Here is a 144,179-nt window from a genome sequence, read left to right as displayed (position 1 = left end):
TTTTGTAATTATATAATAAAAAATCATACATGTTAATAAGAAAATAATAGTAAAAAAGATAATGCTTTAGTCAATCTCATTGTACCTAACGAAGAAATTTAATTTTAAAATAAATGTGTTTATTATGAATTGAATGAATGAACTAATTTAGGGGTTTTCTAAATAGGAAAATTTATAATAATTTAAGAAACCAACGTTTTCAAGGGATTTAACAACCATGGAATCTTAAAAAGTTTTTTTTTTTTTTTTTTCAAATAAAGATACCTAGAAAATGATTCATCTTTCCTTAATTAGGTTTCATGTATACTTATTAATCTTGTATATAAGGAGGGCCATGATCTTCATTCCGAACCACCATTCCTACTTATATTTTGAGAGATTGAGTTGTGTCGAAGTAGCAGAAATGGAGGGAAGTCTTCAATTTGCCCAGAAGCTGCTGCTTCTTCTCCTGGTGCTCCTGTTCACATTCATGGCGTCCGCCATGGGAGGCAAACATGAACAGTTCATTTGCCCTTGTCCTCGCTATCCAGATTGCTGCTGGGCAGGAGCAAACAATTGAGTTTCTCCTTTTCTTTTTCTTGTGTTATTTTGCTGCGTTTGGTTATTGTCCGGGGTATAAAATAAATATATTTAAAATAGTTATTTTTTATATCTCGAGACAATAATTAAATGTAGATATAAAAAAATAACAAGAGAGAAAAAGAATAATTAATAGACAAATTAATGGGGGAATAATTTGTATATGACTGTCTTCTTTTCCTTTTAATAAATAAATTCTGGTGTGGTTTGAAGTTGTTGTGATTGTCACCGCAGCCTTTATTTATTTACTTTTGTGCTTGAATTTTATTGTTTAATAACGAAGGCATTTTTTCACCAACTTCACATATTTGTTCGATTGAATCTTTAGCAAACCACCATATACTTGGCCAGTGTTAATGTTTTTTTTTTTTAATATTAAAAAATATTTTTTTATCAATTTAAAATTTAATATATAAATTTAATAAAATAAATTGAAGATTATATACGCTAATAAATATTACAAAAAAATTATTAAGTCTTGAAGTTTAAGAAATAGATTTAGATTAAGACATCGAGAAAAATCATTTAATTTTTTTATTTAATTATATGATAATAATTTTTTATAAGAAAAAAATAATTTAAATTCCATTAAAACAAACTAATATATTAGTATAATTCTTCATTTTCTTATCAATATTTTTTATTTCACTAAAAAAATCTAAATATTTGTTATGTGACATTCTTTTGATAAAAATCAAAAGCAATAGGAAGACATACTCAAAAATATTTGAACCTTATAAAATACAAATAAAAAAGATATTTCTCTAATTAAAACCATCTCTTGTGCTAAATCAGTCTATATCAAGATCCTGTAAATTGTTCAAAAGCTTATGATAATAAAGGAGTTGAAGTCTACACTATTTAAACCTTTATTATTTTTAATTAATCATTTTCATTAAGAATTTTTGCTGCCAAAAACCGCATAAATAATTAAGCTTCATAACCAACCCAAGATAAAACCCTAACAAGCTCTGAACCAAACCAGATCTAGACTAACTTGATTGGGCCGAAAACATCATCAACTTAGTTGAGCGGAATAGAGTTTCAATCTGGACTGTATCACTAGCTTCCCCCCCCCCCCCCCCCCTTCAAAATGCTTAAGAAATAAAATTTATAATGAACTCATGACAGGCTAGTGAAGGTTACAATAATAAATAGAAAAGTAACCAGCAGAATTATGATTTAGTCAAAACAAATTAAATACCAATATGAAACGCATTAATGTAAAATTTCATCAATCCCCCCACATAATTCAGATTGATATATGTTTTGAAATACTAACCACATATAAAAGAATTTGCCATAAATAACGAAAATAGAAGATAAGGAAGTACGAAGGGCAATCGAAATGACCTGAATTGAATCAATCACTCAATGTTAATGAAACAATGTGTAAGCTGATTATAAATGATGACGAATGGAGCTGTTCCTTTCCACTTTTCCCAATCTATAGGCAAAAAATTTCCATTTCCACTCTGTACGGACCTCCGAAGCAATATCGATCCTGCAAAGTTCTTTGCTTTAGCGAAATGTTGATCCTGAGCAAATTATGCAGTTTGGTGACTAAGCTGATAGTGCAATTTAGAGTTATGCTGGTGATGACACAGCCTCTATGGCACTGCCCAGTGGCCATGCAGCTTCCACAAGGGAATCTCGGTACTGAACCTTCTTCACCAACATCATATCTTGCAATGGATCCATAGCTGTAGGTAAAGAATGACCAAGGATAAGTAAACATCATCTTAGCACAGCTCTCAGGAGCGAAAGTTAGCAGGAACCTTGACAATTCACTCAAGTGCAAGGGACTTACCAAATCCCTCTACAAGCAATGTGTACTGATAGACCAGATCCATGCATATATATGGCAGATCATTCTCATCCAAACTGTGATATATGGATTTAGCATTCTCTAGTTTAGTTCCACAAGCACGCTTTGCAGCATGCTCAAAATCCACAGGTCGAACTTTGACAACTGGTAAAGTTGAATCAACAAAACCAGCCTACAAATGTAAACAATCTAGTTAGCATGCTAAATTTGTAGACAAGGCATTGTAACCTATAATGAATTTCACAAGAAACCCAAGTATGAATGGTACCTGAGCAGCTCTGTCGAAGAAAAATGATGCAACAAACATATTCTTCTGTCCATCCCCGCCGCCACCATTCCATACTCCTCCAAATGTACATTTCATGTTTGTACAAGTCGATTCATTAACTTTGAGAGCATTAAGAGCTACCCTCCTGCACTCGTCCAAGTTTGAACCAGATGGAGAAGCTGATGCTTTATGGTCTTTCCCTCCATAATTGTATACCCCTTTAAACAATTTGAAGGCCAGGAAGAGAGATGACATTTATCAGTCCATTTGATCATCTAAACACCATACATGTGTTTGATATAGTTCTTATTTGAACTATAACCACATCTAATTATATTACTTTTTAAAGATCCAGAAAGAAACTCAATTACTAAAGTGATTTGCTGTAACATCATTTTGAAATCCAGTCTAAAATTTTTAGAAGTTACTAATATATTTTAAAATTTAAATTATATGAGATACCACACATCATTACAACTTTTCATTCCACTTTTCCACTGATTATATGAAAATATAGAATGGAATAATAGCTGAGAGGAAACATCACAATAAGGAGAACGCGCATTGCATGTGCCCCGCACATCTAATGGTATCATGTAGCATGTTGGCCAAATTCTTAAATATACTTTTTTGTTAAATGGTTAGGATTGAACATGTAAAATTACCATTCTAACTAATGTCCTCTAATCATACACAGGATATTCATATTCTATAAAGCAAATTATGCAGCAACAAATTATGAACAAGAACTTAATTCCTCAAATCAGAAAAGAAGATGAAACAACATGATAAAACAAAGACAGAAACTCATCAGGCCTTTTACAAAGGAAGTAATTCACTACCATCATAACCACCCAGGATGCATGGATTGCTAGACTCCTCTGAAGCATCCAAAATTTCTGCTCGAGCTGCTAATAAACCATAATGCAAATAGCTGTGCACGAGAAAGATGCCAAAATTAGATTTTGAACTTCCAGTCATAAAATACTCAACTGCATATCCATAGAACAGCTAATAACTGTAACAAATCTTTTTCTACATAGGAAAATTCTATTGCAGCCTGATAAATGCAAAAACTCACAGCTAGTGATGAACCGAACCTGTGAACATAGAGGTAATATTTGGTTCCCATCAAAAACATTTCCTTTACATATGTATCTTCTCCATCAGATATCCTCGGAGCTTTCGCTGCATCCATCTCGGAGATTGCATATGCCATTTGAACAGATCCACCGCCAAGATCTACAACTCCAACCGTGTTTGAATATTTCTTTCCTAAATTTCCTAAAAGGTAGTTTATCGTCACCTGCAAAATGCATGCAAGTTAAAGCAAGAAAAGACCAAACAATAATATTGAGGACAGAATAGACCAAAAAAATTCTCATCTTAATTCAATATGTTACATCAAGACCTTCTAGATGCAATAAAAAAATACATTGGCACTTTGTATGATCACAAAGTCAGCATGTGACACCAGAGGAAAAGCACAAACACACTATCGGACTAGGGTGGAAGCCAATGCAGAGGTACTATGATGTATGAACTGGTCACGTAACTGATATCCAGTGCATTTTAGCACATGTAATGGGGAGTGTAAATAGAAACCGAAGCAGGAGAAAAGTTCAAGGGAACACCAGATATCAAGATAGGTAAGTGATGCAAACGTCATCTAGTAAGTGTTCATATCTAGTTAGTGATTCACTAATGTTGAGCATAAAACTCATGCATGAAGGCTCATATTTTCATCCTAATTCAAGAGAAGCCTTTGCAAATGGAGTTAGCCTTCTTCTGAGAAGGACAGCATTTCTATCCAACTTGGTGCACTCACTAAAATTTAACAGGACTTTTCTTTGTAATCTCCAATTTATGAAACTACTGACTAGCTAGTTCTATTGTAGAAAGTTTCCCGCTATTTTATGATTGAACTTAGCATGGGGACACCACACAGTTTTTTAACACTTCTATTACAAAATAGCATGCCATTACACCCTAGTCATCATTCTCTAGTCATTAGAATTGCCAGCATTGTCACAAGGGGTTCAAATGGTTGAAAATACTAGTATCAGTGTAACTAACTTGAAAGTACAAACATGTAGGTGTGTAATAGAGTCAATGAAACATACCCACTGATAAGAACCTTCTTGAGAACCATCCAAAACCGTGACCCCGTTTGCCTCAGATTTCAGGGTGCTTTTAGCTCTCAGGAAATCCCTAACCTTCAAACATGGAGTTCAAAAGGCTATAAGCACGCAATACCGTGACAAAGCATGAGAAAACAAGCAAAATATAGACTATCAAATAAGGACTTGCCGCTTGCAAAATTCTATCTGATGCTTCCATTCCCAATGCCCTCAAGCCAGCAGTAGCCTGCATATACATTGAAAATACAGTAACTAAGCAACCCCAACAAATCATTAAGTTGAGTTGTAAACCCATTACATCATTTGATCTTCAATTAATTTATTATGAGTTTCAAGCAAGTGATAATAAAAACGAAAAAAAAAAGATCTGAATTTTTTTACCCACCCCAACTCTGACTGGTGTTTTTGGTCGGAGCTCTTTAGGCACAGAGCTTTCAGCTTTATCAAGCAGTGAAGCGAGGGATTTGGCTGCTTCTTGCGGGTTATTTGCATAAGCACTCAAACCTGGTTTAAGCTATATAACCAGAACACCAAAACAACATCAGGAGCACAAATTGTATAACAAAACAGTATGAAACAAAGTGCTGAAGCCACCATTGCCATCATTTTAAAACCACTCATTTTGTTTCTCAGGAACAAAATTTGAGAAAAAAATTGCTTATTTTTTGGAAACAATTAAATAAAAATACCCGATCTTCCAAAATATCCCCTGATTTCTCCTAAACTCACCAAGCATTTTCAATCCAAGAAATTAAAAATAAAGAAAAAAATGCCAAAGAATATCAAAAAACCTCATCAAACCTAATAAGACATTGCCCATCCCGATTTCATTCTCTGCTACATACTCTCACTCTTAAACCTCAAAAATTGAACCAAACTTCAACTTCCACAGGCAAAACACAATAAAATCAACTACAGCAGCATCAGACTCTTTCACTATCACCAACAATATCTTTCCTTTCCATTATAACTTCTCAGCCAACGGAAACTTGGCCTCACTAAAATTACTAAAGCAAACTAAAAATTTCACAAAAAAAAATATGTAACTCATTTCCAATCAAAATCCAATTTCCACAAATTACAGCAATATTACCTCACTAAAATTCAAGATGTATAGGAAAAAAAAAACAATTCACATTCTATTAATTAATTAAATGCGAAGTAAACAGTTAATTACCTGCACAAAAAGCTCGAGTTCTTTACCGATAGGAACAAGATCCAAATTCCGATCAAAACAAAAAACATGAACTCTACTCCCTGAACTCCCGGCATCAAAAATAACCGCATAACTCCTCGAATCCCTAACAAGATTCGGCGACATCTTTCGACTCACTCCTCCTCCGTATTCATAATCCTCACGACTCGGCATCACCAACAGCACAAAAGCGATCAAAAGCATCGGGATCGAAATCACCAGCAACACTCCTCTGTACTTGTGGACCTTGTCACTCAGTGGCTCGTTTCGCATGCCTGGTCGCTTCATTGCCTTGTCGGAGTTGGTCGGGGAGGTGGCGGTGGAGCCCGTTTCGAGGAGTAGTTCGGCGGAGGAGGGAGTGCGGTAACGGATCTGGCCGTTGGTGGTGGTGGAGGTGGCCACCGGAGGTGGTGGTTGTGGTGGCTTTATTGTTAAGGATTGCGCTGGTTCCTGTGATGGATCCAGCTTTCCTTATTTTGCGGTTAAATTTTCTGAGAGAAAGAGAGAGATGGGAAATAAATGAATTAATCAATAAATAGTCTTAAATGAATGAGAGACTCTGTATACTTCTAGTTCAGGCAAAGTGTGTAGTGTTTTTTTTTTTTTTAAAAAAAAGTTAGTGCTTTATAATATATTAAAATAATATTTTTTATTTTTAAAATTTATATTTAATATTAGAATGATTTATAATTATAAAAAATTACTTAAAAATAAAAATTTTTAAAAATTCTTTTTAAAAGGGGGAGATAGTGTAAAGTGCAAGACTTTTGAGATTTGTGTAAAGTTCAAAGAAAGTGATTTCATTAATAACTCACTTTATGTGAAAGGAAACTATACATACACTGAGATTCTTTGAATTAATCATATTACTCATAAGATGTTCTAGTATTCAGAATATCTAAATTCATCACTAATCTATTTAAATTGGATTGAAAAATAAATTATTTTTACTCAATATCGACTAATTTTTTATTTATCTTAAATTAATTTCTGAAAAATAAGATTTAAGCTTAAAAACCAAACTATATTTTAAAACCATAAAATATAGCTCATGCTTCAAACTCATGCATAAAATCATAAATTATGAATGGAAATAACTATGATTCATGGATGGAAATATTGCACAACTTTAAATCAATACATAAAATCATAAAGATCCTTCAAAAATAATAATATAAAAACTCATACATTACATTAAAAAATAAAATAACAACTCCATGAAATAAAAAATAAGAATAGGTTAAAAAATTGATGGCAATGGGTTTGGGTAAACCCCGGTCACTTCCATTTCAAACAATACTCAAACCAGATTAACCTTGAGAGTTGTAGCTCAACTGGTCAAATTTTATGTTTGCTCCTTAGAAATCACTAGTTCGAGTTCCACAAACCTCGTGGCCAAGGGCGAAGGCATGTATGGGCTAGGGTGGGCTCTAGCCCAGGTCAAGATTTTATCAATATTTTTTTTAGTTTTATGTAAAGAAAATTTGTAATTCCTAATTGAGGTATCAAAAAATTCTGAAAATTTACGTGGAGCCTAATATGATACTTTAGCTTGGGTTAAAATTTCAGAATTTTTGAAGAAATTCAGAAATTTGATAAAAAATCACAATTTGATCAGTTTTACGTTATTGGGTGTAATTTTCAATCCGACTATCAGATTGAGCTGAAATTTTACGAAGGATCTTAAAATATATTGAATAAAATATGGTTAAAATTTTAGAATGAACAGAGTTTGGTGATGCTAACAAAAAAAACATCAAATAAAAACAAAACGACTCATTAAGGGTAAAATGATTATTTTCCATTAAAAAATAAAACAAATCAGTTCTTCCTTCCTTTTATATGTTGCCGCCTGGGCAGAAGCAGAATAGAAAAAGAAAGAAAAGAAAAGGCGAGAGAGAAAAGTAAAGGAAAAACATAAAAAAATCCAAGAAAAAGAAATAAAAAAAGTGAGAGAATAACCTTGTAAACTTACAAAGTCTAACTTATAAAATACTAATCTAAGGAAGAATCAAGTGAAGAAAGGAGGAATTGAGAGAGAGAAAAAATTTAATTACTTTGTTTTTCAGTTAACATGAGATTATTATTTTATCCTGGTTGAGGGGTTGTTACAATATCGATTTAAATTCGATTATAGATGAATTATATTCCACAAAACATCGAAGGATGTAACTTTAATAGTGAGTTTATTTTTACTTTCACTTTAATTTTATATACTTTTAAATTTATTTTTTAATATTTTGGGTAGTGTATTTGAATTAAAACTTTACTATTAACTTTAAAAATTTATGTACACGAGTTAATAATTTATCTTAAAAAAATTTATATATTTATTTAATAGCTCAGGGCAGGAAAAATTCTCGGCTCGGCCCTTGCTCAGGGCCACTAGAGACTTACATGGTCGTTAACTTCAAGACCCGTGTGATTAGTCGAGGTGCATATAAGCTGACCCAGACACCCACATTAATTAAAAAAAACATAATCAAACCGGATTGAATTTTATCCATTCCTTATCTTTAACTGAATCAGACGACATGAAACATCAAATAATTAAGAGGAAATTATCATCTCTAAATGTGCAAGAATAGTTGCATGAGAGTTGGCGGTTTTTTTTTAATTCAAAGCTATAATTAATTAACAACATAAATGTTAGACATTCATTAAATAATTTAGGAATTTAGGAAAATGAAACGAGTCATGTGTATAATTAATTAACAACATAAATGTTAGACATATTTGAGAATAATATAGTCTTTTTAATCTTTAACTGAATCAGACGACATGAAACACCGGATGAATTATTTGTTGCAATTCCAACAAAACTGATAAAAGAGCAATTGACGAGGAGGATTGGTTATAAAAGTATAAGTTATACCGGTGTAATATATAGCCGTGTGTTTTTTTAAAATATTTTTTTATTTTAAAATATATTAAAATAATTTTTTCAGATTTTTTTTATTTTTAATATTAGCATATAAAAAATCATTCAAAAATATTAAAAAATATTAATTTAATATTTTTTCAAGTAAAATATATTTTTAAAATGCATGTGTTGGAGAGTGTAGTTACAGTTATTTTTCAAAGTACTTTTTACTCGAAAATATATCAAAATAATATTTTTTTTATTTTTTAAAAATTATTTTTAATATTAATACAACAAAATAATCTAAATATAAAAAATATTACTTTAATATATTAAAAAAAAATATTTTAAAAAACATATGTTCTACAAACTAGCTTAGCAATACGGAAAAGGCATGTCAGCATCAAGAACCTTGCTTTCTAACTTTTATGGCATCCAAACCAAGAGCTAATCTAGCCGGAATGAATTCTGCACAAAAAGCGCAAGATTAAGATGACTCGGTCCAGGTTGCTGCAATCCCACTAAAAGTTCTTCCCTGCTGGTTCAAATCGAGAATTGAGCAAGGAAACAAGATCTAATAGTCTAACATGACTAGAGAAATGAAATGCTGAAGTTCTTATTACATTTGACGCATCGAGCAATGTAATTTATGATGAGCTAAGCTCTGTCATTTTAGGCTTTCTTTTGTTTGGGTGCTGGTGGGGGGAAGACAGCACGGAAGACCCAGGAGGCCAATATCGCTCCGATGAAGGGGCAGATCCAGTAAACATAGAGCTGCTCCCATGTGTTGTGCCATTTTCTTACATATGCCCACCCAAAGGCCTGTGGAGAACAGCAGAGGATAAGCTACAGAATTTGTTGGATTTCCAAACAGTTTAAGAAAACTAGATTTGCATCAAAATGTACTTGATTGCATCAAAATGTTCAAGAAAACTAGAAACATCAAATGAAAAACTAGAACACCATCATCAGGATCTATTGCGGATAAAAATCTTAAATGTCCAATCAAAAGACAAGCATTTCATATTAAGACTTCCATGAATCTATGATCTCTAGAGTATATAAATGGTAATAGAATAGCGTTGTTGCAATCATGTGAAGCCCTCTAATAACAATCTAACATGCAGATGATCATGTAAGAACCAGGCTTTAGATCGAAGATATACCCCAGAAAGAACAGAAATTTGTATGTAACAGGTGGGCTCTACAATCTGATTATATCTCAAAACATTACATTCTCCCTTTAGCAAAAACAAGTGCCATGACAAACTTCTCAGATCTTAAAATTTGATCCATGAAGATAAAGACTCTACTGAGTCAAAGATCAATCCTCACGCCATAGCCAAATTGTATTCTGAAGATAAAAAAGCAACAGCAGAACGTGCAAGGGATTAACATGCTTAGGAGTTAGTTTCTCACAGTTTCCATGTTACAAACATTATGACAAGACAAACTCAGAGTTCTATATGAAGACACAACAGATGCAAAGAAGGAAGAGGAAATAACAATGGCAGCTCATATACCCCCTACCCCTCTCCTGAGAAAGAAAAAAGATGAAACAAAAAACTAATCTTAGTTTGGGCCCTCTCAAGTGGTCAAAATTTGATCCATCCCTCACAGGAACATCAAGACGGAGTATTCTCATCAATTTTTGTTCGGCATTACAAAAAAACTGAGATAACACACACCTACATTAAGGAACTTAAGAAGGATTTGGTGAACTTTTGCCTACTTCGCTGTTTAATAGCAATTTAGACATGAATCTATCGCAGTTCCAGCATCTAGAATTTGCACTCATAATTGACAACCATACTAACTTACCTTTGGATAAGTGGATGCATATGCAGACCTTCTATTACCTAAGTAAAAGATGTAAAATTTGAATGAAAGTTTAGTAAGCAAATGAGAGCATGCATGATACTCACGAAAAATGAAAGGCAAGAGTTCTATCAAAATGGTGCGAGCAAGGTCAGTCTCCAAAACTTGAATTTGACATATGTAAGAGATCCTTTCTATCCCATAGATGTGCAGAACTGTCAAAGCTCTAATTGCAGGTAATCAAACTTCAAAATGAAACCATTAAAGAACAGGCTGAAAAACTTCTAAAGCTGAATTCCTTTCATAAACTCCAAGAACTTGTACTCCCTTGCTCACATTTATTCACGAACCCCACAAAGTCTTTATGAAAGTAAGAGAGGGAGTATGTTTCCCAACAGTTTTGAATAATTTCTCGGCAATTTATAACCTTTCTTAATTATTGTTCCATACTTCCATATCAGGAGGATGGCTATACTTTAGAAGTTTCCAAGGAATCCTGGAAGGTAAACTTTCCGATCCAATTTCCTTAATAGACTAATCTGCATATCTGCAAATGTAACTTTGTTGCCAGATTTCTCTTGAACTACTTTGATTATCTATCATATATCCTTACTATAAATTCCAAAGAAAACCATCGGCTTCTATATAGGCTGGATGGAACAAAGAACGCGTTTCAATGTATCAAACCAACATTAAAAATTCATGCTCCATATCCCAAAACGAAATGCAACACAACAAGGGGTTCCTCCCCTGTTTCCACCTGTCTTCATTGGTAGCAATAAAAGTTTAATCTGGGTAATAATATCCACATTGTAGATCTCTTCTGTAACTACTGTCAGTCACATCCATCTCCACCTGCTATCACAACCTCCACCTCTGCAATATTGCCCAGAACCACCACCATCACCAGCAATAAAACAACACTAATACATTGCACATTTATGAAAAGCTAATTTTCCTTAAAGAAAGAATAGTCCCGATCAACATTTTATTCCCCATCCCCCTTGCTCTTTGCAGATTTAAGAATCCAGACAATGTTAATGGTAGAACGACCTAGATGCCCGGAGAAAAAGCTGCTAATCATGACATTAAATTATGTTAACTTTGCCCTGCATATAATCAGTTAGAAGTGAGCGTAAGGGAGAAGGACGAAGAGGTCATTTATGTTCCTCCCTATTATTTGTCTATATACCGAGGAGAAAGATGAGCAAAGCGCTTGTGTATCCCATCTAGTCAAGAATGAGAAAGAGCAAAGTCCTTAGCTATTCGATACCAAAAGAATATCACTTAACAATGAGATACATAAAAGAAACCAAGAATAAAAACAGATTGGTGAAAGGGATTTTATGAGTTGCGAAGTTTTTCTTGAATTTCTTGAATTATGAGACGGTTTTTAGGTGGAAATTTTAATGTTTTTTTATGGTTTAGTTTGTTGGAGTTGGTGGGAGTTCGCTTGTTTAATAGTGTTTATAGTCTGCTCTTTGTAGTTTGCTTGTTTAGAGAAGGGGATGTGTTGGATCAGTGAGATTTGTCAATCAGATAGGAGTTTTTTTCCATGAAATTGAGCAGAATATCCCAAGACTTGGCAGAAGTATTTTCAAAGAGGAGATGGATGGCTCTGACCTTCCCTATCTCATGTCCACTACATTTCCTGAATTACACAGGTTTACACGCTGTCAAACAGAGAGAGAAGAGATGAACTCAGACATTATGAGACATTGTAGCAAGGCAATGTCAGTCATACATTTGAAACGATCTTAACCAAAATACAGAAATGGCTGCAAGGAAAAAAAAAACAGTATAACAACAAGCGGAAGAAAAATAAAGGTGATTTGCATCATGCACGCTATGTTTAGGAGCTTATGCTTTTATAATCTAAACTATAAGTACGAAAAAAACAGCTTGCTGCATTATTTGAGAGATTCATAAGCACTCCACATATCTTCTCAAAGGAAAGATGACTATGAAATTGAGAAGCAAAGACAAATGGGATACTCACATTGGCAGGATTCATGGAAGGACCGGTGTAAGTAGAACCTGCAACCACCAATGTTATGGTCGCAATGGCAAGAAACAATGTCTGCACCAGAGGGTTACGAGGGCCTTTAAGGATAATTACAAGAACAGCAAAACTCATTAAGAAGGTCAAAACCCCCTCAGCAAGGCCTCCAGTATGCAAGTCCACCTGCAAAGTAGGCCCCCCAAGCATGTGCTTATACTGAACTGGCATCACCTCCATGATAGCCAACGCACCTCCCACAGCCCCTGCTGCCTGTCAAGGAGACATTCGGTTGTTAATATTTTAATCATTCCCATTCAATCCTGCTTCCGAATAGCTTTGGCACAACTGCTCTGGTCTTGTTGTGACAGAGTGTCTGCCAAATTGTTTTCCTTTAACAATTCTATTCAATTTCTTTGGACAGTAAATCATGGCTGTTCTTTTCAAAACTATGCTACTTCTTTTTGGAAGATGGATGGTTGTGGATAATGTTCTTCCGTCAGAGAAATCAAGACACAGAAGCCATAAACCATGAAAGGCAACCAGAGAACTGAAAAGTTCCAAGAAAAGAAACAAAACAACCAAAAAGGAAGAAAAGGAGGGACCCAAAGGAAGCTAGAACACTCAAATCCCATCATCTTGCTTTACAAACAAAACAAATCATGATAATTAAGGACTTAAATCCTTAAACACGATCCCAATAAAAAGGAGAAACCAAACACAAAGAAATCAATACAGCTGATGAACAACAAAAGAAAGACATGCATGCATGCAATAACAAGTACAATTCAACCGTGTTTGATAAGCCAATGATGTTTGTAAATACATACCTGAGCAGGGAATCTGAGGGCCATGGAGAAGAGAGTGTCTCCACCAACCCCAGCAGCATAGAAAGAAGCAGTACCAGTTGGGTTAAAACTGGCACCACCCAAGGCTTCACCAATCAAGTTAAACAAGAAAACAAAGGTGAAGACAATAAAAGTAGTAATGACCAGAGGAGCCCAGACCAGGGTTTGAAGACCAAGGGCAGTAACTATCAGGTTTGTGAACAAACCAAACATGGAAGACACAAACACCCACATGAAAGTTAACACCGCATCCCCAGATGCTGCCTTTATTGCCCCCATCACTGAACAGAACAGCTTTTCCTTTCAGTTCTGGTTCTTTTGATGATACCTATGAAAAGTACAGTCAGAGGGTTGGCTTCAGTTTCAGGTGGCAGTGTCCTCTCTGTCTTGGTTTGTATCTAGGATTTATTTTGTGATAGGACTATTAGCCAACGAAGGAGACGTGATTCACCTAACTAGGGAGAGGTGGTAGACTTTTCGGTGGATAAATATAGCTAGGATTTCAAGTTTTTGCTGTCAACCAAGTTCATGCCGAAATATGTGTATGATTGGTTCTATTTAAATTCCTGTTTGTTTTATAATTTATTTTTTCCTATCTAAATTTGAGTAATGTTTTCTATAGATTACAATTGTGCGGAATTTCTATTCTAGAATTCCAAAAATCCTCTTTTATCTCAGGCAAAATAGATTTCTGTAAAATATGTTATCAATGCACTTGTAGATCATATCCGAGATCATCAATCTATTTTTAATTTTCATAAAAAAAAATTATTTATTTTCCTTTAACAAGAGATGTTTACAACATATTTTGTAAAAACAAAAAATACCAAGATGAGAAAAAAAAATTATATCTAGTTCCATTAAAAATTGATAAGAATTATGTTTCCTATTAATTTTTTTTATTTTTAATTTACGGTTTCTCTTTATTTTTGTGTTTATCTCACCTCTATATTATGAAATTTCACAAATTAAAATAATTCAATATTTAATAAAATACATTATTTTATAAAACATTGGTTTTTTAAAAAAAATTAATAAATGAATTGTTGAGATAGTATTTGCTAGATTATATTATGATAAATTATATAAAATACATTATATTTGCTAGATTATATTATGATAAATGATGAGCAATTTATATATATTTTTTAATTCTTTGGTTTTTGGTGAAGAAGATCCACATTTAATTATAAAATACATATATAAATCTTAAACGTGTGGTCTTCCTTTTATTGTTCTAATCTTGAAAGCGAAATAACAAGAATTTTTATGATTTTTTGACTTGGTACGTCAAAGAAAACGGGTTCAAGACTATATATTATGGAAAGTTATGTACCTTTTAATATTGTTTTACTCTTGAAAGTAAAGAAATTAGAATTCTTTTTAAATTGTTGTCCTCTTTTTATCATTGTTTGACTTGATCAAAGAAGACTTGGAGTTGAAAAATGTATAGATTAATTAATTAAGCCTTTTACCTTGAATTTCACATTTGTTTTCATAATCTGTATAGTTTTTTTTTTCTATAATGAATTAAAATTACATAAGGGAATTAAATATAGAAAAAGAAATCTGCACAAAGGCAGCTACATTATACCATCATGTTTTTAATTTTTTTTTATCAAATTATATTTGATAATTATGATAAAAAGAGTTTCAATCCATTGTGAGATAGTGAAGCTTTACCTAAACCTAATCAAGGTATATTTTTTTTGTTCCCCAAAGAAAAATTGAATGGTAGGTGCTCACCAATTTTGGATGCTCTAATTATCCAGGTGGCACTATCCTCTTGTCATGTTCTTGGTGCATCTCTTTTCTATGATATATGGTTGGATGTTGTATTCAATTAATTATCAACATCTAGTACATGTTATTACTTATAAATGATGGCATGGATTTTAGTGAGTGTTTTGTATTGAGGTGCCTTTTGTTTTTTGTTTTTATATGTTTTGAAGTGTATTTTATTTAAAAATATATATTTAATTGATGTTTTTAATGTTTTTTAATAGTTTTAATGTGCTGATATCAAAAAATAAAAAATAATCTAAAACAAAATTTTTATTATGGATAGATTGTAGGCTTCATTTAGCATTGCAGTCCAACCGTGCTTTTCAATTTTTTTTAGCTTCAAATTAATTTTTTTATGTTTTTAGATCGTTTTGATGTGCTGATGTTAAAAAAAAAATTTAAAAATAAAAAAAATATTATTTAGATACATTTTCAAGCGAAAAACACTTTGAAAAACAATCTCTACCACACTCTCAAATAAGAAAAACATTTTAATCAGTGTGCGAAACCGACATTGATATCTCTACTAATAAAATAATAATAAAAATAATATTTATGAATCATTCATCGGTAAAGAAAAAAACTATGTCAATTGTAATACAAATTTTCTAGTGTAATTTTTTTTTTTTTAAGTTTCACATGAATAAAAATACTAAAAAATTGAAAGAATATGAACTTAGGTTTAGTTGGATGAACTTTATTTTTAGGTATACTCAAATTTTGCCCAACACGTATAACTACACAATAAGTAGCATAAAATCGATGCTTTATTGATTATTTTATTTTATAATTAAAATTAGTCAATAGAAAAACTAGAAAATGTTTCTTTCATATATATATTTTTTTTGGTACAATGAAAAAACTAGAAACAAACTAAGAAGCTCTAGAAAAACAATGACCCATCGAGTCTGCTAATAGGAGGTGACCCATGCCTGGAGGAAGAATCTCCCAAATCATAAGATGCGTAAACTCCCTAGCTCCAAGTTTCTCCATGAAATCAGTGCAAGCATTGGCTTCTCTGTAAGAAAGACAAATCCTAACCATCCAATCCTGTAGCATCGAGCTCGTGATCTCATAAATAAGAGCTTTGTATTCATGAAAAGCAATATAATGTTCAGAAATCAACCGAATAACCTCTCTAGAAGCAGAATTACATAGAACTCTTCTATAACCCCGTTCCCATGCAAACTGTAGATCATTCTTTAAAGCCAACAACTCCGGAAGTAAATTGGATTCAATGCCTGCAAACCCCTCTGTTGTGAAAAGGTAATGCCTACATGTTATGACGTGAGGAAATCTTTATTTATAGAATCTGTACAATCATAGAAATGGAAAGCACATATACAGAATATGGAAAGCAAATATACAGAGTAAATGAATAGCTATAATTATGGAGTATCACTGATATCTTGGTCATAATTAAGGGAACCAGATTTGTCTCTAATATCCCCCCTCAAAGTTGTCGTGGTGGAAAAAGGAAAAACACACAACTTGCCACGATCTAATAAGAACTGTAATTTGGCCACCCCTTTTGTGAAGACATCAGCTAGCTGGAGGTGTGAGGGGACAAAACAAAGACTAAGAGTCTTTCCTGCAACAAGTTCCCGAACAAAATGATAGTCAATATTAATATGTTTGGAGCGAGATTTAGTGACAGGGTTGGAAGCAATGAAAATGGCACTGGTGTTGTCACATAGCAATCTTGGCGAAGAAGGGAGTGTGATATGTAGCTCACGAAGGAGTTGAAGCATCCAGGAAATTTCAGTAGCGACAGTGGCTAAAGCACGGTATTCTGCTTCAGCACTTGAGCGAGCAACAGTGGTTTGCTTCTTAGAACACCATGAGATGAGACTTTGGCCAAAGTAAACAACATAGCCTGTGGTAGAGCGTCTGGTAACAGGACAACCAGCCCAGTCTGCATCTGAATAGCCAATCAAAGTGGAAGAAGAATGATGTGAAAGTTGCAAGCCATAATGATAGGTGCCTTTGACATAGCGCAAAATACGCTTTAAAGCACGAAAGTAATTTGTTGTAGGAGCATGCATATATTGGCATATAGAATTAACACTGTAGGAAAAATCAGGTCGGGTAAGAGTTAAGTATTGCAAAGCTCCTGCAAGCGACCAGAATTGAGTAGCATCACAGTGAGGAGTGCCAGATTCTGTGAGATGAGACCCAACCACAAAAGGAGTGGAAATCGGTTTGCAATCCACCATGTCAGCACGAGTCAAGAGATCAAGAGCATATTTTGCTTGACTCAGAAAAATTCCTTTGTCATTTCGAATGACCTCGATACCTAAAAAATAGTGTAAGTCACCAAGATCCTTCACGGAAAATTCTTGGGCTAGACAATTGATGAGTGTATGAAGCATAAGCTGATTACTGCCGGTGATGATCATATCGTCTACATATAAGAGAAGATAAAGAACACCATGAGGACCATGATGAACAAATAATGAGGAATCAGCACGATTTGCAAGAAAACCAAGGCCAAGGAAAAAATGACTGAAACGCTGGAACCATGCTCGGGGAGCCTGTTTCAGACCATAAAGAGCCCGTTGTAAGCAACAAACATGAGAGGGAAACTCAGGATCAATATATCCAAGAGGTTGTTCCATATAGACTTCCTCCTGAAGGAAACCATGCAAGAAAGCATTTTTAACATCAAGTTGATGAAGAGCCCAATTATGCATAGCAACAAGTGTTAAGATAATTCTAACAGTGGCAGGACAAACAACAGGGCTGAATGTTGCGTCAAAATCAATGCCATGTTTTTGGGAGAAACCCTGGGCCACAAGACGAGCTTTGTGACGTTCTACAGAACCATCTGCCTAAAGCTTCGTTTTGAAAATCCATCAACAACCAACAACATTATGATTATGTGGACGAGGAACTAAACGCCATGTGTTATTCTGTTTGAGAGCAACAATTTCATCATCCATAGTAGAAAGCCATTCAGGATGCTTGATGGCTGACTTAAAGCCACGAGGTTCCTTAATTGCAAGATGTGCCTGAAACCAAGATGGAGAAGATAAAGCAGATAATGAATGAATAGTGCGAGGCTTAACAATACCGTTCTTAGCACGAGTAACCATAGGGTGATTAATGGTTGGTGATGGACGAGACGAAGAAGAAGAAGAAGGTATGATGTCCAAGGCTATCACCGAAGATGAGGGCGGTAAGAAATCTTCTGAAGGTGGTGAAGGAATGTGTGAATCAGCACAAGGCACACAGGAGGTGGAGGCTAGGCGATGAGCTGGAATTACACTGGAAGTTGAAGTATCACTAGACAAAGACGGGTCAGAAGAATCATCAAAAGTAATCTAATCGGTGCCATCTAAAAAAGGAAGAGGGGAAGAAGCGGAAGCATAAGGAAAATAGTCTTTATAAAATTAAACATGACGAGAAATGTATACCCGATTAGTTTTCTTATTCCATGCTTTGTACATGTAATCACGAAGAAAAGGAAAACAGAGGCAACCAAATGTACGAAGCATGGAATAAGAAAGAGGGTGAGAATATAAAGTTTCATAAGGAGACTTACCATCAAGAACTGGTTATGGGAGGCGATTGATGAGATAACAAGCCGTGGAAAAAGAGTTAACCCATAAATGTAAAGGCATATTAGAATGAAACATAAGGGTAAGACCAGTTTCAGTAATATGATGATGCTTTCTTTCAGCAATGCCATTCTGATTCGGTGTATAAGGACAAGCAATTCGTTGTATGATACCATGTGCACGAAGAAATGAGGTGAAACGATGATTTGTAAACTCAGTACCACCATCACATTGAAAAGATTTGATTTGAATGTCAAATTGAGTTTGGACATACTTATGAAAATGAACAAATATGTCAAAGAAATCAGACTTAAGTTTTCATGGATAAAACCAACTAAAACGTGAAAATTCATCAATTAAGACACAGTAATACTTATGGCCAGATGGAGAAGTGATCGGGGATGGACCCCATAAATAACAATGTATCCGTTCAAATAAAGAATTGCATCGTTGATCCAAGTTAGAGAATGGTAAACAATGACTTTTGCCTAGTTGACAACCAAAACAAGGTTTCAAATCAATTGACCGATTATCAGAAACTGAAATAGCACCATGTTTATTTAAAGAGGAAACAACACGAAAAGAGGGATGCCCTAGTCGTGCATGCCAAATAATGGATGAAGCACGAAGATTACATGTAGAAAGACTAGATAAAAAAGTTGCATGACCACGATCAAGAACATAAAGCCCGTTCTTACATCGACCTACTCCCATCACCTTTCTTGTTGCTAGGTCCTGTATGAAAAAACCAGAAGAAGAAAAAATGACTAAGCAATTGTTCTCACGAGTAAATTTGATGATTGACAAAAGATTTTTAGTAATGCTAGGTACAAGGAGAACATCTGATAAAGGTAAAGGATGAGAAGCAACAATCGAATTGATTTTGCCAATGCGAGAAATAGACATGGAATTACCATTACCAACATACACCCTTTGATTACCAGTATAAGGAATAGAATTGTCAAGTGCATTAACATCATTTGTCATATGCGAAGTAGCGCCAGTATCAGTATACCATTCAGAAGTAGTAGATGGATCAATGGAAGTAGCAGCAAAAGCCTCAAGTAAGTCGTCTCCTTTGGCCTTTTTTAATAACCTGTTAAGTTTGTGACACTTCTTAGCAGTATGCCTCTCTTTATTACACCACTGACATGTAACAACCGAAGATCTGGAAAAATTTCCAGAAACGGATGAAGAGATGGTAGATTTTGGGCGACCAGAAGCAACACTGAAAGAAGAACCTTAGTGTGCAACAAAAGCTGACGGAGAAGATCAATCACCATGAAGAGACCGAGAAAAAAGCTCATGGCTGAGAGCTTGTGGTATCAAATTGGCAAAGGAAGGCATCGACAACTGTGACAATATTGAAGTTGAAAAGATTTTGTAATCTGATCCAAGACCATGAAGAAACCAGTGCACCTTATCAGTGTCATCAACAGCTTTGCCAATAACACTAAGTTTATCACAAAGAGAGTGAAAGGAACGAGCATATTCAGTGACAATACGAGAACCTCGTTGCATCAGCCAGAGTTCATCTTTCAATTGAATTTCTCGGGTCTTAGAGCTGTGTGAAAAAGAAGCTTCAAGAGCTAGCCAAGCATCACGAGAGGAAGAGCAATCCACTACTTCAGCCATACATTCCTCAGTGAGAGAGGCATAAAGAAGGCTGAGTATAAGCCAATCTTATGTGTGCCATTTTTTGTAAGAAGGATTTGGTACCAGCTCAGTACCCTGACGAATTTGAGCTGAAGGTACTGGGAAAGACCCATCTAGATAACCCAGTAAATCTTGACTTTCAAGTAAGGGTACAAATTGACAACGCCACAAGAGGTAATTTGTGGGAGTGAGTTTAATGGTCACCATATGAACCATAGTATTGAGTGGAAGCTGGTTGGTAGAGAATTCAGCCATGACAAGTAAGCAGATTTGCAAGAATTTCAAGCTTGCGTTGAAAAAGAGAAAATTACAGAGAAAGTGGAGAATAATCTTGCTGGCTCTAATACCATGAAAAGGTAATGCCTACACGTTATGACGTGAGGAAATCTTTATTTATAGAATTTGTACAATCATAGAAATGGAAAGCATATATACAGAATATGGAAAGCAAATATACAGAGTAAATGAATAGCTATAATTATGGAGTATCACTGATATCTTGGTCATCATTAGGGGAACCAGATTTGTCTCTATTATGTTGTACCATAAATTTTATGAGATATAGATAAAGTTAGAAGATGACTATGATAATTGATTAATTAAGAGTAACTTAGAAAATAAGGGTATAAAGAAAGAAAGAAAGAAAGAACGTGTACAAAAGCAGAATATGCATGTATATAAGTAGTTATAATAAGCCACAAAATTAAAAAAAAAGGAGTAACTCTTGTGAATGTCAGATCGTGAAAAGAACTTTGAAAGATGAGGTTATTGATAGCTGATGTATGGATTAGTGGAGAATCCTAAAGAATGGAAGGTTATAGACAATTGATATCACTAGACTATATAAGGCAGATGACAAGGAAGATCATGATAACATGCAACTCAATAAAAACTCAAATAATTGCATTGTAGTTTTATCAAGTTCTCAGGACCTTTTAAACCTGAAACTTGTAGGCGATAACTTTGAATGATATTTAGTAGATATACTATTACCATGAAAGATATGGAGGTAGCTCTAAACTCGAGAGATGACATTAATGACATTATTATTCACTCATGTTCTTCTAGCAGCTCAAAAGGTGAATGAATTCTTAACTTAGGTTGTTCCTATTATATATCTCCTAATAGGGACTAGTTTACCATTTATAAATCATTTGATTGTGATAAAGTTCTTTTGGAAGATGACATCTCTTATATGGTGGTTTGGATAGATTCAATATAAGTTAAGATGGATGATGGTATCATAACAACCTTGACAAATCAAACATATTTCAAAGCTAAAAAAGAATTAGTTTCTTTGGGTACACTGGACTTCAGCTATTCATATAGAACTAAAGGTGGAGTTATAAGGATTTTGAAGGGTGTTCTTATTGTGATGAAAATCATAAAATGAAATGGTCTTTATTTTCTTCAAGGCAGCACAACTATGAGAAATTTTATTGTTTAATCTTTAAATTTAGATACCATGATGTTATGGTATATGCGACTTGTGTGTATGAGCGAGAAAGAGATGACTTTATTAAGCAAATAAGGTTGGTTTGATGGCCATAAAGTTGAATTCATGGATTTCTGTAAGCATTGTGTGTTTGAAAAACAATGTATGGTCAAGTTAACATGAGTATTCATCAAACTAAAGACACTTTAGATTATATCCATTTTGATCTTTAGGGTCCATCTCGTGTTTTGTCTCTTATTGGTGGGAGATATATGCTAGCTTTTATTGATGATTTCTCTTGAAAGGTATGGATCATTATTTTAAAATACAAGGATGAAGTCTTCGATTAGTTTAAAAAATGTAAGGATATAATTAAAAAGCAAACTGGTACGAAGATTAAGCGCTTACTAACTGACAATGGTTTAGAATTTCATGGAGGTCCATTCAATGAGTTTTGCAAAATAAAAGAATTGTGAGGCATTATACAATAAAAAAAATGTCACGGTAAAATAAACTTGTAAAAAGTATAGACATAACTTTTTTAGAGCTTGGTGTATGCTCTCTAATGTTGGGTTATCCAAAGGGTTTTGGGCAAAAGTTGTTAACATAGTTTATTATTTGATAAATAGATCTCTATCAACAACTATTGATTATAAAACTCTAGAAGAGGTAAGGTCTGGATCTCCTACTAGTTATACAAATATAAGAGTATTTGGTTATCTTGCTTATGCTCATATGAATGATAGTAAGCTTGAGTTGAAGGTAAGGAAGTACATATTTCTAGGGTATGCAGATGGGATAAAAGGATATATGTTGTGATGCACTATATAAATGAATTTGAGATAAAAGTTTTGAGGTGGCAAAAAAGGTTATTGGTATAGAAATTCATATGTACCGTAAAGTGAGTAGATTGTACTTGTCACATAAAAAGTACATTGAAAGGGTACTTTATTGTTTTGGTATGCAAACATCAAAACTTGTAAGAGGATGCTTGACAGTGTGGTAGTGATTGCTTTTCAAATAACTTTTTGTGTTGAAATACATGCCAATGATTTTTTTTATTTTTAAAAAATTATTTTTGACATCAGCACATCAAAACGATCCAAAACGTACAAACCATATTAAATTTTAGCAAAACAAAATTTAAATTTTTTGGGAACGCGATTTGCACCGCGTTCCCAAACATGTTCTAAGTATTTCATTAACAACTCATTTCAAACTCTCAACTGTATTATCACCTAAAACTAAGAAGGAGATAGAGCACATATTCCATGTTTCTTATGCTAGTGTAATGAGAAGTATCATGTATGTCATCATATGCATAAGGCTAGACATTTCACAAATTATGAGTGTGGTTAATAGGTACATGGCTAATCTTAGCAAAACTTAGTGGTAGACTATGAAATGGATGCTATCAAGTTGCTCGCATTTTTAATTGTTGATTTTATCATATTTTTTATTTCTTAAGTTTTCAATCATATATAAAATATGAAGATACTATTTTGATATTTTTCTTAAACTAGCTTTAATAATCATTTTTTTTTCAAATCAAAACAATGGTTCTAGTTAAAATATTGGCTAAGATAAACAAAAGATAAGTTGATAGAAAAATCTATCTTTATAAAAAGAATTCAAAAATACTATATTTAATGAAAATCACAAAACAAATTATCGAGACCTAAATTTTTTTGTATCCCCCACAAGATAGCATGAGCATACAAACTAGTTTGTTTTAAATCCTAAATAATATTTTTTTACTTCTCTATTTTTTTTTTATCTCAACTTAGATAACAACAAGTCCATTGGCCCGCGCTACGCCACGAGTTGGAGCAAAAAAAAATTAAAGCATAAAAAATATCCAAGTATTGATGATATGTATTCTCGAAAAATAAATAGATTTTAACCATGAATTGAACAATATTTTCATCTGATATTAAGATAGAAAAACATTTGATCTACTTAGGTCATGGGTTGACCCGTGAAATTCACGGGGATAATCTTGAAAAAAATAAATTGAAAAATTCAATACCAAATTAACTTAATGTTGAAAATGAAATCGGTAAAAAATAGCATTTAATTAAAAAAAAAACCTAAGTGACCTAGAGTCAACCAAGCAAACTCACAACACAAGTTATGCACATCATCGGATTCAATAAATTTTTTATCCAAAGATTATTTGTCATTTAATTATATGATAATAAAGTACATGATAATTTTTTGTATGGAATACTTTTTTCAGAAGTAAAAAAAACTATGATAGACACGTGATGCTGAGATAATAAAAGTACATTATTGATAAGAAAATGATGATATTGCATTCTTTTAGGTTTCAGCTAAATAAAAAAAATAAATAATTGATAACAAAGTATGAAATTGTAAAGTTTTTTATTAATTATTTTAACCCAAATATAAAAAAAGAAAACTAAAAAGAGCCCAGGAGTGTGGCCTTGGTGGCCCAACATGCCTGGGCATTAAAAAAAAAACCCAGGCTCGTGGACCTTCTAGCCTAACATGTGCGTTTGGGCTTGTTTTTTTTTTTTAAAAAAACAAGATTTCTTAAAGGATCAGATGACATGTTGTATGTTCTATTTTTTTACAAAGAAAGACAGCAAACAACGTGTCATCAACATTCTACAACATGAAAAAACAAGACTTCGGTTTTTTAGCTTAAAACCTATTTTTCAATCCTTTTTGATCCAAAACATATAGAAAACACCTAAAACCCTGCCAAAACATATCTATGGCTTTATAAAACTCAAAAAAAGTGTAAAAAACGAAATCAACCCGAAACCAAAAACATATATGCGATTGAGATTTGCCTCCTCAAGCAAGGAGAAGAAAAAAAAACACCTAGGTGAAACTGCCCTTATGAAATGGAACCCATTGACACCGTTTTTAACTTTTTTGGTGCTCAGGATCATCGTCAATGATAATTTTCTCTTTTTATATCGGAATCCAGCTTCCTCTCTCTCTCCTCTCACAAAAAAAAAAAAAAAACTGAACAATAAGGAAAATGAACTTTAGTATCAAAATTGAATTTTTGACAACTAAAGCGACCGATAACCTATAAATCGAAAAAAATGAGAGATCAAAATAAAGTTTTTCTATGAAATTTAAAGCCACAACCTAATTTACTTTTCATTTTCACTTGGTTCTTTAATTTTCAATCAAACCCTTTCTTTCAAAAAAAAAAAAAAATATGCAATTGAGTGTTAATTTAGGTTCAAAAGAGCTTATTGGTGCCAAAAAAACGTTTGAGGATTAAAATGAAAATTAAAAAAAAAATCATTGTTTCAATTCACAGTAATTTATGAGAGGAAGAACAATAAAGAAAATAATACAATAATTTTTCCACAAGGCTTAGATTTTGTTAATCTTTTTAAGAAATAACAGGCTAAATTTTTTTTTTCTTGTTTTAAAGCTTCAAATCAATTAAAACCTATAACATATGAAAATAAAAATCAACTCTGAGTTGTTGTCACTAATCAAGATTATGTCCATTGTAAGCTTGTCCTTTATAAAAAAGAAAACATTGGGATTTTCTTTCATAACAATATAGTTTATTCTCTTCCACCCTTATAGTATACTTTTTTATTTCTTTTGTTTCAACTTTGTTTTACTTCTTGTGTATTAATGTTTACTTTTAATACAATTGTTTTTAGGATAATCTAATTTTATAATTTTTATGAAATATTATCATAATATATTTTTTTACTCGTATCATAGTTCAAACTCATTTAACAATATTAAACAATGATAATAATTTTTTAAAAATTACGGATCCATAGTTTTTTAATTAAGTTTAACGTGTCTATTGACAATTAAAAAAATCAATTTAAATTCATAAAATCTAATATGATCCATTAATCCAAATTTATTAAATGGTTCGATTTGAATCCAACTCATTGAATTTGTAAATGGACTAAGCTTCGAGGATGTAAGTGCAATTGTTTAGCGCAGAAGATTGAAAATGTAATTTCATAAGAAGAAAGGGTCAAAACTAAATCATCTCTCCAAGGGAGAAATATCCAAAATATGGACCCACGTAGTGGAAGAGTTGGCCCCACATATTTAAAGAATTGAATAACGAACGCATTGAAATAGCATATAGCCGTTGGAAAGGAGGCTTGCTTAACGGCTAGTTTTATTTCCTTCCACTGCCTATTGGGGGTGTTTTTCTGCTTCCTTTTAAGCACCCTCTTATGACAGAAGCTGAGCTTGTGTTTCCAATAAAAAACCATAAGATCATCTTGTTGTTTTTGAATCTCTCATTAAAATCCCACTTACCATCTTGATCCTCTTCCCACTTCCCTCCTTCCATTTTGAAAATCTCTCCTTTGCTCTCTTTCTTTGCTGTCTTAGCAAGACTATTCAATTGTTGCAGTTTTTTTCCCCATTTGAGAAAGGTAAGTTTTTCTCATTAACTAGTCGATTAGATCTTTATTTTTTTCTCTTTAGTACTAGTATAGTTCATTTTGGTATGTAGACTTGAGCTTAGTAGATTCAACCAAACCAAATATTACATAATGCCCATGTCTTTATTTGTTGATTTTTATTTTATTTATATATTTTGTATAGTTCAATCAACTAGGTTCATCTTTCTCGTTGAAACTGTAGTAACTTTTTGACTCTCTGATTCTAATATTTAATGTCATGTGGGTTTCGTTTCAGGTGTGTGAATTCTGAAGATTTGTAAAGATGAATGACCTAATGACCAAATCGTTTATGAGCTATGTGGACCTAAAGAAAGAGGCCATGAAAGATCTTGAAGCAGGCCCTGACCATGATTTAGAAATGGCAAATGCATCAAACACCATGGACAGCAACCTTGGTCTGTTCCTTGAAGAAGCTGAGGATGTAAAGAAAAAAATGCGATCGATCCGTGAGATTCTTGACCAGTTGCAAGAAGCAAATGAAGAAAGCAAGTCCTTACACAAACATGAGGCCTTAAAATCGATACGAAACAAAATCAATGCAGATATTGTTAAAGGCCTGAAAAAGGCCAGAAGTATTAAAACCCAGCTTGAAGAAATGGATCGTGCCAATGCTGCTAATAGGCGCCTTTCAGGGTACAAGGAAGGAACTCCGATTTATAGAACAAGGGTTGCTGTTACTAATTGCTTGCGCAAGAAATTGAAGGAGCTGATGATGGATTTTCAAGCTTTAAGGCAAAAAATGATGATTGAGTATAAAGATACTGTTGGTAGGAGGTATTTCACTGTTACCGGAGAGTACCCAGATGAGGAAGTCATTGATAAGATCATCTCTGATGGTAATGGGGGTGAGGAGTTCTTGAAACGTGCAATCCAGGAGCATGGGAAAGGGAAGGTGTTGGAGACTGTGGTGGAGATACAGGACAGGTATGATGCTGCCAAAGAGATTGAGAAGAGCTTGTTGGAGCTGCACCAGGTGTTTTTGGACATGGCAGTGATGGTGGAGGCACAAGGGGAGCAGATGGATGATATTGAGCACCATGTGTTGAATGCTAGTCACTATGTGAAGGATGGTACCAAAGAGCTCAAGAGTGCTAAAGATCACCAGAAGAGCAGCAGGAAATGGATGTGTATCGGTATCATTCTCCTTTTGATAATCATTCTTGTGATTGTTATACCTATCGTTACTAGCTTTAGCTACTCTTGAATTGGAGGGCCTTATGGAGGATTTAATGACCTGTTATTCCTTCTGGCTTTCTTGCTTTACTTTTGGAGGATATGCTTGAATCCCTTATTTTGGGGCCAGATTAAGCGGGGAGGGGGTTTGGTTTTCTCTCGTCATTGCTTTTCTCTTTGAGTAATGGTAGGATTTAATGTTGTGATGTAAATTTGGAAAAATTGCTTTATTCTTTATGCTCGTTCTTTGCTCCAATACTGGAAGTTTACATTCTGTACAGACAGTTGTTTTAGAACAGGTGTCTGCAATGACTTTTAGGGAAAGAAATTTATGGACTTGAAAAGCAGCAGGATTGCCTTTAGGCAAGATAACCTGTATGTTGTTCTGGTTTTTCAGAGAATCATGATCCATCATCCTTCTTTACCTTTGTATGGGTGCCTTTTTGGAGCAACTTCATGATCCAATGTAGGGAATTCAGGAGGCAATTGGGTCTTGGTTAGAAACTATAGAAACAAATTGAAAAAAGAAATGCAGCAGAAATAAAAAGAAAAAAAAATCCAGATTTCCTTTTCTGGAGACTCAAAAAGATTTAGCTGTGCATTTCTGAAATAGTATGAGGCATGAAAAAGAAGACTCAACATTTTCTTTTAAGTTGAATTCTATCTAAACTTCGCTTCCATTTTCAGATCACTCAACATATCATATCCATTTCTTCTTTACTTGGTTTTCTTAAGAAAACTTCCTCGTCTTTTTGGAGTTAATAAATCCTTCTGCCAATCTCTGGAACAAGCTCAACTCAGTCAACCTCTTCTCTTCTATTTCTTCCACTTCCTTTATTATCTGTGCTGATGAATTTGTTGAAGTCTCTTCCTATGCTTTTGGCTGCCATCTCAAGTTCAAGCACAATGCTTTCTGGCAGAAACTTGATAGTGAAGGAAATTACCAGTCATCTTGATTGTGAAGGAACTCATTGTCATGATTGTAGAGCATTGCAGGATACACTGGATCTTGCACTAACCTCTGTACAGTTGATCGGGTGAAAATCCAGTATCTGGAGTTCGTATCCTCCAGGACAAGTTCCCGACAAGCTTGTTGGATTCTTTATGGAATTTATGCAATTGGCAGTCAAAAGCATCAAAAGTAGGATTTAGGCCACTAGTGATGACATTAAAGTTCTTGACAAGAATGGCAGGATCAGGGACGGAATTCCCCAACATCAGACTTCTGAGGTACACACTTCTTTCATGAGACTGCACACTCATTGAATTCATCAACAAGACTGTTTTTCAAATAGGTCCACACATTTGATCTGCAAAATATCTAAAGAGGGGTTACTCGTTGAATATCATTATCTATCTCACCAGGTATAAGGCAGAACAAGATTATTGGACAACCAACTACTCAAAAGCTTAAGCTGACAGAGAGGGGTTTGTTTGTTCTAAAAGAGATGCCACCCTTTGCCCTGCAGGCCAAGTGCAAAGAATATGGTACACCGTTTCCTTTAAAAGCTTATGCTGTTAGTGAGCATTCTGCTTATACATATTCTTTCTGAAGTATCTGCAAGCATCTCGAGAGAAAGAACAGAACTTACCTGGCATTCATCTGCAGTATGGAGGGCAAGCAACATTAGCAGCACAAGATGAGTTTGCAATGCACTTTGCCAATTCTAGCCTGACAATAACAAGCTGGTAAGTAAAGGACAATGATGAAGGATCAAAATGCACTTGCCGGTTAAATGGAAGGAAATCCCTTTGCTACCAAAATTTTCAACAACTAATAATTCCCATCAATACCACCACCTCCTCATCAAATCTCAACAGAAAATGCTAAACCTAAACCCATTCATATGCTAGCTAGTGTATCTTCTGATTGCATAACAGCACGCCACCATAAATCACATTCAGACTGAAATATAAACCATGATTTGAAGGATATTCGTATACTGAAATGTTAGAAATTTAACTTCTATTAGAATTATGTTGTTCACTGTTCTCTAACATTAATGGATTATGATATTTGACCTACTCTGCAATCCAAACAGCTCAAAAAAAGTTATTCACCACTAGTTCTGTTGGTTAACATAGAGGCTCTGATTTGAATAATAAAATACCGGTATGGGAAATCCAAAGCACACACAGCATCAGAAATAGCTTCAGGTAAACATTTTAAATTAATAAAGCATTGTTTTTTCTTTTTTAAAAAAAATTAGGAATTTTTTCAATCTAAACTCTATTTTTTAATTAATGGATTTATTTTTTGTTTTAATAAAATATATTTTGTAATAAGAAGCATTGTTTTTAAATGAAATCATATCATAATCTAAAAAAAAAAAAACATGTAAAAAAATTATGTCTTGATATTTTGTGTGTGTGTGACCGAAGGAAAACAATTAATTAATGTAACAAAATTATGTAACAAATAACAAAAAAAAATAGAATTTACTTTTATTTAATATTCATGAGCACATTTTAAAATGTTTTTGGGTATATAACAATTAAAAACAATTATTAATATTACCACAAAGACCTATAATATTATTTAAAAATTATGGTAAAATTATTATTATTATTTAATTTTAAATTTTAATCAAAATCTAGAAAAAAAGAAAGGCTAAAAAAGCTATAAAAAGAGATCAAACACTTATGAGATTGAATTTATACACTTTGCTCGATAAAAAGAAGGCCAAGCATGCTAGGACTTGCAATTTAAGGACCAAGAAGATAAATGATACATTGTCTAGTTTATTATTTTTTATTTATTTATAAAAGTCAAATGACAAGTCATTTATTTTGGTAGATGATGTGTGGTGTGTTGTACAGGTTCGACCACAATGAGACCATTGCTTATCTTAAAACTTTTTTAGAATTTTATTTTTATCTCTTGAAAAATACCTAATAAACATTCTAAAAATCAAATCAAACCCATTGCTAACCTAAAAGCTCCAAATTAAATAAAAAAAAATAATATTTTTGAAGTTTGATCGACTCTTCTTACAATAAGATAAAAGTTTTAAACCATCTTAATTGATCCCTTTTAGCAAGACGAACACATTCACACTAAAAATGACTTTGTTATTGAAATATGAAAAAAATAATTTTTTTTGCCACTCATCCTTTTTTTTTTATGATTTTCTTTCCTATTTGTCAAACTCAAGGACTGCAACAGTAAACAAACGAAGTTTAGGATCAATATATTATGAAAACAACAAGGACCAAAAATTCATACAATAAGACCAAAATGAAGTTTTTTTTGACGAAAATGAAAAGGACTCCATTTGTTTTTTTTGTTTTTGTTTTTTAACATGTCCTTCTTCTTTAAATTATTATTTTTTTATATAAATTTAAATTTAATTTCATTAAATTGGTGTCTACCTCAATTTTTAAAGTTTATTAAACACGTTGAATTCATAAGATGTGCAAAGAAAAGAAAAACTCAACATATAAAATATAACCAAGGATGAAATATAAAAAGAGTAAAGTTGTATAACCAAAATGAAAAATAAAAAAAGTACATTCATGTTCTATAACACAAATATTTAATATTAAAATCAATTAACAAATATTAATTTTGTCATTTGTATTTTTTTTATATATATATATTTACAATTAATTGTATCTATGAATTTCTTAGATTTACAGAAGTACTCTTTCAAATTTGTTGAATTAGGTTAGCTCAATAATTATTTGATTGAAGATAATTCAACTTTATTTTTTTTATCTTTTTTGAAAAAAAAAAACCTTCTCATGATCTATAATAATTATTCACATAAGATGTTCAAGTTTGAAGTTTGAAACAAAGTGTTTTGCCTTTTCTCACCACCTAAGATGCTATCATGATCGAAACAAACTTTTTATGAAGAGGAATAAGAATATCATTGTACCTCAACAAAACATTTTATTCTCATCAACTTGCTTTCTTCCAATATATATCTATATATTACGATTATTGGTATCAAACTTAGGTTAAAGATAATTAATGGAGACTTAGAGGGTGATCACTCAATTGAATTTCATGGATATAAAAAAGAGTTGGTAATTGTCCTAACTTTGTACCCTTACCTGGAAATCAAGTTTAATACCACTTGTTGAACTTGAAAGCAAAAAATAGGTTAATAAAACTAATAAACATTCTAAAAATCAAATCAAACCCACACCCTTCAATTGGTCTAAAAATCCAAATTAAATCAAAAGAAAAAAAAATCTTTTTGAAGTTTGATATACTTCTTACAATAAGATAAAAGTTTTAAATCATCTTAATTGCACCTCTTTCACACTAAAAATAACTTTTTTGTTATTGAAATATGAAAAAACAATCTTTTTTTTCCGCTTTTCCTTTTTTTGATGATTTTCTTTCCCATTTGTTAAACTTAAGGATTGCAATATTAAACAAATGAAGTTTAGGATATATATATATATATATACACACCACAAGGACCAAAAATTCATACAATAAATATTTATTGACCAAAATGAAGTTTTTTTGGCGAAAATGAGGACTCCATTTGTTCTTTTTTTTTTTTTGGTTTTTAATATGGTCCTTCTTCTTTAAATTATTTTTTATATAAATTTAAATTTAATTTCATTAAATTGGTGTCTACCTCAATTTTTAAAGTTTATTAAACACTTTGAATTCATAAGAACATGCAAAGAAAAGAAAAACTCAACATATAAAATATAACCAATGATGAAATATAAAAGAGTAAAGTTGTATAACCAAAATAATAAAAAAAAAAAGTACATTCATGTTCTATAACACAAATATTTAATATTAAAAATCAATTAACAAATATTTTATGAAGATGAATGAGAATATCATTGTAACACAACAAAATTGCTCAACAAAATTGTAAAGAACATTCAATTCATCAACTTGCTTTCTTCCAATATATATATTGCATTATTGGTATCAAACTTAGGTTAAAGATAGATGATGATTAATGGAGACTTAAAGGGTGATCACTTAATTGAATTTTAATAAGACAATACCATAAAGAAGAGTTGGTAATTGTCCTAACTTTGTACCCTTACCTGGAAATCAAGTTTAATACCACTTGTTGAACTTGAAAGCAAAATAAAGGTTAATAAGATTTTTATACAAATTATTAATAGGAAAGTTCCATAACAAACTCTGTAAGATCATCAATTGTATGAGAAGTTCCTGAAGAGTGAATTATGGCCAGAGACAGTAACATTTATTGGACATATAGTGTCAAAAAATAGGATTGAGATCGATCCTTAAAAGATTGAAGCAATTAAATAGTGGTTTAGACTTACTTTGATGACAAAGGTTAGAAGTTTCTTAGGTTTGACCAACTATTATTGGAGGTTTATAGATAATTTATCTTAGATTTCTACACCATTGACTAAGTTAACGCAGAAGAATGTTACGTTTTAGTGGTCTAAAGCTCGTGATAAGAGTTTCTTGAAGTTGAAACAAAGATTGACTACAATGCTTATTCTAGTGGTACCTTCAGGTTTTAGTGGTTACACAATATATTACGATGCCTCGAAAGTGGGACTAGAGTGTGTTCTGATGTAGCATGGCAATAGCCTACACTTCACAGAAGTTGGATTTTTAGGTTTAAATTAAAATGCATGATAATATAGACTACATTGACTATTTTTGGATAACATTCAGGGTATGCTTGAGAATGTGGTAGTGGTTACAGTTTAAAGTGCTTTTTCGCTTAGAAATACATTAAAATAATGTTTGTTTTAAAATTTTTTTTTTTGACGTAAGCACATCAAAACGATCTAAAAATATAAAAAAATTAATTTTAAACAATTTCTTTTTTAAATTTTGGTGTAACACGGTTTAAACCGCGTTTTCAAACAAGGCCTTAATCGAGTTAGGATGGGATTTTTGAGTGTTCATCCTTCATCCGGAAAATCCATAACCATAATTTGCATTATGCACATTTAATTTAGTTGGATTGAATTGAATGATATCAAATATATGATAGATTTGACTAAAATTACCATCCATATCCGAACTGCCTTGTAAAGTTTATAGCAATTCGTTTCACTTGCACATAACTCTCTCATGAACAGTACCATTAGTACCAAATTCCATGCAAATGTTGCATGGTTTTAACCTAATAATATCTTGACTATCCCAGCATATATGATTACAGTAAATCAGTTTTTTTTATGGATCCCAATTCATGAAAATAATAATAGACCTATATTTAATCTAATAAAAAATATTTTACAAAACCCATAAATAATTGATATGATTCATGTTGAGTATGCAAGTAATTAATAGGATGATACCATCCATGAAAATCTTCTTAACATTCCTATTTGCATTTGGAGATGATAAAGGATATCGAATTGGGTTCGGGCCTAGTTCTGGCCAGGACTCTATTTTATATTAAAATGCTTCTTTTTTGAATCAATTTAAATTTTGTTCCGGAAATGAAAAATATATACTCCTTGAACCCAATGCATTAATTTATTAAAAAGAATTGAGGTTAAGTTAAACTTAGCTCATAATTTTGTATACCATTATCTTTTGGTTGGATTATGATATTGATTTTCATTTCAGTTTATGTATCGAATTAAATATTTTTCTCAAATGATTTCAGAATACATTTTTGTAATAATTTAATAAATATTTAGAAAGATAATTTCATATGAACACGAAACTTAAGATTTACTTAGAAAATTAATAGAGATTATACTTTCTCAATCATCATCAAGTCACCTATCCATTTGATTTTTTTTTTTATAATATCAAAGTCATTATCATTAATATTAATGAATCTATCCATAAAATAAAACTTGGAAAAAAGTTTATAAGATAATCAGGGGTGTAGCTAGAAATTTTAGTTTGGAAGAGCTAAATTAGAAAACAGACAAATAAAAATATCAACAGAATTGCATATGGTATTCTATCAGTTATATGACAAACTTCCTGAAAAAAATACTGATGGAATTAAATAGGTAACTTTTTTGCGCGTTTTGTTCGTCTGTAAATCCATCAGTAAATTTATTATTGATGAACTCACTTACATATTAGAAATTACCGACGAGAGTTTTTCTAATAGACTGTTTTTGTTTGTGAGTCTAATGGTACAATACTTATTGATAGATTACGAGTGTAAATATTGATAGAAATTTCTGTGAGTAAAATTATTAAATCTGATAATAAAATCTAAAGGAGTGTGGCCTGAAATTATATTTTTCCTTCCAGCCCCCTAATTCTACCGTCGAAGATAATATACATACCTAACTAAAGCTACACACATAACCTTTCTGTAATTTCTAGCAAAAGAAATGGAAGAAACTAGAAATTAAGGCTGATAATGATTAAAAAAAAAGGAGTTAATTATTTAGGAATCTTCATGTTCTTGTATATCGCCGTGAGGAAAACATCATTGCCCTTTCACCCACATTATTATTCGATCAGAAATGCAAAATTGTGATATTACCGAAGATGTGTTTTGTTATTAATAATCTTGGCAGGAAGAATAATCATTTAAAACATCACCAATATGCGGCTTCATAGTGTGTTTGAGTTTCAATTTGGAAGATAAAACACACACTTATGTTCAGACGACACGGAGACACCAAAGTTTTACATGGTAGCTGTAATAAACAAGCATATCCGCATTTTCGATGAAGCGATGGTTGCAAGGAAACTAGACATTTATAACTATGTAAGTTGTCTCTGCAACAGAAAAAATTTCAGTTGCATTGATCTCTCAAGTGAAAATCATGGACTAGTTTTTTTAGCTCATGGGCTTGGCTAGCTTTTGAGGCATAAGTAACAAGGTCACAAGCTGTCATGATTAGGAGAGGATTTCTTTCTTCAACTAAGCTTGCCTTCCTGCACACAACAATCTTCTTCTTTCATGTCTTGTCATCAGATGGTTTCCCTTCACCAAATGGCACATCAGGTTTTCCTTGATCTCCTCCGTCCTTTTCTTTTTCTTTTTTAATATTTATATGCTTTGAATAATTAAATAACAAAAAATGGAAGAAGTTTCCATGTGTATGTGCCCCTAGCTCTAACAACGAACTTTAATTGCAGGTAACTGTGTCTTGGACTTCAAGGAATTCCCTTACGAACCAACCGGTGAGTGCATAGGCCACCAGGAGAAAATCAAGGACTGGGACAGCTTCAGCACAACATTATGCTGTCGTAATCTGCTCAACGATCTGACCAAACTCTTAGCCTCGCGTGCAATATCGAACACAGATGTTGACATCTTGCTTCCAAAAGATCAATGGATGGAATGTATCCATGGCTTTCCTGGACAAAACTCTGTGTCACCGGCTTCTTGTGGCTTTGATGACCTCTACAATGAGAGAAGTGCTTGCTCGAGATTTTCTTTGTCATCGATTACGGAACAGTGGTATTACAAAAAAGCATTAGCCTCGTGTACGAATTTTAGCTCTTCATACGATTATGGGTGTAGCAGCTGCATAGAGGCACTGTCCGATTTGAGGGATTATCAGTTACGAATATCAAATGTCAGCGCTAATGACAAGAAGGCAAAAATAGTATGTGGGGTGGCAGTTCTTATTTCTGTTGTGGCTGAAAATTTGAAGAATAGCGCTTGGATTGATGATTTCTACAGGTGTTTGCCAGCGTCAGATGCATTCAGTAAGGGCCATTACTACTTCTTTTAAATCTTATTTCTCGATTTACTTCCCATTTCACTTCCTGATGCTTAGAGTATTGTTTATGAACAGATGAAGGATACATGCAAATCAAATGTAAGTACAGCTATTCTGTTTTCTCATTGAATCATTTCTTGGAATTTTATTTGGTCACGTGGATCATCGTGTGAAGGATAAACACTCATAAAGATCTTTAGTTTATCAGATTCTCTGGTGAAAGTGGTATTTGCTATTTTTATAGCAATCATCACATTGTTGCTGGTCTTTCTTCTGATAAAATACGTGAGCAAGGGCAAGAAGAAGCGTCCTAAGCCCGTAATTCAATCTAAAGAGATCACCACATGGTCTGGCTTATATAGATTCTCCAAGGCTGAGATTGAGAATGCCATTAACCACAGCAAGGTGAGGAAGAGCCTAGGGAGAGGAAGCGCTGGGGAAGTTTACAAAGGTGTTCTACCAAGTGGCCAAGCAGTAGCCATCAAGCACATTCATAAAAGCAACTCATGTGATTCTTTCCAGAGGGAAGTTGAAGGGCTTTCCAGGGTTAGGCATCCAAATCTTGTTTGTCTCTTTGGTTGCTGCATCGAAGGAGACGACCGGTATCTTGTATATGAATATTGTGCAGCTGGGAATTTGTCTCAACATCTCCTAAGTAACTTCCTGTCAATCTCTAAATAACGTTTCAGTGTTTTTTGTTTAGCATCTTGAGTTAATGGGTGCTTCCAGATGATGCCTGCTTTGTGTTGTCCCTGGGGTAGTGTTTCTGATCATATGCCTCAATCTATTTTATCCAGGTAAACATACTGTACTGACATGGGAACGAAGAGTTAAGATCCTAAGAGACTGTGCTCTTGGATTGAGATACCTTCACCATTTTATAGATGGCTGCATTGTCCACAGAGACATCAAGGTAGTTGCTTCTCCTGCAGTTTCCTCATTATGCGGTTCTAAATGTGCGCAATTGTACTGAATCTATGCATGTTTCACAGCTCACCAACATCCTTCTGACTGAGAATTTGGAGCCAAAACTCTCAGATTTTGGATTGGCAAAGATGCTCGGCATGGAAGAGAGCAAAGTTTTCACGGATGTTAGAGGAACGATGGGCTATATGGACCCAGAATATATGAGCAATGCCAAACTAACATGTGCCAGTGACATCTATAGCTTTGGTATTGTTACTCTTCAACTATTGTCTGGGCAAAAAGTAATCGAGTTGGATCTTGATTCCAGAGATCAGCTCACCAGAAAGGTATCATTCTTGTGTGCCTGAAAGTCATTAGATACCATGCAAGAAATCTCTAGAGTTCAGAGGGTAACAACCCCTTCAATTTTTGCAGGCCAAGGATGCCAGTGCAGGAAAACGTCCGTTAACAGATTTTGAAGATCCAAGGCTCAACGGAAAGGTCAACAGCGTTGATTTTGAAGCCATTTTGCAAATTGCTGTCCTCTGTGTTGCAAAATCAAGCAAAGGTCGCCCTACTATTGATGATGTCTTTGAAGAGATAGAGAAGGCTTGGAAAAACACACTTGCTGAGATGGTCAGGCAATCAGTCCTTTGAAGCAATGCATAGACATGATCTTTTGTCACATTATACTAACATCGATAACATTTATATATATATTTTGAGTGCAGAAAGCAAATCGAGAGATGGTCTCATCAATGTCAAGATCTTTGGAAGCGATACCCGTGTAAAGAAATCAGGCCGAAGGATGAAGCTCAACGGGGGTGGCGCCATTGTTTTGTTTGTAAACTATAAACTAGTAAAACAAGGGTGTTGATTATAAATAAAGACCAGATATAAGTAAATATACTATTTATAGTTTTTTATTTTATTTTTATTTATATGGTAAAAGGATTTTAGTGAGAAGAAGGGATAGAAAGCCCGTCTGCAAGATTCAATCAATCCCACAGCCACATAGTTTAAAACCAATCAATAACTTCAAGATTTATAAAATTAGTTGAGTTATTCGTAAGTTAATTCATACATCTATATTAAAAAAGCAAAACACCAAGCACTTTCTGGTTAGGAAATTTGAGATTATACATGGACGTATGCACATGTGAATGTTTCTTCATTGGCTTGGGCCCGAGGACATGATGGCGATCACAAGGAAGGAAAGAGTTCTAGCCCTTGATAGAATTAAAGAGAGTTCAATTTGTTGATTGAGAATCCCTTGCTGTAACGAAATCTTGAACATTTGAATGGGAAATGGTTTTTTTTCGTGTGGAATTAAGGCCTTTTTTGTAATTAAATATGTATTATGTATGGGAGTTGCTAGTCAAGGAGTTCCTTTTTACTTGTTAAACACTTGTATTTTGGTACACATATTTTATTTTTCACTCATTTCGGTTCTTAAATGTTAAGAGAAGAAAGAATAAATCAAAGAGAGAAAAGAGAAATAAAAATCTCAGGCGGCCATATTTTGACCACATCAACCTTTGATGTTGATTGCATCGGGCTAAACTTGAAGATGGAAGTTCACTAAAGATGTTTTTGATTTGGATAATTCTAGAAAAAATAGATTGAATATTCTATACCTAATAAGTATTTAAAAAAAAAATAGATTTTCAATTGTTTTTAAGATCGTAAATAGATTTTTAGAGGTCTCTAGAATAGATTTTAGGTGCATAGAAACAAAAAAATTTATATCAATCAAATTGAAATAAATAATAAGAAAAATAAATAGACATTTATATATAATAAATAAAATAATACTATGTGACATTAGAAAATAACTCAAGAACCCCCACAAATTTCTATAAATAAAGAGTCTTATCTTAGGCAAAAAAATTTTTTATAATTTTTTTGAAAAGTTATCAAACTCTTTAAACAAGAAAAATCATTTAAAAGATGTCAAGCTTTCTTCATCTATACTTAAAATCTTTAAAGAATGAAGCTTAATTTTATCAGATGTAAAAGCCTTATAAAATATATTCTTTAAAGTATCAAATCATTAAATTTCACACTGCAATATAAAACCCAAATTTATATTTTTACAAAGCATAAATATATTTTGGCTTGATTTTATAAATAAATCAAGTGAAATACTTATTATTTTTCTTCTATTTTGAAAAGGTTAATCATGATATGTTTTTTAAGTATTTAATTGATATGCTTAAATAGAAAGGTATTTAAAATTTTAATTTGATTTGATGAATTGAATGGCATATAATTTACAATAATTTCTTAATAATAATATACTTATTAATTAGTTTTAATCCCATATGCATAATGTATTAGTCAACTTTTTATTTCTATTTTTCTATCCTCCTGGATTACAGGAGAAAAATTCAAAAACAAAAAAATCCCTTGAATTCCATTGATTTTGTGATATATGATTACACCGAGTCGATATACATCCATTTACTTTATTTTCATATGTGAATACTTGTTAAATTTAATTTAAAATTAACCTATTTAAAAAATTCACACATTTTTTTTTTTTGGCTCGTGCTGGTGCGCGACCCAATAATCTAGTTAAAATAACTAGCATATAAAGCTCTTTTTCTAATTCATAAAATGAATTATAATCGTAGCAAAATGGTGTTTTAAATGAAATGATGTGATTTTTATTTTATTTTTTTAATGTTATGATTTTTATTCCAATTCCTATATATAAATTTATGAATATTTAAAGTGGTCTTGTTTTTATTTTTCTACAATAAATGTTTTAAAAATTAAGACTACTAGAAAATTAGAAAACAACAATGAAAACGCTTACAAATTTTTTTTTTGTTGCCATATACCAATGAAAATTGTGAGAAAAGATTTCTATTAGTAATTATAAATGAAAATAGTGACAAAATAAAAACATATATATAAAAAATATCTCATCTACAATTTCGTTGGCATGGCTGACATATAAAATTATCGATGAAATTGCTGATAAAAATTTCATTGGTGATTTAAAAAAAAATTAAAACTCAACAGTTCCTCTCTTGTCCCTTATTTCTTCTCACTATTGAAAAATTGACAAATAGCAAAGGAAACACCAATGAAAAATACTCCTACGTACTTTCTACATAAATAACGATGAAAATTTTTTGTTGGTAATTGCCAATAAAAATTATGATAGAATTTGTTCCATTGGTAATTGCCAAAGGAAATTTTAATGGAATTGAGAAAATAAAAAAAGAATAAAGGTTTCATAAAAAAATTAACACATCAGTATTTTTCAATAAAATTCTCGATGGATATTATGTCGGAAAAATTAAATTAAATAAAACCCGACATTTTTTTTGTAGGAAACATTATCAATTATTTTTATCTTAAGATAAAAATAAATGTCAGGTCTTGTAAAATTAAGATATTGATGAGCACTAATAATTTGACGAAAACATGTAGGATTATAAAACAAGCAACCGGAAACCACAATAACCATTGATGTAGAAATAGGAGTATTAACAAGTTTGCAAGAAGACATACCTACTCTGTGAAGGATGTCAAGAATATACTTATCTTGTCGTAGCATGATACTCAAACTAGTAGGATGAACCTCAATTCCTAAAAAATAATAAACAATTCCTAAATCCTGAAACTTAAATTTTAAGTTCAACAATTGTATCCATTGGTGAAACATGTCTGAATTGTTACCAATTAGCAAAATATCATCAACGTAAACCAAAAGATAAAATATTTCAGCACCTAAAAATGACTTGAATAATGATGTGTCAAGTTTAGAAGAATGAAATCCAATAGAGACAAGATAGTCACTAAGCCAAATGTACCATACTCGAGGATCTTGTTTCAAGCCATACAAAGACTTAACAGAATAATGGCTTGCTTAATGACAAGACTAAAAGTCTTAAAGCAATCAATGCCCCTTTGTTGACTAAACCCTCTAGCAACCAACCGAGCTTTATAACGCTCAATGTTGCTATTTGTACGACATTTTATCTTGTACATCTAATGGTTACCAACAACTTTCATTAAAGGTTGAAAAGGAATCAAAGACCAAGTGTTGTTTGTATGCAACACCTGGATTTCAGCCTTCATTGCATCTCGCCAAGCCTCATACCTGTCAACATCAGAGAAAATAATGGATTCATAGTAAAGAGGAGAGATTACCCAATAGAGATGAAAGTCAGACAAAGATGAAGCCGTCATCAGAAAATAATGGGTTCATAGTCTTTGATAGTTGTGGATGAAGAATCATATGGTGTTGACGAACCACTGGTTGTGAGGCATGTAAGGCTGAGCCTTGATAATGTTGTCAAGGATAAAAGGAGATGTGAACAACCAAATTCAAACTAGCAGTAGAGGCAGACCAAGACGCAGAGCTGGTAGCAGCAGACCCTAGTGAACCAACAACAGAACCGAGAGAACTAGCAACATCAAACTTGGAAATTGGCAACTCAGAAGAAAGAGAACATGTAGTATGATCATGAGAGAAACATGCATTTAGCGACTTAAGATTAGGATCAGTGGGTTGTTATAAATGGGTAAAAATGGTAGACAAGATTGGAGTTAGGGAGGCTATAGGTGTAAGAAAGTTAAAAAATAGAGAATAAAGCAAATTGGGTAAGTGGGAAGACTTAATATAAGGTGAAGAGATGTTGGTTGTGGTTGCAATTTGTTCAAATTTATCAAAAGAGAACACTTGTTTATTAAAATAGAGATGATGAGATATATAAATTCATTGGGATGTGATGTCAAAACAATAATAACCTAGATAAGAGGAGCTATAGCCTAAAAACACACACGGAGATGAACAAAAATCTAACTTATGATTATGATATGGATACAAAAATGAAAAACAAAAACACCTAAACGTATACAGAAAAGCATAATAAGAAGAACGATAAAAAATACAATCAAAAAGAGATTAATTGCTAAGGATAAAAGTAGGCATGCGATCAATAAGATATATCAAGGTTTCAAACACATAATTCAAAAACCTTAAGAGTGCTTTACATTATCCCATAAGAGTAAGTCTAATTTTGACAATATATCAATGACGACATTCAACTGTGTTATTTTATTCATAAGTATGATGACAAATTAAATGATAATAAATACTAATAGTCTGAAATAATGTATTTAACTTTGGTATTCACCATCGCAATCAGTTTGGAAATGTTACAGCCCGGCCCAACCTGCTAGATATTGTCCGCTTTGGGCCTTACCACCCTCACAAATTTGTTCTTGATGACCATGCATAACCCCAAAACGTGTCTGACAAGTCAACAACCAGTACTACTAATTAGGCCAGCTACCAACTCTTCACCCACCGATGTGAGATATTACAATCTACCCCTTTTAAAGAGGTCGACGACCCCGTCAGCACAACCAGACAGCAAGTGAGGCCGGCTTTGATACCAAATCTCACAATCTAGTCCAACCTGCCAGATATTGTCCACTTTGGGCCTTGCCGTCCTTATAGATTTGTTCTTGATGACCACGCATGGCTCCAAAACGTCTCTAACAAGTCAGCAACCAGCACTAATAATAAGGTCAGCTACCAACTCCTCGCCCGCTGACGTGGGATATTATAGGATATATTTACTTTTTAGCAAAAATTGACACTCAACAAAGCTTGAAAACGATGGAAAAAAAAATACATCAGATTTCGCAACAAGAGGATAATATCATATATATTTGGTGTGCACATCGACAAAAATAATAAAATAGCAAAAGCCATTAAAAGAAAAATAAAGGCAGGATCTCAAGCATCACTAAATATTAAATTAAATGAAGTAGAAGTTTTATGACCCGTAGGTCTCAACAATAGACACAACGACTTTCGTAGCGAACATGCTTCATATTGAAAATTAAAACATCTAGAGTTACAAGTAATTTTATTATTTGATACTAAAATATTAAAAACATAGGAAGTAGGATGAAACAAACAATAATTGTAACACCCTCAAATTATAATGTCATGAAATCTCAAACATTTCTTTACTAATGTCAAGTATTTAATAATATGTCTAAGATTATGAGATTTTTTTTAAAAAAAATTTGGCAGAGTTGTCTTTGTTTTCTGATGTTACCAAGTTATCGACTAGACTTCATTCAATCACAATACTCAAAACTTTCACTTTGATCCAACCATCCTGGATCATATCTCATCTCATCATACAATATTTCACATAACTATACTTCATTGTATTTTCTCAACCTTACATCATCAACAAATAAAACATTAACTACAAACAATTATAAACTCAAAAGATTCATATTGAACTAATTATTATATTAACATGCATCCATCTTTTAAACATGCATAACTATAATTACTAAGTATTCTTTTCGAATAGTTTACTAATATTAGTTCCTTACTCATACTTTTTAAATGTATAAATACCAAAAGCAAACATCGTTATGATACATATATTAAAATCTACATATAATACAAATTACATATAAAGCAAAGATATTACATCCCACAAAATAAACAGATTTAAACACAAAACTCATATTTAAAGCTCCACATCACCTCGTGAAAAACCTGTATACATAACATTAATAAGAAATAAGGAAGATAACACATTAAAAATGATAAAGCTATTATGTTCACAATTCTTCAAAATATATCAAATTGTCTTTCATCACTAACTCACCACATATCCACATTAATAACCCATCCATAATTTATTAATCCTATACTTATAGGACCTCTTAGAACTTGCTACGGACATTATGAATTTGTGGTGATGCCTTTTGGATTAACTAATGCCCCAGCGATATTTATGGATTTGATGAATCAGGTTTTTCGATCTTATCTGGATAAGTTTGTAGTAGTGTTTATTGATGATATACTAATATATTTTTCATCATAAATAGAACATGCGTATAATTTGAGAGAAGTGTTAGAGACCTTGAGGAGAAATAAGTTGTATGCGAAGCTGAGTAAGTGTGAATTTTGGCTAAACGAAGTGGTATTTTTGGGTCATGTGATATCATAGAAGGGTTTCAGTGTAAATCCAAAAAAGATAGAAGCAGTATTGAAATGGGAAAGACCTACGAATGTGACTGAAATTCATAGTTTTTTGGGCTTAGTTGGATATTATAGAAGATTTATGAAGGATTTTCCACAATAGCCTCTCCAATGACTCGACTAACTCGGAAGGAAGTTAAGTTTGAATGGTCAAAAGATTGTGAAGCAAGTTTCCAAGAGTTAAAATCCAGGCTAACTTCAGCCCCAGTATTGGCTTTACCAAAAAGACATGAGGGATTTGTTGTGTATAGCGATGCTTCCAGTGAGGGTTTGGGTTGTGTACTTATGCAGCACGAAAGGGTAATCGCTTATGCATCCAGATAGTTGAAACCACATGAGGTGAACTATCCAGTACATGATTTGGAGCAGGCAGCTGTGGTGTTTGCTTTGAGGATATGGAGACATTGTTTGTACGGGGTACAAGTACATATTTTTACGGATCATAAAAGTTTAAAATATTTGATGTCACAAAAAGAATTGACAACAGAGGAGATGGATGGAGTTGATCAAAGATTATGATTGTTAATAATCAAAGATTATGATTGTATTATTAACTATCACCCGGGGAAAGCAAATGTGGTGGCAGATGCTTTGAGTCGGAAGAATAAAGCTTTTATTAGTAGTTTACTAGTGCGAGGTGATAGAGAACTCTTGGAACTAGGTGGGCTAAATGTGCATTTGGATGTGACTTCAGGAGGAATGTTACTAGCAACATTAGTGCTACAATCTGACATGAGAGAAAAGATTCGAAAAGCTCAAGGTGAAGATCCCGAAGTGATGAAAGAAATGAATAATGTAAAAGTCAGCCAAGACTCTTTATTTTGAGTGTCAAATGATGGGCTTTTAGTGATGGGAAAAAAGAATATATTAACCTAATGATGAAGTTTTAAAAGGTGAAGTCTTAAAAGAAGCTCATGAGTCTAAATTGACGATCCATCTATGGAGCACGAAAATGTATAAAGATTTTGAAGGAGAGTTACTGGTGTCCAAAAATGAAGAGGGAGATAGCAGAATATATGGCCAAGTATGCCATATGTCAGCAGGTGAAAGTGAAGCATCAACGACAGGCTGGAGAATTACGTACAATCTCTTCCGATTCCAGAATGGAAATGAGAGAATATCACTATGGATTTTGTATCTGGGTTACCAAAAAGCAGGAAAAGACATGATGCCATATGGGTGATCGTGAATAGACTGACAAAGTCTTCTTTGTTTTTGCCTATGAAGATAGGGGATCGGTTGAAAAACTAGCTCAATTATATATTAAAGAGGTGGTGAGATTGCATGGTGTACCAGTTTCTATAGTTTCCGATAGGGATCCTCGGTTTACATTAAGGTTATAGCCGTGTATACAACGGGCTTTGGGTACCAGATTGAATCTAAACACAACTTTTCATCCACAGACTGATGGACAATCTGAAAGGACAATATAGATTTTATAAGATTTGTTGAGGTCTTGTATTCTAGAGTTTAGAGGTCAATGGGAGGATCACTTGCCATTAGTAGAATTTACTTATAACAATAGTTATCAATCTACTATTGGAATGGCACCATATGAAGCATTGTATGGAAGGAGATGTCGAACTGCAGTATGTTGGGATGAAGTTGGGGAAAGAAAATTATTGGGACCTGAACTGGTGCATATCACGGTTGATAAGGTGAAGGTGATAAAGGAAAGGATGAAAGAAGCTCAAGACCGGCAAAAGAGCTATGCAGATAATCGACGGAGACCACTAGAGTTTCAAATTTGAGATATGGTATTTTTAAAGGTTGCTCCATGGAAGCATGTGATTCGGTTTGGAATGAAAGGAAAATTAGCACCCAGGTATATCAGGCCATATAAAATTATAGAAAGAATTGGGACGGTTGCCTATCGAATACTGTTGCCACCACATTTAGATAAGATACATAATGTGTTTCATGTTTCGATGCTGCGGAAAGCAGACCTGGATCCTACACGAATTTTGCCATAAATTCTGATGGAAGTGCGGGAAGATTTAACTATGAAGGTACAACCTGTTCAAATTATGGACCGAAGTATAAATGAATTACGAAATAAAAAGTAACCATTAGTAAAAGTATTGTGGAGAAACTCTCAAACAGAAGAAGAAACCTGAGAGAGAGAGTCTGAAATGATGAAGAAGTATCCTGGATTATTTTCTTATATAGGTATGAATTTAAATTTCAAGGACGAAATTTTTTTTTTGGAAGGGAGAATGTAAAACCCCTGGGCGAAAAATTATAAATTGACTTGTTTCATGTAAAACAAAAACATTTGTAACTCTCGATCAGGTTATCAGAAAATTCTAAAAATTTGCGTGGAGCCTTCTAATATGATGAATTAGCTTGGATTAAAATTTCAGAATTTTTAGAGAAATTCAAAAATTTAACGAAAAATCACAATTTGACTAGTTTTACGTTATTGGACATAATTTTAAATCCGACCATCAGATTGAGCTGAAATTTTATGAGGAATCTTAAAATATATTGAATAAAATCTGGTTAAAATTTTAGGATGAACGGAGCTCGATAGTGCTAGCAAAGAATAAGGACCGTCAAATGGAAGTAAAAAGACTCATTAAGGGTAAAATGGTAATTTGCCATTAAAAATAAAACAAGGCAGCCCCTTTTCTGTTATGAACTGCCGACTGGGTAGTAACAAATGTGAAAAGAAAAGAAAAGAGAAGAACATGAGAAATCAAGAGAAAAACAAGAAAAAGTGAGAGAGAGCTTTGAAACTTGTAAGATTGAAAGAATTGAAACATTAAAATAAAGAAGAATCAAGTAAAGGAATATATAAGAAAGGTGAGGAGGGCTGGCCACACTAGGAGGAGAAGAAAAGTTGGGAGAACTTAGATTGGTAAGTATGACAAATTAAGATTCTTACTTGAATGAAGTGTTTTTGGGTTTATTTGAGTAAGTTATCAAACAATGACAATTAAATTTGATTTAATTTTTTATATTCTTGACTTTTTTAAATTAGGGTTCTTATGAGAATTTGGGGATTTTGAGAAAAGTAGTAAACATGATGGAATTGAGGTAGAATAGTATAGATAGTTACACATACAAATTGAAGTCCTCTAGTGAAACTGGCTAGCCAACAATTGTTAATTCATCAAATAATACCTTTGCTTTCTGCATATATATATTTACTTAATCATCAACCTATCAAAGATCTTGAAAAGATCCATGAAGTTGCATAATACAAGAGTTAGATGGAGAAACGAGTGCATGCTCAAAAGTATGCCAAACACAGTGCGAGGTTTGACAATCAATGATATGATGGAGTACATCCATTGAAAAAGAAGAAATGAGTGCACTTAGAATAAGTTGATCTTACTGTTTTCATCGAAGAAAATAAGGATTATTCTGAAGAGAAGAACTATTAGTTGTAGCCACATGAAAAAAAAAGGACACAACAAAGATCCATTAACAAATTGAAAAACACTTTGCTAAGAAGATACATCTTCATCTATATTCATTAAAAAAGATAATTGGTGTTTGTAAGCTTCAAGAAAATAACTTGTTGAGTATTGGAAAGAGGAACAATCATTGCAATTAAAGTTTCCATGGCAACAGGATACACGATAGCTGCATGAAAGGATTCCAAAGCAAAGGAAGAAGAGGTTTGCATTAGTGGTTGAGAGGAAGGGATTTGTTGCGAGTGAGTAATGTGGCAGCAAGAGAGTAGAGTCCATAAGAGAGAAGAAAATAGAGTTTTAATGTGTTTAGAGCTCTGTTACCAAGTTTAGAATAATAGAAGGTTTAACCAAGTAGTTAGCTAACCTTTTCTATTTATATATGGCTAACCTTTTTTATTTATATATGTAAGCAATATACAATAATTAATGTAGAGATTATAATATAAGAACAAACTAATAAACCTTTCCTAAATATATACAAGCCTATATTGCATTCGTCAATAAAGATAATTAGTGTTTGTAAGGCTCAAAGAAATAACTTATTGAGTACTGGAGAGAGGGACGATTGTTGCAATTGAAGTTTCCATGGCAACAAGATACACGATAGCAGTAAGGCATGATTCCAAAGTAGAGGAAGAAGAAGAGGTTTGCACCGGTGGTTGAGAGGAAGCAGTTTGTTGCAGGTTGAGTGTTGCGGCAACAAGAGTAAAGTCAATGGGAGAGAAGAAAATAGAGTTTTAATGTGTTTAGAGTTCTGAAACTAAGTTGAGAATAAAAGAAGGTTTAACAAAGTAGTTAGTCAACCTTTCTTATTTATATATGTTAGGCAATATACAATAGTTAATGTAGATATTAGAACATAAAAATAATAAGCCTATAAATCTTTCCTAAATATATACAAGCTTATATTGCACAATATCCTATAATAAGGCCCATTAGTGTAGCTCGTTCCCCATTGATAAGTTGTTATAATATATTACTAGAATTGAGATATAGAAAAGATTTCAATTGTGAATACCCTAAAAAATAAAATTAGAGAACTAATTTGAAAGTTCCTAAAATGAAGAGGATGAGATGCATTTCAAAATTTCAATAATTATTGGTTTACCTATTGCGTTGGTTTTTATTGGATGATCCAATTTTTATAGTTTTTTATGTTCATTTAATCTTATAAAAGTTATAATCATGATACACCATCATTTATATCAACAAAATAATATATTTTTTTTAAAAAATCAATTATGGAGGTTTTCTTCGTGAAGTTTGGATTGCCACGTAGAGTTAAAGACAATGGCTTTTTCTTGAAAAGATTTTCTTGAGAGGTTATTAAAAAATTGTTCAGTATTTTAATTGTGAAAGTTACGTTAATTACCAAAATTAATTTTGTGTGCTTCTTTAATTTATATTATTGTAGTATTTATGAATACCTTATCTTATTTTGCATATCTTATCTTACCAAGGAGAAAGGATCTTGAAAGAGTAATAAATTTCCTGAAGTATTTGATTCTGCCCACAAGTCCATTTATTCATGAAAATTCGTTAGCTTCATTTGGTGTACGTTGATTGAGAACTAGTGGTTGTAGAGGATCATACGATTTTCTTGCAAACCTTTTTTACACAGGATAGGGCAAAACAATCCTAGAGATCTACTAACCAATACTTGTTACCATTTGATTGATCACATGCACTGTTTAATGTGGTAATAATGGAATTAGACAAGACAACTACGTGAGAAGGTGCTTCGAGGTACTTCTACTCGAAGTATAGAAGACAAAATCCCTTGTATTATCACATTTGAAAACTCTATTCTGGGGTTCAAAAACATCACTCATGATTAATTGGAAGCCTTGATGAATTCCTGAAGTGGCCTAACACGTATATATTGCACATGTATAAATTGAAGTGGCTGCTTTGTGGATTCATAAGATGTTTTAGAGAGTTCCAAGTGAAGGCTTCAGCAGAAGACCTCTTAGGCCTAAATATGGGGTTCTTGTCAAACGATCAGCTGACTTTCTTATTTGGTCTCCTTGGTATGTACTTGTGTGAAACGTTGAGTGCTTTGTTATTTTTTACTCAACGTGTAGTTTTACTCTCCTTTAGTGTTCTTCCCATCCCAAATGAGAGTTGATTTGAATTCACCGTTTTTAGGTTTAACTAATATATATAGCGTATTTCTTATTGTTATCCAATGCACCATTCTTTCTAACTTTGAACAGGAAATATTGTGGCAGCGGGGATGTTCTTGGCGCCAGTGTAAGACTATTTCAAATTAATTGAAACAATATTATTAATAAATATTACTTCAAATTTCATGAAAGCTTCGTAATGGAAGATGCATGTTGCTAATCTAGCTACTTAATTGATCTCCCAGGCCCACTTTCTACACAATTTTTAAGAGGAAATCTTCTGAAGGTTTTCAATCAATACCATATTCAGTTGCCCTCATGAGTGCCTCATTGCTGTTATATTATGGTCTTCTCAAGACAAATGCTTATTTGCTTATTAGCATCAACAGCATTGGATGTGCTTTTGAGGTTACTTACCTGATAATCTACCTAATATATGCACCGAAACAGGAAAAGGTGAGACTTTTGATCTCCTCCGTTGCTCGATAACTAATTTCATGAAACAAACCTAACAATTTTTTTATGTAAAACGTGAGATAGATTGATCAAGTGTAGTGTTCGAATGGGAAAAAAAAAAAGTATTTCTCTGGGCTTGACAACAAATAATATATATAATTGCGCGCAGATGCATACGATGAAGCTGTTACTCATTTTCAACATGGGGAGTTTTGGCGTGGTGTTGTTACTCACCATGTTACTAATGAAGGGCAAACCTCGACTTTCTGTCGTTGGGTGGATTTGTGCCGTTTTCAGCGTTGCTGTATGTGCTGCTCCATTAAGCATCATGGTAATAACTTCTCAAGGTCTCATTTCTTTCATGCATGCTTTCTCTATATATAATGAGGACGTACTAATATCAAAGAAACTGAATTTTGGATGTTGCAGAGACGGGTAGTAAGAACTAAAAGTGTAGAATACTTGCCATTCACATTGTCTGCTTCCATTACTCTCAATGCTGTAATGTGGTTCTTCTATGGGCTTCTGCAACACGATTACTACATTGCAGTAAGTAACATTGATCAATTCATTTTCAACCTTCTCCGTTTGGTTTGTCTTTCAAAAGCACCCCATTCACCAGCCCATTAATAACTAGAAATCACCTCTCGATTGCATCTTCAGCTACCAAATGTGCTAGGGTTTTTGCTTGGAATTGCTCAGATGATCTTGTACATGGTATACAAGAATTTGAAGAAGAATGTTGAAGAAAAATCAGAACAGCTTGCAGGGAATATGGAGGTGGTGCAAATGACAAAGGAGACTGAGAGTTGTACCGTTGACGATCCACACATGGAAACTAAGATATGCATTTGTGATCTCTAACCCAACAAATCCAATGTAAACAAGAAAATAGAGATGATCTGTACCAATGTATAATCCAGCACTCGAGGTGCAGCTCCAGTACGAAGGATCCTATGTTCAAAAAAGAAAACAACAATGGATTCAAGACTTGAAGCATTTGCCATTATATTCATGTTGAATTTAAAATTCGAGAAGTCGTGGAGTAATTTAAAGAATTTGCGTGTTTTCTATAATAGGAATTTGAGAGTACCAAGGATCTTATCATTTAGTGTTTGTGAAGATGAATCAAAGATTAGTTCTATCAACTCTTTAAAGTTGAGTGGTTGGAAACTACAAGTTATCTAATTGTTTAATCTCTAAGAGTAATTCACACCAACCATCATGTTAGAAATCTCCTAAAACCCTATTAGAAAAGAGAAATGATATACCTTAAGTGTTAGCTCTTTTCTTGTATTTTTTCGGGTGGTTTTCTTTTATCATCAATATTCTATTTATTATGAAAACCTGATAATCTTGTAGTCAAGATTAAAATATAGCATTTCATAAATAAAATAACTTAGTAATGCAATAGTAATGATCATAATTGTAGGCACTTTATAATTTTCTTAACAAACCATGTTTGTCCCAAAGACTTTATCTATATTCTAGACTCATTGATCAAATATAAATGAATTATAAGGATAAAGAAAGCCTTTATATATGCGCGCGCGCGCGCGCACACACACACACACACATATATATATATATATATATATATATATATATATGAACAATATTAGTATTACGTGTAACTATCTAGTTGACTATATAGCATCTACACTAACAATCTTCTAATTGCAATAAGATCAATCGCTCATGTATCTAATACCATATCTCTAAAAAATAGTAATCGTGCTTTTACTGCAATAGTGGCTTTGTGGAAGGATGTGCATAATTTTCTTCAATGAGTACTTGCTCTATGTTTATATTCTTGATCAAATCAAACTATTTAATTGTTTTATCAAAATGGATATCCCTACTTATTAAAGTTTACTTAAAACCATATATAAATGAATTTTTATAGCTTACATATTTTATTGCAAGTTCTTTGGACTTAAAATCTTCAAGTTGCGTCATATCCACACATCTTCATGAAGATTCCCATATAGGAGTACAATTTTGACTTTCATTTTTTAAATTTCATAATGGTGGCATGCAACTAGAGCAAGCAAAATAGATTGCATGGTATAAATAATTGTTTTCTAATGTTATGGTATATATAAATAATATCCAATAATTTTATTTTAGACGCTCTCAAAAACCTATATTTATCTAATTTGATTCTAACTTTTCAAATACAATACACTTCACGTAAGCATTACATTTGACAATCTTTAAGTATGATAAGTTCAATTTTCTATCTTCTCATATCTCATATGAAATCTTATTAATAATTTTTTATAAAACTCAATTTAAAAGATAAGTGATAGTTTGTTGAGCATTGAAATGTTTGCATAACTCATTATAAATTGTATTGTACCTAATAAAATGATATTATTTCTTCCAGAATCTTCATTATAGAATTCTAGAATATATCCATTATGAGAGAATACTTTGTGGATATTTATTAAATAATCTTAAAATTCTTGGTTTAAGTATTTACCACCTAATCAAATCTTGAATTTATTCCTACAATCCTAGCCTTTCTCTTCTTGAAAAGGGGAAGACTAACTGGAAACAAGGAGGATCGAACCATCTACCATTAATCACTATTCTTTCACTCATTTATTTGCTTTGAAACAAAAGCCACCCACGATGCCAAGCATCTCCACCATATCCCTCTTTTGACCCCAATTGTCTAGCCTCACCACTAATCAAGTAATACTATCAAAACACACATAAAAAAGAAAACATCTTCTTCCTCCCTATTTTCAGCCATAACCATTATGACACTAGCTCACTGCTGGGAGCTCCTCCATTTTTAACTCACCCACATAGCCACTACCCATCAACTGTGACATCCCCGACCAAACACACCCATCTAACCACCAAGAAAAGCTTTTCTTCATCCAACCTCTTCAACTAGCCGTCATCAGTCCTTCACTGTGGCCATTAACAGCAAACAAATCACGGCAACCCTTGCTCTTGACTTTCATGCACGCCAGCGATATCTCCATCAGCAAGTCTTCCACAACCACCACGAACAAAACCAATCTCTTCCAGCCATAACCTTCATTATAAATTCTAAACAAAATTGTGCTAGCTATGTTTGAGAAGCAGATCTAAAAAAAAAATAAACTGATTGTCTTGTGTGATGTGCTTGTTTTGCAGGTGGAGGTGACATTCATAACTGGCGTGGGAATAAAGAAAAGAAGAGATAGACCCCGACCAACCCATTTTTTTCACTTCATCGGCTATGACGCGTGGTTTCAGGCGCTGCCAATGACCGTGGCCATAGAGACCATGTGCCACCACTGTTTTAATTTTTCCAATGTACCTTGGAAACTCCTCTGATCATTCAAACCTAGTCCAAAAAGTGTTCTACAAATTTGGGATGATTTTGTGTTTGTTATAATTATTGTGGAATTGTAATAAATGTAAAATCGTGTGTGTTCCCATTTTCTTACATGTTTTTTTTTTTTTTTTTTTTTTGTAGAGTAAGGAAAATAAAGAAAACTAGACAACTATAGGGAAAGAGGTCCCTAGTTGATCTAAAAAACTGGCAATTCTATTGAGGCATGTCCTAAACAGTAAATCCCTGATCATTACTAGCAGCTAGTTTAGCCTTGAAATCTGCACATGCATTTGCTTTTCTGTAAGTATGCTGGATCCTCACATACTAACTTCAAGCCATCAACCTTCTGATATCCCAAATAATAGATGTATATTCGTGAAATCCCACCTTTGAAATTGTATCAAATAGCTTCTTTAGAGTCTGAATTACAGAAATCCTTCTTGAATTTAAGCCATGATAAATACCCAACTAATAGGAACAACCCTGATTTTATATTGAAGATCCAGAGGAATTAATTGTCGTTGCCAAATCTCCAAAGTCCCAAGTGTTATCTTTCCATATATATCCTCAACCTGCTTATCAACATCCATAATATTGACAAAAGGAACACAAGAAGCCAAAGGACCTCCTTCCAGCCAGCAATCATACCAAAGAGATATGTCTTCATAGCCAACCCCATACATAAACCCATCCTTAAAAAAAGAAATAGCTTTAACAATTGACTTCCAAGTATAAGAACTTGTAAGAAGCCCATCTGAAAGGTAGAAAAGATCAAGCATTTTTATATATTTGTGTGTGAGAACCCTTGCCCACAGCTTCTAGGGCTATTTATAAGATGTCATGTCAGCTTACCCAATAGAACAACGTTCCCAAGCCTAGTTTAGGACAAGTAACAGTACTCCATTTCCTTGCTATCTCATATAAATCTTCTAATTGTTTTAATTTTTTTAGTTTAATATGGGTGTCCGGGCCAGTTTACGCGTATCTCAACTAATTCCACGGGTCCTGAAATTAACAACCGTGTAAGCCTTCAATGACCATCATATGAGCAACCATAGGGCTCGAACCTGAGACCACAGAGGGAGCAAACCTCTTGATCTCAAATTCTTACCACTGCATCACCATTTAGATAATTTGTTTTATTAATCATGAGGCAAGTGGTCTTAGGTAGCCAAAAACTTTGCATAGAATACACTGGGAAAGCCATGAGGACTAATTTGGCTAGGGTAGTTCTTCCAGCTTTGTTGGGCATCTTCATCTTCCAATTTGATAATCTCCTCTTAATCTTTTTAATAACAAAATCGAAATGGTCTTTCTTTACCCTACCTTGAATCAGAGGAAAACTTAAATATTTTCCCAACTCACTGGCAATATGAATAGATGAAAGCTAAGAAATCTTACATTTCTTCCTTTTGCTTAACTGACTTGGAACACATGATTCTGAATTTCATCAAGTTCATTTTTAGCCCAGAAGCCATGCAAAACTATGATAAAACATTATTAATCAATCTAACTTGTGAATTCCTAGCCTTCGAGAACAAAAATATATCGTCTACCAAGAACAAATGGGAGATCTCAAATCCTCCTCTTGACACTCTGATTGGCTCCCATTTCCCATATGAGATTATATCAAATATTAATAAATATTATTAGATTTGAATTTTAAACCTTCAGTTTTATTTGTAAATTTCCATTGAATGTATTATTTGTTATGTCTAGGTTAGTTTAATATCTAGGTGTAGAAAGCTATTTTAATTTAGTTATATTAAGTATGAATTTTTTACGATGACGACAATAATAATGATAATAATTCAAGTTAAAAACAAGATATATATAAAAATTAAAATTATTTTTTATATAAATAGTTTATTTTGATGATTTGGAAAAATAAAATTCCTCAACAAGAAAAAAAAGTACAACCATTTTTGTTTTTTTTAAGAAAATAAATTTGGTAAGAAAAGGTAAATTTTGAATATCCTAACTAATTAAAAAATAAAAGACTTCCTAGCTTTTAGTTATATTTTCTAATATAAATATAATATTAACATTTAATATCACCATTTTGTCAAAAATCAAATTAAAAATATTTTGATCTATTTAAAAATAAAATGGATTGTAAAATCGGATTAACAAACTATAAAAACGGAAAGAACACCATCCTTTTATTGTCTCTAAAATGGTGTGGGGGCAATGCAACATCACGTAGAGTGAACTATTCAGGCAGACTATTTAATTTTTGATATATTTAATTTTTTTATTATTATTATTTTTTAGCAGACAACTTGGTTTATCTACTATATGTAGACACCTGCATGTCCAAACCAGACGACGTCAGACTTCTCATATTTCCACCCTATCAATTCTACTTCCATCTTCTTTCTCCTCCGTATTGAACTCTCCTCGTGAAATAATATTCATGATGGTCTTGGTGGCTTGGCCAACAGCACGGGAAGTCTTCTTTGCAGCACCAGCAACAACGGGCTGCAGGGAAATGATTGGCAAGCTAGCCCTCTCTTGAATCATAGCTAGATGTCAAATAATAGACAAAAACATCAGTTCTGTAGAGATCAATAAAGAATGACTTGCAGCGGGAAAGATTGCAGAAAGCACAGGAACTTACAAATAGTATGCTGGTGAGCAAGTGTCCCAATCTGTCGAATTCCAGCTTCTGCTGCTTGAACTGCTTGTGCTGATTTATTGACCCCATCAGTTATCTCTTGGCTGTAATTCAATTGTGATAAACCATATTATTGTACTTGAAAAGCATCTGAAAAAATGAAATTGTATCCTTGTAGGCCATGAGACTTCATAGCACATCTTGTTAAGGTTGTGGTATTCGAGAAATTTAACGGTGCTCAGAAGTAACTAATGATATCCTACTGGTTACTCTTTGAGATTCATTTTGAAGGAGACAAACACAAGGAAGGAGAAAGAAATCCTAGATGTAAATATTCTTATCACTTTTGATGGGTCATGGATTTTATTTTCTCTCTTCCTTATGTATGTTTTTTTCTTCAAAGTGAGTTAATGAGTTAATAGAATGCCTCTGGTTACTCCGTGTTCCAGTATTTCTCTAGCTGTCATCAGCAGGTTCACACACAAATAGACATCAGACAAGTATAAGTTTCTATAACATACATAAATAGACATAACTAAAGGACCTATATATATATCCTCATGGACCTTCGTCACTTTCCCCCCGCATCAATATGTCACTGTCCCAATTTCAAGGAGCATTCTTTTAATGGGTTAAGGAAATCCATGTTTCAAAGAGCATCCTTTTACTGGATTAAGGAAATCCATGTTTTGTTTACGAGACATGACACATGAAACTGATGCAAGCAGACTCTTTCGCATATAAGCTTGTCTAATACAAAATACTCTCAACCAGCATTCAGACCACTGGAAAAGGAGAAGAAAATAGGAAACAGAATTAATGATAACCAAAGAGTTGCAGTTAGAGCTTGACTGTCACCTCAAATCACTTAATTCCAATGTAAGATCACTTATTTCCATGCCTGAAAGCCTAATCGCAGCCATTGTACTGGGCAGTTCCTCACGAGCAGTATCTGCTAGCTTTGAAAGAGATGTTGCCGCTCTCCCCACTGCCTGCCAACCAGAGAGGAAAAAATAGATGAAAAAGAACCATTACAGACCTAACAGAAAAACACTATAAAAATTAAATTGCAGACAAAATGTATGGAGATTCACATTTCACTTTTTTTTTTCACGGCAGGTATTAACAAGGATATCATTTAATAAAGATACAGCCAGCAAAACAATTGGTTGGAACCAAATCTAGCAAAAAACCATAAACATGCCGTTAAAAAGATAAAAACTGCACTCGGGTGTAAAGTCAGATAACTTACAAACAGTGTTGGAACGGCAGCAGCAACAAGGCATGTAAATGCTATAGAAGTCTGCAAGCAATCAAAGTAAGCCATATTTTCAGTGATCAAAAAGCTAATTTCACTCATTGGCAACAAATGTGAGTTTTGCAAATCAAAGAAATTCTAGTTTCACAACACAGTCCAGCTGCAATATTTACCAACACGGCAATCATTTTGATTGGATGATTCAACTGAACCTGCACTATCAAAGTTGAACAAAAAAACAATCTAAATACCTAACAAATAGATTGATTTGCACCAACATCACACAGTCAAGTAGTTCTTCTACGCAAACAATTCAGCGCCTCTAGATTTCTCAGTCAACAATGAAGACACATAAAACCATAGCATGGTATCAATGAATAGCAATAGATAAGTAAAAGCCGTATACAAATCCAAACTCTAAACAATCTAACAACACCTTCATAAGCCTCTAATGCACTTCAGATCCAAACCTGAAAAGGACCCAACTTTCTAACACAAACCACAAAAATAAAAACGACCCATCAAAGAATTTATAGCCAGTAAGCCCCAAATCCCAAGAAGACGCAAAAGACATACTTTGCAGAAAAAAGAATTCAATACCCAATAAGCCGTTAAACATCCTAAACACAAAAACTAAGTTAATTTGTCAAGAAATGGGACAAAGAAATAATGCCAAATTAGGCTAATAAAACTAATAACAGGGGAAAAACAGAGAGACAGTACCGTGAAAGCAATAAAAGATAAGAGAAAGAAAGCTTGATCGCTCAAACTAAGCTTGGTCCATGACTGAATATAAGAGGGAACAACAGGATTCGCAACTTGGACATTCAAATTCCTCTCCAATTCATCTCCACCAAGAACTTCAACATTGGAATTCAATGACTCTTCGTTGGCGGGACTTGATTGCTTTCTAGCGGGGTTTGAAGAGGAGCAGATTGGGAGTAAACGATAGTGTTTGGAGGAATTGGGGTGTGGGGATACTATGGAAAGAAAGTGATTGGGGTGTGGAATTGAATTCCTGGGAAATGGAATAGAATTCCTTGATAGCAAAGTTAAGGAATTGAAAATAAGGAAGGAATCAGCAGTCAGCAGATTGGGTTTCATTTGTAGGAACTTTTTGAGAGAACCGTTAGTTTTGAGCTCTTAAACCGTTAGTTCTTCTACTGTTTTCCTTGCTTGGTTTTGGCTGCAGCAGAGGAGACTCCTCTTTTTTCCGATATTTAAATTTTAAGGGTCAAAATGGTGACTCGTCTTTATAATTATTAATTTTTTTTCCTTTTTTTTTTCAAATCTTAAAAAAGTTTAATCTCAATTAGTTTCTCAATCAAGTTTTTATAGAGATTAAATTTATAATATATGAATAGATTCTTATTCATATCCTTTTATTAGCATAGGTTAACACAATAGTTAAGTTATATGAAAATCATGTGATATGATAGATTATCGAAAACATACGAGGATTTTGAATTTTAGAGTTTGTTTGAAAATATAATTGCGGTTATAGTTTAAAATTTTTTTGTTTAGAAATATATTAAAATGATATTTTTTTTATTTTTTAAATATTAGTTTTTAGATCAACACATCAAAACGATCCGAAAATATAAAAAAATTAATTTTTAGTAAAACTATATATATATATATATTTGAATTTTTAAAAAATACGGGTTCATCGTGTTTTCAAACAGGGTATATTATATAAGTTTCACACTATTCAAAGCAAGAATCTTAGAAAAATATTGGATATCACGTGACTATGTAATAGTTTTGTTATCTAAAAGTGAAAAAAGAATAAGATTGAGAATTTATTAATATATGGAGGATTTAATTGAGAAAAAATATAATGGGGACCTAATTGATACTTCCTTTAAAGTTCGGTGACTTTTATGTGGTTTGCCTTTTTTGCTAAATTTGATTTTTTAAAAAAAAAATTGATTTTTTTTTATGAATATTAAACCCTAAGATTTAATTAAATAAACAGCCATAAAAACTAATATCGATAATAAATTCAGAAGGTGAAATTAAGTTTTAAACAAAACTCTTTTTGGTTTACAAGAATCCAAAAATGAATAATAAAGCATATTGATTTATAAAATAAATCATATCGATTCACTAAATTAATTAATTATGAAAATCAATCTTGATAAAATTATAATATTTCAAATAAGTTATGAATCAAGGTTGGATTTTTGACAAAAATTATTTATTAGTTTACCAGGAAATAAACTATAAAAATTTATTATAGAACTACAAAAATTCAAATAAAATCCAGCATATTGCTATCAAAACTAAAAGAAAAAGGTTAAATTTTAAGATAAATAAATTTAAAGCATGTAAATAACGATAAAAAATAAAACTGTAAAGAAATTATAGAATTTTTGTTTTTTTGTTTTTCCAGCATCTCTCCTCATATCACACACAAATGACCTTACCCTCAAGAACAAGCGAAAACAATGAATTACATATAAGCAAGCGAAAAGTTAAACGAGAGGAGAGAATTTGGACTCGCAGACAGCGCCTCGTGATGGAATAGGTTCCAGCCATGGGGCTTTCCCCCCTTCCAAACGGGAGAGTGTTCATGTTAGAAACCGTTCGCAGCATAAGAACTTGTCCCATATCAGTCTTAAGCTGTCCTCGAGCATCTTGGAGATTGAATCACTTTCAGCTCCCGGTTCCTTCATAATTCAACAAAAGCAGCTTTAAATACAAGAAAAATGTTTAGAAAATGAAGAACCGAATATGAAGAACCGAATATGGTTCTCAAACAGGAACGGCATGACATGAACACATGCATGAATCCTGAAACTTAGCACAGCTTAACCTACGAGCTCCCTTGGCGGTATTAAATCTATATCAGTTACTAGGTCAAATCTATATTAATGGGAACATATATAGATGATGCTCTCCCTTACAAGACAGTGTTGAAGGGCGGGCGGTGTTAAGAGGTGCTTAAAACTATGATAACAATTGTTTTTCAAAATGTTTTTCACTCAAAAATACATCGAGAGAGTAATGCTAGGGTACTTAAATTGTTGCAGGGTAAGTTTTTCAAGCAACAAAGTGGAAATATGATCACATTTAGTGAGATAATGATAATAATGGAATGTCAAGACGGATAAATCAACAATCATCAAGTAAAAATCTTTTAGTAAACTAAGCATCTCTAGCATTACTCCACACACAAAAAAAGAGAAGAAGGTTCTGACAGAACATATTTTCTTTGTCTGGAGTGAAATCTGAAACAAAATATCTGGAGAATAAGATGAGACGAAGCAACATAAAGATGCATAGGGAAAAGTAAAACCCAATAAAGGAACTTGCCTGTATTTCTGAAACAATTCTTTTCAACTTCAGATAAATCTCTCTTGCAGCTTCCCCAGCTCCACTCCTAAAATCAAATCGATCGGCATCTCTTACTTTAAGCCTAAACGATGAACTTTTATAGGCTTTGGTTACTGTGTGCCAAGCCCCAGTGACGCTATATCTACCACCAGAAGACGCCTTCCCTAGGGGCCATCTTAATCCACCCTTCATATCTGAATCTAGAACTGCAGAATTGATCAGATCTCTAATGCTATTCATCTCGTCATCCTGCATCGATTCATACAATCAGTCACAGCGTCACTATATTACAATGAAGTTTCTTGGCTTTGATTTTTTTAAGTAGGATGATTATCAGAACAATAATCCGGGTGTAGATTAATTAGGCTGTTGATTAATTAGATAGGAAGAAAGAAACCACACTTACTGATATTAGATGCTTAGTTACTAAGGAGCCAATACCAAATCATTGTCTTCTGCTTTATAAACTAAAATCTTCATGCAGGAAATAAATTACTCTTAGAAGCTTTGTGCTGTCTAGACTCTAGATGAAAATCTCTGGCAAATTTAGGGAAATCATTGTTCCAACTATAAAAATACTAGATTTCTCCAGCATGAAAGTGCAATACCCAGGAATATGGTTTTAACCTTCTAAATTTTGTTCCAGACGTGTTAGCCTGTCTTGCTAGTACAAGCCTACTTAATGCTTGTTTCACATATCTTCTCTTCTAGGAGCGATCAAACTAAGTTCAAGAATACAGATTATTTGGTCTTTCACTCAAATGCAATTGTTTCCATCATGTCATTCTTTGAAATGGAGAAAGCACTGTTTAGACACGATCAGGAAAGTAATTTAAGGAAAATACCAAGGATGGATGCTTGCACAAGTTCACACTTCAAGTTTCTGCTGGGCATGGGCAGAACCCAAGAAACTTCATGCTTCAATGAGTGTCTAACAATCCTGCTGTATGATTGTAACTAAATTGCTGTAGTGAATTGAATCAGTGAGAGACAGTACAACTTACAGTTAGAGTTGTTAAGATCCTCTTGGTGCTAAGCATTAGCCTGAGGTCCAGATTCTTATCAAGACATGATACATCTATGACCATCTGGCGCACTGGGTTTAGTTCAACCTACAAGAAATCTTTATGCTTTAATGCGACTCCATAAACAAGAAAAGGTAAAGTGAAAAAAAAAAAAAAAAAAAAAATTAAACCATCTTAAATCCACAAGTGAAAATCAGAAGGTGTCCATGAGATTACACAATGTCACTTTGATAAAGCACAAATTACCAAAAACAAAATCTACCATATAATATGGCAAATTAACATGAGAGGACAGGACTCTAGGTAGTACAAAACCTGCCTTGTAGAGGAGAAGTTTTTTATTTTCCAGCACACTGCATTTGCATGAAATAGTGGCATCTGGCCGTGTATTATCAGACAACTGCTTGAAGGAAGAAAAGTTAATGAAAAATTGAATTAAAAAAAATAAGAAAACAGCACAAAGAAGGTATGCAGCAAAAAGAATACCTTTACATGATAAACATCTTTCTCCTCTTCAAAATCAACTCCAATCACTGGGACCACTCCATCTATAATATTCTCCATGTATGAAGAAGGAATATTTGTGTACAATGATCTTCTGAGTTGTCTCAAAATGGCTTCTTCAACCTGAATTTTATCGACACTTTCTAGTGCCATTGAACGGCTCCTGCATCACACAAATTAACTGTCAAGGTCTTATGTTGAGGAACAAAAGACTTTAAAGCTTAGATTCTGCCCTTAGTTCATCGAATATATCATGGAGTTAACTTCATTTGGACTGATGCAAGAAAGAGAACTACAGCTAGTAGGTAAGAAGTCCACTGAACACCAAAAGGACTATAATGGTTCAAAATTAAAGAATTATTTGCCTGTAGTGCTTCTAAAAGTTAAGGAATTCTATTCCTAGTTCAGGAATCTTCCTGCTGCAACGCAACAGGAAGTAACTTCAAGGAGAAAAACTGACACGTTTCCAGGCAACTTCACAACATAAGCAATTTTTCAGTTGCATAATAAATTCATGTGTCCTTTCATCTAAAAAGTAGTCATAAGTTGGAAAAACAGACAATGTTCCATATCATACCACTAACATTCACTTAATTTGCAATATCTATAGAGAGAAGTTGGATTGCTCACCCATGAAAAAGAAATTTTCCCAATCGAGCAACCAATGTTGGCTTTACTCTTTCAGAACCCTGATCATCCATTTCATTCCTCAAGATTTCGAAAGAAGAGAGTAGTTCTTGCTGTACTTCTTCAGCTATAATCTCCCATGGACTTCTGGAGCAATTCCTTTCCAATTTGCTATCCTCTACATTGCATGAAATTTAATAAAACAATTTCAATAAAAACATTCAACTCAAACACCTTTCAAGGGCAGAACCAACCAACAGAAAAGGATTGAACACCGACCTTCAGTTACAACGCTATTCACCAAGACCAGAGGCTTTTCTCCACTTTTACGCTCAACATATTCCAAGGAAATCGGCTCGAGATGGATGTGAGGAGGAAAGTTGTCATCATCGTCCAAACCAACAGCGAACCATTTAGATATGCAACGGTCTGCGTAAACGATCTTTCCACTCTTATCTAAATGAGAAGTGGATGCTCTCAAATTCATATTTCTTTTAAACTGACGATGCAGTGTCTCTGGAATTGGGGATGCCCTTCTCACATCCTTGGAATACCGCTTGTGTGGAGGAATGTAAGCCATCAAATTAACAGGAAACGTATGTAGCCTGACTGCTCAAACAGAACACATCATTGAAACAAGAAAGCAGAAAGAAACCTACCAGAAAAGAAAAGAAAAGAAAAGAAATTCTGCTATTTCAAGAAGCCAAAAGAAAGAAAAATTCAGTCGCAGATGACATCAGAATCTGAATTCCGAAGAAAAAGAAACAACCCAGATAAACATATATTACAACAAACTCATTAACTCAAACATTTTAGTAAAAATGATTCACTGAAGCAAAGAACTAAGACCCAGAAACGAAAAGGGTAAAGAAACAGAGTAAGATTAAAGCAGTAGAGAGACGATCATACCAGAGAGTTGAAAAAATGCTGTTGTTTATGTAACTATAGCTCTGCTCTGTTGGTATTGTATTGTAAAAACACAAATTGGAGCATGTATATATATAGGGAGGAAAGGGACCACACACTCGATCAAGTTAGTGAGTACTTCCCTTGGAGGGTTTTCTTCGAAAAGAGCTTTTCATTATTTCTTTTAAGATTCTTCGGTGGGGAGTCCAAAACTTGACATCCAAATTTTAAGACTCTTCGTTTCTTGGAAAAACAATTGATTTCGAGAACAAAATTTAAAAGAAATACTCGCATTTCAATATTTAGTTATCTCATTTGCGAATGGAGAATGAGTGGAAAAATATTTTTTTAATATTGTTTTTTTATAGTACTATCATATAGTACAATATATTCAATATTATATTTAAATATATGTTTATTTTTATATTTTAAAAGTGTTTTTGAATAAATTTTAAAAAAGATTATTTTTTTTACTTCAAATTAATATATTTTTATATTTTTAAATTATTATTTTTTTTTTTTTTTTTTGTCCCAAGAGAAACACCGAATCAAGCTACTTCACTAGCAGGGGGTTTCCATTCTTTCTTCCAACATTCCTCGGTGGGATGAATCCTCCTATAAAGGACGAATAAATGGGGGAAAGGGACACCCACTCAATCAAGGAAGTACACTCAGAGGGCTTGATTAACTTTACTGGGAGGGTTTTCTTCAATGGGGACTACAAAATTTGTTATCCAAATTTTACTTGTTAACTTTATTTTGCATGAATTTAAAAATGTAATAATAATTGTTTTTTAAATTATTTTTTTTAATATATTAATATAATATTTTTTTAAAAAAATATTTTTTATATCAGCATATTAAAACAATTCAAAAAAATAAAAAATAAATAAATTGAAGCAAATTTTTTTCAAATTTTGATAAAAAGCAAGTTGAAACATAATGACAAACTCTCGAGGCAACTCTGAGTCGGGTTGTAAAACCGTGATAATAACCGTTTTTATTTTTATATTGACTTAAATCAATGGTCAACCCGCCTCATGACATGGACTTTGTCCTGGATCAGCCCTCTATTTAAAATTTAAAATTATGATAATAATTAATTTTTATCCTTACAATGCAAAGAATTGAACAAGCTTGTCCTAACCCTTTTAATGAGACATAAATTTCTCCACTAGAATAGCCTTGGATAATATAAAAATTGATTTTTATACTGACTAAAGGTGTATTAAACAACTTCATAAAAAAATTACCATATACAGTCCATCTTTGTCCACGTACCAAACACTACCTAAAACTAAGACAAATAGAAAAAACAACTAAAAAGAAAGGGGATTTTCCTATAGCCATAGACACAATCCACTATTCACTATAATAGTGAAGTGGCGTCTATGGTCTTCCAAGAAAAAAAAAATGCTTGTTTTGAATTAGGTGTATTTTCATATTTTTCATATAACACATTAGTTATTATAGATTTATTTGGAGTATTTTAGTCCATTTCATATTTTTATGAAAAGTAAAATAACAAAAATACCATCGAAAATAAGAAAATCAAAACAATTAGGGCGAGGATATTCAGTATTTTCATTTTTTATATATAAATAGTGAAATTACACAAGTTCCTTGAATACAAGAAATTTAATTGGGATCAGGGGTATTGGGATCTTTTAACCTTAGTTTTTTTTTGTTAATAGGTTTGATTGATGGTAAGGTAATAATGTAATTTTACATTAAAATAACAATTTTAAATTTGAAAAAGTTGTTGGGGTGTGTGAGCCGCCGTGCATTTTGAGCAACATGTGTGACGACTCTTGTTAGTTAAAAATGGGCTTCTTTGATTTAAAATTGGGAAAACATCTTACATAATTTTTTAATGATTTTGAAAGAAACAAAATAATTTTTTTTTGGTGTTTTTAAAATATAGATCAAATTCTCATGGCTCTAATAAACTAGTTATTAAATCCAAAAAAAATACATGCAAAGTAAAAACTATTTTTTAAATGATTTTTTTATATAAAAAAAATATGTAGATATAATCTACTTTTGAAAGACTTGGTCATATGCAATTTAAATAAAAATTATATTTTTTGAAAAAAAGATTTTTTGTTGTTGTTTTTGTAGAAGGGAACCAATTTTTTAATATATAAAAGCATCTCGCGTGTAGGTTACAATTCCAAATATTAAACATGTGAGCGTAGAAAAATATTGGGAACCCAAATTTAATTGCTAAATTGTCTTCCGGCCATTAAAATTACACATCGACGAATGACGTATTTGGCAAGACGTGGATAAAATATTTTTTATCAAGACTATTTTGACTGTGATATCAGTTTAAAACAATTAATCATTTATTGACTTAAAACCAAATAACACGAATCATCCACACAAATCTTATTAATTTCATGAATTTATATTCAAATTTCATGCTAAATCAAACATATACCCAAACATAAATCATAAACCAACATTTAATGTTAAAAAAAATCACGATTAAAAAAAACTCACAATTTAACACAAATAATTAACCACATCATTTCATAATAAAAAAACACACATCAAACCAAATTAATAGTGTCCAAAGAATCCAAATATTATACAAAACAATAAACAATTCCTAAATTTCACAATGTTATAGTAATTTGTCTAAAAATAATTTGAGTTTATAAATTGACATTTCAAGGCATTTAAAATGTCAAAGGTAGATTGAAATATACACCGGAAAACCGTTAGAATGGTGGTGGTATTTCTATTAAGTATCTTCTCCTCACTACATATAATTATATTCTCAATCATCATCATGCCTTGAAATGCAGTTGATTCCTGTTCTTAAGTGAGACTAAAAATGGTATTAGATAAATATTGACATCTCTTTGACAATATATGTCTTGCATATCGAAGTCTCAACATGCATCTTATTTTTAACTTTTTTTTATAAGGTTGAACAAATATCTGCATGGAATTAAATAAATATTTTTATTTTTTAAAATACAATAGAAATTTAATTAGGATGCATTAGTAACACCTAACCTATCGAATGGATACATTAATTTGTATTGGATAGGGCCTCAAATGCTTGCCTCAAACGGTGTATGTATAGGTAGATGCTCCATTTAGTCGAAGAAATAAGAAGAGAATATCATCTCAAGTTTGCAGCTTGTTTGGACTATATTCATTTCAATCTTTTTCGTATGTTAAGTTTGCAACTTGTTAAATTATATATCTCTAAAAAAGTAACTAATCTATGTTAGTGCATCATATATCCCTTTTAGCAATAAATCTCGGTAAGCAAGTGGAATGAGTATTTGTATAAACACATGGTAGTCATGACTCTTCATTCCATATAATATGTCATTATCCAAATTCACCAATCTAGATATGTTTGAAGCATATCCATCAGAAAAATAAAGACTCTTAAGCTATTGGTAGACAACTAACTGTGCATTCTTATCTAAGATGAAGCTAGCTGTGGGCTTTGTGACTCGTGACCTATCATAAATCTACTTCATGTTCTTACGATAATAATAATAATAATAAAAAAAAGGTATATTCATTCTAGTTTTCATGTTGTCCTTTGTCTTCCCTTCACATCCATGTCATACAATTCTTCACCATATAGTACCGACAGTACAAAATCCCTTTCAACTCTACTTACAAAGAAGTCATTTTTGTTCTTTCTATACTTATGATCAGTTGTCAAGAACCTCCAGTGAAAAAAAAAAACATTTTACCACCATTTAGTATGGTGAAGACTTTTTTATTTTCCATATAGTATGGACATACTAATTTTCTAAGTATACTCCAACTAAAAACCATCTCATACGTAGGAAATTCATTTATAGTCCATATCAAAGCTGCCTTCATTTGAAAACTTTGTTTTCTCGAGACATCATACATCAAAGTCCTGAATGACCACATTTGATTCAACTCATTAATCAACTATTAAAGACAAACATCTATATTCTTATCCCGACTATTGGGACAGAGTATGACCGTAGATAAGAACATGAACTCCGGCCTCATACACATTCCCGCTGGCAAGTTGTAAACTGTGAGTATAACCTAGGGGTGATTATTTTTTGTTTTGTTCTGTTTTTATATATATAAAAAAAGTTACCAAAACCAGTTTTTTGAAAAAAAATCGAAACCGCTTCAAACCGACCGGTTTCGGTTCAGTTCGGTTATTTTGGAAAAAAACCGGTTCAAACCGACTAGCTCGGTTTTTTTCTAGTTTGGCTCGGTTTTTTTTTCGGGTTTTTTTGGTTAAGGTTCGGTTCAGATTTTTCGGTTTTAGGCTTATAAAACCGAAACCGAACCGAACCGGTTCTTTTTTTTTTAAATTCTATTCGGTTTAATCAGTTTTTTTTCATGGTTTGATTTTTTCGGTTATTTTTTTTTCCAGTTTTCTCGGTTTTTTGATTTTTTTGCTCATCCCTAATATTACCTACCAACAAGAATATAGCGTACAAAATAACCCGAATACATAACCCAACACGTATGTTCCATGGTTTCATTAAAAACTTAAGATGTAGTCTATTCAATTGTTTATAGGCTTCACCATTAGAAATGTACACCATGACTTCATCCACCACATTATATGAATGATGTCATATTATGTGCTTGAGAATTATCTTACTTTTCTTTATGCGAAAAGAGTTCTTCCCCTACTAGTTATGGGTTTATACCAAGCATACCCGCATGTTTTGCACTAAGTCAATTCTGCATTTTCAAGATAGTACAACATGCAGAAATTTAAACACATGCTAATTTTTTGTATCCTTTGGTCAAAGGGTTCCATTATGGATTTAATAACATAAAAGTTTTCTTTTAACCTATTCCTTTCAGGTGAAAATGCTTCTTACCCATTCAGTGATTTTTTCATAATCGGCTTCACTCTACCCATAATCTGACTGGATGGTGAACACCTGTACAATGACTGATAATTTACTTTGATTTGTGCACCCAACCCATAATAAATCGTCATAATCTTTCAAATGTTTAAAAAACCTAGCCGCGTCTGCATTTTGTTTTTCATCTAAAATTGAACATATATTTGTATAATCCTGATTCATTTTTATTGTATCCATAATCATACTCCTATAACGATTAATATTATCATCTACATCTTCATGCATGTTGCTAGAACTAGAAGTTGATTCAACCATCCTTTCTATCATGATCTCATAAGGAACATATGGTTCTTTGTGTGCAAACCAATACAAGTATTTATTCATTAACCTTTTTTATAGAAGATGCATCGTGACAATATATGGATCGAAAAACCTTTTATTTTACATCTCTTATATAGATATTTAATACCGTCTCCATTGATATTTTTCAGATCAGATAGTGTGTAATTAATCATATTCTCAACTCCATTACAATAATCCATCTTTTGATTCAAGTTTAATTATAAAAACTAACACTCAAACCATCCAAATATAAAAAGAAAGCAAAGCAAAGAAAGAAAGAAAAAGAGATGTTAAGAAGCCTAGAATTAACAGAGAGGAGAGAATTCGGACTTGCAAACAGCGCCTCGTGATGGGATAGGATCCAGACAAGATGGGGCTCTCCCCCTTTCCATGCTGAAGAGGAAGAAAAGAGACTTAAAATTGGAATGATCATGTTGGAAACCGTTAGCAGCATAAGAACTTGTCCCATATCAGTCTTAAGCTGTCCTCGAGCATTTTGGAGATTGAATCACCTTCAGCTCCCGGTTCCTTCATAATTCAACAAAAGCAGCTTTAAATACAAGAAAAAAGTTTTAGAAGATATTAAAAGCACAGCTTAACACAGGCATGAATCTGGAAATTTATAATTTATAATAAAGAGCAACTAACTGACGAGGCGTTTAACAAATCTGTCAGCTCTGGATGCTCTCATTAGGGTCTTAGAAAGCTCACAAATTAGAAGTTTTATATGAGCCAAAGCAACATAAGGAGGCATAGGGAAAAGTCAACCAATAAAGGAACTTGCCTGTATTTCTGAAACAATTCTTTTCAACTTCAGATAAATCTCTCTAAGAGTTTCCCCAGTTCCAGTCCTAAAATCGTATCCATCGGCATCTCTTGCTTTCAGCCTAAATGATGAACTTTTATAGGCTTTGGTTACTCTGTGCCAAACCCCAATGACACTGTATCTACCACAAGAAGATGCCTCCTCCCCCAGAGGCCATCTTAATCCACCCTTCATATCTGAATCTAGAACTGCAGAATTGATCAGATCTCTAAGGCTATTCATCTCCTCATCCTGCATCGATTGATACAATCAGTCACTCCACAGCGTCACTATCAGGATTTAAATTCCAATTATATCTCTAACAGAATATATGTCTACCACAATGAAGTTTCTTGGCTTTGATCTTTTAAGCAGTATATATGATTATCAGAAGAATAATCTGGCTTAGTTACCAAGTAGCAAAATCCCAAATCATTGCCTTCTGCTTAATAAACTAAAATTTTCATGCTGGAAATAAATTACTCACTAGCAGCTTTGCGCTGTCTAGACTCTAGATGAAAATCTCTAATGCAAATTTAGGGAAATCATTGTTCCAACTATGAAAATCATTAATTTTTCAAGCATGAAAGACCAATATCCAGGAATATGGTTTTAACCTTCTAAATTTCGTTCTAGTCTTGTTAACCTATCTCGCTAGTGCAAGCCTACTCAATGCTTGTTTTACATATCTTCTCTTCTAGGTGTGATCAAACTAATTTCTAGGATAAAGATTACTTGCTATTTTCCATCACGACGTTCTTTGAAATGGAGAAAGCACTGGCTAGACACAATTAAGATTGTAATTGGAGGAAAATACAAAGGGAGGAAGCTTGCTCAAGTTTTCTCACTAACAAGTTTCTGCTGGGTTTGGGCAGAGCCCAAGACACTTCATGCTTCAATGAGCGTCTAACGATCATGCAGTGTGATTGTAGCTAAATTTCTGATGTTAACTTACAGTTAGAGCTGTTACGATCCTGCTGGTGCAAAGCATTAGCCTGAGGTCCAGATTCTTATCAAGACATGATACATCTATGACCATCTGGCGCACATGGTTTAGCTTAACCTACAAGAAATCTTTATAATTTAATGCGACACCACGAACAAGCAAAAGTATAAAAGTGGAAACCATCTTAAATCCATAGGTGAATATCAGAAGGTGTCCATGAGATTACACAATGTCCATGAAATTACCATAAACAAATTAATTCTACCAGATAATATGACAAATTAACATGAGGACAAGACTCTAGGTAGTACAAAACCTGCCTTGTGGAGGTGAAGTTTTTTATTTTCCAGCACAATACACTTGCATAAAACAGTTGCATCTGGCCGTGTATTATCAGACAACTGCTTGAAGGAAGAAAAGTTAGCAACAAATTGGATTAAAAACATAAGAAAAACACTACCATGAGTCGGTGTGCAGCAAAAGGAATACCTTTACAGTGTAACTATCTTTCTCCACCAAAAAATCAACTCCAATCTCTGAGACCACTCCATCTATAATATTTTCCATATATGAAGGAGGAATATCTGTATGCAATGATCTTCTGAGTTGTCTCAAAATGGCTTCTTCAACCTGAATTTTATTGACACTTTCTAGTCCCATTGAATGGCTCCTGCATCACAGAAATAGTATAACAATTCTTGCTTGCTTATCCTTGTATAACTGAAATATAAAACATGCTTCTTATGCACTGATGGAGAATATGAATTTCATTTAACATAAGCAGTTATCGCTTCTAATATAAGCATGTCAACAATATCTACGCTACTAGGAGCACCAGCAAAACTTGTTTGGCAGCGATCAAAGTAATCACTAGAGCAAAACAAGTCGTATGATACACTCAGGTGTGGCAGAAAATTAATAGCTTAAGAAGTGGTTTAGAAAAGTGTCGAAACAAACCAAATCAAAATATTAACTGAGATACAATCATACGGTCCAAGTTCATAAGGAAGAACACCAATTAACTCCAGTCGAGGTCCAATATGGAGGAACACCAAAAGGACTATAACGGTTCAAAATTCATGAATTCTATGCCAACAGTGCTTCAAAAAGTTAGAGAATTCTATGCCTATTTCAGGAAGCTTCCTGCTGGAATGCAACAGGAATAACTACAAAGAGAACAAACTGAGACAATTCCGGGCAACTTCACAACATAATCAATTTTCAGTTGCATAATAGATTCCATAAGTTGGAAAAAAGATGATGTTCCAATTAACATTTACTCAATTTGCAATAACTATACAGAGAAGTTGGATTGCTCACCCATGAAAAATAATTTTTCCCAATCGAGCAACCAATGTTGGCTTTACTTTTTCAGAACCCTGATCATCCATTTCATTCCTCAAGATTTCGAAAGAAGAGAGTAGTTCTTGCTGTACATTTTCCGCTATAATTTCCCATGGACTTCTGGAGCAATTCCTTACCAGTTTGCTATCCTCTAAATTGCATGAAATTTAATACAAAGGTTTCAATAAAAGGCAGAAGCAACTAACAGAAGCACAAATTATAAAAATTTCAATACGGATGGAACACGAACCTTCAGTTACAATGCTATTCACCAAGACAAGAGGCTTTTCTCCAATTTTACGCTCAACATATTCCAAGGAAATCGGCTCGAGATGAATGTAAGGAGGAAACTGGCCATCATCATCCAAGCCAACAGCAAACCATTTAGATATGGCATGGTCTGCATAAACAATCTTTCCACTCTTATCTTTACGAGAAGTGGATGCTCTCAAATTCATATTTCTTTGAAACTGAGGGTGCGGTGTCTCTGGAATCGGGGATGCCCTTCTCACATCCTTGGACTGCCGCTTGTGTGGAGGAATGTAAGCCATCAAATTTACAGGAAACGTATGTAGCCTGGCTGCCCAAAAAGAACACATTATTGAAACAAGAAAGCAGAAAGAAACCTACAGGAAAAGAAAAGAAATTCTGATATTTCAAGAACCCAAAAGAAAGAAGGAAAGAAGGAAAAATCCAGTCACAGATGATCACAACATGAATTACAAAGAAAAAAGAAACAACCCAGATAAACTAATGTTGCAATAAATTGATTAAGTCGATCATTTTAGTAATAATGATTTATTTAAGCTAAGAACTAAGACCCAAAAATGAAGAAACTGAGTATGATTAAAGCAGTAGAGGGACGATCATACCTGAGAGTTAAAAACTGTTGTTGATCGTGCAACAGCAGCTCTGTTCTGGAGGTATTATATTGTTACAACACAAATGCGAGAATGTATATATAGAACCATATAGAAAGAAAGAAAGAATAAAGCGGGAAAAGAACTGGAGGAAAATATTTATAGAAGATAAATAAAGATTGAATTTGAACAATAAATATTTTAAAAAATAAGAAGAGCATTATTATGAATCCCTTATTGAGCATTACTACTACTAGTAAGTAAATGAAGAACCAGAGTGAATATATGTATAACCCATAAATTTCTAGTTTATTGTGAAATTTTTTTAAAAAAAATCATTGTTTTTAGACAATTAAAATAGTAAAATATCATCCAAAATACTTTTTTGTACAATGCTTTGGCAATAGGAAGGGCATCACAGGATAAATTTGGAGATCGAATCGAATGAATGTAGAAACCAAGAAAGAGGGAAAGGGACCCACACGCACTCAATTAAAGTGAAATTCTTTAATTATTTTATAATTTTTAAAAAATAAAATAATATTATTTTAATATATTTTTAAATATAAAACATTTTAAAAAACAATTACTACTCCCGTTCAAAAACTCATCTTATTTTGTTTTACTATATACCAAAAACGAATAAAAAGGGAAAGGGACACACATAAACACTCAATTAATGTAAAATTCTTTATTTTTTTTAGTTTAAATTAATTTTTCTTAATATATATATCATTTTAATATATTGATATCAAAAATATTTTTTTTTAATAAAATATTTTAATATATTTCTAAATAAAAAATACGTTAAAAAACAATTACTCTCAATCCCAAACATCCATTTTATTCTTTTTTAAAATATATATATATATATATATATATATAAAGAACGAATAAAGAGGGAAGGGGACACACACAGTCAATTATGGTAATACTTAACTAGGAGGGTTTGATTTACTTAACAAAAACTAAAATATCAAGGCTAGCTCTCTTGTTAATTACTTGAAAAAATATTGAGTTTGGAAATATATTTTAAAAAATAAATTATATTTTAATATTTATTTTATGTGATGGAGATTGAGTTGTAAAATATTATATGATATTAGGATACTAAAAAATAACTTACTCTTTCAATTTTATTATTTTTGTATTTTAATAGAATTTCTCGATTTATTTGAGAATGAAATATAGTATTTCATCCATACTAAAAGTCGGGAAAATACATGAAATATAGCAATTGATCGATCTTTTATCAAATTGGACGACAAACAAATTCTCTAATCTTCTCAATCTTAGGATTCCTTTAAGAAATTTATCACACTGTCACCACTGGTTGGTGTAACTGTGGTCGGAAAGTGCTTTTGAATATATTCCTTTAAAAGAACTAGAATTAAAATTGATATTGAAAAAAATTAACAACCTTTTTCTCATATATACAACTCAGCTGCGCATAAAACTATCATGTTATTTGTTGATTATATCAAATTTGATCCTCAATCTTTTAATTGCTATACATTTTGTTTTAATTCTTTTTTGAATTTGTTTTTCAATTTCATCCCTTAGAATTTGATTTAATTTGACTTTTATATTAACTTTGGTTCTCATTCTTTTTATTGTTATTTATTTTTTCTCTTATCCTTTTTTTTAAAATGTTTTTATATATCAAATTTGGTTCTCATTCTTTTTATCACTATTTATTTTGTTTGAAATAATTTATGAAATTGGAATTTTTTTTAATGTCATCCTCTTTCAACTTTTTCATCTGTCAGATTTGGTCCCTATTATTTTAATTATTATTTGTTTTTTAAAATAATTTATGAAATTTAAAATTTTTTGTTGATAATTTCATCTTTCTTCAACTGTAGAAATTAACTTTTCATGAAAATTATTTTTTTAGCAAACAAACTGAAAGTCAATTTTTTATTAAATTTAAAGAAACCGTATTTAGTCACTGTTGAGAGGTCAAATATTTATTGGTGAGTTACGAAGGATAGCATGTCTATACAACATAAATCCGAAAAGGAGAGAACCCTTGAAAAGAACAAATGTGTGATTAGATGCATATCTACATAACATATTTGAATTAGCAACAAATAATTTCAAGCAAACCAAAAAATAACAATCAAATTTGATAGTAAAAAAAACTAAAAAAAAATGAAATTGTAAAAAACCTTAATTTAAAAAATTATCTTAAATAAAACTAATAGTAATTAAAAAAATAAGGACCAAATCTAACATATAAAAAAATTGAAGGGGGTGAAATTGAAAAAAAACTAATTTTATAAATTATTCTAAATTAAAAAAATAATAATCAAAATAACATGAACTAAATCTAAAGGAAAAATAAATTGAAAGACTGCTTTGAAAATTTGAAAGTCAAGCGTAAAACTTGAGGAGGAAAGAGAAAAAAAAAAGTTGTCGGTGCCAAACCTAAAGCTTGTTGGCTACATGAGCTACCTAGACATGGAGGGGATATCATGTCGATTTAAATGTCGTCATGAAAGATAGTGTTTGGACACTTAACAATGTCTCATGCACCGCCTAAAGAGTACGAGCATCACCTACTTACTCACTTGCCAATCATTTTTTTAAAATAATATTTTATATTTATTAAAATAACAAATAGTCTCTCAATCAACTTGAAAATAAACAAAAAGCTAGCTTGAAAAGACAAAAAAGCCTTTGAAAGTGAGTTTTGTAGTCAATGCTTATAAAAGTAATTTTATCATTTTACTGTACTAAAATAAATTAAATGACTGAAAAGCTCCTAGAAGCTAATTTAATTTGTTTTTTGGTTTAAAAGGTAATTCAATCATTTTACTATACTAAAAAAATAAAAAAAAACTTATTTACCTTTAATCAATTTGATAATAACAAATGAACCTAGTAAAAAATTAATTCGATAATTTTATAAAATAAAGATAAAATGATTATTTTACTGTTCCAATCTATAATATTGTATTATATCTTGGGATAATGAAAGAATGATGCCTTTTATTTTATTTTTTAATGCCATCATTCCCAACATTTTGAAATTTTTTAAATAGTTGATTGTGAGACTATTAAAATTCAGGATGACAATAGATATGGCTGAATTGAATTTGTGTTATATTTATATATTATTTATTATCTATCAAATAAAAAATTTAAATATTTATATTTTAAACATTAGATTAAGTATCTATTCGAGGATTTCTAGCTCGAATACTATTTATTATTTAATAAAAAATAAAAAGAATTATATATATGGTAAAATTATAAATAATCTATGTATATAATACAACTCAGCCCATCAAAGAAGACTTCCACTTAAACAACTCAGCCTACCGAAGCAGTGTTAGATAGTGTGATACATTATATTTTTAAAAGTCATTTTTAATAGGAAATATATTAAAATAATAATTTTTTATATTTTTTAATTTTTAATATTAACATATAAAAACTATATATAAAAAGCAAATAAAAAATACTTTAAATACTTTGCGACTTGTTCCTTTGTGTCATGCTTAGTATTTAAAAAGTAACATAGAATTGAAAAGAGAGAGGCGTCTTGGAGTTAGAGGTCAGTTCGTGGTGGGGCATCAAGTCCATAGATAATTATTCCAGCAAATTGCTTAGGCAAGAAAAAAAAAATCATGGATTGCTACAAATCACTTAGCTTTGAAAGATATTTTTAAAAATAATTTTTATTTAAAAATATAATTTTTATTTTTTATATTAACACTTCAAAACTATTAAAGCACTAAAAAGACATTAATTCAAAATTATCAAGCGACATATATTTTTTTTTAAAAAATCTGAGACAATGATATATTAGACCAACCCGAATTAGCAATGATTAACCTGTGAAACCTACGATATAAGGTGTGAGATCGTGATAAAGCCATAAAACCCATATAAAAAATTAAAAAAACTTAATTATAATGAACCAAATATCGAAGGCCGAAGACGAAAAAAATTAATTTAAAAAAACAAAAAAAAAATAACCCGAGTAAACCTATATCAGTAGCCGACGCAATGTCACGGGCCAATACAAATTTTAAAGGATGTAAGAAGAATAAAGATAAGGCGACGCTAAGATTTCTATAGAAGTAAAAGAAATTCAAGACTTGTGTCTTTGAGCCAACCGGGTTTAATAAGTTCGATTAATTTAATAATATGAAAAACCAAGCAAATCTAGGCGAATAACCAAAATCATAACTCGTGAAATCTCAGACCCAAACTCAATCAAGAAATTCAATTGTCAATCAATTTAATGTTAAATGATAAAATAAAAAAAAATCAATCTAAAAAACTTGTCCAAGCAGAAAAATAGCAATAAAAAAAATAAGGATCAAACATGATAGAAAAAAAAATTGAAGAGTTAAATAACAAAAAAATCAAATTTATAAATCATCTAAAAAATAACAATAAAAAGAATAGGGACCAAATTTGAGATATGAAAAAATTGAAGGAGGATAAAATTGAAAATAATTTTCAATTTGAAACAATTTGATAAAAAAATTACAATAAAAAGAACAAGAGCTAAATCTAAAAAGAAAATAAATTGAAGGGCTACTATGAGTTTTTTTTATGACATACATCAAGAGGAATCGAATGACGCAATGAAATCAAGATTTCTACCATTGTAGTAAACCACATGTCTAATCAGTTGTTTTTTTTTTAATTAACACATTACTTCTAGGCTTAAATAATAATTATAAAAATCTATTTTTGAAATTACAGAAAAACCATATAGCCATGAGAATTTTGATTATAAAAAGAATTGGGTAATTAAAAAAAATAAAAAACCAAAAATATCCCTAGACCATAGTTAGCTTTTTTTTGTTGTTGCTGCTTTTAAGGGTATTCAAATAATAAAATATTTGAAAAAAAATAAAAATATATTTTTGAAATTACAGAAAAGCTTTTGATTATAAAAAGAACTGGGTAATTAAAAAAGTAAAAAACCAAAAATATCCCTAGACCACAGTTAGCTTTTTTTGTTGTTGTTGCTTTTAAGGGTATTCAAATAATTTTACTGTGTAAAATATTTGAAAAAAAATGAAAAATCCTCTTAACAATTCCAAAATGACAAAAGAATCCCGTGAAGATACAATTATACCCTCCGAGACCCATTCATCCATGTTTTTGCCAAGGAAAAAAGAGTAAATTCACAGTACCTTTTGCTGCATCACTTTTGCCACAAGAAATAGGTTCTATTAATAAAATCCGCAGTTTTCAAAGACATATTTTATAGAACTTGAAAATAGTATTTGGCAAATAAAGTTTATTAAATTTATACCTTGTCTAATGTGTCAGAGATTGTTCCGGAATTAAATAAAGGTAATATAATTAAATTTTTAATTATTGTAAAAATAAAATTAAAAGAACTAGGATTAAAATTGACATTAACAAAAATTAACAACCTTTTTCCCATATATACAACTCAGGTGCGCATAAAACTACACTTTAATCCATATAATCTTTTTTTTTTAATATTTGCTCCCTAGTATTTTTGATATTTTGCTTCATTCCAATTTCTCTTTTACGTTTCAACTCTTGGATCTTAAGGGAAGAGAAAAAAAGCTATCAAAAAAATTTAGCAGAGAAAAAACTCTTGTGGTGGCCGGATTCCGGACATTGATCACTTTAATTTTGATGTTTATGAATTTCATTTTAAGAAAAAAAATAAATGAAAGTGATTTTTACCTTTAATGATTTAAAAAATATATATATCAAAGCTCGAGAAATTTTTTTTAATTGATTTAATTTTAGGTTTTTAATTGATTTATTTTGTTCTGACTGGAATGAATAATGAATATTGTACCATTTTAAAAAGCAAAACAAAATGGAAAAAAAATCATCTTGCTCGAGATCAAATTTTTAACCTGATGGATTATTTTAGCTGCTTAATTTTGTGTTTGATTTTTTCTTTGAAAAAAAAAATCTTTTTGGGTTATCAACTCATAATCCATCTCCTCCATAAAAATCTTATAATTTGATTATATATTGGCTCCTTTAATCTTTTTTTATTATTATTATATGGGTATCGGGGTCAGCTTGCGCATACCTTGACTAATCTCACGGGCCCTAAAGTTAATGGTCATGTAAGCCTCCAGTGGCTATCATATTAGCAACCACAGGGCTCGAACCTGAGATCACAGGTGGAGCAAACTTCTTAGTCCCAAACTCTTACTCCTGGATCATCTACTAGATAGTTTTTGCTCATTCAGAAGGTGTCAGATTACACGATGTAACATTGATAAAGCGCAAATTACCAGAAACAAATTAATTCTACCATATAATATGACAAATTAACATGAGAGGACAAGACTATAAGTGGTACAAAACCTGCCTTGTAGAGCAGAAGTTTTTTATTTTCCACCACAATACATTTGCATAAAACAGTTGCATCTGGCCGTGTATTATCAGACAACTGCTTGAAGGAAGAAAAGTTAGTGACAAATTGAATTAAAAACATAAGAAAAACACTACCAAGAGTCGGTATGCAGCAAAAGGGATACCTTTACAATGTAAAGATCTTTCTCCTCTTCAAAATCAAGTCCAATTGCTGGGACCACTCCATCTATAATATTTTCCATGTATGAAGAAGGAATATTTGTGTAAAATGAGCTGTTGAGTTGTCTTAGAATGGCTTCTTCAACCTGAATTTTATCGACACTTTCTAGTCTCATTGAATAGCTCCTGCATCACAGAATTTGTATTATAATTCTTGCTTGCTTATCCTTGTAGAAACTGAAATATAATACAAAATTTATAATAAGAACATTTAACTCAAACACCATTCAAGGGAAGAAGCAACTAACAGAAAAGGATGGAACACCAACCTTCAGTTACAATGCTATTCACCAAGACCAGAGGCTTTTCTCCAGTTTTACTCTCAATATATTCAAAGGAAATCGGCTCGAGATGGATGTAAGGAGGAAACTGGCCATCTTCGTCCAAGCCAACAGCAAACCATTTATATATGGTAGGGTCTGCATCAACAATCTTTCCACTCTTTTTTTTACGAGAAGTGGATGCTCTCAAATTCATATTTCTTTGAAATTGAGGTTGCAGTGTCTCTGGAATCGGGGATGCCCTTCTCACATCCTTGTAATGCCGCTTGTGTGGAGGAATGTAAGCCATCAAATTTACAGGAAACGTATGTAGCCTGGCTGCCCAAAAAGAACACATTATTGAAACAAGAAAGCAGAAAGAAACCTACAGGAAAAGAAAAGAAATTCTGCTATTTCAAGAACCCAGAAGAAAGAAGGAAAGAAGGAAAAATCCAGTCACAGATGATCACAACATGAATTACAAAGAAAAAAGAAACAACCCAGATAAACTAATGTTGCAATAAATTGATTACGTCGATCATTTTAGTAATAATGATTTATTTAAGCTAAGAACTAAGACCCAAAAATGAAGAAACTGAGTATGATTAAAGCAGTAGAGGGACGATCATGCCTGAGAGTTAAAAACTGTTGTTGATCGTGCAACAGCAGCTCTGTTCTGGAGGTATTATATTGTTACAACACAAATGCGAGAATGTATATATAGAAAGAAAGAAAGAATAAAGCGGGAAAAGAACTGGAGGAAAATATTTATAGAAAATAAATAAAGGTTGAATTTGAACAATGAATATTTTGAAAAATAAATTGAGCATTATTATTATGAATCCTTTATTGAGCATTACCACTACTAGTAAATGAAGAACCAGATTGAATATATGCATAGCCCATAGATTTCTAGCTTATTGTGATCATTTTCTTTAAAAAATCATTGTTTTTAGACAATTAAAATAGTAAAATATCATCCAAAATACTTTTTTGTACAATGCTTTGGCAATAGGAAGGGCATCTCCATTATTGGCCTTCACAGGATAAATTGGAGATCGACTGAATGTATGAACAAAGAAAGAGGGAAAGGGACCCACACACACTCAACTCAGCTCCTTCACTACGAAGGGTTCGAACTTCGAACAACTTCAAAAAAGAGATAAAAGAGTGAAAGGACCAACACAAACACTCGAGTAAGGTGAAATTCTTTATTTATTTTATTTTAAATTAAATTATTTTTATATTTTAAAATAATTTTAATAAATTAACTTTAAAAATAATTTTTAAAAATAAAAAATATTATTTTAATACATTTCTAAATAAAAAATACTTTAAAAAATAATTATTACAAACATCCATTTTATTTTTTTATTATATATAAAGAACGAATAAAGAGGGAAAGGGAAATCAAACAAACATTCAATTAAGTTGTATTTTTTTTATTTTAAATTAATTTTTTAATATTTTTATATTATTTTAATATATTAATATCAAACATAATTTTTTAAAATATAAAATATTAATTTTATATAATTTTAAATAAAAAATATTTTAAAAAATAACCACTTTATATATTTTAAAATATAAAACTCTTTATTCGTTGTCTATATATATATATATATATATATATATATATATATATATATAAAACACGAATAAAGAGGGAAGGGGACACACACTCAATAATGGTAGTCCTTCACTAGGAGGGTTTGATTTACTTCGTTGGGAGGGTTTTCTTCATTGGGAACTACAAAATATTTGTAATGTTTTATTGTTTCTTCTTCGATTATTAATTATTTTTTAAAATATATTTTTATTTAAAAAAATATTTAATTAATATATTTTTAAATATTTTTAAATAATTTTAATATGCTGATATTAAAACACGAATAAAGAGGGAAGGGGACACCCACTCAATTATGGTAGTCCTTAACTAGGAGGGTTTGATTTACTTTGTTGGGAGGGTTTTCTTCATTGGGAACTATAAAATATTTGGAATGTTTTATTGTTTGTTCTTGGATTATTAATTATTTTTTGAAATATATTTTTATTTTAAAAAATATTTAATTGATATATTTTTAGATGTTTTTAAATAATTTTGATATGCTGATATTAAAATTAAAAAAAAAGATTTTGATATTAATTAAAAAATAATTTTAAAAAATATCTTAATTTACAATATTTAACACACATGTTTGAAAAAAAAATTTAATTCTTATGTAAATTGGCATATCTCTTATTTTCATGTAAAATTATAAATATTTATAACGAGGGACCAAACTTGAATTTATATGAATATTAAGTAATGTGTATAATTGGTTTTGAACACAAAGTTACTACGTGGCTTTGCATTTCAATTCAACATGCTGACTTTATGGATGAAATTAATATTTATTATAATTTAAAATCTAGAAAAAATAAATTTTGAATTCACTTTTTTTTTTAATTTGTTTTAACAGTTAGGTATCTTGAGCCAACTTTATGCACACAAATTAGGTCTTTGTAAATTGTTTTGCAACCTATGTTCAAAAAACTAAAACCAAAAAAGATATCCTAAAGTGACCAACCTACACCTTATTTATATGCATCATGCACACATTTTAACGAAGTCTTAGATCGCAATGCAAATTACGTTCCTTAAAAATTTAATTTTTTTGTTAAAAATTAATTTTTTTTGTGTTTTGGATTATTTTGATGCGCTGATCTCAAAAATAATTTTTTAGAAATAAAAAAACATTATTTTTATGCATTTCAGTATGAAAAATATTTTGAAAAACAACTACAATCATACTCCCAAATATACCCTAAAGGAAATTGAAATTTCCCTATGTTGCTCATGTTCAATGAACTTTAGATTTCTTTATATGCACCATGCACACACTTTAACCGTGTTCTTTAAGACTTTGTTTGGAAACGCGGTGTAAACTGTGTTATTTAAAAATTTAATTTTTTTTGTGTTTTGAATCGTTTTTATGTGCTGATCTCAAAAATAATTTTTTAAAAATAAAAAAAAATATCATTTTAATGCATTTCAGTATGAAAAACTTTAAAAAACAATCTCAGCCACATTTATAAACATACCTTAAAGGAAATTGGAATTTCACTATGTTGCTCATGTTCAATGAACTTTAGATTTCTTTTGATTTTTACTCAAAAGTCAGGTTGTAGTTGTCCTATATTTTTTTTAATTCTTTTTAGATTGCATGTTATCACGTGTCTAAGGTGTCAGAAATTGTTCTGGAATTAAATTATATATGTTTAGTTAAGTTGCTTTTATAAGTGCTTCTGGTAATAAAATTACTAAGAAAGACATGTATGAATTTTCAAGTTGTGAGTAGCATTTGTGAGCATTTTTTTGTCATACATAAAAGAAATAACAATGTTACATTATTGTTGTTCTTCAATCATCTCATTAAACTATTTGTTATTCCATCACAGACATAATTCATTCGAGAAGGCCTCTGGTTGCCTTGGTTTTGAGAATGTGGAACAACATCGGCTAAAATATCATCAAGAATAAAATTAGGATTGCGATCATATTCTGTAAATGCAACATCTTCTTGTGACTTCCTCCTAATATAGTTATGTAGTGTCATTGATGCCACAACAATCTGCACTTGTGATTTGTACGGATATGCCGACATGTTCTGTAAAATTCTCCATCTTTGTTTTTACACTCCAAATGCACGTTCAACGACATTGCAAAGTGACAAGTGTGCACGATTAAATCACTTTTCCCGGCTTGTTGGTTGCCCTCGACGCCGAAAATCTTGAAAGTGATATCTCTCACCTTTATATGGACCGAGATATATCCATACTCATTTGGGTATCCAACATTAACCAAATAATATTTCCCTGTAATGACAAATATGAAAATTATAACAAATTTAATAAAAAAAATATAGAATACACACTTTAAATTTAATTAACAATTAATTATTTTAATATATTTACCTTCAGGAGGTTTTGGAAATTTTATAGTTTGATTGTCAATAGCCTCCATAAAAATACGAGTATCATGAGCGCTACCTTATCTCATCTTGCCCAAACAAACATGAATTGCATATCAAAACTACATGCGACCGTTACATTCTGTGTCGTCACACCTTTTCTATCGATAAATGACACTTGATTTTCTTGAAAAATAGAAGCACGAACATGTGTACCGTCTATCGCACCAATGCAATTCTACAAAATACGACAAAACTAAATAACAACTAACATTTCATAAATAATGACTAGCAGAATCTTTAACTATTTTTTGTGTTATTAATTGCTATAAACACCATCTCTCTTACCTTAAAATAAGACATAAATCTCGGATTCATCGTAATTTCTCGTGGAGTGTTTAAAAATTCAGAGTCCTCTGGTTTAATTATATCTACCACAAGTAAACAAATTATCTTCAACACTTTAAAATATCGACTCACAGTTTTATCACAATGTTGAAATCTTTCTTGGACTTGCCTATTTATTGCACCTAATGCAATGGTGTACAAAAACATTGTCACCTTCTCAATAATACTCATCTTTTTTTATGTTTCAAAGTCATAACAAAGGTTTTGTAACGTCGTTGCATCCATCATAAATATGTTAACACACTGTTTCCAGTGGCCTCATACGACTTCATTCAACCATCTCATCCTTGTGTTATATGAAACCATACAAGGTTTTTTATGCATATAAGTGGCATAATACATATGTAAAGCACCGGCGGTGCATAACAATAGCTTTTTAAGATCAAAATCTTGTAGCCAAAACGATTCATCCCCGTCATCAGTACAATTTTCATCTTCGTTTTCATCACTATCATCATCACTGTTACCATCATCATCTGTTCCATTGGAATCATCCCCATCATCACCACCATCATTAACTCCTTCATTACCACCACCATTACCATCACTGACAGCTCTACCACTATCACCGGTACCACCATAATTAATATTATCAATTACATGATTCATCACGGTATTATAATTGTTGTCATAGTTAACACCAAACATAACATCAACTCATTCATCTGTTATATCTACTAACACAAATTCAATTACAAATATTTGCGTTCATTACAATTCATATCATAAAAGAAATTCCATCAATTTTTATATATCAATTAACAACAATTCATATATGTATGCTCAAGACAATTCTTATATGTATGCTCAAGAGACATTCTTATGTTCCAGAATAAGAACTTATGCTCATTCTTTACGGGCAGCCCTAGAAGATGACAGGTTCATGGCCTCCGAGGAGGTAGTGGATCAAGCTATTAGTGGGAAGATCAACTAGCATGACAATCACTACCAAACATTACAATTGTTGTTCCTATTGTCTGGGAACAACACAAAATTAGATTTAACATGATGAATTTGATTTTAATATTATGGCATATGCCTGTTATGAATTGAAAAACAAAAAGTGAGTGTGTTTGATTATTTTTTATAAAAGATAAACAAAAGTTTATTGAAATTATTATTTTTTAAGTGCATTCTAAAGACTAAAAAGAAATGAAGAGGGAAGAAGCATGGAAAAAGATACAGAAAAATAAAAGGAGGAATTAATTTTCAAATTCTTGGCAAAATCAACATAAATTTTTAAAAGATGAAACTTTCCAAAAAAAAAAAAAAAACATCTAAGGCTTGATTTTAATATTCACTAAATATTAATACTTGATTTTGATATAAAAAACAATACAGAAAAATGCACCCTACCAGTTCTTTGTAAAAACAATTAATTTAGATATTCAAAATGATAGGACATGAGTAGGTTAATTTTTCTTTGCTCTTCACATAAATTATCTAACAAAAAAACTGCTAAAGAATGAAGCCAAACATGTTAGGGGATTGATAAAATAAGCCTTTGTTTTGCACTAATAGTTATGGAAAAAAATTGATTGAAATAAGAGTAACTTACAACTTACAGGTGATTTTGTAGAAGCTTCCACGACTGAAAGTTTTTCTTGCTGTAGTATATTGAAACATTCATGAACGCTATTTCTCATATTGAAGTTACAACATGCATTATATAGGAATCTACAAGTATTGTGGGATAAAAAAAATAACAAAAATGCTTTCACAAGTTTCAGTAAATTATTATAACCAAACAAGTAACATATAAATTATAGTCTGCATCAATGAACTATGAAAAACTTTTATAAATTGACAGAATGCCCATAGTATATGTCAGGCCCAATTACAAATATATCTAACATATATTCTCTTGTATTTATTTTTTTGCCAACTTTTCATGCACAATATCTACTGTGCCACTGTCACTATTCCTATTTCATATTGATACTATCAATTTATTTTGATGCTTTGATGAGGTCATATACAAATAATTATTGAACTTTGGTTTGCTTTTTAATTGTATGTACTTCAATTTCTTTTCAACCTGCAGCCTTATATAATTACTATCAAGAACAAATTACTGAAATAGTTTTATTTCATATCATTTATATCATAAAAGTCAAGCATTTATCATATTGTTCTATCTAAAGTTGTACATCATGAAAAAAAAGAATTGTTATGTTGCGAGACATAGCTCTATTAATTATTGTTATTATCTCCAAAAAGAAAACAATGGATATAAAAGTTTCTAATTATCCAGAGAGAAAGGAAAAATAAAACCCTGACATTCCTGTTTGGGATTATGGTAGCGATGACGGTTTAAAGTGTTTTTCACTTAGAAATACATTAAAATGAAGTTTTTTTTATTTTTAAAAAATTATTTTTGACATCGGCACATCAAAATGATCTGAAAACATAAAAAAATCATTTTAAATTAAAATTATTTTCAAAATTTTTAGTAACGCTGCTGTTTGTACCGTGTTCCAACACAGAATTAGTTGCTTTCTTCAAAAACACAAGTCAGGCTAAAAGTAGCCCATGAAATTAGCTAGCATTTTTAATTCAACTAAGAAGTAGTATACCGATAATTTACTTTAATCCTTGTACATATAGGCAATATATGTCTTCTTGACCTTTTGTTATATATGCCGGAGAAGGTGTTCTTATGAAATAATTCAATAATTGTAGATATCCAATCCAACAATTACGCTCTATCTTTCCAGTTTCTCTAAAGATTACGCTATTCTTGCTTCCTTGTCAACTTATGATTCATCAATCACGGTGGTCCAGGAGGAAGATTACCATAATATACTCTTTAGCTTTCAATATATTATCAGCGCTCACAATTATTTCAGGACATAAATTCACCATCAACATTCATAATAATTCACCATCAACATAACAGCAGAAAATACAAGTTTTTCAATATTCCATTAAATTTAAAATATATTAGATTAGCAATCCACAAATATAATTAAAAATAATCATAATAATTCTCCCTCAACATAACAGCAGATAACACAACAAGTTTTATCACTAGTCCATTAAATTGAAAACATGTTAGATTAGCAATCTGCAAACATAATTAAAAAAGGTGGTTCTCTACTAAAATCAGCACTACTCTTCATGCTTCAATACATCAGCCTTAGAAGTCATTGTCTTATTCCAAACATGTACATCATTTGACATCACAACAAAACTCTCATAACATGCAGTTGTTTAAGCAATTGACAATAAGATATTTGAATTAACCATGACATAATTGCTCAGGACAGAACAAAAACTGAAAGCATCATTAAAGCAATATTAACCTTGATTTAGTGCTTTTGACTTCTCTAGTACATTTTTTTGAAGCCATTGATACTTCCTATCAATATCTTCAATTTATGCCCTCATCTATCTTTTATTCCTCATAGACAAGTACTTGGTAGCAAAACAGTATAAGTCATCACCGAAAGTAATTTCAGGTACGAAATGGACCTCTGTTATCACCTCATTAATGCTACACCCTATCTTATCCCTACTATCATTCCTGATCAAAACACGATCCATTAGTTGATCCCAATGTAAAAGCAATTGAGCTCCAAATCTATAAGGTTTTTTGCTTTTCTTTCTACTTTGCCCACCGCATTGTTCTCTTTTTTTTCTCTTTCCACTGCTTTTTGTGGTACTGCTATTTCCCATATTAACTCCAGTAACTAAATTGCAAACATCGTCTGTATAATTGGGAATGACATCCTCTTTTGAATCACTACTTCCTTCCTCTAGATTTTCTTCTTCATTAACATTAGCATCTTGAGTGCTTTGATTCACAGTATCATCATCAAATAAAATTCTAGAAGACGGAGTCCAAGCATAATGTCTAGTCGCCACAACATTACTGAACATTCTATCAAACTTACTGCAAAGTGATGGTTCAATCCCAACATGTCTAAACTTTTTAGACCCTCTGATTTCCTATATAAAAGAAATATAAAACAATAAATGCATAAACCATATAAAATATGTTAAATAGTTTAAGAAATAGGACAAGACAAAGACAAATCCAGACAAAAAAGGTATCAATAACTAAACTGAGTTTTTTTCTTCCACCACTCATCACTAGCACTAATGATTCCAAGTTCACTATTTCATCCTACTCTTATTTCAGAAATCAGTTTTTTTCCAAAACCTCCAGTTCTTTTTTGCACCATCCCATTTGTTTTTAAGTTGAGTCTTACTAAAAACATAACCAGTTTTCTCTTTGAAGACGACTATAACAAATTTTCATGTGGCCTTATCAAAATGAGTGTTTGGCCTCATTCATCTATCAATAACGACAATACAAATATCACAAAATGTATGCAACATCTCTTTAGTCCAAGATGCTTTATCTGAGCTTTCAGAACCTTCTATTGATTATTTTTTTCTAGCAAAATCAATCAACCACAAAAGGACATATGAGCATTTAAACTTTGCAATAATTATTAAAAATGTTATATGCATGGGAATTCTTACAAAATTGATAATAAAAAAAATGTGATAATGTTGTCATCAATGCAATTGATTCAAATACCTATCCCTATTGTGTTCTATTGTGTTTATTTATGCAATAGATATATATCCCAATAACAATGATTAACATTGTAGATAAATTAACCTGAAGTTAAAATCTTTAAAACTCCATAGCTAAAAAGAAATAACGACTGAACTATAATAAACATAATAATAATAGTCGAGCTTTCCCAGCTAACTTTTCCCTCTTAAGTTCTGACCATTAAGCTCCAGCATTATGAAAAACCAATTACACAACACATAACCACATATTCAAATTCATAATTATTGTAATCAATAAATTGCAATTCATGAATCAATAATAATAAAAACATAACTTGTCAAGATATACCATATACTAGCATTTTAACAAAAACATTCTACACAATGAAATATTTTCATTCTAAATCTGAGTAAAAGCTGCATGGTTATATGAAAAAACAAGCAACAATTTTATTGTAAAAATCATAGCTGAGCCAATTAAATTAATACACAAAACCACTTATGTAACAACCCGGCCCAACTTGTTATATATTGTATGCTTTGGGCCTTACCGCCCTCACGGTTTTGTTCCTGGTGACGCGAGCCCATTTCTGAGCCTGACACCCTAAAACACGTATGACAAGTCGGCAACCAGCACTCTTAATAAGGCCAGCTACCACTCCCTCACCCGCTGATATGGGATATTACAACTTTCACTAGACATTATTTGGGTAGAACAAAAGAACTACAAATGATAGACACGTTAGTTCTAATTTAATAAGTTCATGACCATGAAATAGACATTATTTGGGTACCAGTCTTTAACAATCCAAATGCAGAACATGCAAAGGGAAAAAACATAGGAGATCCAGATATTTCATATCACTACAAGATTTCACAGTTTTACCGACGGAAATATTCTGTCGGTGTGTGATTAGAAGTTCGTCGGTGATTTATTTACCGACGTCTTCACCGACGGATTAAGTCCGTCGGCTTTCCCTTCGTCGGTGATTCCCCATTCCGTCGCTATATCGGTCGGAAAAACAAAAAAATCATTTGCCGATGGTTTTACAGACGGAATTTGCACGCCAAAAAAAATTTTCCCGCTTGAAATATACCGATGATTTTTCATTCCGTCGGTAATATCGTGATTTACCGACGGCTACATACCGTCGGTACATTTGTCGGTGAGTGTTTGAAATACCAACCGAATATATCCGTCTATAAATTCGTCGATAAGTGTGGCACCTACTGTCAAATGCCGACGGATTCATTCCGTCGGTAAAACCCTTGGTAATAGTTTTTTCTAAATTTGTTTTTAAAAAATTATTTAGAATATATAATATAAAATTATATAAATTAATGGTAATAAAAACCAATAATGCAAATAAAATTTATATTAAACATCAAAAACAAAAAATCAAAGTTAAATAATATTCATTATAAACTGAATGTGTTTCAAAAAAAAAATTAAATGAAGTTTTAAAGGTAAATAATATTTATTACAAATTAATATAAAGGTGAAGCTGGAGGAGGAGGAGGAGATCCTGGAGGAGGAGGCTGGTGGTTATACGGCCAAAAAGGATTAGGCGCCCATGTTCCACTTTGTGTTGCCATGTTCATAACCATTTCGCGAAGCTATTCATAAGCCGCTTTTTGTTGTTCAGACTCCGCTCTTTGTTGTGCTTGAGACGCTTTGATTTGTTTATACTCCGCTCTTTGTTGTGCATGAGACGCTTTAAGTTGTGCGTACTTCCCTGATAGGTGGTCGTATTTTTCGGTGAGCTGAGCCGTGTGTTGCTGCAAGGCCACAAACTCCTTAGATTGAGAGCTCCCAATGGTTGAAACACTACGGGTTGACCGCAAGTTGTCGGCTGTAGTGTTGGAGAGCCCGTAAACCCGATTTTTATCGGGTCCACCTGACGATCCAACCTCCATCCACAAATCCGGATTGAATTCCGGATGGGTCAAAATATCATCCCCGTATCTCTCCCTCAACCGATTATTATAGGTCTCCTGAAAATAAAAAAAAAGTAATCATCATATTCAATTCAATAAACATAATAACTTATAAAATAAAATGGTTGAACAAACATACCACGAAATGTTGAGCACGGTTATCAACGAACTGTTGCGCCCCTTTTTGGCGGTCTTGACTCCGCACGTGCATCTCCACAAACAGCTCTATCGAGCTCGGCTCACGTCCAAGAGACGTAGCCTATAATGAAAAAAGATTTCTTAACAACAACTTAATTTAACGATATATTTCATTTACATTAATCTTACCATCCGTTTCGCATGTGCAGCAAACGGAACGGAGCCGCCAGTGTGCGTTGTCACCGAGCCATGAATTGGCCGATTCCGGTTAACAGCACCGGACTGTGAGCGTCGTGTGAACCGCTCAAACGTCACGTGCTCAAGATAGTGCGGCCATATATCTTTCGGGATGTATATCGGTTTGAAATCCCTCCAAACCGCAACATCATTCCAGCCTTGGAAACCCCTATCTCTCGCGGGTTTTTTTGCCCTTTTTTGTGCTTCATACCAAAAATCACGCAACCTACTTCACGCAACCAAAAATTACATTTCGAAACATAAATTTTTGTCTAAAAAAAATCTTGTATTGTTTTCGATGTTACCTAATTACTGCGTGATTTTCCCACACCCTCCTCACAACAGTGTTATGCTCACTGTCATAGCAGAATTTGTTCTGTGTATAAATAATTAATTTTAAATAAAAATAATAATTTATTTACAATTATATTAATAAGCTAAAAATTATAAATTAACACCAACCTCAAACCTGTCAAACCATGCATTGATTTGAGGCATCCATTGAGGATGCTTGGATATCTGACTCCATTGAAACAATGGAATCTCCATCGACGATTTAAACGCCGATGATATTACTCGGGCGGCTTCAATGTTTGTGAACCTGAAAATAAATGAAATAAATTCAATAGTGATTACTTCATAAATTATGTTGTAATTTTAAAAAAAAACTAAAACCTTAACAAACTTACATTGAAAGGTCGTCCTTCCACTATGCCTCGTACTTGCGGGTAAATTGATTCCGTTGCGAAGCACGCCGCCTCTGCGCTGTGAAGTAGCGCTGGAATAGGCAGCATCGGTTGACGGCGTAGGTGGTGTAGGTGCCTCTTCTTGAGAGGCACCTAAGGAAATATCATCCTCGCTGCTAGACGAACTAGTTGCGACCATACGTGAGCGACTAGCTCTGGTTTTCATTCTACTCATCTACACAATTTTATACAAATAATTATATAATTAAATTCAAATGTTAAAAAAAAATTCGACAGCACCTCCCCTATACTGGATACTATCTGCACATATTAACAATAGCCACAACCAATTGACCCAATCTATACTAATTATTCCAACATATTTAATTACTAATCCTAAGGTAAATTCAACATTAAGAATTACAATTCAACAAATTATTCAATAATTATCTCAATACAACAATAAAATATATTCAATAAAAAAAAACTCTAGACTAACAATTAAAATTAATGGAAAAAATTAAACATAAATCATGCAATAATAGAGTAAAATTAACAATTATTCCAAAATATTCAATTACTAATACTAAGGTAAATTCAACATTAACAATTACAATTCAAAATATTATTCAATAATTATGCCAATACAACAAAACAATAAATTCAAAAAAAACTCTAGACTAACAATCAAAATAAATGGAAAAAATTAAACACAAATCATGCAATAATAGAGTAAAATTAATAATTATTCCAACATATTCAATTACTAATTCTAAGGTAAATTCAACATTAACAATAAATATTCAACAAATTAACTAATAATAATTATGCCAATACAACAATAAAAAAAATTCAAAAAAAAACTATAGACTTTAGGAATGAAATATGATTACTTTAATAATGTGTTGAATTCAATACTTTATCTACATTACAAAAAATACACCAAAACAAAAAACATAACAAAAAAAAAATAGCAAAAAAAAAACCCTTAAAGTAAAATAAAATAGAAGAAACACATACATTTTAAACTGATGAAGATTCACAAGAAAACTTGCTAGAGATTGCAGGTGAAAGCTTTGAAGAATGGAGAGGAAAAGAATCGAAATTTAAGGTGAAAAATTGAGGAGAAGAAAAAATGAACTGAAAGGGCGGTCGCTGGAACTTATATGGCAGTTTTACCGACGGATATAAAATTAAGTATTATTTTAATTTATTCCGTCGGTGAAGTGTCAAAAATCCATCAGTAATTTTTGAATTTCGCACCAAAATTTTTAATGACCCTCCATATTTTTCGTGGTCCGTCGGTAATTCCGTCAGCAAGATGACGCGGTCAGAGATGCATTTAATGCACAACCCTTTGGAATTCGCACAGTCCGTCGGTAAAATTGGCCCGCCGACAACTTACTGACGGACTTATATCCGTCGGTATTGGCGTCAGTGATTGTGGCATTTCAAGTAATTATTTTCGAACTCTCTATGAAATATCGACGGACTTATTCCGTCGGTATGGATGTCGGTGATTGTGGCATTTCAAGTAATTATTTCAAGTAATAAATATTTCATGTTACAAAATATATCATCCATAATCTAAATTACATGGAAAAAAGGGTTTTACACAGAGCTTCATTTTGATTGTTAGTCAAAATTTTCTTCTTCTTCGTCATCAATTGAATTGTCATCACCTTCATCACAATCTTCAATATGGATATCATCTTCTTCATCGACATTTGCTTGTCCGCTAGAGCTCAAAACAACATTCAACTCCTCTACGTCAACATCAACAAGACTATCATCGAAAACATGAAAATTTGAATTTTCTTCCAATTCAATCGAAGGAGCAACTCGATATGGTTCAACCATCTCACTAACTTGAAAGACTTCATCTCGCACACTTGTGTCTTCGTTCTCATCCTGAACAACCTCGACACAACTCCGGGGTTTTGTTTTTAAAACGAACACCAATCCACTCTTGATCGATCCTTTCTAAATGAAGGGGTGTATGTGTAATAAACTTGTTGACATTGCTTTGCGAAAACAAAGACATCGTTTATGTTGCGGAGTCTAGCTTTTGAGTTGATTTCGACCAGACCATAGTGTAGATCAACTCTGATTCCTCTGTCAGTCGTGTCATACCAATAGCATTTGAATAAAAACACTCTATTCTGCTCGCTATGTTATTGCAGTTCAACGACCTCTTCTAATCTACCATAGTAGTCAACTTCTAACTCACTACTAGTGGATCCCTTAACACAAACACTGTTGTTGTATGTCTTTCTTCCTTGCCCATATTCTTCAGTATGGAAAACATATCCATTGACAAAATACCCGTTGTAGCACTTACATTTTCTTTCAGGCCCCAGGCTTAGTGAAGACAATGACTTAGGCGCACTCTTTTCCATTTGATAAACCTTGTATGTAATGTACATCAATAAACAGTAAATGAACGAGAATCTCGTAATGACATGCATACGTACAGTAATTTTGCAAGTTAGAATGAGTTTGTGATAGTGCTTACATGTGTTCTGAACCACGTGGCAAATTGTTCATCTTGTAATTGAAAGATCTGGGATTCGGTCAACTATGAGTTATTGGAGAGCAAATATTGTCGATGTTGCCTGCAAGTGATAATGAGTGTATGATATTACAATATATAATTAACAGTATATTACTCACAAAGTTTATTTAGTATTACACATATATAAACTTACTGAATAAAAGGTCTCAGCTCATCACAGTTAAATAGAACATAGTTGTGTGCTTGTTTGAACTCTATTTCTGACAAATATCTTCCTCTTACGGCATTTTTAGGTGTGGGTCGTCCAGTATTGGAGAATATTGACAAGTTCCCACTGGAAGGCACTTCATCGCCATCATCATGTCGTGGAACGCGATTGATTCTCGTTCTCAGATGAGGTTCGAAATAGTACGAGATAAATGTTGAGATCTCCTCAACAATATAGGCCTCACATATCGAAGCCTCAACATACGCCTTGTTCTTAACCTTTTTCTTGAGATTAAACAAGTACCTGCATTGAATTAATCAACTATTTTCAATTAAGAAAAACATAGAAAATACTTTTATATATGAATTACATTGCAACTGTAATATCTAACCGTTCGAATGGGTACATCCATCTATATTGGACCGGTCCTCCAACTTTTGCCTCAAACGGTAGATGTATAGGGAGATGCTCCATTGAGTCAAATAATGATGGAGGGAATATCATCTCAAGTTTGCATAGTGTCTCGACGATATTCGTTTGAAGCCTCTCAATGTGATCAACATTCAACTTGCTGGAGCATATATCTCTGAAGAAATGACTGATCTCCGTGAGTGCATCCCATATTCCATTTGGCAACAAATCACGAAAAGCTAATGGGATGAGTGTTTGCATAAACACGTGGCAGTCATGACTCTTCATTCCATACAATCTGCAGTCCTCTATATTAACCAGCCTTGATATGTTCGATGCATGTCCATCCAGAAAACGCAGACTCTTAAGCCATTTGTAGACTAGCAGTTATGCGTTTTTCTCTAACACGAAGCTTGCTTTTGGTTTTGCGACCCATGACTCATCATAAACCAACTCCATATTTTTACGGTTACAGTATAAAGCTATATCCAATCTAGCCTTGATGTTGTCCTTTGTCTTCCCCTTCACATCCATGACGGTGTTGAAAATGTTCTCAAACATGTTCTTTTCGATGTGCATGATGTCAAGGTTATGGCGGAGCAAATTGGTCTTCCAATAAGGAAGCTCCCAAAAGATACTTCGTTTTACCCAATTATGGGTCAAACAAAAACCAGGAAACTTTTGCTTACCTGATTGAAGGTCAGACACAATGTCACCGTACTCTGATACAACATCATGCAATTCTTCATCAGAAAGACGCGGGGATGCAACATCTTTTTCAACTCTGCCAACAAAGAAATCTTTTCTGTTCTTTCTCTACATGTGATTAAGAGGCAAGAAGCGACGGTGACAGTAAAAAAAAGAAGCTTTACCTCTTTTTGCTAGCGTGAATGCCTTGTTGTTTTCCATGCAGTATGGACATGCGAGTTTTCCATGCGTGCTCCAACCAGAAAGCATTCCATAAGCTGGAAAATCATTGATAGTCCACATCAAAGCCGCCCTCATAAGGAAATTTTGTTTCCTCGATATATCATAAGTCAGAGCTCCGGAGGACTACAACTGCGTCAACTCATCAATCAACGGTCGAAGACAAACATCTATATTCCGCCCCGGGCTGCTTGGACCGGGTATGATAGTAGATAAAAACATGAACTCCGGCCTCATACACATTCCCGATGGCAAATTATAAACTGTGAGTATGACCAGCCAACAAGAATAAGGAGCAGCAAATGACCCAAATGGGTTGAATCCGTCTGTACACAACCCAAGATGCACATTCCTTGATTCAGCTGAAAAGTGAGGATGCACACTGTTAAAAAGTTTCCACGCTTCGCCTTCAGAAAGATGCACCATCACTCCATCAATCGCATCATGTGCTTGGTGCCATGTCATGTGCTCAGCAGTCCTTGGTGACATGAATAACCTCTGCAGTCTAGGTGTGATCGAGAAGTATCTAAGTTTTTTATATGCCACCAGAGTCTTTCCCCTGTCAGTTCTAGGTTTGTAACGGGAATTCCCGCATGTCATGCACTCGGTCATCTCAGCATTTTCAAGGTAGTATAACATGCAGAAGTTAGGGCACATGTCAATTTTCTGGTATCCTAAATCGAGGGGTTTCATCATGGACTTCACAGCATAGAAGTTCTCTTTCAGCCTATTCCCTTCAGGTAAAATGCTTCTCGCCCATTCAATAATCTTGTCATACCCGGCCTCACTCAACCCGTGATCTGACTTGATGGTGAACACCTGTGTTACGGCCGATAATTTACTGTGGTTCGTGCAGCCATCCCATAATGGTTCGTCAGAATCTTTCAACAAATCAAAAAACCTAGTTGCATCTGCATTAGGTTCTTCTTCTACGATTGGACATTGACTGACATTACCTTGATTCATTCTCATTGCATCCATAACCATATTTCTGAAAGGATTAGTGTTGTCATTTGGCGCTTCATGCACGTTGCTAGCACTAGAAGTAGACCCAACCACCGTTTCTCTCATTCTCCTCTTACTAACAAATATTTCTCTATGTGCATACCAACACTGATAATTCTCCATAAACCCTTTGTGTAGAAGATGCATCATTACAACATTTGGATGCAGATATTTTTTATTTTGACACTTCCTGCATGGACACCTAATACCGCCTCCAGTAAAATTTCTGGGAATAGATGTTGCGAAATTAATAAAACTCTGAACCCCGTTACAATAATCAATCCTTCGCAATCCTTGGGGGGAATCTCGATACATCCATGAACGATCATCCATGACTTATATCGAACCTCTATAAAATTATGATGACATCATGTATTAATTAACTAAGTTAGGTAAATAAACTTGCAAAAATATTGGTTTACCTCAAGATTATCCAACAAACCAATCACAACTTCTCATAAATATTAAATATTCATTATCATTTATCAACGTCCATACAAATTAATATATATAAATTTACAGAAATTACCACTCCGCAATACCATTAATAAAACTTTAAACGAACCCATTAAGCAAGCTAGTAATTATTTCAAAACAGCACATGTAATTCGGTAGTTCCATAAAGTTTTAACAATTTACAAACAAGTACAATCTTACAAAATCTAAAACAAACCATAACAGGTATAGAATTATACATTCATATACTACAAGTTTGTTTGAGAAATAACAATAAAACATGTACATCTACTAACAAAATACATATACTAAAAAAACAATAAAATTGACATTTAATTAAATGTTAGAATTTAAAAAGATAGAATTACTTACAAAAATTGATAAAATCCATCGGTAAATCAGAACACGGATGCTGTGACCACAAAACTTCAAGAAATATAACTTGTTGTGCTGAGATGAGGGAGATTTTTGTTTGGGGGGGAGGGGGGCTGGTTGTTTGCAGATGGGGAGAGTTGGGATTAGGAAGAAGAAGGAGAAATAGGGGAGGAGATGGTCGGCAGAGAGGACATATATTAACTTTTTTCCGACGGTTTCACCGACGGCTTTTCCGTCGGTGATGCCATTGGTGATTCTGACGGAAAAATCGACATGTCACCGTATGGATCTGGCATTTTGAATCCCTCGGTGATTTTGTCGGCATTTTAAATGGTGAACCGGTCATGTCACTGTACGGGCTGTCGTTTTGAATCCGTCGGGAAAAGTAACCCCGCCAAAACCTCCACTTCAGCGACCCGCCTTTTTTTTTAATTCGGAAACTTTTCCGTCCATAATTCAGTCGGTAACTACCGACGGAAAGTGTCCGTCCGTAGTTACCGACTGAATTACGGACGGAAAAGTTTTCGTCGGTAATTTCGACCTCAAATTACTGACAGAAATATTTCGTCGGTAAATCCGTTGCTATTTAGCGAATTTCTGGTAGTGTTATAAACCAGAAAAAATTGTCTGTACAAAAACATTGCAAACTTACCGTAATATATGAAGTTTTTTCCGGTTTGACTCGGTTTTTTTCGGTTAAGGTTCGGTTCGATTTTTTCAGTTTCAGGCTTTTAAAACCAAAACCGAACCGAAGCGGTTAGTTTTTTAAAAATTCTAATCGGTTTAATTAGTTTTTTTCACGGTTCGGTTTTTTTGGTTATTTTTTTTCCAGTTTTCTCGGTTTAATCGGTTTTTTGGTTTTTTGCTCACCCCTAGTATCACCTACCAACAAGAATATGGCATACAAAATAACCCAAATAGATTGAATCTGTCTGTACATAACCCAACACGTATGTTCCATGGTTTCATTGAAAACTTAAGATGTAGTCTATTAAATTGTTTCTAGGCTTCACCATTGGAAATGTACACCATGACTTCATCCACCACATTATATGAATGATGTCACTTGAGATTTATTTTTTCTTTCCTTTTTTTTTTTCATTTTCTCTTCCTTTCTCATGCCGCATTAGCTTCTAAAGTAAAGGTCACTTGAGATTCTAAAATATGATAGTTTGTATGCTAAAATCTCTTTTGATTAAAGTTTAATTATAAAAACCAAGCATCCAAATTAAAAAAAGAAAAAGAAAAAAAGAAGCAAAGCAAAGCAAAAAAGAAAGAAAAAGAGATGTAAAGAAGCCTAGAATTCACAGGCAGGAGAGAATTCGGACTTGCAAACAGCGCCTCGTGATGGGATAGGATCCAGACAAGATGGGGCTCTCCCCCTTTCCATGCTGAAGAGGAAGAAAAGAGAGTTAAAATTGGAATGATCATGTTAGAAACCGTTCGCAGCATAAGAACTTGTCCCATATCAGGCTGAAGCTGTCCTCGAGCATTTTGGAGATTGAATCACTTTCAGCTCCCGGTTCCTTCATAATTCAACAAAAGCAGCTTTAAATACAAGAAAAAAGTTTTAGAAGATATTAAAAGCACAGCTTAACACAGGCATGAATCTGGAAATTTATAATTTATAATAAAGAGCAACTAACTGACGAGGCGTTTAACAAATCTGTCAGCTCTGGATGCTCTCATTAGGGTCTTAGAAAGCTCACAAATTAGAAGTTTTATAGAGCCAAAGCAACATAAGGAGGCATAGGGAAAAGTCAACCAATAAAGGAACTTGCCTGTATTTCTGAAACAATTCTTTTCAACTTCAGATAAATCTCTCTAAGAGTTTCCCCAGTTCCAGTCTTAAAATTGTATCCATCGGCATCTCTTGCTTTCAGCCTAAATGATGAACTTTTATAGGCTTTGGTTACTGTGTGCCAAACCCCAATGACACTGTATCTACCACAAGAAGATGCCTCCTCCCCCAGAGGCCATCTTAATCCACCCTTCATATCTGAATCTAGAACTGCAGAATTGATCAGATCTCTAAGGCTATTCATCTCCTCATCCTGCATCGATTGATACAATCAGTCACTCCACAGCGTCACTATCAGGATTTAAATTCCAATTATATCTCTAACAGAATATATGTCTACCACAATGAAGTTTCTTGGCTTTGATCTTTTAAGCATTATACATGATTATCAGAAGAATAATCTGGCTTAGTTACCAAGTAGCAAAATCCCAAATCATTGGCTTCTGCTTAATAAACTAAAATTTTCATGCTGGAAATAAATTACTCACTAGCAGCTTTGCGCTGTCTAGACTCTAGATGAAAATCTCTAATGCAAATTTAGGGAAATCATTGTTCCAACTATGAAAATCATTAATTTTTCAAGCATGAAAGACCAATATCCAGGAATATGGTTTTAACATTCTAAATTTCGTTCTAGTCTTGTTAACCTATCTCGCTAGTGCAAGCCTACTCAATGCTTGTTTTACATATCTTCTCTTCTAGGTGTGATCAAACTAATTTCTAGGATAAAGATTACTTGCTATTTTCCATCACGACGTTCTTTGAAATGGAGAAAGCACTGGCTAGACACAATTAAGATTGTAATTGGAGGAAAATACAAAGGGAGGAAGCTTGCTCAAGTTTTCTCACTAACAAGTTTCCGCTGGGTTTGGGCAGAGCCCAAGACACTTCATGCTTCAATGAGTGTCTAACGATCATGCAGTGTGATTGTAGCTAAATTTCTGATGTTAACTTACAGTTAGAGCTGTTACGATCCTGCTGGTGCAAAGCATTAGCCTGAGGTCCAGATTCTTATCAAGACATGATACATCTATGACCAGCTGGCGCACTTTGTTTAGCTTAACCTACAAGAAATCTTTGTACTTTAATACTCCATGAACAAGCAAAGGTATAAAACTGGAAACCATCTTAAATTGATAAGTGAATATCAGAAGGTGTCCATGAGATTACACGATGTAACATTGATAATATGACAAATTAACATGAGAGGACAAGACTATAAGTGGTACAAAACCTGCCTTGTAGAGGTGAAGTTTTTTATCTTCCAGCACAATACATTTGCATAAAACAGTTGCATCTGGCCGTGTATTATCAGACAACTGCTTGAAGGAAGAAAAGTTAATGACAAATTGAATTAAAAACATAAGAAAAACACTACCAAGAGTCGGAATGCAGCAAAAGGGATACCTTTACAGTGTAAACCTCTTTCTCCTCTTCAAAATCAACTCCAATCGCTGGGACCACTCCATCTATAATATTTTCCATATAAGAAGAAGGAATATTTGTGTAAAATGATTTGTCGAGTTGTCTTAGAATGGCTTCTTCAACCTGAATTTTATCGACACTTTCTAGTCCCATTGAATATTTCCTGCATCACACAATTTGTATCGATTTGTCGAGTTGTATTAGAAACTGAAATATAAAACATGCTTCTTATGCACTGATGGAGGATATGAATTTCATTTAACATAGGCAGTTATTGCTTCTAATATATGCATATCAACAATATCTACGTTACACTGATAGAGCACCAGCAGAATTTGTTTGGCAGCGATCAAAGCAATCACTAGAGCAAAACAAGTCATATGATACACTCAGGTGTCGAAACAAACCAAATCAAAATATTAACTCCACACGAGGTCCTATATGGAGGAACAAACACTTATATGCGTACGTTCTTCCCTTAGTTCATTGAGTATGTCATGGAGAATAAACAGAGACAATTCCAGGCAACTTCACAACATAAGCAATTTTCAGTTGCATAACAGATTGATTCCTGTGTCCTTCCATCTAAAAAGGCATCATAAGTTGGAAAAAGATGATGTTCCAATTAACATTAACTCAATTTGCAATATCTATAGAGAGAAGTTGGATTGCACACCCACGAAAAGCGAATTTTCCAAATCGAGCAACTAATTCTGGCTTTATTTTTTCAGAACCCTGATCATCCATTTCATTCCTCAAAATTTCGAAAGAAGAGAGTAGTTCTTGCTGTACGTTTTCCGCTATAATCTCCCATGGACTTCTGGAGCAATTCCTTTCCAGTGTGCGATCCTCTTCATTGCATGAAATTTAATACAAAATTTATAATAAGAACATTTAACTCAAACACCATTCAAGGGATCGAAGAAGCAACTAACAGAAAAGGGTGGAACATCAACCTTCAGTTACAATGCTATTCACCAAGACCAGAGACTTTTCTCCAGTTTTACGCTCAACATATTCAAAGGAAATCGGCTCGAGATGGATGTAAGGAGGAAACTGGCCATCTTCGTCCAAGCCAACAGCAAACCATTTAAATATGGGATTGTCCGCATAAACAATCTTTCCACTCTTATTTTTACGAGAAGTGGATGCTCCCAAATTCATATTTCTTTGAAAATGAGGGTGCAGTGTCTCTGGAATCGGGGATGCCGTTCTCACATCCTTGGAATGCCGCTTGTGTGGAGGAATGTAAGCCATCAAATTTACAGGAAACGTATGTAGCCTGGCTGCCCAAAAAGAACACATTATTGAAACAAGTAGGCAGAAAGAAACTTACCGGAAAAGAAAAGAAATTCTGCTATTTCAAGAACCCAGAAGAAAGAAGGAAAGAAGGAAAAATCCAGTCACAGATGATCACAACATGAATTACAAATAAAAAAGAAACAACCCAGATAAACTAATGTTGCAATAAATTGATTAAGTCGATCATCTTAGTAATAATGATTTATTTAAGCTAAGAACTAAGACCCAAAAATGAAGAAACTGAGTATGATTATAGCAGTAGAGGGACGATCATACCTGAGAGTTAAAAACTGTTGTTGATCGTGCAACAGTAGCTCTGTTCTGGAGGTATTATATTGTTGCAACATAAATGCGAGAACGTATATATAGAAAGAATAAAGCGGGAAAAGAACTGGAGGAAAATATTTATATAAAATAAATAAAGATTGAATTTTAACAATGAATATTTTAAAAAATAAATTGAGCATTATTATTATGAATCCTTTATTGAGCATTACCACTACTAGTAAATGAAGAACCAGAATGAATATATGTATAACCCATAGATTTCTATCTTATTGTGATAATTTTCTTTAAAAAATCATTGTTTTTAGACAATTAAAAAAGTAAAATATCATCCAAAATACTTTTTTGTACAATGCTTTGGCAATAGGAAGGGCATCTCCATTATTGGCCTTCACAGGATAAATTGGAGATCGAATGAATGCATAAACAAAGAAAGAGGGAAAGGGACCACACACAATCAATTAAACTACTTCACTACGAAGGCTTTGATTTGAACACTTCAGAAAACGAGATAAAGAGTGTAAGGGACACACACAAACACTCAATTAAGGTGAAATTTTTTATTTTTTTTATTTTAAATTAATTTTTCTTAATATATTTAGATCATTTTAATATATTGATATCAAAAATAATTTTTTTAAAATAAAAAAAATTAATACATTTCTAAATAAAAAATATTTTAAAAAACAATCACTACTGCAATCTCGAACATCCATCTTATTTTTCTTAATATATATATATATATATATATATATATATATATATATATATATATATATATATAAAGAACGAATAAAAAAGGAAGGGGACACGCACAGTCAATTATGGTAGTACTTAACTAGGAGGGTTTGATTTACTTGGTTGGGAGGGTTTTCTTCAGTGGGAAATCTTGAATAGAACTAGTAGACCTTGTAACAAAAACTAAAATATCAAGGCTAGCTCTCTTGTTAATTACTTGAAAAAATATTGAGTTTGGAAATTATATTTTAATATTTAGTTTATGTGACGGAGATTGAGTTATAAAATATTATATGATATCAGGATACTAAAAAATAACTTACTCTTTCAATTTTATTTTTTTTTGTATTTTAATAGAATTTCTCGATTTATTTGAGAATGAAATATAGTATTTCATCCGTACTAAAAGTAGGGAAAATACATGAAATATAGCAATTGATCGATCTTTTATCAAATTGGACGACCAACAAATTCTCTAATCTTCTCAATCTTAGGATGCCTTTAAGAAATTTATCACACCACCACGACATACTGCAGTGAGCACTGCATTTGGAAATTGTTTTTGAAAAATTTTAAAATTTTTTATTTTTATTATATTTTAAATTAATATATTTTTTATGTTTTCATATTATTTTGATGTACTAATGTTAAAAATATTTTTTAAAAAATATTTTTTTAATGTGTTTTAGAATAAAAAACATTTTAAAAAACAACCGCTACCATACTCCCAAACATCCTTAGAAGTTTAAGCAACCATATTCATCTATAAGAGTTTTATCACCCAATTTTTATGCCCATACAAATATTTTAAAAAAACAAAAAATTAAATTTGAAGAAAAAATTAACAAAAACAAATAAAAGAAAACTAGCAATCTTGGACGGGACTGCGTTCCATCTATGCTGATTGTGCAACCTATGTTCGACAAAAGAAAAAGAAAAAAGATAACCTAAAGTGACCATGCCGACACCTTATTTAATTATATGCACCATGCACACACTTTAAAGCTTAACGAAGATACTAAAGGAGATTGGAATTTCACCATGTTGCTCATGCTCACCACATTGTTCAATGAACTTTATATTTCTTTCAATTTGTACTCAAAAGTCAGGATGTAGTTGTCCTATATTTTTTTAATTCTTTTTAGATTGCATGTTATCACGTGTCTAAGATCCCAAGGGGCGTGACATGATAGGAAAAGACTTGAGATCTGCACAGCAGGTCTCGATTTCGAATCAGGGCGTGCACCTCTTGTAAGAGCCTGGAATAGCCGACGTTTTACTCGCTCACTTGAGCTGATAAAGTGCCCTTTCCGGGAGATAAGGTTTCCTCGAATCCAAAAAAAACGTGTCTAAGGTGTCAGAGATTGTTCCGGAATTAAATAATAGGTTAATTTGTTATAATTAAATTTTTAATTATTGTAAAAATAAAATTAAAAGTACTAGGATTAAAATTGATATTGACAAAAATTAACAACCTTTTTCCCATATATACAACTCAGGTGCGCATAAAACTATACTTTTTAGACGTTATAAAAAATTTAAAAATATCATGTTATTTGTTGATTATATCAAATTTGATCTTCAATCTTTTAATTGCTATACATTTTTTTTAATTCTTTTTCGAATTTGTTTTTCAATTTCATCCCTTAGAATTTGATTTAATTTGACTTTTATATCAACTTTGATTCTCATTCTTTTTATTGTTATTTATTTTTTCTCTTATTCTTTTTTTTAAATGTTTTTATATATTAAATTTGGTCCTCATTTTTTTTATCGCTATTTATTTTGTTTGAAATAATTTATGAAATTGGATTTTTTTTTAATGTTATCCTCTTTCAATTTTTTCATCTGTCAGATTTGGTCCCTATTATTTTAATTGTTATTTTTAAAAAAAATAATTTATGAAATTTAAAAATTTTTGTTGATAATTTAATCTTTGTTCAACTTTAGAAATTAACTTTTCATGAAAATTATTTTTTAGCAAACAAACTAAAAGTCAAGTTTTGACTAAATTTAAAGAAATCGTATTTAGTCACTGTTGAGAGGTCAAATATTTATTGGTGAGTTACGAAGGATATAGCATATCTATACAACATAAATCAGAAAAGGAGAGAACCCTCGAAAAGAACAAATGTGTGATTAGATGCATATCTACATAACATATTTGAATTAGCAACAAATAATTTCAAGCAAACCAAAAAATGACAATCAAATTTGATAGAAAAAAAAAAACTTGAAAAAAATGAAATTGTAAAAAATATTATCTTAAATAAAACTAATAGTAATTAAAAGAATAAAGACCGAATCTAACATATATAAAAAATGAAGGGGGTAAAATTGAAAAAAAACCAATTTTATAAATTATTCTAAATTAAACAAATAATAATAAAAATAACATGAACTAAATCTAAAGAAAAAATAAATTGAAAGTCTGCTTTGAAAATTTGAAAGTCAAGTGTAAAACTTAAGGAGGAGAGAGAAAAAAAAACAAAAAAGGTTGTCGACACCAAACCAAAAGCTTGTTGGCTACATGAGCCACCCAGACATGGTGGGGATATCATGTCGATTTAAATGTCGTCATGGAAGATAGTGTTTGGACACTTAACAATGTCTCATGCACCGTCTAAAGAGTACGAGCATCACCTACTCACTCATTTGCCAATCATTTTTTTTTAAATAATATTTTATATTTATTAAAATAATAAATAGTCTCTCAATCAACTTGAAAATAAACAAAAAGCTAGCTTGAAAAGACAAAAAAAGCCTTTGAAAGTGAGTTTTGTAGCCAATGCTTATAAAAGTAATTTTGTTATTTTACTGTATTAAAATAAATTAAATAAATGAAAAGCTCCTAGAAGCTAATTTAATTTGTTTTTTGGTTTAAAAGGTAATTCAATTATTTTACTATACTAAAAAATTAAAAATAAAAACTTATTTTTTTTAATCAATTTGATAATGACCAATGAACCTAGTAAAAATTAATTCGACAATTTTATAAAATAAAGATAAAATGATTATTTTACTGTTCCACTCTATAATATATTATGTCTTGGGATAATGAAATAACAATGCCTTTTATTTTATTTTTTAATGCCATCATTCCCAACATTTTGAAAGTTTTTAAATAGTTGATTGTGAGAGTATTAAAATTCAGGATGACAATAGATATGGCTGAATTGAATTTGTGTTATATTTATATATTATTTATCAAATAAAAAATTTACATATTTATATTTTAAACATTAGATTAAGTATCTATTCGAGGATTCCTAGCCTGAATACTATTTATTATTTAATAAAAAATAAAAAAAATTATATATATTGTAAAATTATAAATAATTTATGTATTTGATACAACTCAGCTCACCGAATGAGACTTCCACCTAAACAACTTAGCTCACCGAAGCAGTGTTAGATACTGTGATATATTATATTTTTAAAAGTGATTTTTAATTGGAAATATATTAAAATAATAAATTTTTAATTTTTAATATCAACATATAAAATATATATATATATATATATATATATATATATATATATATATATATATAAAGCAAATAAAAAATACTTTAAATACTTTGCCACTTGTTCCTTAGTGTCATGATTAGTGTAAGATGGTTTTGGTTCAATTCTATCCTAGTATTTAAAAAGTAACATAAAATTGAAAAGAGAGAGGCGTCTTGGAGTTAGAGGTCAGTACATAGTGGGGCATCAAGCCCATAGATAATTATTCCAGCAAATTGCTCAGGCAAGCAAAAAAAAAAAAAAATCGTGGAGTGCTACAAACCACTTGAGCAGCTGTCTGGAAGATATTTTAAAAAATAATTTTTATTTAAAAATATATATATTTTTTTACTTTTTATATTATCACTTAAAAATTATTAAAGCACTAAAAAGATATTAATTCAAAATTATCAAGCGACATATTATTTTTAAAAAAATATTGAGACAATGATATACTAGACCGACCCGGATCAGTAATGATTAACCTATGAAACCTACAATATAAGGTGTGAGATTGTGATAAAGCCATGAAACCCATATAAAAAGATTAAAAAAACTCAATTATAATGAACCAAATATCGAAGGCCGAAGATGAAAAAAATTAATTTAAAAAAAATAATAATAATAACTCGAGTAAACCTATATCAGTGGCCGACGCAATGTCACGAGCCAATACAAATTTTAAAGGATGAGTAAGAAGAATAAAGATTAGGCGATGCTTGGATTTCTATAGAAGTAAAAGAAATTCAAGACTTGTGTCTTTGAGCCAACCGGGTTTAGTAAGTTCGGTTAATTTAATAATATGAAAAACCATGCAAATCTAGGTGAATAACCTAAACCCGAGTTAATCTTTCAAAATCATAACTCGTGAAATCTCAGATCCAAACTCAATCAAGAAGTTCAATTCTCAATCAATTTAATGTTGAAGGATAAAATAAAAAAAAAATCAATCTAAAAAACTTGTCCAAGCAGAAAAATAGCAATAAAAAACATAAGAATCAAACATGATAGAAAACAAATGAAGGAGAGTGAAATAACAAAAAAAATCAAATTTATAAATCATCTAAAAATAACAATAAAAAAATAGGGATTAAATTTGAGATATGAAAAATTGAAGGATGATAAAATTGAAAATAATTTTCAATTTGAAACAATTTTATAAAAAAAATTACAAAAAAAATAAAAAGACAAGGGCTAAAACTAAAAGGAAAAGAAATTGAAGGACTACTGTGAGTTTTTTTATGACAAACATCAAGAGGAATCAAATGTCGCGATGAAATCACAATGTCTACTATTGTAGTAAACTGCATGTCTAAGCAGCTGTTTTTTTATTATTATTAAATTAACACATTGCTTCTAGGCTTAAATAATAATTATAAAAAAATTATTTTTGAAATTACAAATAAGCAATATAGCCATGCTTTGAGAATTTTGATTATAAAAGGAACTGGGTAATTAAAATAAGTAAAAAACAAAAAATATCCCTAGACCATAGTTAGCTTTTTTTTTTTTGTTGATGTTGCTTTTAAGGGTATTCAAATAATTTTACTGTGTAAAATATTTGAAAAAAAAATAAAAAATCATCTTAACAATTCTAAAATGACAAAAGAATCCCGTGAAGATACAATTATACCCTCCAAGACCCATTCATCCATGTTTTTGCCAAGGAAAAAAGAGTAAATTCACAGTACCTTTTGCTGCATCACTTTTGCCACAAGAAATAGGTTCTATTAATAAAATCCGCAGTTTTCAAAGACATATTTTATAGAACTTGAAAATAGTATTTGGCAAATAAAGTTTATTAAATTTATACCTTGTCTAAGGTGTCAGACATTGTTCCGGAGGTTAATTTAATATAATTGAATTTTTAATTATTGTAAAAATAAAATTAAAAGAACTAGGATTAAAATTGATATTGACAAAAATTGACAACCTTTTTCCCATATATACTGATAGAACAGGCGCCAGTTGGATGTTGAGGGGCGCCAATTATTGTTGTTTGAGTTCTTAGTGAAGGAGTTGGCAGTAACCGGACCAAGGCGAGAGGAGTGGGACTGTGTTTGAAGTGATGCTTTAAACAAGAGAAGCTTCTCATGTAGTTCATCAAATGAGATAGCAGCCTCGCGAGCTTGGACAGCCCGAACAAGTTCTGTGTAGTCTTCACCTAAACCATCTAGAATTTGTTCAGTAAGATCATCAGTGTCCATGGGAGCACCAAGAACAGCAAGTTCGTCAGATCGTGCTTTGATGAAGTAGACAAAATCTGTGATACTCAGAGAACCTTTGTAAGATTTTTTAACTGGTTTTTCACCTGGCGGATACGTCCACGGGATGGTTTGGCATATGTTGTGGCAAGAACATGCCATGCATCATGAGAAGAAGTGGTGCGTGCTATAAAGGAGATGAGTGGAGGAGAAAGACTGCCAACAATGGCATTCAAAGGGAGTTGATCTTGCCTCACCCAGAGACTGTATGCAGGATTAGGAACAGTGATATTATCTGTCATGAGAGTTGGTGAAGGACACGGTTTTGAGCCATCGATGTAACCAAGGAGATCGTAGCCAATGAGGAGTGTTTCAAACTGAATTTTCCAGGAAGCGTAGTTGGAAGAGGTGAGTTTTAGAGGAGCTTGAGCAGCTGTGTTTATGGTGATAAGGTGGTTTTATGTGTTTGATGGAATTGAAGTTGACATGGTTATGGAGAAGAGGAAGGAACAGAACCGAAGAACAAGGGAAAAAAATTTGAATAAAGGATCAAAGATGCTCTGATACCATGATAGAACTGAAGCTTGGAAGAGAATTGCTTACCAATATTATTAATAGAAGACGTATATATAAATACAAATCCTAACCGATTTCTCTACTTTGCAGGAAGACCAGTTCTTTAAGATTACAAACTGTTGCAGCTACTGAGTCCTAATGAATAACAAACTGTTACAGCTATACATTGAATTATCATTAGTTAACATATACAACTCAGGTGTGCATAAAACTACACTTTAATCCATATAATCTTATTTTTTTAATATTTTCTCCCTAGTATTTTTGATATTTTGCTTCATTCCAATTTCTCTTTTACGTTTCAACTCTTGGATCTTGAGGGAAGAGAAAGAAAGCTATCAAAAAAATTTAGCAGAGAGAAAACTCTTGGATGGCCGGATTCCGGCCACTAATCACTTTGATTTTAATTTTTATAGATTTCGCTTTGAAAGAAAAAAATGAATAGAGGTGATTTTCACCTTCAATAATTCTAGAAAAAAAAATATTGAAGTTCGAGAAGCTCTTTTTAATTGATTTGATTTTAGGTTTTTAGCGAAGTTGTCAATTTTATTTTGTTTTGATTGGAATGACTGATGTATACTGTACTATTTTAAAAAGCAAAACAAAATGGAAAAAAATTCATCTTGCTCGAGATCTTAGGTTATTCTGGATTTTTTGCTCAAATTCCAGCCAAGATGTTATGGGTTTCTCACCCTCATTCTATTCTGGTTATGTGATTAAAAAAAAAAAAAAAACTCTCTCATATATCACCAACAACACATAGTTCTCCCTCTTTGTTGTAATCCTATCAACAAATCCTAGAAATTATTAGAAATCAACGAAATCCAATCAAGTAAAAGCCTTTTATTCTAATTCCTGTTTTACTTATTTATCGGTGGATGAATAATTTAGGGTTTCTTGTTTTTAGGTTAAGTCCGTAGATTTTCCAATTCAAAATCAATCCTTTTCAACGTAAGTATATCACTAATAACTCTCTATGCTTGCTTAAAGTTCAAGTAGAAAGCATAAAGTTTCAATCTTTTCAACTCTGTTGACGAATATCTCAACAATGTTGAAGCTGAGGAATTGATAAATTTTCAATTTAGAGTTGTTTTGCTGACTAAAAGTAATTTTTATTTTTTACCCTCTTGGTTGTTGTGATTTGTGTACTATTTGAATGGTTGCTAGGAAGTAAATATTTCAAGTTAGGGCACAAATTGGTTTAGTCATTGATGTTTCTCAACTGTTTCAATGATGAACCCTAAAAAGATGACGGTGCAAATCCTACTTCAAGTGATATAGTTCCCAATAAATTAAAAGGATGAAAATGCACGGCATGAGTGCAATTACATGAAAGTTGATTTATACCTAGCATTAAAGGTGTAATGGCTTCTAAAGAGAAGGAGCATAGTGCAAAGAAGGACATGGCAAGATGGTTGTATAATGTTGATGTACTATATATTTAATAGTGTTAAATCATATTATTATTAACCAATGATAGATTCCATAACATTAAAAGAAAAAACTTTAGTTATACAATTTAATTTGTGAAATTCAAGATATAAAATATGAAATTTTAATAATTATAAAAAAAATAAATTATAACAAATTATAAATACTAATTTTCAATAAATTAGATGTGAATTGAAATTTTTTAAAAAACAATCTAGATTAAAAAACAAATTTCAAAATAAAAACATTATTGCAATAAATAGTGTTTTATGAGGTATGCACAATAAAAACATCACTTCTTTTTGGTTTTTTTTTTAATTTAATAGTATTAAACAATATTTTCTTTTTTAAATTGGGTTATTTTTTATTTTGATCCCTCTATTGTTTATATTCATTCTTTTAAGGTCGCGTTTATTTGAGATTAGACTTGGTGATTTGTTTTGTTTGCCTACATTATTGGATCTTAGGGTGTTGATAAAAGATTTTGTTGCTTGATGGATTTTGATTTGGTAAAATTAAATGAAATATTAGTAATTTAAAATAATGGAAGATTGAATTTGAACAATAGAATAATATATAGTCATTTTTTTCTTGAAGTAATCAATCACTGAATTACACAGCCAAGGGGTAGATAACTCCCCCTTTTTTTTGGTCACTAAATGTTTTTCAATTATATTGAGTATATTTGGGGTTAGACATAAGAATGTTTTTTTATTGTTTAAATATGGGATCCCACAATGTCAAGGAAAAACTTTGACTTGCGATTGATGCTTGATTTTGTAAAATAAAGTTTAATTTTATTGATTTAAAACAATTAAAATAATTATTGCTTAACATTGAGAAGGTCATACGATAAGGTCCATAGGCTATTGTGTAGGAATTATATTGGTTTCATAGTTGACTTAGGATTTTTTTTTCTATTTTATTTATAACTCTTTTGTTATTTTTTCAACATTGTTTAAAATGTTTTTACCTATTATAATATGATTATTTAGCATGTATTTAGTTTTTTTTTCTATAGACTTTGATTTCAATAATTATTATTATGTGAGAGAGGTGATCATACTTTTTTTATTTTTCATTGAACTACTTTGACGTATCAAAGTATTGATCAAACTTCATGGTATCTTCCATACTACTCGTTTGCGTCTCTTTATAGGCGTTGGATGAGAGTTTTTCGATTACTTATAGTCTTGGTGTTTCAGTATAGGTTATCATTGTGTCAATCTTAAAACCTGAGTTTAGCTTTCTTGAAAAAAAATTGATATGATTATGGGTTTTTAGATCTTTATATTTATGGGGTTCCCATCATACTGACATGATCTATCTTAATCTTAATATGCTTACCCTATTAGTGATGCCTCCACTTTGCAACTACATGTAAGATGGTTATCATTTCTCTTTCATAGGTAGATAAAGCTTGTTGTTTTAGCCCAAAGCTTTGCTAATGTAGGTTATTAAATGCCATTCTTGTATTAGTACAAATGTGTTTACATTACAAATGACTTGTTGAGATCTAGTAGGGTTAGGATTGGAAGCTAGCTATATATGGTAGGTATATGACAAGGGCTAGGTCATCATTATCTTTAGATGTCTGAAAGCCTATAGTGCTTCTTCAGTGTATTAAAATACATCATTCTTCAGTAATTGTGTCAATGGCTTGCATATAGACCCATAAACTTTAACAGATATTCTGTAGTAACCAGTAAAACCTAGAAAACCACGCAATTGCTTGATGTTTTTAGGTATAGGCAAGTCAACAACCTTGATTACCACACATGGGCGAATGGTGTTTGGGGGTCAAGGGATTCGCCACCTAGTTATTTGGTTCAGAGTTGCTAGAAAACCCGAGTATACTGGTCTTATCAGAAATTTCAAGAGTAAAGAACTAGTTGTAGTTATGGAAGATATTAGCACCCCTAACGTACCCTACTTGAGATAAGTTGTATTGTATGGTTTGAATGTGGTTTAAAAGTTTTGATAGGTTTCTAACCGGTAGTTTGTCTATGGCTTAGGATAGAGATTTATTCGTGTGAATAAATCTGGTGTTTCGAATTTATTATGAACTCATGTACCTGAACAAATTCTTATGAAAAGGATTTATGTAGGTGCCTTAACAGGGTTCACCTATCTTGGAAGATGAGTGAGTTTTCCACAACTCATGCGTTGTGGTGAAAAATATTCTCAATTAAAATTGATAAATATTCAAAATAATTTTATGAATTTTCTAGTCAATTCCTGATATTTAAATGTCAATTTATTTGTAAGTCTAACATTTATACCAGAATATAAACTATTAATTCTCATGAATTAAAATTTTATAAGTTATTGAAATATTAGTCAAATTCTCATGGATTCAATAAATTGGTTATTAAATCCAAAATGCATACTAAAAAAAAAAGCATACCATATATTTTTATTTTTATTTTTAAAAAGATATGATTTTTGTATTTTGAAGAGACTTGGTTGTATACAACATGCAAAAAGACATTTTCATATTACTATATTATTATTATTATTATTATTATTATTATTATTATTATTATTATTATTATTATTATTATTTTCTAAAACCACATTTGGCAAAAGAAAAACAAATTTTCTTGAAATAAAAACTACCTAAAACAAGTCTAAAGGATGTTTACCAAACACATACTTAAACCAAATAAACCTTAACAAAAATAACAGCAAACCAAAGAAGGCCTAAGGAGTAACCTAGTTTTGACCTAACTAGGTTGACCCGACCGAGTTGATCTGACTGTGTTGACCCGACCGAGTTTACTCTAAAACATTGATTTAGGACCGAAACAGATCCAACAATAGAAAAACATAAAAGCTTAAATTTTTTTTTATTGAAATGGATCAAACACATAAAAATGAAGAACATGTATCAAGAACCCAATAAACACAACTCTCAAACCAGATCAGATCTTGAACAATAAAAGACATGGTTTTGTTCACAATCAAGCATAAATCAAGAATCAAGCATAAAAAACCATCGATTATCACTTAAAATCCATTATTTGGTCAAAATATATTATGGGTAGCTAAAGAAAACCTAGGATCTAAATGCATATATTATTGATATGTTCTCACCCTAGATAATTTGCTAAATAAATTGCCTGAAGGTTTTGTGCAAACAATTGGACCGTAATGGATCCAAATCATAAAGCTAAAGCAATGTTCTTCTCAAGAACATGAAGAACACCACCATGGAATCCCACAAAATGCCTAGAATAAACTCAGTTATTGGCAAACCCAAAATGACCAAGTAAAAGTTATACCTTCTTTTTCACTAAACGGGGGAATATTAAGAAATGTATTTCGTTGTTTGAAGCAAAAAAATAGTTACACGCACATTTATCCAACAAATTATGCATCCATCCTAATTTTTTCTTCATTAGCTACCTTTTAAATATATTGTTTTTGGTAATATTTCTCCAAGTAATAGGAAATCTAACTTCAAATTTTATTTTAAGCAACCAATTAATACAATTTTTAAATTTTTTAGATTTAAAATTTCAAATCTATATGCCTTTCAATTCCAATAATGAAATGGTCAAAATTTTAGTATTTATATGTTTCTAGAGATGAGAATTTGTGTTTGACGATGGTATTACTGATATTTGTTGGAATTGGTTTTATAAAACATGTAATGGGTATTTTAATGTCAAATTAAATGTGAGGTTCATACACTTTTAGAGTTAAAACCATGTTAAATTTTGTAATTCAACATGAGTTATTTAATATGGAATATTAATATGTTTTAAAAACCAATTAAATACGAATAAGAAATTATTCTAAAAAAGCCTTTAGATGATAAAAATTTTAAACCCAATATAGTTTTGTGGATTGAGTAGTGGGTTTATGAGCTTATAAGTTTGAGCTTGAATTTGATTAATGAAAAATATTATTTTTTATTAAGTTTCTATTTGATAGTAACTTTTTAGTTCTTAAAATGTCTTAGTCCATGAACCAATATATTAATTATGATACGATAAAAAAATGAATATATATATATATATATATATATATATGAATTTTCATGAATTGTGAACATTCATTAAATAATGAACGTTCATCATAATTAATTAACATTCATGAATTATGAGTAATTCATGTTTTGGTTCCCAAGTTATATAAATATAAATAGGTGGAAAGAATATGATTAGAAATTTCTTGAGTTCTTTTTTTCTTTGTTGTTGGTTTTTCTTAGTATTGTTCTTATATTCATGCTTTCTATTCTAGATCTTAGGAATCTGTTTTTATAGAGAGAAAAAATAAGTCCATCACATTAAGTTCGTAGATCTTTAAAAGAAGTGTATTCTTTCAAGGTAGTGTTATTTGAAATACCAAGAGGCTTATTAAAGAATTATATGCCTAGTTTAGGAAGCTTCCTGGAGAAATGTAACAAGAATAACTACAAAGAGAACAAACGGAGACAATTTTGGGCAACTTAACAACATAAGCAACTTTTTAATTGCATAATAGATTCTTGTGTCCCTACAAGAAGTAAAATAAAAATCGCCCTTTTTTTCCTAAAAATATAATAACCAAAATAGATTTTGTGTAAAGTGATTGTGTTATGTGCCTAATATATTGTTACAATATTAATTGGAGAATAACAAAACAACTAAAACATAATTCAAAAACATCGTAGCCCCATTTATATTTTTATATTCACCACTATAGTGTAATGACTTTTTTGTCCTTCACAAGAAAAATTAATTGCCTTTGTATCGAGGGTATTTTTGTCTTTTCATACAGTGCATTAGTCATAATAGATTTATTTAGGGGTGTTTTTGTCTATACAATATATTTATGAGCAGTAAAAGAACCAAAATACCCCTGGAATAAATAAAAAGCTAACATTGTAGGGCAGGGGTGTTATTGTCTTTTCTTTTTAAAATATAGTAAGATTATGTATGGCCTCAGGGACAAAAAAAAATAAGCCATTGAAACAGGGGTATTGGCATCTTTTTATCTCGGTTTTTTTTTTGTAATTGTTGGTTTGGTTAAGGGTAGTAATGTAATTTACCATTTAATTTATAATTTTTAAATGCAAAAAGTTGTTGATATGTGACTCAGATGCCCTAGCGTGTAGGAGACGTTATGTGCTTTGGGTGGCACGTGCGGCGTCTCCTAGCGGTGGAAAATAAGCTTCTACTATCTCATTTGGTTCTTCTTCAAGTCCTTTTTCTATATTGGTGGCGTGTGGCATTTAAAGGTGGTCGGTTTATTACCAGTGGCCTTTCCTTTTTTTTTTCCTTCATTTCTCTCTCCGACCGTAGAAAATTAATTTTGGTCCTTATTGTTGTTGGTGTTTTAGATTAAACCCTTTTAGCTTTGATTTTTTATCTTAGTCTTTTTCCTTGTTGTTCAAATTTTATTTGTTTTCAATTTAATCCTTTAATTCTAATTTGTATATATAATATTTTTCAATTTGATTCTTTTACTTTTAATTCCTTTTTTTTCTTCGCTCTTTTGTCAAACTTTTTATGATTTTTAATTTTATTCTTTATATCATGTTTTTTGTTTTTGTTTTTTTAATAAGAATAATATTAATTTAAATTTGATCTTTTTTCTTTTGATTTTTTCAATAAGAATGAGGGAAAAACGGACGCAATCAATCAAAGCTACTTATCTACGAAGGGTTTGAACAACTTCAGAAAAGAGCTCAGAGCTCATCATTCTTTCTTCTAACATTCTTAAGAACGAATAAAGAGGGAAAGGGACACACACACACTCAATTGAGCTACTACTTCACTAAGAGGGTTTGATTTACTTTGTTGGGAGGGTTTTCTTCTAAGATTCTTCAGTGGGGACTACAAAATTTGTCCTTTTCAGCTCCATGGAATAAGTAGTCTCAAATATTTGTAATGTTTTATTGTTTGTTTTTACGTTACTAATTGTTTTTTAAAATTATTTTCTTGTACATCCAAAAAAGCATCTAATTGATACTAAAATTTTTAGATAATTTTGACATATTAATATTAAAAAATAAAAAATATTTTTAAAAAATACCCTGACTTTTCATTTGTTTTAACATGGTTCATTAATGCAGTTCTATAGGTAATTGCTTTTACAAAGAAGATTACGCATTGATGGCATCTATTCTCGGAAAACATCCATATCTCTTTAACATTTTGCATTTGTTAATTACATAAAGACATCAACCTCTCCCTCAAATACTCGGAAAACCACACCCACAATCTTTCTTCTTCTTTTTTGTTTTTCCAGCGTCTATTCTCAAAAACTAACACTCAAACCATCCAAATATAAAAGAAAGAAAGCAAAGCAAAGCAAAGAAATAAAGAAAAAGAGATGTAAAGAGGCCTAGAATTAACAGAGAGGAGAGAATTCGGACAAACAGCGCCTCGTGATGGGATAGGATCCAGACAAGATGGGGCTCTCCCCCTTTCCATGCTGAAGAGGATGAAATGAGAGTTAAAATTGGAATGATCATGTTAGAAACCGTTCGCAGCATAAGAACTTGTCCCATATCAGTCTTATGCTGTCCTCGAGCATCTTGGAGATTGAATCACCTTCAGCTCCCGGTTCCTTCATAATTCAACAAAAGCAGCTTTAAATACAAGCAAAATATTACTGGGATCAGATATGGATCTGTCAGCTCTGGGCGCTAGAGTTAATCACTTAGAAAGCTCACAGATTAGAAGTCGCATATGAGCCAAAGCAACATAAAGAGGCATAGGGAAAAGTCAACCAATAAAGGAACTTACCTGCATTTCTGAAACAATTCCTTTCAACTTCAGATAAATCTCTCTTGTAGTTTCCCCAGTTCCAGTCCTGAAATCATATCGATCGGCATCTCTTGCTTTAAGCCTAAATGATGAATTTTTATAGGCTTTGGTTACTGAGTGCCAAGCCCCAATGACACTATATCTACCACCAGAAGATGCCTCCCCCAGGGGCCATCTTAATCCACCCTTCATATCTGAATCTAGAACCGCCGAATTGATCAGATCTCTAAGGCTATTCATCTCCTCATCCTGCATCGATTCGTACAATCAGTCACTCCACAGCATCACTATCAGGAGTTAAAAATCCAATTATAACTCTAACAGAATATGTGTCTATTACAATGAAGTTTCTTGGCTTTGATATATATGATTATCAGAAGAATAATCTGGCTTAGTTACTAAGTACCCAATACTTAGTAACTATAATCTGGCTTTGATATATATGATTATCAGGCAAGAATAATCATTGGCTTCTGCTTAATAAACTAAAATTTTCATGCTGGAAATAAATTACTCACTAGCAGCTTTGCGCTGTCTAGACTCTAGATGAAAATCTCTCATGCAAAATTAGGGAAATCATTGTTCCAACTATGAAAATCCTTACTCTTTCAAGCATGAAAGACCAATATCCGGGTATACGGTTTTAACCTTCTAAATTTCGTTCTTGACTTTGCATATGAAAGACCAACTATGAAATCATTGTTAGCCTAACTCGCTAGTGCAAGCCTACTCAGTGCTTGTTTTACATATCTTCTCTTCCAGGTGTGATCAAACTAAGTTCTAGGATAGAGATTATTTCCTATTTTCCATCATGACATTCTTTGAAATGGAGAAAGGACTTGCTAGACTAGATTAAATCTGTCATTGGAGGAAAATACAAAGGGAGGATGCTTGCTCAAGTTTTCTCACTAACAATTTTCTGCTGGGTTTGGGCAGAGCCCAAGACACTTCATGCTTCAATGAGTGTCTAACAATCATGCAGTGTTGATTGAATTTTTCAGCGAGAGACAGTACAACTTACAGTTAGAGCTGTTAAGATCTTCCTGGAGCAAAGCATAAGCCTGAGGTCCAGATTCTTATCAAGACATGATACATCTATGACCATCTGGCGCACTTGGTTTAGCTCAACCTACAAGAAATCTTTATAATTTAATGCCACACCATGAACAAGTAAAAGTATAAAAGTGGAAACCATCTTAAATCCATAAGTGAATATCAGAAGGTGTCCATGAGATTACACAATGTCACATTGATAAAGCGCAAATTACCAAAAACAAATTAATTCTACCATATAATATGACAAATTAACATGAGAGGACAAGACTCTAGGTAGTACAAAACCTGCCTTGTAGAGATGAAGTTTTTTATTTTCCAGCACAATACATTTGCATGAAACAGTTGCATCTGGCCGTGTATTATCAAACAACTGCTTGAAGGAAGAAAAGTTAGTAACAAATTGGATTAAAAACATAAGAAAAACACTACCATGAGTCGGTGTGCAGCAAAAGGAATACCTTTACAGTGTAAACATCTTTCTCCTCTAAAAAATCAACTCCAATCGCTGGGACCACTCCATCTATAATATTTTCCATGTATGAAGAAGGAATATCTGTGTACAATGATCTGTTGAGTTGTCTCAAAATTGCTTCTTCAACCTGCATTTTATTGACACTTTCTAGTCCCATTGAATGGTTCCTGCATCACAGAAATAGTATAATAACTCTTGCTTGCTTATCCTTGTATAACTGAAATATAAAACATGCTTCTTATGCACTGATGGAGAATATGAATTTAATTTAACATAAGTAGTTATGGCTTCTAATATAAGCATATCAACAATATCTACGCTACTAGGAGCACCAGCAAAACTTGTTTGGCAGCGATCAAAGTAATCACTAGAGCAAAACAAGTCATATGATACACTCAGGTGTGGCAGAAAATTAATAGATTAAGAAGTAGGTTAGAAAAGTGTCGAAACAAACCAAATCAAAATATTAACTGAGATACAATCATATGGTCCAAGTTCATAAGGAAGAACACCAATTAACTCCAGTCGAGGTCCTTTATGGAGGAACAAACACTTGTACGTAAAAAGTCCACTGAACACCAAAAGGACTATAACGGTTCAAAATTCAAGAATTCATGCCTACAGTGCTTCAAAAAGTTAGAGAATTCTATGCCTAGTTCAGGAAGCTTCCTGCTGGAATGCAACAGGAATAACTACAAGAAGAACAAAGTGAGACAATTCCAGTCAACTTCACAACATTATCAATTTTCAGTTGCATAATAGATTCCATAAGTTGGAAAAAAGATGATGTTCCAATTAACATTAACTCAATTTTGCAATAACTATAGAGAGAAGTTGGATTGCTCACCCATGAAAAATAAATTTTCCCAATCGAGCAACCAATGTTGGCTTTACTTTTTCAGAACCCTGACCATCCATTTCATTCCTCAAAATTTCGAAAGAAGAGAGTAGTTCTTGCTGTACGTTTTCCGCTATAATTTCCCATGGACTTCTGGAGCAATTCCTTTCCAGTTTGCTATCCTCTAAATTGCATGAAATTTAATACAAAGGTTTCAATAAAAGGCAGAAGCAACTAACAGAAGCACAAATTATAAAAATTTCAATAAGGATGGTACACCAACCTTCAGTTACAATGCTATTCACCAAGACTAGAGGCTTTTCTCCAATTTTACGCTCAACATATTCCAGCAGGGAAATCGGCTCGAGATGGATGTAAGGAGGAAACCGGCCATCATCGTCCAAGCCAACAGCAAACCATTTAGATATGGCATGGTCTGCATAAACAATCTTTCCACTCTTATCTTTACGAGAAGTGGATGCTCTCAAATTCATTTTTCTTTGAAATTGAGGGTGCGGTGTCTCTGGAATTGGGGGTGCCGTTCTCACATCCTTTGAATGCCGCTTGTGTGGAGGAATGTAAGCCATCAAATTTACAGGAAACGTATGTAGCCTGGCTGCCGAAAAAGAACACATTATTGAAACAAGAAAGCAGAAAGAAACCTACCGGAAAAGAAGAGAAATTCTGCTATTTCAACAACCCAGAAGAAAGAAGGAAAGAAGGAAAAATCCAGTCTTGCAATATGAATTCCAAAGAAAAAAGAAACAACCCAGATAAACTAAACTTGCAATAAATTGATTAACTCGATCATTTTAGTAAAAATGATTTATTTAAGCTAAGAACAATGACCCGAAGGTAAAGAAACTGAGTATGATTAAAGCAGTAGAGGGACGATCATACCTGAGAGTTAAAAATTCTTGGTGGGCGTACAACAGTAGCTCTGTTCTGTCGGTATTATATTGTTACAACACAAATGGGAGAATGTATATATATATAGGGATAAATCCTACAAGAAAGAAAGAATATGGCGGGAAAAGGACCCCACGCTCAGAGTGACTGGGAGTATTATATTACTTGGTTTTTAAAATGTTTTTTTTTAATATATTAAAATAATATTTTTAAATTAAAATTTAAAAATTATTTTTTATATAAACATATCAAAATAATTTAAAAATTTTAATTTAAAATAAAAAAAATTAATTTTTTAAAATAATACTTTTAAAACATAAAAACAAACAAAATCTTAATTAATCAAGCTACATGCAATAATAATTACAATTACATTACAAAAGAACCCAGCGGTTGTGGCATTTTCACAGTTAAAAACACTCTAAGCAAATCATAGCAAAATTTTTAATGTAAAAAAAAATTAAAAACATATTGCTGAAGGATGAATTAAAAAAAAATCTAAGAAAAAGATATAGTAAAATAACTTGATATCCAAATTAACTTGTAAAACACATTATCTGGGTAATAAAACCGAAATAACATTATAGAAAGCAAACTAAAACAAATCATGAAAAATCAACTTAATATTAAAAAAATATAAATTAAAAAAAAACTCGAGTCAATCAAGCTAACTCGCGACACAGGTTATAAAATTAGGATAACTTAATATAATGAATTGTGCTTTTTGAAGTAGTGCACAGTAAAAACACCACATCAAATTTAATGCTTTAGTGGCATATACGACTTCGAGCTCGTTTGGGAACGCGGCTGCGGCAGCGTTCCCAAAAAATTTGAAATTTTTTTTTTTTTTTTATTAAAATTTAATATGATTTGTATGTTTTGGATCGTTTTGATGTGCTGATATCAAAAATATTTTTTAAAAAATGAAAAAACATCATTGGCATGCATTTTGGCACGAAAAGTTATTTGAAAAGCACCTGCAACCACACTGTCAAACACGCTCTTCATACGGTGCTGAAACGCACCTTTCTTGGTGGACATTAGGTACGACTCGAGGAGCCCTTGCTAGTGGTGTGGTGCTTGTGAATGTTGGAGGCGCGTGGTTCTATTTTCTCTTTTTTTCTTTTTTTCTTTTTCTCTCACTTCTTCTAAATTTATATGTCTTCAAAATAGCAAGGTGTCCTGTCATTTTATTTTTCTGTTAAATTTTATTCTTATTATTTTTATTGCTATTTGTTTTGTTTTGGATTCTTTGTTTAGATGATTTTATTTTCAATTTCATCCCTTTGTGTTATGTTGATTAAGAATTGAGCTTCATGACTTTTTTTGGATTTGTCTTCTTTAAGATAATTATGACATCATAGCTCGGGTCATGGGTTTAAAAGATTAGCCTGAGTTGACTTCAATTTTTTTTTTAGTTTCTTTTATAAAATTAGCTTTTGTTTTAAATTTCATTTTTAACGTTGGGTTGGTTATGGATTGGGCTTCATAATTCTTATTTGCTTTTCTTTTTGTGGGGTTATCTCAGTCTCATAATCGGGGTCACGAGTTTGACGAAATGACTCAATTTAATTTTTTTTCTTTCCTTTTTTTAATTAAATATTTTTTTATCATATTCACCTTTTAATATGAGTTTATGGAGAATTGAATTTTGTAATTTATTTTGTTTTGCTTTTAATGGGGTTATCATACTCATGACCTAGGTCGCGAATTTTACAGGTTAAACAAGATTGGTCTAAGTCGAATCGGTATGTCATTGTCTAGATAATTTTTTTTAAATGACATTTAGTATTTTAAAACGTGTCATTTAATACACATCATATTTTTTGTTCAAGATTATTATTTGTTTTTGTTAATCGTGAGTGACCGGACCAGTTTACGCGCACCTCAACTAATCCCCCAAGATCCTAAAGTTAACGACCATGTAAGCCTCCAGTGGCCTTGAAGATTGTGACACTCAAACTGGTAATATCTGAAAAGTAAACTCAGGGCCTGACCAGTTGAGTTATATCCATTGTATTAGAGATCGTGTTAACCATACCCTTATATGTTTTACATTTAAAAAATAATAATTTAACTCACGGCAAAGCGGCAAAAGATTCAGCACTTCACTTAAAAGAGATGGTCTGATGAACTTCACTATGGGTTTTCTTCCAAAAGAGCTTTTCATTATTTCAAATTTGATTTGGTATATTTAATAATGCTTTTTTATATTTGTTTATCATTAAAAAAAATTGATTAATGAATAATACTTTCTTATTAAAAAGAAATTTATTTTGGTTTTCAAAAAAAATCATTTTCTTTTATTTTAGACGGAAAACACTTTGTAGATGTTATAAAAAATTCAAAAATATCATGTTATTTGTTGATTATATCAAATTTGGTTCTCAATCTTTTAATTGCTATACATTTTGTTTTAATACTTTTTTGAATTTGTTTTTCAATTTCATCCTTTAGAATTTGATTTAATTTGACTTTTATATCAACTTTGGTTCTCATTCTTTTTATTGTTATTTATTTTTTCTCTTATCTTTTTTTTTAAAATGTTTTTATATATCAAATTTGGTCCTCATTCTTTTTATTGCTATTTATTTTATTTGAAATAATTTATGAAATTAGATTTATTTTTTTTAATGTCATTCTCTTTCAAAATTTTTATCTGTCAGATTTGGTCTCTATTATTTTAACTGTTATTTATTTTTTCTAATAATTTATGAAATTTGAAAAAAAAAATTAATAATTTCATCTTTCTTGAACTTTAGAAATTAACTTTTCAAGGAAATTATTTTTAAAAAAATTATTTTTTCACAAACAAACTGAAAGTCAAGTTTTGACTAAATTTAAAGAAATCGTATTTAGTCACTGTTGAGAGGTCAAATATTTATTGGTAAGTTACTAAGGATAGCATGTCTATACAGCATAAATCAGAAAAGGAGAGAACCCTTGAAAAGAACAAATGTGTGATTAGATGCATATCTATATAACATATTTGAATTAGCCACAAAGAATTTCAAGCAAACAAAAAAAATGAGAATCAAATTTAATAGGAAAAAAAACTAAAAAAGAATAAAACTATATAAAAAATTAATTTAAAAAATTATCTTAAATAAAACTAATAGTAATTAAAAGAATAAGGACCAAATCTAACATATGAAAAGAATAAAGGGGGTAAAATTGAATAAAAAAATCAATTTTATAAATTATTCTAAATTAAACAAATAATATTCAAAACAACATGAACCAAATCTAAAGGAAAAATAAATTTAAAAGCTGTTTTGAAAATTTAAAAGTCAAGCGTAAAACTTGAGGAGGAGAAAAAAAAAATATTGTCGGCGCCAAACCAAAAGCATGTTGGCAACATGAGCCACCCAGACATGGAGGGGATATCATGCCGATTCAAATGTCGTCGTAAAAGACAGTGTTTGGACACTTAACAATGTCTTATGCATCGCTTAAAGAGTACCAACATCACCTCCTCACTCACTTGTCAATCATTTAAAAAAATATATTTTATATTTATTAAAATAACAAATAGTCTCTCAATCAACTTGAAATTAAACAAAAAGCTAGCTTGAAAAGACAAAAAAGCCTTTGAAAGTGAGTTTTGTAGCTAATGCTTCTAAAAGTAATTTTGTCATTTTACTATACTAAAATAAATTAAATGATTGAAAAGCTCCTGGAAGCTAATTTAATATTTTTTTTGGTTTAAAAGGTAATTCAATTATTTTATTATAATAAAAAAATTAAAAAAAAAAACTTATTTATCTTTAATCAATTTGATAATAACCAATGAATCTAGTAAAAAATCAATTCAATAATTTTACAAAGTAAAGATAAAATGATTATTTTATTGTTCCAATCTATAATGTATTATGTCTTGGGCTATAACGAAATAATGACGCTTTTTATTTTATTTTTTTAATGCCATCATTCCCAACATTGTGAAAGTTTTTAAATAGTTGATTGTGAGACTAATAAAATTCAGGATGATAATAGATATGGCCGAGTTGAATTTGTGTTATATTTATATTTTATTTATTATTTATCAAATAAAAAATTTAAATATTTATATTTTAAACATTAGATTTTAAGTATCTATTGGAGGATTTGCCTGAATACTATTTATTATTCATAAAAAATAAAAAGAATCATATATATGGTAAAATTATAAATAATCTATGTGTATGATACAAATTTGTACATCTAAAGTGTGGTTTATATCAATTTTAGATCAGATTTAACCTATTTACACTATTTATAACCTATTTGTATCGGTATCGTCCAAATTTGGCCAACTTCCTTAATTTGGGCAGCCAACCGGAACTTTCCCAACGTTTTCGTTTGTTATGTGAACAATTAATATGTTTTTCATTGACTAATAATTAATTAGTCATATGTAAGTATCAGCACACCTAAGGAGACTTCGGCCTGTTTAGGAGTGTGATTGTAGTTGTTTTTTAAAGTGTTTTTTATACTAAAATGCATCAAAATGATATTTTTTATATTTTTTAAAAATTATTTTTAAGATCAGTGCATCAAAACGATCCGAAACATATAAAAAAAATTAATTTTTAGCAAAAAAAATTTAAATTTTTTAGAAACACGAATGCCGCCGCGTTTCCAAACGCTCTCTTCTACCTAAACAAGTCAGCCCACCAAAGAAGAATGCTGAGGTGTTTGATAGTGTGATATATTATATTTTAAAAATAATTTTTATTGAAAATATATTAAAATAATATTATTTTTATATAAAAATTATAAAAATATATATATAATTATTAATTTAATATATTTCAAATAAAAAATACTTTCCCACTTGTTCCTCAGTGTCATGATTAGTGTAAGATGGTTTTGGTTCCATTCTATCGTAGTATTTAAAATAAAATAAAAAAAAAGGTCAGTGATATCGTGTATAAAAAGTAACATAAAATTGAAAAGAGAGAGGCGTCTTGGAGTTAGAGGTCAGTTCATAGATAATTATTCCAGCAAATTGAATACCGTGGATGGCTACAAACTACTTGAAGAGCTTTTTGGAAGATATTTTTAAAAATAATTTTTTATTTAAAAATATATTAAAATAAATTTTTTATTTTATTTTTTATATTAACACTTCAAAACTATAAAAGCACTAAAAAAAAATTAATTCAAAAAATATCAAGTGCCATATTATTTTAAAAAAAACTAGGATAGAATTGAACCAAAGCCATCTTAGACTAATCATGACACAAAGGAACAAGTGGAAAAATCATAATAGTCAGTCATGCTTGATAAAATAATCAATTTATAGTGAAAAAATTTAAATTGTTTAATGGGAAGAAACAAGGCAAAATCAAAGTCTTTGTTTACCATTACTTCGAACCTTAATTTATCTCCAATAAATATAAGTTAGGTGAAATATTAGTATGAATACATAAGTATTATTATTAAAATCAAATAACAATACAATTTATTTTAAATATAATATTTTATGGTGATTTTTATATTTTTTTTAGCACAACGATTTTTATATAAAAATATATGAAGATCAGCTAGAGTTTCTAGTTATCATAAAATTAAATGATGAAAGTTTTTTTAATTTATTCATTTTACTAAATGAGATCGCCAAAATATCCCATGCAACAATAATAATTATTAGCACAAGAGTATTATTTTAAAATGTAAAAGTTAGACTTTAAAAATATAATATTTTAATAATTTAAAATTTTATTAGTCAAAGAGAGTAATTAATTAAATCACTAGTAATGATTCCGAGAGAGAATAAAATATCAGTGTATTGCCTTTTCTTTTCTTTTTTCACTTTTTTTAAATTTTTGTTATTATTTTTTTAAAATTATTTTTTGTTTATTTTTTTAATATTGATTTAATTGAAAATTAATTTTTGTAATTTATTTCTTTTCATTTTTCCTTTTTACAGGGTTAAAATGGTTTATCTATTTGCTAGGGTAACTCAAGTTGTTCCGGTTTACAAGTTTGGTAGGATATTTTTTTTTTAATTGAACTTGATTTTATTATCGTTTATCCCATATAGTTAAAAACAATAGTTTCAGGGGAAAAAAAATCATTATACATAAAGCTAAAACATGTGGGGAAAGTAATGTAGCTAAATCATTATCCCATTTTGACTTTCTCTTTTTTTTTTCCTACAATACTTTCCTCTTTTTTCTTTTTCTTTTTTGTTTTTTTTTTAAATTATCTTTGTCAATTTTACTTTTTTTAATATTGAGCTGGTTAAAAATTTAGATCTGTAATTTTTTTCTTTAAAATACTATGAATTGCTACGGTGTTTTCCCACATGGTTTTTCTATTTTATTATACATAAAGCAAAAATATGTGGGGAAAGTATTGTAGATTTCCTCACATGTTATTGTGGATTGCTATAATACTTTCTTTTTTTTTTTTTTTTTGGTTTTTCCTACAATACTTTCCCTTTTTTTCTTTTTATTTTATTTTTCCTTGGTTTTTTCCCCAAAATTATTTTTGTCAATTTTACTTTTTTAATATTGAGCTGGTTGAAAATTTCACTTAGTAATTCTTTTCCTTTAAAATACTGTGGATTATTACAGTGTTTTCCCACAAGATTTTTCTATTTTAGTTTTTTTATTTTAGAAAATTATATTTGTTGATTATATTTTTTTAATATTGAGCTAATTCAGAATTTAGTTTTGTAATTTTTTTCTTTAAAACATTGTGAATTGCTATAGTGTTTCTCCACATGGTTTTTTTTTATGATTTTTTCCGAAATGATCTTTTTCAATTTTATTTTTTAATATTGAGCTGATTAAGAATTACAGTTATAATATGTGGGGAAAACATTATAACTTTCCTCGCAAATTATTATGGATTGCTACAGTGTTTTTTTCTACATGGGTTTTTTTTATTTTTTATGTTTTTTTAAAAAAATTATCTTTGTCAATTTTATTTTTAAAATATTGAGCTGGTTAAGAATTACAATTACAAGTAAGGCTAAATCATGTGGGGAAAACACTATAACTTTCCTCACAAAACATTATAGATTGATACAGTTTTTCCTCACAAGGTTTTTTTTCCAGTTTTTTTTGTGTTTTTTTTTTGTAATATTGTTTTCCAAAATTATCTTTGTCGATTTTATTTTTTAATATTAAGCTGATTAGAATTTAACTTTGTAATAAAGCTTAATCATGTTAGAAAAGCGTTGTAGCATTCCTCACAAAACAATGTTGATTGCTACAGTGTCTCTTCACATGGTTTTTTTTTCTTATGATTTTTTAAAAATTATCTTTGTCAATTTTATTTTATTTTAATATTGATCTAGTTGAGAATTACAATTACAAGTAATTACAAATAAGGCTAAATCATGTGGGGAAGCACTATAGCTTTCATCACAAAACATTGTGAATGGCTACAGTGTTTCCAACATGGTTTTTTTCTCCTGTTTTTTTTTGTGTTTTGTTTTGTTAAATTTTTTTTTCTAAAATTGTCTCTGTTAATTTTATTTTTTTAATATTGAGCTGATTGAGAATTTAGTTTTGTAATTTGTTTTCTTTAAAATATTGTGAATTGCTGCAGTGTTTTTCCACATGATTTTTTTTATGATTTTTTCCAAAATTATCTTTGTCAATTTTTTTTTTTAATATTGAGTTGATTAAGAATTATTATTGTAAAGCTAAATCATATGGGGAAAGTGTTGTAGTTTTCCTCACAAAACACTGTGGATTGCTACAGTATTTCTCTAAATAATTTTTTTTTTATGATTTTTTCTAAAATTATCGGTAAGGAGGTCCTTATCTTATCAGGTTAAAACCTAGTTATTCTAGAGTCAAAATATATTTTTGTATCTTTTTTTTTAATACCGGGAATACGTCTTACGTATAAGTTTGTAATCTTTGATATTCAGACAAATAAAATATATTTTTTTGATATTTTTAAAATGTAGGTCAAGTTCTCATATCTTTAATAAACTGGTTACTAAATCCAAAAAATGCATGAAAAAAATAAAACCACTATTTTTGTGATTTTTTTAATATATTAAAATATCTAAATATAATTTATTTTGAGAGACTTGATCATGTACAACTTAAAATAAAATTGTATTTTTAAAAGAATTTTTTTTTTGTTTTTGTGGAAAGACCCTGATTTATTTAATACCAGTGAGGTGTCTAACGTAAAAGTCACAATTCCAACTATCAAATACAAAAAGGTAAAAAAAAATAAGGAACTCAAAATTAATTGTAAAATGATCATCAGAAACTTTGAAAATTTATTAAAATTCTATGAACATGTTTGGCAAAACACTACAAAAGGCAAAAATACTTGAAAATTTCTTTGGGATGTATTTGCCAAGCAAACCTTGAAACCCAAAAATTGCATTTTTTTTTTGACAAATTTGTGTCAAGCCAAACATGGTCTTAACCTCCTTGTAGGCTCAACCCAAACCCCACGGACAGGGTTCTTTAACACAAGCTTGGTCCAATTTGGCTAGAAGAGCAAATGGCCCAACCTTCCTTTTTCTTTTAAAGAACAAAAACCCAATCCATAAACAAAGAAACAAGAAAGCCCTTCATTTTAAAGATCAACCTAATATTTGTATGCAACACCTCTGTTATATTATTTCTTTACCAAACAAAAGCAATTTAAGCTATTATATGCAAATAACTACCTGTGCTGGTAGTGGTATGCACCTTTTGCAGCAACTTCAACAAAACAAAAAAAAGGATATACCTCACTACACAGGTTTTGGGAGAGTTCTACGCTGCTGCTGCTGCTGGAGCTGCTGGCGTGATTGAGGAGAACAACCTCTGCTGGCAGTGGAGTTGCTGAGAGATATCTGATGGTCACGGCCTGAGGAGCACAACCTCTGCTAGCGAGACTGATGAGAGGTAGCTAGTCTGGAAGTTTCTGCTACTCACGTTGGAGTCTGTTGTTTGTAAATAAATAAATAAAAGGATATTTATTTCATAATAAAAAAAAAATACTTTCTTCCAATTATTTATAAATTTGAGTTTTTATTACTTAGTAAATTAAATTAAATGAAAGTCAAGATGGAATGACTCTTCTAGAAGGTTTTCTAATACTATCATATAGATATTTATAATATTAAAAGATGTTATTTGACACTTAATAATACGTCAGTGAGATTAATTTATTTTTAAATTAATTTTTTTAATTTTTATAATTAATTTTAATATTTGTAATTGTTAAGATAAAACTGAATGACATCTATTTAATTTAATTTAGAATATAATTCTTCCATTAAGATATATAGTTCTATAACAGTAATAATATTAAATGATATAATGTTTCATTATAATAATTTTAAGTCTAATAAAACCTGTTGCTGCATAGAAAACTATAGACAATAAAAAACAATTTTTTTTTTCTTTATCTTATCATTTTATTATTTTAAAAATTTAAAGAATTTAGTTATATTCTAGAGATATTATCTATATTTGGGATAAATAAACACCTTACATGTCTATAAGCCAACTCCTTATTTTTTCATCTTAAACTATTTCTCAAACAGTCAGCTGTTGGACTGTCACTGATGCAGAAGAGGTGCTGCTGTATGGAGAGGATGGTGCTGAGGAGAGACTGATGCTGCTGGAATGAATGTCACAGTGCTAGTGCAGAGCTGGAACAGGAAAAGAAGGAGCTGCGCTGGAAACTGTGCTGTTGTTTGCTGTGGAGAGGCTACGCTGGTGCAGCGGAGGTGCTGCTTGCTGAGGAAGCTGGACCGCGATGCTGCTGGAGCTGAAGCTGCTGCTGGAACTGAAGCTGTGATGTTGTTGGTTGTCGTGGTGCTTGCTGAGGTCTGCTACCAGTTGAAGGCTGAAACTAAAGCTCTGTTGCTGCTATGATACTTCCCTCAGTTCCATTCTCAAAAAGAAACCGGCTATTGTTGTTTTTGTGGAATCTTTGTCTAAATGGATGCTTGCCGTAAATGATCTTTAAACTGTATGAAAATGGTAAACATTTCCTATTCCCGATAATAACCAAAACCAATCTCCCTTGATGAGCTTGATAACTTGAGAGCAAGACCAATGACTTTTTTTTAAAAAAAACATCATTGCTTTGGAACTAAACGAAAAGGATGGAGGGTAAGGAAGGCTTATGCTCCACAAGGTCCTTTACAAGGCTTAGTTATTTTGGCTTGAATTTTCAAAAGGTTAACTCTAGGTGGAGGATCAAACTAAGGAAGATGAAGGTGTTTGCTGGTTGTAAGGAGAAAAAAAAAAGGAATGAGATGAAATGAGGGTGAAAAGAAAGTGGAAACAGTGGTGTGCTTTGCCGTTTCTAAGTTGGTTTCAGACTGGGAAAATTAAGGAGAAGGTTGTTGTAGTCATGGCTTGGAGATGGTGTTTATGGCAATGCTCTTTCCCCCCGCTGCTTGGGTGGGTTTTGTATGATTTTTATGGGAGAAATGGAGAAGTTCTAGGGCTAATTGCTTGATAGGTTCTCGACTTGAATAGATCCCAGTTATTCATTAAAGCTGCGGATGAAAGACAAGGACACAAGTTAGTCTTTGCAAGTAGAGCAGTGCTAGGTAGTGTTCTTGGGAGAGAATCTACTAGTGTTTTTAATGAAATAAGAGCTGAAATTTTGGTTTAGAGAGAATTATAAATACAAGGTATTAGTTGGTATAAGATTTGTATGGTGTGGTGAAGGGATAAGGTAGAAATTAGAGCTCAAGGGTGAGCACTTGGGCATCATTTTTCTTTTGTTTTAGGAGAAGAATACAATAAATAGTGAAATTATGGTCTTTCTCAATTTGGTCCTTGAATCTTTGGTACTTTGCAATGTTACCTCCAATTAGCTCTAATCTTTTGGATTCCTTGCAATTTAACCCTTAACCTTCTTCAATTGCCCCCTCAAATTTAAGCACTTTTTACAAAGTGATATTTGGTTTCAAATTTCTTCAATGTGGTCCTCAATTGAATTTCATACTTCAAATTTATTTCAACTAAGCCTTTAATTGCATCAATTTAGCATTTCAAAGTTTTAATTGTCCCTAATCTTTCGATCTTTCAGAATTGATTCGAATTAGGCCTCCGAATTTGATTTTTCTTCAAAGTCTTTGATTGAATTCATAAAACCCATTAGAAGTTTAATTAAGTCATTGAACTTACTTAATTCTTCTATTTTTTTTCCAATTGACTTTTCAACTTAAATTTTTTTCAAACTTAATTTTTCTTCAATTAAGTCCTTAAATAAGTCAATTAAACTTCTAAAAGTCCTTAGACTTAAAACATTCTTCTAATTTTGGTCAAGTTTGGATTTCAACCTCAATTTTTTTCCTTTCTTTATCTCATCTTATCAAAACATCTCAATCTGGCTATTCTTTTGATATTTTGATTTTTTACAACTTGAAGGCTTATCTTTTTTTTTTTTTGTATTTTGATTTTTTTAAAAAGAGCAACATCAACAACAACTCAATGAGAAAAACCAACAATTTTAAAAATGACACGTTGAAAAAAAAATTAAATGCTTTTGAGACAATGCTTAAAATGCTTTGAAAAACAAGGGTCAAAATTGGGTTATGATATCTTTTATTGTTTAATTATTTTTTTTACATTGCATCTATTCTCTTATAAATTGATTAACACTTACATTTTCACTCTTGAGCGCAAAAAAAAAGTCAACAAAAAGAGTGTTATTTACAAAATTGATATTATATTCTAATTAATAGCTAAAGAAGCATAGTAATATTAATATTATAACTTTATCATTAAATTGATAATTATTAATTTACCATCAAATTAAATATTACAAATTTATCAAAAATAATAAAAAGAAGAACTAAAACTTTCTTAGAGGTATTTCATTAAACACTACTTGTATGCAATACAAAATCAACCACAATTTCATAAAAATCCATGATTTTCATCAACACAAATGCCATAAAACCTTATATCCTCGAGGCATATAACAGGAAAACGTCCAGAAATAGATTTTCCAAAAGATCTTGCAGCTTCCATGGATTTGCACACGACAACAAGTAGCTGGTCTTCATCCACTACCTCGGCCAATACCCTGCTAATGATGAAGAAAATATTACACACAAGAAAGTGCTCCAAGCTCTTCATCTCGGCAACAAGATAAAACAGATGACTACATGCCTACTTCGGCATATCTTGAATTTTTGGGCAACCAGCCTAAATTTCCCCACCTTTTCCTTTGTTATATGAATAATTAATCAGGATGTTTTTCTTTGGTTCAGCTTTTATTAATTCTAAGTTGTCTGTGACCACAAAAAGAACTCAGCCCACCGAAGGAGACTGCTCAAGAACCAGGAGTGTGAGGGGCCACCTCCTTCCACTTTCATGTGTGAAGCAGCTTCTCCTTGGCTTCAAAATGCGTGCAAATCACATTTATTTCGCTACTTGTTCCTTTGTTTCATGAAAAGCATAAGACCACTACATTGATCCGTGCTACGCTACAGAAAACAACAATTCAAACGCAGGAAAAAAAAAGTATTTCTAACGTCTTTTTTTTAATAAAAAAAAATAGATTTTAACCAAGAATTTAAAATTAGTTATATATTCAATAATATTTTTATCTAATATTAAGATGGAAACATATCAGGTCTACCTAAGTTAATCAAGGCTAACATACAAAATTAGCAGAGATAATCTTGAAAAAAAACAATTAAAAAACTAAATCTCTAGCTGACTTATTGTTGAAGAAAAAAAATGATAAAAAAAAAATTAAATTTAAAAAAAAAACATATGAACTCAAGTCAATCAATTAATTACGACGCAAGTCAAGCACGTCATTAAATTTAATAATTCTTTTTATATCAGAGATCATTTCTTATTTAATAAAGATCATGCAACTTTTTTTGTATGAAATATTAAAAAAAAAAACACCATGACATATGCATGAAACTAAGATAGCATAAGCATATTATTAATAACAAAAGGTCAAATCACTTTTTTTTTTTAGATTTAAGTTAAATAAAAAAATAAATTATTAATAACAAAATGTGAAATTACATTTTTTTTAAATAGGGAGACAAAAAAAAATCAAATGTTATAACTTAACTCCTTAAACATGCGATCTAAACCATGAACAATCCCAAGCTCAATAATTATTTTTTTTATAAATCTATAATTAACCTAACTATTTATAAAAAAGAGCTGAAAAACAATCTATAACCCAGGACCCTAGGCTTGTAAAAGGAAGAGCCCAGGTGTGTGGGCCTTAAGCCTAAGCCTACACGCCTTGATTTATAATTATTATTTTTTTAATTTAAAAAGATAAATGACTTATTGTTTACTTTTATTTCTTTGAAAACAAAACAACAGAAGCCATGTTGTCCACTGTGGTGGCCAACAAGTCATTTGTAAGCTAAGAATTCAACAAATTAACATATTAACACAATAAATCTGAAAACAGTCCATGTCACAAAATTAACCTAAATAAATTTTTCATTCTCAACCCACATATGGTTTTTTAGGCAATATCTAAGGCTAAAAACAATCACTACAAAACTCTTCATCTAATAATCCTATTGACATTAATTTCAATTATTTTGATAGCTGAAATAGATAGAAACGATAACTTTTTTTTTCTATATCATATTCCGGCAAGAATTTTTCTCTCCTCACACAAAAAATAAAATAAAATAAAAGTAAGTATTAAATTGGAATTTTTGACGACTACATAGTGTCAAAAAAACATCAAATTGAAAAGAAAATATCACCTTAATATTTTCATTCTTTTCTACAAGAGTGGGTCATTTCGGAGTTAGATCAGTTCGTGCGTATTGGGGCATCAAATCCGTAGTCCATTATTCCTGCAAATTGCCTAAAATACCGTCGATTGCTGCAAATTGCTTAGGCAAACAAACAAAACCGTCGGCTGAGACTCCATTATACGGCGTCAAGTTTATTACTATATTTGTTTTTTTTCTTTCTTGTATTTCCGTAATTAAATTTTATGAGAGCACAGGTGGGACACAAATTAATACCTCGTCCCTTTTGCTTGTTGTCAATGTTCAACTAATTAATTATTTACCCACTCCACGTCATCGAGTAGTTTTCAAAATTTATTTTTATTTAGTTTTTTTACAACTAAAATAGATATTTAGAAAGGTTAAGATTTAAATCTTTTCAAAATAAATATATTTTATTAATTAAATAAATAATTCTTTTCTTATTCATGTTTTATGTTTTTTACTATAAATTTTTAATAGTAGCATGTCTATTGAATTAAAGTAAAGGCATGTAAAATAATTTTTTTAAAAACAATTCAATCATTTAAAATATATGGCAATTAGCTAGTAAGAATTATGTTGGGGTGTAGGACTATGTCAGGTCATCAAAGTAGTACCTTATTTGTCCTATTTGGTGGAGAGATAACATATTAAAAGCTCTTGAAAAGTAGTAATTCAAGTAGCATTTTTCTAGTATAAAAGGTTGAAAATAATAAACAGTAGCCAGATGACAAGTCGTCTAGCATTCCTTTTTTTTTTGGGTCAAAACGACGTCATTTTATACCAAAACATCATGTTTCATTTAAATGAAACGACATCATTTTGACATCCTTGGGGTTTTAATTAGAGATTTGACTAAAATTCAACTTAGTCCTTTGTCTTTTGATTTCTTTTAATTGCATCCCTAATTGATTTCAAACATCTAATTTCATGTTATTTTACCCTTGCCAAACTCAAATATCAACCTTTGAGTTCAAAGCCCTTCCGTTTTGGTCCTTGGTTTTGGATTTATACAAATTAATCCTTAATTGCCCATTAACTTTTAATTTGCCTGAATTGGGTCCTCAAAGTCTAGCACCTTTTTCAAATATGTTATTGATCGTGAATTTCTTCAATTTAATCATTAATTGATTCTAAACTTTGATTTTTTTTTTTTTTGCAATTTTATCATTGATTTCAATCAATTGCCTTCGTAAAAATTAAGTTTGGTCCTCTAAAATTTCAATCTTCTCGATTAAGCTCAAATTGGGCTCCCAAACTTTATTTTTCACCAATTAACGTCCTAATAAAATCTATTACAAGTATAATTAAGTCCATGCACCTAATTAAATCTTTTAATTTGATCCAAATTAATTTTTAAACATAATTAAACTTTTAATTTTCAAAATTGACATAATTTGCATACTAAGGAAAGAGATTGTTAGTGGAAATAGCAAAAATTCTTTCATCAGGAAAATTTTCATTAATAACCGTGACTTGAGGCTCAAGCTGCTCTAACAATTCCAATCGTGAAAGGTGATTAGCCATCACATTCTCGATCCCCTTTTTGTCTTTTATTTCCACATCAAATTCTTGCAGCAAAAGGACCCAACGAATGAGTCTAGGCTTGACATCTTTCTTGAAAACTAGATGTCTAATTGTAGCATGATCAGTATACACAATCACCTTGTTCCCAATCAAATAAGTCTGAAACATATCAAAGGCATACATGTTATCCTTTTTTTTAGTTGTGGCATAATTAAGTTGGGCGTCATTGAGGGTTCGGTTAGCATAATATATGGTGTGAAACATGTTATCCTTTCGCTGCCACAATACTGCCCTAATTGCATAATCACTTGCATCACACATCAATTCAAATGGTAACTCCCAATCTGGTGCAATAACTATAGGGGCTGTAACTAACTTCTCTTTCTATAATAGAAAAGGTTTCTCACATTCTTCATCAAATTGAAATTGAGTTTCTTTAATCGGTGAATTGTAAAGAGGTTTAGAGATTTAGAGAAGTCTTTAATGAACCTTCTATAAAATTTAGATGTCCAAAGAAACTCTTAATACCCTTTATCTTCATTGGTGGTGGAAGCTCGTCTATTTCATCAATCTTAGCTTTATCTACCTTTATTCCCTTTGCTGAAATCCGATGCCCTAACACTATACCTTCCTTTACCATGAAGTGATATTTTTCCCAATTCAATATCAAGTTAGCCTTTTCACAATGTTCCAAAACCATAGCTAACTTTGCAAGGCAATCATTAAAAGAAGTTCTAAATATGAAAAAATCATTCATGAAGACCTCAATAATCTGCTCAACCATATTGGAAAAGATAGCCATCATACACCTTTGAAAAGGTGGTTGATTCATGACATGGCCCAAAAGGTATCCTTTTAAAAGCAAAAGTACCATAAGGGCAGGTGAAAGTTGATACGATCCGGGCAATGAAAAAATAATCAGATTCGGATTCTAATGTAAAATGCGCAACTGTCCAGTTTTATGGAAACAATCATAATTCTCAATCCGATCATTGGATCAGGCTAAAAGTTTACATGGTGTCGCCTGACATGTTTTCCTACATTGGGTTAAAATTTCAGGTCAATTAGAGTTCTGGAAGGCATCACAATGCATGTCAATAAAGGATGTATAAATTTTGTTATTTACTTCATTTTGACTTGTGGACTTCTTATTTGGCTAGGATTCTTTTCCTATAAGCATGTAACAGTTAGTTTTGGAAATTTCCTAGTCTTTTAAGGATATTTAATAGGCAACAACATAGTTTCCATGTGTGGTATGAGCTCCATATTAATGTGGAATCCTTATTATATATGAAAACAATTATTCTATCCTTATTATAATAAGAATCTATCATTAAATAAGTTTCCAATACAATAAAGAATACTTTGCAAACAAGGAAACTAAAGAGGAGGCAACTTCATCTTTGATTCTCCTAACTTATATGGGACTTCTAAAGGGTAACAAATCTGATCCTATCATATTTAGGATATTAAATTCAGAATTATTATTATTATTATTATTATTATTATCTTCTTAGTTTAGGGTTTATTTATATTATTTGAGTTTGATTGTAAGTGGGCAACATATAAGTTTACATAAGGGGTTCATTAAGGTTTGTTTCAGTCTAGAGTCAATATAAATAAAGACATAATCAGATATGTAAGTTAGATAATTCAGATTAATAAAAATTCTTGTTTGTTGCACTTTATGTGTGTGTGTTGGTGGGATACTCTCCCTTTTATGCTTCTTTAAAAAACTGAAAAATGACTTATCGAAGAACAATTGACTTCGTGGTGTCATCCTTATACTTCTCGTTCACGAATCAATATTCATTTGGTGAGGATTTTTGTTTTTAATAGTATTGGTACCTAGATATAAGTTATCTTTATGTCACACTCTTATCAAACTTGATTTACTTGGCTTTCCGGGAATTGATGTCTTTGCGTGTGAGTTGCGTGACCACGTGATCACGAGGTTCGCATCAACCACATATGAAAAGATAGCTAGCATGCACGTCTGAAAGGTGGTTGGTTCATTACATAGCCCAAAAGGCATCCTTCTGAAAGCAAAAGTACCATAAAGGCAGGTGAAAGTGGTATTCTCTTGGTCCTCTAGTGCGATGGCTATTTGATTGTATCCTGAATAGCATCTAAGAAACGGTAATATTCATGCCTAACCAACATATCCAACACCTAATCAATAAATGGTAAAGGAAAGTGATTTTTACGAGTGGTTTTGTTGAGCTTTCAATAGTCCATACAAATCCTTCATCCAGTCACGGTTTGAATAAATATCAGTTTATTATCTACATCCCTCACCATTGTCATTCGTCCTTTCTTCAGCACAACTTGGACCTGAGTAACCCATAAGCTGTCAGAAATTGGATAAATAACACCAGCATCTAACCATTTCAGAACCTCTTTTCGAACTACCTCTTTCATTGCCAAGTTAAGCCTTCTCTGATGCTCTACTGTCAACTTAACTTCATCTTCTAACAGAATTTTATGCATACAAATAGAAGGACTAATACCCTTGATATTAGCCAATACCCACTTGAGAGCCACCTTATGTTTTCTCAGCACCCTCAACAATTTTTCTTCTTTTATATTAGAGAGCTTTGAAGAGATTATGACATGAAAAGTGGAGGCTTCTCCAAGGTATGCATATCGAAGGTGCTCGGGCAGAGGTTAAAGTTCAAGAACCGGTGCTTGTTTAATAGTTGATTTTAATTTTAGAGGTGCTTGTCCCAAATCTTCAAAGTACCTGCTACGATTAGGTTCAAAAAAGTCCATCCAACATGTATATTCGGATATCTTAAAATCCTTCACCATTATATCATTTACTAGACATGCTTCCAATAGTTCGCTTGGATGCTTGAATCTGTCACTAATTAGGAAGTCTATTATTTAAATGTTAAAGCAACTCTCCCCCATATCTTGGTGTTTGATTGCTTTTAACACATTAAAAATTACCTCCTTTTCATTCACACTTAAGTGTAGCTCTCTTTTTCGCACATCAATCAATGCTCCTACAGTGGCCAAGAATGGCCGACTAAGCAAGATAGGAATCTTATTATCCTCTTCCATATCTAGTATGATGAAGTCGGCTGGAAAGATGAACTTGCCCACTTTTTCCAGAACATCTTCAATTATTCCTTTTGGAAGCTTTAGTGATCAATCAGCCAATTGCAGTGTCACTGTAGTTGGCCTTGCTTCACCTAAATCAAGTTTCTTGAAAATAGTTAAAGGCATAAGACTAATGCTTGCACCTAAATCACATAGAGCTTTTTTAAATATAGCATCTCCAATGGAACATGGTATAGTAAAACTCCCTGAATCCTTAAGTTTAGGAGGCAATTTTTTTTGCAAAAATGCACTACATTCTTCAGTGAGAGCAACATTCTCATATTCCTCTAACTTCCTTTTGTTTGATAAAATGTCCTTAAAAAATTTCACATAGCTTGGCATTTGTTCTAGAGTATCTGTAAAAGGAATGTTAATATATAACTTCTTAAACACATCAAGAAATTTTAAAAATTGCTTATTTAACTTATTCTTTTTTAGTTGATGGGGAAATGGAAATCTTGGTATCATCTCTTATGGTGGCTCTGGTAGAGTTTCGGATTTTTCTATGCTTTAAAGAGGTTTAGCCAACTACTACTTTTCTTTCTCTTTGCTAGAGTTTTTGTTTCCAACAATCGGTTCAACTTCTTTTCCACTTCTTAAAGTTATGGCCTTGCATTGCTCCTTGGGGTAGATTTCGGTTGTGTTTGGTAGATTTCCTTGTTGTCTACCCGTGAGCATGTTGGCAAGCTGACCAACTTAAACCTCATCCAAGTTTTGAATTGAAGTTGCTTGGTTTTGGAGGTTGATGTAGGTTTCAATCATAAATTGGCTAGTATTGTTGGCTAATTGCATCATAGCTTCTTCAAGTGTTGATTTCTCTTTTAGCTGCTCACTTAATGGTGGAATGGATGGATGTTTTAGGACATTTTAATTACCCCATAAAAATTTAGGATGATTTCTCCAACTGGGATTATATGTTGCGTTTTAAGGATTGTTATGCCGGTTGTAGTTTGACACAAAATGAGCATGTTCTGCTTGAGAGAAAGGGTTCCCAACTTGTCATTCTTTACTTGGGTGGTTTTCATGGCAAAAATTACAACCTATCACATGGACGACATTTGTTGTGAGTTGATTGGCTTTCAGTTATTGAGTGAGCGAATGAACTTGGGTTGTCATTGTCGTGATGACATCAATTTCATGCACCCCAACAGTCTTCTTTGGTGTACTCCTTTCATTCGGCCACTGATAATTGTTCATGGTCATCTCCTCCAACAAATTGTATGCATCATCTTATGACTTACTCATAAAAGCATCACATGAAGTTGCCTAAATCAATGTTCTTATGGAAACATTCAATCCATTATAGAAAATATAAATCTGCATCCACTTAGGCAATCCATGGTAAGGGGAATCCTGATATCTCTCATAAGCCTCATACAATGGTTCACTCTCAAATTGGGTGAAATTTGAGATTTCAATGTGCATCTTTGCTGTCTTAGCTAGCGGGAAAAAATTGACATGGCATTTCTGATCTAAATCTTCCTAACTTATGATTAAGTCTGCAGGAATGGAGTTTAACCAATTCTTCACTCTGTATCGAAGAGAAAAAGGAAATAGCTTGAGGCGAATGGCATCATCAGTAACGCCATTATGCTTGAAAGTGTCGCAAATTTCCAAGAAACTCGCGATATGGGCATTAGGATCATCATTCATCAACCCATAAAATTGAACCGAAGGCTGAACCATCTGTAGTATGGCTGGTTTGATCTCAAAATTATTGGCCTTAATCTTTGGTTTCTTGATAACTAAACAAATTCACGTTACCTGTGGGAGTGCAAAATCTCTCAATGCCTGTGTGTCTTGTCCAGGATTTTCATTGTCTGCCATAGTGTTTGAATTTATCTAAATCTCTCGCTTTTTCTTCCTTAATTCCTTTGTAATTTTCTCAATCTCAGGATTATAAAGCAGTAGCAGTAGATTTTCTTACTTCTCATACACTAGACAAACACCTAAAAATTGAAGGCAAAAATTAATCAAAGTAGACCAAATTTAACTCATATTGATATTATTAATAATTTTATCTAAAATCCCCGGAAACAGTGCCAAAAACTTATTGCTCAAAATCACAAATGCACGAATTGTGACAAGTAATAAAATGATGAGTAGAGTATCGTCCCACGAGGATTTGCAAAAATTACTAATAACTACCAAAATCTCTTAAATTGTGATTTATTTGAAAAATTGAATGAGATAGTTTACTAAACAAAAATTAATAATTAAGAGCAAATAACCAATTAATTAAGTAGTATTGAATTCAATTTTAATGGATCCTAGGAGTTCTGACTCACCGTAATTATTTCTATATGAATTTTCTCAATTAAATTTATTTATTCTTATTGTTGATAATCAGGTTTTACTAATTTAATCAACAAACTCTCTCGAGCATCAATGAAATATTTTAACAAGCAAACTTCATACATCTCTATAAAAATTCTGAACTTGTCAAATTTATTAAGTACTATAAAACCTTTAAATATTACACAAATTCCAAAGATATCTCTATCCTATATATGCCTTAGGGTATTTCAAACAATGGCTAAAATAATTATCACTTCTCAGTCTCAAATTGAATCCCAAATCATGCAAACATTGGCCAAACGTGTACAAGCATTAAGCATACAATGAAATACTCAACAACTAGAGAATTAATTCAATCAAAAAAATTGTTCACATATTCATAGCCAAGTTATATAAAAATCCTAGAATAAGAGATTACTAAATTAAAGAGAAACAAACTTGATACCATGAACATCACTCAAGAATGGAGATTGAAAGTAGAGTCGCTGGACGTCTTCCAATCTGCTACTAATTATACTTCTCTGTTTAGTTTTGTTCTCCTCCTTTCTTGGTGTCGCCTCCTCTCTTTTGTGGTGTATTTAGGGTATCAAAAAGTTCCCCAAAGTTGCTGCCTAAAGAGGTTTATATATTATGGCTTTTTCCTCCAATGGAAAGAAAGTTAGTTTCCTGCTCTGGATTCTTGCCTATCCTGATATTGCGGTCCAGATTTGGGGCGGAAAATGTGTAAATTGAGACTTCTTTATTTCTGGAGAAATTGTAGAAAATTAAATTTTATTTCCAACAAAACTAATCTTTCAATTTTTAGACTCTGTATTTCAACTCACTTTTTGTGCCAGAACCCGAGACAGTGTCTGGATCACAAGAAGATCGGGTCTGATTTGGACTCTGTCTATCAACTCGCTTTTTAGGCTTTAAAATAGCAAAATGGAGTTCTATGGTCTCATATGAATTGTAGGTCTATGTCTCAAATTTTCAGAATGGTGAAGAATGCCTGAAACAGAGTTGTATAACTCCCGTTACAACCCAAAAACCAATCAGTGCTCAGCTTTAATTCTAGATTCGACCTACTCCAGTAATTTAGTATCTGAAAACACATTGATTTCCCACAAAGTCAATGGTTCAAAAGGGCGTTTAAAACCTAGTTAAATTGTGCAACATACACGAAATACTTCAAAATAAAGCAAGAATAATTGAAAATATGTATGCAATAAACTCCCTTATCAACTCCATTACTTATCTTTCCTGTAAAGCAATTACTACTTGGTCCATAAAAGATTTTTTTTTACCAATAGCTATGTAAACACATATTATATTTTGCTCGACATCCTTTTTTTCTTATTTTTTTTTTAATTTCATCATTCAACTGTTTTCTAAATGAAAAAGCTTTGTGGTTTTTTTAAATCTATTTCTATCGAGTTAATCCAATCTAATAATTTGGGCAATGTGTTTTGCGAGTTAGCTCGTCTCTTATTATTAAGCTTAAATATCTATTATGTTACCTCGAATTTAGTCGATATTGATTTTTTTTGTCATTTTTTAAATCCAATTATATACTTTCAAAGGTTTTTTTCAAGTTATCATGATTTTTTTTATTTTATACATTCATTATCGTTGTCCTTTTTTAATCATCTAATTAAAATAAAACTAACTTATTAAACTTGGTCAGAGCTATAACTTGAGTCATTTGTTTTTCTTATTTATTTAAAACATGTTTATAGTTTCTAGAACCATAGTTAGTGTAATTCCATTATGCCAAATTTTACATCAACTTCCACAAGTCTCTAATTAGAGCATCTCCAAAAAAAAAAAAAATTGTGCTAAATGAAAAACCAAAAGGAAAAGATAATATTTTTTGCTTTCAATTTTATATCCAAAATAAAATTTCTATCTTGAAAGGTCATTCATGCATATTGCATAAAAGTGCTAAAAAATTGTTTAATTTTTTTTTTGTAAAAAAGGGTTTTGATTGGAGTTGTTAATTAAAATTAATAAATGGTTTTATAATAGACTCTTTGAAATAGTTTTTATTATTAAAGTGGATATAAAAAAAAAAATTATATTTATATTATTTAAAAATATATATTATTAATTTTACTCATCTAAATAACATCTTTCTCTTCAGAATGCCCTTATACGATCAATTTGACACTACAACAGAGATGAAATCATAACATACACAGAGTTCTAGGCTAGCATTTATTTTCGTACAAGGCTCATGATCTCCATGTACGGCTATCTTTATTGGAACCATGATGGACGGACGGTAGCATTAAATTTGAAGGGCCATTTTTGTTCCTCCTCCGACCCCACCCTTCATCATTTCCCTGACCTTCTTCCAGGCGAGGCCCCTTCTATTTCTGTGCACTCATGATATCCTTTCCTGTTTTCCGCAGCTACAATAAATATTCCAACACATTCTTACAGGGATGCTGAGTGCTGACATTGAGGGTGTTTGGAGAAGTAATAGTTATTGGTGGTTTACAATATTATTTTTGTTTATAAGTATATTAAAATAATTTTTTTATTATTTTTTAAAAATTATTTTTGAAATTAATATATTGAAATGATTGAAAATATAAAAAAATTAATTCTCTACAAAATAAAAAATTTTAAATTTTTTAAAAATACGGTTTCAATAATGTTTTAAATCATTGTCTGAAACAGAGAAAAAAACTAAGTAATGGCATAATCAAAATCAGAATTTCATGTACAACTATGAAGATTATTTCAA

At 31.7% G+C, this 144,179-nt stretch overlaps 9 protein-coding genes and 1 pseudogene across 17 annotated transcripts; 3 read left to right on the top strand and 7 right to left on the bottom strand.

The window, feature by feature from the left end:
- Positions 1–1,760: 1,760 nt before the first annotated feature.
- Positions 1,761–6,551, bottom strand: LOC7469858 (apyrase 2). The gene is made up of 9 exons (XM_024591672.2): positions 5,994–6,551; positions 5,202–5,330; positions 4,986–5,042; positions 4,799–4,891; positions 3,776–3,981; positions 3,518–3,609; positions 2,676–2,893; positions 2,390–2,579; positions 1,761–2,282 (listed from the first exon to the last, which is right to left on the bottom strand). Exons 1-9 carry the CDS (start codon positions 6,297–6,299, stop codon positions 2,167–2,169), a joined length of 1,407 nt encoding a protein of 468 aa, XP_024447440.1. The 5' UTR covers positions 6,300–6,551; the 3' UTR covers positions 1,761–2,166.
- Positions 6,552–9,361: 2,810 nt separating this feature from the next.
- LOC7453585 (aquaporin SIP1-2) lies at positions 9,362–14,043 on the bottom strand. Its single transcript, XM_002325359.4, has 3 exons — positions 13,522–14,043; positions 12,692–12,964; positions 9,362–9,696 (listed from the first exon to the last, which is right to left on the bottom strand). Exons 1-3 carry the CDS (start codon positions 13,816–13,818, stop codon positions 9,547–9,549), a joined length of 720 nt encoding a protein of 239 aa, XP_002325395.1. The 5' UTR covers positions 13,819–14,043; the 3' UTR covers positions 9,362–9,546.
- A 12,113-nt stretch (positions 14,044–26,156) lies between these two features.
- On the top strand, positions 26,157–27,985 carry LOC7469857 (syntaxin-related protein KNOLLE). Its single transcript, XM_002325786.4, has 2 exons — positions 26,157–26,381; positions 26,647–27,985. The coding sequence occupies exon 2, from the start codon at positions 26,674–26,676 to the stop codon at positions 27,613–27,615; it is 942 nt and encodes a 313-aa protein (XP_002325822.3). The 5' UTR covers positions 26,157–26,381; positions 26,647–26,673; the 3' UTR covers positions 27,616–27,985.
- Positions 27,986–28,071: 86 nt separating this feature from the next.
- Positions 28,072–29,212, bottom strand: LOC112325350 (violaxanthin de-epoxidase, chloroplastic-like; annotated as a pseudogene).
- A 5,404-nt stretch (positions 29,213–34,616) lies between these two features.
- On the top strand, positions 34,617–38,027 carry LOC18110096 (probable receptor-like protein kinase At5g20050). The gene is made up of 8 exons (XM_024591349.2): positions 34,617–35,485; positions 35,620–36,195; positions 36,285–36,308; positions 36,418–36,864; positions 37,007–37,122; positions 37,202–37,462; positions 37,551–37,751; positions 37,847–38,027. Exons 1-8 carry the CDS (start codon positions 35,374–35,376, stop codon positions 37,904–37,906), a joined length of 1,797 nt encoding a protein of 598 aa, XP_024447117.1. The 5' UTR covers positions 34,617–35,373; the 3' UTR covers positions 37,907–38,027.
- An 11,472-nt stretch (positions 38,028–49,499) lies between these two features.
- LOC18110095 (bidirectional sugar transporter SWEET9) lies at positions 49,500–51,150 on the top strand. The gene is made up of 6 exons (XM_024590906.1): positions 49,500–49,606; positions 49,793–49,829; positions 49,948–50,158; positions 50,328–50,489; positions 50,588–50,707; positions 50,822–51,150. Exons 1-6 carry the CDS (start codon positions 49,558–49,560, stop codon positions 51,020–51,022), a joined length of 780 nt encoding a protein of 259 aa, XP_024446674.1. The 5' UTR covers positions 49,500–49,557; the 3' UTR covers positions 51,023–51,150.
- Positions 51,151–55,634: 4,484 nt separating this feature from the next.
- On the bottom strand, positions 55,635–58,590 carry LOC18108224 (uncharacterized). The gene is made up of 5 exons (XM_006371084.3): positions 58,094–58,590; positions 57,365–57,415; positions 56,971–57,104; positions 56,116–56,216; positions 55,635–56,020 (listed from the first exon to the last, which is right to left on the bottom strand). The coding sequence occupies exons 1-5, from the start codon at positions 58,472–58,474 to the stop codon at positions 55,836–55,838; spliced, it is 852 nt and encodes a 283-aa protein (XP_006371146.1). The 5' UTR covers positions 58,475–58,590; the 3' UTR covers positions 55,635–55,835.
- A 1,128-nt stretch (positions 58,591–59,718) lies between these two features.
- On the bottom strand, positions 59,719–64,038 carry LOC18108223 (uncharacterized). Its single transcript, XM_024591407.2, has 8 exons — positions 63,775–64,038; positions 63,145–63,474; positions 62,869–63,043; positions 62,221–62,401; positions 62,054–62,134; positions 61,714–61,821; positions 60,689–60,958; positions 59,719–60,042 (listed from the first exon to the last, which is right to left on the bottom strand). The coding sequence occupies exons 2-8, from the start codon at positions 63,443–63,445 to the stop codon at positions 59,944–59,946; spliced, it is 1,215 nt and encodes a 404-aa protein (XP_024447175.1). The 5' UTR covers positions 63,446–63,474; positions 63,775–64,038; the 3' UTR covers positions 59,719–59,943.
- A 5,000-nt stretch (positions 64,039–69,038) lies between these two features.
- Positions 69,039–120,979, bottom strand: LOC7469853 (uncharacterized). Of its 3 annotated transcripts, XR_008058183.1 has the most exons (9): positions 120,820–120,979; positions 120,203–120,531; positions 119,929–120,103; positions 119,068–119,248; positions 118,899–118,979; positions 118,575–118,682; positions 117,533–117,802; positions 117,169–117,353; positions 69,039–69,303 (listed from the first exon to the last, which is right to left on the bottom strand). XR_008058183.1 is itself a non-coding variant. In XM_024591405.2 (8 exons), exons 2-8 carry the CDS (start codon positions 120,504–120,506, stop codon positions 117,255–117,257), a joined length of 1,218 nt encoding a protein of 405 aa, XP_024447173.2. In that variant the 5' UTR covers positions 120,507–120,531; positions 120,820–120,979; the 3' UTR covers positions 116,907–117,254. The 3 variants fall into 3 exon arrangements, 2 of the variants coding, with proteins under 2 accessions (XP_024447173.2, XP_052305394.1); XM_024591405.2 differs by lacking the exon at positions 69,039–69,303 and having other exon boundaries at positions 116,907–117,353; XM_052449434.1 differs by lacking the exons at positions 69,039–69,303; positions 118,899–118,979 and having other exon boundaries at positions 116,907–117,353.
- LOC7469854 (uncharacterized) lies at positions 69,147–102,750 on the bottom strand. 7 transcript variants are annotated; one of them, XM_052449431.1, is made up of 9 exons: positions 102,328–102,714; positions 101,706–102,031; positions 101,426–101,600; positions 100,732–100,912; positions 100,563–100,643; positions 100,281–100,388; positions 99,305–99,577; positions 99,034–99,049; positions 69,147–69,472 (listed from the first exon to the last, which is right to left on the bottom strand). In XM_052449431.1, exons 1-9 carry the CDS (start codon positions 102,543–102,545, stop codon positions 69,405–69,407), a joined length of 1,446 nt encoding a protein of 481 aa, XP_052305391.1. In that variant the 5' UTR covers positions 102,546–102,714; the 3' UTR covers positions 69,147–69,404. The 7 variants fall into 7 exon arrangements, with proteins under 7 accessions (XP_052305391.1, XP_052305393.1, XP_052305390.1 ...); XM_052449433.1 differs by lacking the exon at positions 99,305–99,577 and having other exon boundaries at positions 102,328–102,750; XM_052449430.1 differs by lacking the exon at positions 99,034–99,049 and having other exon boundaries at positions 69,147–69,488; positions 102,328–102,712.
- Positions 120,980–144,179: the final 23,200 nt, after the last annotated feature.

This window comes from Populus trichocarpa, chromosome 19, assembly GCF_000002775.5.
Source record: "Populus trichocarpa isolate Nisqually-1 chromosome 19, P.trichocarpa_v4.1, whole genome shotgun sequence".
Taxonomy (NCBI): domain Eukaryota; kingdom Viridiplantae; phylum Streptophyta; class Magnoliopsida; order Malpighiales; family Salicaceae; genus Populus; species Populus trichocarpa.
This window is presented reverse-complemented; position numbering and strand designations above follow the sequence as displayed.

Coding starts and splice junctions, on each gene's coding strand:
- LOC7469858 (XM_024591672.2), bottom strand. CDS start 6,299: ATGAAGCGACCAGGCATGCGAAACGAGCCACTGAGTGACAAGGTCCAC. Junction 3,982..4,798: donor AAGAAGGTTCTTATCAGTGG/GTATGTTTCATT, acceptor TGCATTTTGCAG/GTGACGATAAACTACCTTTT. Junction 2,283..2,389: donor ATTGCTTGTAGAGGGATTTG/GTAAGTCCCTTG, acceptor CTTTACCTACAG/CTATGGATCCATTGCAAGAT.
- LOC7453585 (XM_002325359.4), bottom strand. CDS start 13,818: ATGGGGGCAATAAAGGCAGCATCTGGGGATGCGGTGTTAACTTTCATG. Junction 12,965..13,521: donor CCCTCAGATTCCCTGCTCAG/GTATGTATTTAC, acceptor TCTCCTTGACAG/GCAGCAGGGGCTGTGGGAGG. Junction 9,697..12,691: donor CTTCCATGAATCCTGCCAAT/GTGAGTATCCCA, acceptor TGTTCTCCACAG/GCCTTTGGGTGGGCATATGT.
- LOC7469857 (XM_002325786.4), top strand. CDS start 26,674: ATGAATGACCTAATGACCAAATCGTTTATGAGCTATGTGGACCTAAAG.
- LOC18110096 (XM_024591349.2), top strand. CDS start 35,374: ATGATTAGGAGAGGATTTCTTTCTTCAACTAAGCTTGCCTTCCTGCAC. Junction 36,865..37,006: donor TTTGTCTCAACATCTCCTAA/GTAACTTCCTGT, acceptor TATTTTATCCAG/GTAAACATACTGTACTGACA. Junction 37,463..37,550: donor GAGATCAGCTCACCAGAAAG/GTATCATTCTTG, acceptor CAATTTTTGCAG/GCCAAGGATGCCAGTGCAGG.
- LOC18110095 (XM_024590906.1), top strand. CDS start 49,558: ATGGGGTTCTTGTCAAACGATCAGCTGACTTTCTTATTTGGTCTCCTT. Junction 50,159..50,327: donor ATGCACCGAAACAGGAAAAG/GTGAGACTTTTG, acceptor AATTGCGCGCAG/ATGCATACGATGAAGCTGTT. Junction 50,490..50,587: donor CTGCTCCATTAAGCATCATG/GTAATAACTTCT, acceptor TGGATGTTGCAG/AGACGGGTAGTAAGAACTAA.
- LOC18108224 (XM_006371084.3), bottom strand. CDS start 58,474: ATGAAACCCAATCTGCTGACTGCTGATTCCTTCCTTATTTTCAATTCC. Junction 57,416..58,093: donor TATCTTTTATTGCTTTCACG/GTACTGTCTCTC, acceptor GATTGCTTGCAG/ACTTCTATAGCATTTACATG. Junction 57,105..57,364: donor CTGCCGTTCCAACACTGTTT/GTAAGTTATCTG, acceptor TCTGGTTGGCAG/GCAGTGGGGAGAGCGGCAAC.
- LOC18108223 (XM_024591407.2), bottom strand. CDS start 63,445: ATGGCTTACATTCCTCCACACAAGCGGTATTCCAAGGATGTGAGAAGG. Junction 63,044..63,144: donor GAATAGCGTTGTAACTGAAG/GTCGGTGTTCAA, acceptor CATGCAATGTAG/AGGATAGCAAATTGGAAAGG. Junction 61,822..62,053: donor AAAAACTTCTCCTCTACAAG/GCAGGTTTTGTA, acceptor GATTTCTTGTAG/GTTGAACTAAACCCAGTGCG.
- LOC7469854 (XM_006371080.3), bottom strand. CDS start 102,545: ATGCTCAATAAAGGATTCATAATAATAATGCTCAATTTATTTTTTAAA. Junction 100,644..100,731: donor AAGAGGTTTACACTGTAAAG/GTATCCCTTTTG, acceptor TCCTTCAAGCAG/TTGTCTGATAATACACGGCC. Junction 99,050..99,304: donor GAATTGTTTCAGAAATACAG/GCAAGTTCCTTT, acceptor TGAATTATGAAG/GAACCGGGAGCTGAAAGTGA.
- LOC7469853 (XM_024591405.2), bottom strand. CDS start 120,506: ATGGCTTACATTCCTCCACACAAGCGGCATTCAAAGGATGTGAGAACG. Junction 120,104..120,202: donor GAATAGCATTGTAACTGAAG/GTTGGTGTACCA, acceptor CATGCAATTTAG/AGGATAGCAAACTGGAAAGG. Junction 119,249..119,928: donor GGAAAATTTATTTTTCATGG/GTGAGCAATCCA, acceptor TCTGTGATGCAG/GAACCATTCAATGGGACTAG.